At 41.0% G+C, this 138,605-nt stretch overlaps 3 protein-coding genes across 3 annotated transcripts in view; 1 reads left to right on the top strand and 2 right to left on the bottom strand.

Moving 5' to 3' along the window:
- The window catches only part of ELMO1 (engulfment and cell motility 1), a 427,005-nt gene extending 401,449 nt beyond the window's left edge, over positions 1-25,556 (bottom strand). Inside the window, exon 1 of the mRNA XM_020788158.3 lies at positions 25,186-25,556. The gene's annotated coding sequence lies outside the window, so the exon portion shown is untranslated. The remainder of the gene's footprint in view (positions 1-25,185) is intronic.
- A 48,894-nt stretch (positions 25,557-74,450) lies between these two features.
- On the bottom strand, positions 74,451-105,280 carry LOC144583545 (uncharacterized). The gene is made up of 3 exons (XM_078377479.1): positions 86,163-105,280; positions 80,028-80,065; positions 74,451-78,659 (listed from the first exon to the last, which is right to left on the bottom strand). The coding sequence occupies exons 1-3, from the start codon at positions 88,368-88,370 to the stop codon at positions 78,527-78,529; spliced, it is 2,379 nt and encodes a 792-aa protein (XP_078233605.1). The 5' UTR covers positions 88,371-105,280; the 3' UTR covers positions 74,451-78,526.
- Positions 105,281-116,324: 11,044 nt separating this feature from the next.
- On the top strand, positions 116,325-136,020 carry GPR141 (G protein-coupled receptor 141). The gene is made up of 3 exons (XM_020788175.3): positions 116,325-116,403; positions 132,185-132,403; positions 134,047-136,020. The coding sequence occupies exon 3, from the start codon at positions 134,074-134,076 to the stop codon at positions 134,992-134,994; it is 921 nt and encodes a 306-aa protein (XP_020643834.2). The 5' UTR covers positions 116,325-116,403; positions 132,185-132,403; positions 134,047-134,073; the 3' UTR covers positions 134,995-136,020.
- Positions 136,021-138,605: the final 2,585 nt, after the last annotated feature.

Raw genomic sequence — 138,605 nt, 5'->3', positions numbered from 1 at the left:
GAGGAAAAAGACCGAGCAAAGGGGAAAAAACCCTTAAGTCTGCAATCTCCTGTAGATTGCTTGGGGTGTAAAATTCACTGAATTTAAGAGGGCTTACATTTTGAACAAATTTGTCTATGAATAAAACTTTCTTTCCTCAGGCAAGTTACCAACCTTATTCAAAAATCTATAGTTAATTTTAGCAGACCACAGGTGATTGGATCAGGGGGGTGTTACTACAAAACACTTTTGAACAGTGTGAAGAGGCATGGAAGTAGATCTCACATGGCAGAATACATGCCCTGAAACCACCAGAGTCAATAGCAAGACAAAGTTGTGAAATAGGCTTCTTATGAACCAACACTTGTACTTTCTCATTTGTTGAGGTACTGAGACCAGATAATAGAAGTTTCTGAATGTTTGAACAAAAGGGAATAGAAAGGGTGTTCAGACTCTGTTCTTGAAATGTCTACAAACCTCTTTCATTCCTGGAACCAGACGAGACTTTTAGTTTTTTAAATTTCAGACATTTTTACCTCGCCCTACCCCTTTTCATTTCTGTTTAATTTCTTACTTGATGAAGTTCTGGACTACTGAAAATGTGCACAATGTTCTGTGACATTTCAGTTGACTCAAAAAAAGACATTGCTCTAATATTTTCTCTGGATGGAAAAGTAGTCTCAAATGGAAGTAAATTGTGATAGTTTTCCACTGCTTACATCAGCACATCTGCAAAAGCACTCCCAGTGTTAGAATATTTTGTGTGCTGCTCCTGATCCAATCACAGCTGATAGCATACCAAATATCTTTATTTCCAAAAGGATAACAGTAATGGAGGCCATGCCATCAAAGTATCCCAGAAACCAAGAGAGCCAAAGGAGTGAAATCAAAGGACTTGTCTAGACAAGGAGTGTCTTTACCAGTTGCCACTCTGTCCTTTGGCTCTGGCTTCCAGTTAAGTCCTCTCCTGCAGTGAAGAAAGGAAGGCAGAAAAGCTGCTTCATTCTTTCCCTACCAGCCACCTCTCTCTCTCTCTCTCTCTCTCTCTCTCTCTCTCTCTCTCTCTTACGAGAAGAAGAGGCAGTTGGGCTAATAAATGTTGGCCCTCAAATACCAAAAGGCAGCTTCCCAAACTTTCCAAGAACCTCAGCCAAGTTTGGACAGAGTAGCTCTGTAAAGATATTTGGCCTGGCACTGAGTTTGCAGTTGATTTTCACAGTATTTAGTAACTCTAACACTGACTAAGCAAATCACAGTCACCTGTAAAACTGTTCATGCTTTTAAAAAAAAGGACACTTGCCACGCTGGTAAGTTTAAGCATAGTGCTGCACAGAAGGATTTAATAAATGAGACAACTTTTAAAAAAAAGAAATCCAGAAGTCAAGCTATCCTACAAACAAAAAGAAAGCAATTGTTTGCAATTAACATACAAATGCCTTATGATGGGTAGCATTCTAAACTGAACAAAGGCATAGTCCATACACTACTGAAAACAAAGCACTTCTCCCACAATTCACCACAGCTTGCTATAAACAGCCTCTGAAATACTGCTTTCTCTTTCACAGTCAGAAAAAGAAAATCTAGAATTACACCCATGCCTACAATTAATGAGGAACTACCATATAATTGGAGACTAATGCTGCTGCAAAGCCATTCAGCAAGAGGCCATTCTGCTTAAATAAAAATACAAAGGAAAAGGGTTAAACCTGATGCTCTGGCCAGGTACACTTCTTTTCACCATGGCAAATAATAGCAGTTCCTGTATAACACCTCTGAAGAATTCTCAGATGTGCAAGAAGCACTGCAGGCACAATACTGCCTACTGAATTAACACCCACCTCTTCTCATTAATGTGCAAAGACTTTTACATGACCTTTAACTGAAAAGCACTGTGTGAAATGGAAATCTACTGTTAAAGCAGCAATTCAGTCTTATTACTTAGGATTTATGAAAACTCAAGAAGGATGAGTTTAAAAAAGTTTTACCTGGTGGACGATTTCCTCACTACCCAAAAGAACATGGTACACAGCCTGAAGAAGATGAACTATCATTGACAGCTAGGTTTTTGTTGTTTTGTTTTGTTTTTAGTGGTCCGATTAAGGTACCACCTGTTCCTGCATCTGTATTGTTTTGGGGACTATGATTTTTTTTTTCTGAACTGTGTAAGATTCTGAAGAATGGCCGGTCAGGGCACCAACTGAAAAACAACATGAGTTCGTGAACATTATGGACTCTTGACACCAGACAAGCAGTACAAGCAGTACTGTGTGGTGAGGAAAGCATCCACCAGATAAAACTATTGATTTAGTTTCAATTTGGCTAAAATTGGCTGTTCCTGGTGGTTTAACTAAAACTTTTTAATTCCATCTCTTTTTAATCCCAATTTATTAATCACAATGCTTCTGAGTTATCTTGTTTTCCAAAAAAAATTGAAATTTCTGAGTCTCAAAAAGATGGCAGAAGGGGGAAATGAGGGGGTTCAGTGTGCTTGGTGGTCCTTTGTTTAAACAGTTAGTGATAAAATCCAAACTGCCGGCTTGGGGGGGGGGGATGAAACAAAACCCTCCCCCCCACACACACAGGTCTCTGGCAGACTGCAGCCATTTCTATCTAAGAAGCTATACCTGGCCCCAACAACTGTTATGAGACTTTGGGACTTTAACAAAAGCATATAATTTTGGAAATACCCTTGCTCTTCTTGGCTAATTGGGAAATTTGCCAGGGGGATTTGTACATGGGTCCAGGAAGCCGTAAATGCCTCCTTCAGAGAGGGAGTGATCCCTATCACCTTAAACGAGGCAGTGGTTCGTCCACTCCTTTAAAAGCCTAATCTGGATCCAGGGCCAGTGGCTAACTATCGACCAGTGGAGAATCTCCCTTATTTGGGCAAGATTTTGGAGCAGGTGGTGGCTGGGCAACTCCAGGCACTGCCGGATGAAACTGATTTTCTAGAGCCATTTCAATGGGTTTCAGGCTGGGTTTCGGCATGGAGACTGCCTTGGTCGCCCTTTGCCGGGAGAGAGACAGGGTGAGTGTGACCCTGTTGATACTCCTGGAACTCTCAGTGGTGTTCAATACCATCGACGATGGTGTCCTCCTGGATAGATTAGCTGGGTTAGGAGTTGGGGGCACCGATTTACGGTGGTTCTGCTCCTTTCTGGCTGACCATGTCCAGAAGGTGGTGCTGGGGGACAATGGCTCAACCCCATGTGGTTATGCCATGGGGTTCCTCAGAGCTCAATACTGTCCCCCAAGCTGTTCAACATCTATGTTAAACCATTGGGAGAGGTTGTAGCTGACAGCCCACAGAGCTCTAGTGCAGGAGCCTATGACAGAACAGGAGGGGCAGAGTCAACAGAACTGTGTGAGACAGAGAGTCAGTTAGAGAAAAGACTGTGAAGTATTTACACAAGATATTGGGCAGTTGGCTAGTTAGAGAATATTAAAGAGTTAAAAGGAATTAGAAGTACATTGACAGTCAGAATATATGGAGGCCCAGGTGGACTCAGTGGCCAGGGGTGCCTTCCTGCAACTGCAGAAACTACCTGGACAAATGGAGCCTCATGACAGTCACACATGCACTGGTAACATTTAGAATACTGAAATGCACTTTACATTGGGCTGCCTTTGAAGACGATCTGGCGACTACAACTGGTTCAGAATTGAGATGCACGACTGGTGAGTGGAGAAGCTGTGAGAGAACAAATTCAGCCGATTCTGGCCAGGTTACATTGGCTACCAGTTGTTGCCCGGGCCCAATTCAAAGTGCTTGTTTTGACATATAAAGCCCTAAACGGCTTGGGCCCTGGACACCTGAAGGACCACCTCCTTCCATACGAACCTACCTGGCAACTGAGAGCTTGCCAGAAGGCCCTCCTGAAAGAGCCATCCCTCAGTGAGATGAGAGGGGTGGCCTCTGTGTGTGTGTGTGTGTGTGTGTGTGTGTGTGTGTGTGTGTGTGTGTGTGTGTGTGTGTGTGTGTGTGTGTGTGTGTGTGTGTGTGTGTGAGAGAGAGAGAGAGAGAGAGAGAGAGAGAGAGAGAGAGAGAGATGAAGTTTTTTTAGGGATGAGGAATACATAACTCACTAGGTATTATTGGGCTGTAGATCCCATTATCCCTCACTACTGTTTATTGTATGCTGCTTTGTGCTGATAGGCATTGCATTTCAACATCTGTAAGGCCATGAATCGCAAAGTAAAACACCCCAAGCACTCCCTGGACCAAGGCCCAATCTTAAAACTTCTGTCTCAAAGACAAACCATTTTGTGATGGATTTGGAGAGATCATAAAGCAGAACTTCTCATATATATATATGCACACACACACATGCATACACACACACTTTCACAGCTTGAAATGTTAATTTTAAGAAGTAGTCACTTAAAGCTATTGTTACCAGTACTATAAAATTAATTACATTACATCCATCATATTCTTTTCCCCCCTTTCTGCAAAGTAACTAAAATAGTTATCGTTGTTCTTCATTAAAATAAATAAATAAATTTGAGTGCAGCAAACCACTGCCCAGGGATTTTTCCTCCCATTTACCTCTCCTCCAGTACACTGGCCTCACACCTACTTCATCTGTAACTTTAACATCCACAAAAGAGGACAGCACAGCAGCAAAAGGCACATCAAGAAACAGTACTCAAATCATATATCGCTCCTCCACAATTTAGTAAGGCTACATCCTGTAACTAAAGAAGTAATACCATATTTTCCGTGTATAAGACGCCCCCATGTATAAGACGCCCCCCACTTTTCTAATCCAAAATTAAGAAATCTAAGTGGGGCTTAGCAAGTGTAATGGGAAAGGGATAAAAGCGCTGCAGACTCACTTTGATCCCTGCTTTCCCCTCCACTTGTTTTTGTTATCTCCTCAGCTTACTTCCATGTATAAGACAACCCTCAATTTTTAGTCTAAAGATTTTCAACAAAAGTATAGTCTTATACATGGAAAAATACAGTAAATCATGTTACAGTTAAACTTCAGAGGCAGTGAAGCAATCTCTCATCAAGCAATTTAACTAAACCTTGCTGCTTTATTATTTGTAAGTAGTTACTTCAAAGCATTACTCATATCCCTCAATTTGTTAAGTCACTGGTTCTTAACCTTGGGTTGCTCGGGAGTTTTGGACTACAACTCCCAGAAACCTTCACCACCAGCTGTCCTGACTGGGGTTTCTGGGAGTTGCAGTTCAAAAGCATCCGAGTAACAAAGGTAAAGAACCACTGTGTTAAGTAACAAATACTAAGAAACATTCAACATATATGCAACATCCTCCCCTTTCCCCTAAGCCCAGTCAGTGGAAGAACGCATGTTCACACAACAACAAGGACAGAATTACATCACACACATACAAAAGGAATGTAACCATCATGGCCCATGGGGGGGGGATATCAAAATCCACAGTCAGAAAATACCATTATTACAACTGACCAAAATGGTACGAGTGTGCAAGCCTTCAGCTTCTCCAGAATTCATCTATTTTCCAGAACGTTTTCATCCAGAACTAGGTGTTACAAAATAGTAGGAGTTAGGAGAGGAAACAAAAAAGTTCCAGAAGTAGACCAGATGTTATGCTCATGAGGCTGTATTATCACAGAGAGCCTACTGCTGATATGGGTAACTTCTCTTTTCTGATGGCAGTTACTTGCTAGTTATCCAACACTAATCAAGGCAAAATTTTCACTTTGACCAAAGCAGCAGTAACTGAGTATTTTCATTATCATCATCAATTACATTTCTGCCCCACCCTTCTGCTACAGACCCATGCTCAAGGTGGCTTACAGCTACCATAAAATAGACTTGAACCATTATTTTTCTAACAGACAGAAAAACTGCCAAGGGCAAAGTCTGAGACTGTTCCATCATAGTGTTTTCATTTTATCTTATGATTTCATCAGCATAGTTTGGAAACCTAACTTTCTCTTTTCTGCCAGTTTTGGCAACAAAACAGAAACTGATAAAAAGCAGAAATACAGCACAGATGCTACTGACAGCGAGTCTAATTAAAGTCCGTTAAAACAGCAGAAGCTTCTTATATGAGGCAACAACAGAAACAGCCCTCTTGACATGCAGCAAAAGAATCTGCAGTATATGCTGGGTGACTTTTAGATTAGATTATTAGATTAGGCATCCTTCAGTCTTGAGAGACTATGCTAACGTGCTCTGTATGGAGAACTTGGAACAGCATCTAATGTCACTGAGAAGGCCAATTCAAGAGTGTCAATCCCTTCCACACTGAAGACAAATACAATCTGTCCCCTGTCTAGCTCCCTGATTTTGCTGCTTTTGGGACTGCCTCTCTGCCTCGGTCTGCTGGACAAGGGTTTCTTCAAAATGGAAGAGGCCATGATGCACCACCTGCTTCCAGGCTGAATGCTCAGATGGGTGATTTTTAGTTTGTGACTTTTTTCATTTCATGAACAGCCACTATTGGTTTTCCCTCACATACTAAACAGATAACTAGAATTACAGGTTTCTGTACAGTAATTTGTAATTCTGCAAGAAGCAAAGAGGTCTTATCCATTGTCCAAGACATTATCTGCACTTTTCAGAAATAAATGAAGTAGGTTATTAATTCCATGGGTACCAACAGGAAATTTTGCCAACTTCAGTAAGAAGGCTGGCTATAATCTCAATGAGTTAGGTATCTGGCTATGCTATGGAGTCAGACGCTGAGAATTCAGTTCGTCTCTGTGCATCCCAAGAGAAGGGCCAGTGTGTGTAATCTTAGGCAAGCTTCATACAAGCAGGGCACTCCAAAAAGAAGGCAATAGTAAACCGCTTCAATATTCTGTACCAAGAAATCCCTGGAAAGGGTTGCCATAAGTTGACAGCATGTTGTTATTATTATTCAGCAAGAAGGCCACTGCACTAGAAGCATACCGTTCATTGTAATCATTCTAAACAGAGTGATAACTGTTTTGCAACCCATGGCAAGCAGCACTGTCTCCCATTCACTTTGTTCTGAAGCATGGGGATGAGCACCTGGAGAAAAAGATAAAGGTTAATGTGGTGTCCCCAAAAAGAAAAAGGTATTTTTTTAAGAAGAGGGAGGGAGGAAAGCGACTAGGCCAGGATGTGTTATCATTTATTTTCTATGTACTAATAGATTGATTTCTATATGGCAGTGCTCTCTAAATTTTTACGCTCTAAGTCAGTCCCCAACAACGGTTCCCTAGATAATTATTGAATTACAATACCCAGAGATTCTGGCCAGCACAGCTAATCGTGAAGCCTTCTGGAAATTTTAGTCCAAGAATGTCTGCAGACCTAGGGTTGGCAACCACTGCCCTAGGGCAAAGCTCCACTAGTTTCTGTTTCTCAAAATAAAAAAGATTAAAGAGGACATCCAACAATTATTCCATGGAGTGGATACACACCACATACTCAACTGGAGAAAAACAGAACTAAATAGTACAACTTAGCTAGAGGCAGCTCTGTAAGCACGGTGGATAAAAAATCAATGATTTTAATACTGTAATGATTTTTTAAAAATGATTTAAATCAAATTCACCCTCTCTGTGAGTAATAAAATTATTACATATTATTACATAAACATTATAGCTATTTTCCAGTCCTAGACGGAGATGGACATGAACCACTGATGTGACATGATTAGTTTCCTGGAGGAACAGTTGATTCTCCATCGAGTGCCCATTCAGCAGCACTACTCCACCCTGCCTCCTCCAGGCACTTCTAAATGGGCTCCCACTGGAAGGGGTGGGCGACCGAACAACAGGTCAGCATTTAGCCAGGAAACAAACTGTGCCAAAAAAGTGGTTCATGTCCACCTGTAGTCTTAGATCATACACGAGGTAGCTCAACACACAAAGGGTACTGAGGCTCTTCTGAAGACATGTGGGCTTTATACAATTGAATGCTACCTATGGGGGGATTACTGTGATGTTGAAAGGTCTGCCTTGGATTCGTATTGAACATTCTATCATTTTTTAGATTGTATCCCAGTACAGCTTTTCCCAATCTTTTGTTGACTATGAGGGTTACTCCATTTCTTCGATGGGATTCTTGCCCACAATAGTAGATATGACAATCGTCTGAATTGAATTTGCCCATTCCCCTCCATTTTAGTTCACTGATGCCCAGGATGTCAATGTTTCTTCTTGCAATCTCCTTTTTGACCACATCCAGCTTACCAAGGTTCATAGATCTAACATTCCAGGTTCCTATGCAGTATTTTTCTTTGCAGCATCAGACTTTCCTTTCACTTCTAGGGTGCTGCTAGTACCATTTGCTATCTCATTGTTGTAGAATGAATGATGCTTTTATTCTTCCACTAAATTTTCATTCTGTATATGCAAGATATTACATGGAACCTTACACAAATATCAAAGGAATTTCCAGCAAATATTTTGTACTGTATTCTTGCTTTCCTACAACTAATTTTTTAATGCTTTAGTTTGACTGATTCTTTAAAATCAGAACAAGGGAAGATTTCTATTCCTTATTTTCAGAGGCACATAGATAGTAAGGCTACAGAGGACCTTTGTTCCTCCAACTTATTTTGGGCTTCACTTATCAAATTCCCTTACCACTGGCCATGTTGGTTGTTGTTTCTGGGAGCTGCAGTCCAAAACATCTAGAATATGAAAGACTGAGTATCATGGGGATAATGGGTTTTAATAGATGAAACACATTAATTTTGCCCTGCTTTCATTCTACATTTCAGGATCTCAATAACCCTGGCAGCAACCATGTAAGGCAATCTAGGTTTCCTGCCATAAGAGATAAGCAACAATGACTACCCAGTGAAGTTATTGTTTAAGTAAGTGTCAAGGTAAATTTACAGGCCTGAGCAGAATAAAATATATTAATGAGGAGCCATAATGAACAGATGTGTAGAAACTGAGTCATGATGACTCAGCAGTGCTGACTCATGCATGATGCAACACATAATGTGATTGGACACAAGCAGATCTGTATATGTATATATATGTGAAACTGAACAGTTGAAGTATCTTCCTGCTTTGTGATGAATGCTACCTGTTATGCTGCCAGACTGAACTGCTGTAAATATCTTGTAAATACACGTTGGTGGAGGAGAAGCTGCTGGTGTATGCGTGAGTTATTTATTCTGGACTACCTGGACTATTTAATATTCTGCTAAACTTGCTGTTTTCCGCGTTTTTGCGCTAACAGTAAGGTTTGATCAAAGGATTTCCCAACTCAGATCTACTTTCCTCTAATCAATGCATTAATAGGATCTCGTGAGCCACTGAAACTCCACTGAAAGCCTGCATATCAAAAGCTAGGCTTAATTTAGACATCAAATTATGGTTAAGAAACTTTAAAAATGTTTTGTGTAATGCCCACATTGGCAAATCAGAATTTTAAATAGAGTTTAATTGTTCATTATTTTATATCAATTGTTGATGACAAATCACAGGCAAAACATGGTTTGTTACTAACTGTGCCCAACCGCACTGTCTAAATTGATTTGAAGAGCACAGTGGTTAAATTGCAGTACTGCAGCCAAAACTGCTCAGAACCTGCGTTTAACCCTAGGCAGCTGGCTGAGGTTGGTAAATTGAGTACCCAGCTCTTGGGCGGTGTGGGGCAATGTGTAGCCTGCATAATTAAATTAGAAACCTCTCAGAGAGTGCTTTAAGCACTATGAGGCGGTATATAAGGAGCACACACTTTTTATATCCCTCATTCTTTGCATCTGGAGGTCACTGCACCTAGAGATGGGAACGACTTCAGCAAAAAGAAAAGAAAAGAAAAGAAAAGAAAAGAAAAGAAAAGAAAGGAAAAGAAAAGAAAAGAAAAACTCTTCATGATTTGTCTGACTGTTTGGAAGTGCAAAAGGCAATGTTGTCACAAAAAGCTATGGTTTTGTCTGATGTCTGGATTGAGCTCTTGTACGCATTTAACAGAAATAATTATTACTGACAGTTTATTATTTATATTCCACTTTTCTATATTCATCTGTAGGTGCTTATAAAAGAATATATATATAAAATAAACCATAAAATACCAGTCAAAACTGGAATTCACAACGTTCAAAGTATATTTTCAATGTCTGTTGAAAGGTGCTCAAAAGGAAGGAGCCAGTGCATGTCTGTTACAAAGCTGTTAAATGCCTAATACAAAAAAAAGTTTGCAACTTGTACTCGCTTTAAGAACTCTTTATAATGGCATCAGTGTTAATCTTAAAGTGTGGGTAAATCCAAACATAAGAAAACAATTAAGATAACCCAGACTCAGACAACTTCAAGACTTTAAAGGTCAGTGACTAAACTATAAAAAAGAGCCAGGAAGTAAACAGGTAAGCAAGGAAAGTAATCTAAGGCTGGAGTTGTATCTCTTAGTTTTCATGTGCACTTCAGAACCCTAGTGATTACATTTTAATCTAAGTGAAATTTCTGGATTGTTTTTTAAGACAGCCACGCAGAAAACACTGCAGTTGTCAGAGGTGCCCAGACCAGAGCAGAAGGAAACAATAGCTATTTGCCCTAACCAAGAAAAAGCTACTTTGTGTTCTCGAAGGATTTCACAGCCGGGATCCAACGATTGTTGTGGTTTTTTTGTGCTGTTTAGCCATGTTCTGTGAAAGCTACTTTCCTTGGCTTCTGTATCATTAGCTCCTGTCCTGATTCTTCCATATCGCTCACCAAAGCTTCTCACATGCATGTGTCCTTGTAAGGAGCAGCATCGAAGTCCCCAACATCACATCTTCCCTGGGTCCCATAAACCCATCTGTGTGAGCCACACAATAAACCAGTCATACTGTATTTTGAAGCAACTATAGCATGCATAAGTGAAATTCTTCTTCCAACTTTCATATATTTGAGGAGAATGAAATACCTAGAACATGAAAGAATACATCATAAGTGTTTGATAAATATTACTTACTACAATCTAATGTGCTTCCAGTGGATTTAAATATTTAATGAGTTAGAAAGACTTATGTAGCTATTTAACAGAGATGCTTAGTCATTTATTGGAGAGCTCCTGGTGTTTTATAGACTTTAAGGCTGGAAAAACTGAAGACTGTGCAGAGACAATTCTATTATCTCTTCATCAACAACTTCTGTAATTGTTTTCCAGGTACTGTAATGAAAAAAGAACTGAAGTCCCAAGGAGAACATTAATCCATTTCTATCTTAAAGGCATCAAAAAGCTCTCATAACCTTTCTTCCTACATACCCCATTATTTAAAATTATGATGCATAATTTATAAAACAGAATTTCATCTGTCTTTTATAAATGCAACTCATTAAACTCTTATTTAATACTCAACAACTGTATAATATATTCAAGTATCCAAAGTGTTCTACATACACTGTTTATGCAGACTATAAACCCAGCCTTACTCTCTTAATATATTTGGGTGGCCAAATGATAGTGACTTTACTCCACCTTCCTGCAAGATTCATGACAAAGGTGATGCTTCAAGTAAGCTCTCTTTTGTTCACAGCTATGTTCCCTACTCTATAATACACTTGATCATCTTTTTATACAGATTTCAAGTTCATAGATTTGGAAGAATTTGAAGCATCTGTCTTGTCCCTGAAACAGTGCATGCATTTTTAAATAAACAATTCTCGCATTGAACCACAGCTTGTACAATCTCTCTAGCTATGTGCACTGCATTGTTACATACAGTTACTCTGGAGATTAATATGATCTGCATCCTACTCTCCAGCTATACTTTTACTCAAAACAGTCAATAAATTGCGTTTTTACATTATATACACATAAACAGTTTGACATTATGTTAAATACTGCATATTCCTTGTTAACTATTCCCAGTGTGCCAAACTGACATTCTTACTTCCAAAATAACTTCACTGTCAACAACACTGACCCCAAATACAAAGCCTCACTTAAGCCTTAGTACCCCCTGCAGCTCTTCCACTATCAAATCCTCCTTGCCATATACAACTGCCAAATATCCCAATGATCCAATTAAAGAAAACTATCATCCAAGTCTGAACAGGCCACAGGTACCCATTCCAACCTTGCTGGGTTCAAATACTTCCAAATTCGTATTTGGTTTGGACTCAGATGGACTCCCCTCCACTCACCACACTTTTTGACACTGATAACATTAATTTAAAGGAGATATGTCCAATGCTGAAGCATACCTGCCTCGGTATACAATACAGACAATGATGAGTCAGCCTTGCTAAGTACACTAATTTCCAAAGACCTAGAGACAGCTCAGTGATTTGAGCAGAATTTGATGGGAGGTGTGCTGCAGAGGACATCTTAAGCAGAGACTGGAAAAGTCAATTCAACTCCCAGAATCCCCAAACCAGCATGGCCAGCTATTAAAATAACTTTTACAAACTCTAATCTAGAGTGACTAGGCTTTTATGTTTAAAAAGCTTGTTGGAAAGACATGAATAGGCTGAATATATATTTTGCTTGGGCTGCAACAAACCATATACCCAGCTTTCATCTATACATACTGCAGTCACAATTGAGGATTACGCTAGCATTCTCTGATCTCTTAGGCACAGTATTGACATGCATCACACAGCTTTTATTCTAGTTCTATAGCTGCTATTATTTCTCCCTGAAGTCCAACAAAATATACAGCAAGGACCCTTTCTTGGGAGCCATGCACTGAGATAGGTACATCAGTTCTAGCTTAACAGCACACATGTTCAGGCATTTAAACTGAAAATGTGGTCACATTTGGAAAATAATCTGTATTTGAATCGAGTTCAGCATGTTTTAAATCAATTTTTAAAAGGGTGAATACATGATGCACAAGGGAAGCACAGATTCCCCCCCCCCGGAGGACATGTGTTATTTAATAAAAAAGCAAATTATTTTGCTGCAGTGTCTAAGGGTAATATAAGACAGATGTAAAACTGATTTAATTTTCTGTGAAGGAAAGGTTCCACCAAAAGCACAGCTATAGTATCTGTAAATTGGTGTATACCTGTAGAGCAGTCAGCGGCCCGGTGCTAGTCCATGGCCTGAGCCGGACCGGGCCACAGAGACAGACCTCCCACCCCGCCCCCAAACGTGCTCATCCCCACACAGCTGATTTGTGCATGCGTGTGCAATCCAGCGTGCCCATGTGAGCGCCGCACCGCCGTTTGTGCATGCACATGAGCACAAGCATGCCTAGAAAAGCGCTGTGCTGTTTGCGCATGTGCATGAGTGAGCGCGCCCACACACGCACTGCACTGCCATTTTTGCATGCACACAAGCGCACATGTGCCCACACAAGCACTGCATCGCCATTTGCGCATGCACACGCGCGCATGCTCGTGCGAGAGCGTGTGCTTGTTTGCACATGTGCAGGAGCGCGTGAGTGCCCCACCTTCCACAGCTGGTCCACGGGTTGAAAAAGGTTGGGGACCCCTGCTGTAGGGGCCTTAATGATCACACTGGCTCTATGAGCTTCAAAGTAATAATTCTGACATTCTATGCAAGCTACAACAGCCCACAGATAAGGTATATGATAGGGAGGCAGGAGAAACCTACAAGTTCCCCCTCTCCATGCACATCTGTTGGTCACAATGCCCTGTCCCTCACTTGTAATGACTCACAGGCGAAGTCCAATCTTCTTCAATTTTTTTTTCTGTCATCACAATGGAGAAAGAGGAGAGCTGGGTAGGAGGAAGTCACTTTTGTCTGCCAGCCAAAGCAAGCAAGGGACAGGCAGGCAGAGGAGAGACCAACGCTCGCAGAGATCAGGAGCTTCTGGGCTTGGGAAGGAGGGAGCACTTTCCCTCACCCAGCCTGCAGTCTGATTTTTTCAAAAAACATATATAAGTCATGTTAAAGCATCACTATTTTAAATAAAAACAAATAAAATAGATTACAAATAATCCTACAGCAGTGACAGTGAGCAGTTGTGAGGCAGCCAATGCACCAAAACTGCCTTTTAAAAGACATTCTGAATGTCTGGGATACTTAGCTTTCGGATCTCAAAAATCCAAAAAATAGAGTTTGCTTGGCTCAGTCCAAAGGAGGAAGAAAAATGGGGGGGGGGGAGAGACAGCAAATGTACACAAATCGTCCAAAGACTGCAAATATGGAAATGCAATATTCTGTGTTTTCAAGGGAGATGTTGCTGAGTTTTCATATTTATTTTCATTTCAGTGCTCACCTTTCCACACTGCAACTCCTTCTTAGAAGCTTATTTGATTTCTGGAATATGCATTTAGGTCTAGTGAAAGAACTTCAACTATTTCTTCAAAAATGGGAAGGCTAGGATGGTGATGGAGAACCTGTTGCTGAACTACAACTTCCATCATGCCTGACCAGTGGGTACAATAACTAGGACTGATGGGGACTGAACTTCCATAATATCTGGAGTGCAACAAGCTGCCCACTCCTGGCTTAGACCTGGATTTCTTAGACACAGAAAAAAGCAAGCTCTTGCTTAAATAATTCAAATGAATCCAACATTCATATATCTTTAATGGAGGATTTAAGGCAAACTTCACAGTTACATTGTTACACTCCAAACAGGATATTTCCACTGTCCAGATACCAATTTTAAAAACAAAACATTACAATTCTAAAACAATATCCCAGATTTACAGAACACACTAAATTTGATAATACAAAGCAATTTGTTCTAGCTCTTCAAAGGCCACCCTCACAGCACAAACAAGAAAAGGTCTTCAGTTCAGAATTACTCCAGCAGAAGTTAGAAGTATCAGGACTTAGTCCTTATTCTAAATCAGGTATGAAGACCTAATCCTGAACCTCTTGTAGTACATTTATAAATGTCACTATACAACATTCATGCCTAGAAATTGCACCATTCATCAATCACAACTCCATTACAGATTAAATAAATTATGCAGGCCAATAGTTCGTATTTCTCATGTTTCATTCACAGCAATCCTGCATATCTTCAGATAGCAATACAACAAAAGCCACTGTCAGTAGCAAAGAGATAATGAATGTTTTTGTCAAGACTACTGAAAATCTTAATGTATTATGCAAACATTTCAGCAATAAGAAAAGCAGCTTGTATCCCTAAATAACATTGTTACTTTAGTAGCAAGTGGTCTAAAAAACTAATTAATTAGGTCCCAAAAACAATTAATTCTTTTTCAACAACATATTATATTCCAACACATGGAGTTAGCTTTCAGTTTATGATTGACCTAAATGCCATAAAGGACAGGGGAAGCATACCACTGGCTCCCACAGCTGACAAATCAGAAGGGAGGCTAATGGACATGCAATCATTCCTTGAAGCAAAATTGTCTCCTTCAATGGCAATTAGGAATGAAGAACAGCAGCTCTCTAGATGTTGTTGGAATGCAATTCCCATCAGTTCTAGCAAGCAGTTGATACTGAAGGATCATGGGAACCGCATTCCAACACCAGGAGAGTCACATGTTCTCTATACTCAACAGCTGGATTACTGTTTGATTAAATGAGTACCTCCATTTGGTACCTCCACTAGAGCAGGAGGAGGAGGAGGAGAGATGTAACCATTCTACCACACTGGCTTTCTAGTTTACAGTGTTCTACAGCAGAGGTCACCAACCCCCGGTCCGCGACCTGGTCCCGGTCTGTGGCCTGAGCCGAGCCAGGCCACTTAGACAGTCCTCCCGCGCGCGCCCCGCACTCCCCTCCCCACAGCCCCTTTGCGCACACGCATGCGTGCTAGTGCTGGTGTGAGCGCTCCCCCACCCCTTTACACATGCACACATTTGGCTCCTTGGAGATGGTGATGCAGGAGCGGTGGTGGCAGCTGGAGCATTAGGGGAGCATCTTTGCCCCAGTGATGCGGGGTCTTCCCTGTCTCATCCCACCGCTTCCCAAAGTGGGTCTGCTGTTGAAGCCCTCAGGCTGTGTGGGGGCCAAGCAGCAGCCGCTGCCACCCAGAAAAGCAGAGCAGAGCAGAAGGCAGCGGGGAGGGTGTCCAGGCAGCCCTCCCCCCCCCCACATCCAGCCCCCCAACAGTCCTGGTTGCTTGGCATGCAGCGGTGCAGGACAGTGAGGCCATGGCAGTGTTTGAGGGCACAGTCAAGAGTGGGGAGGGGGCTCTGGAAAGGGCTGCCCCCCAGGCAGGCCCATGCCTGTCATCCCTCTGGGGCCCCAACCCTTCATTCCCAGAGAGCGCCTCACCTTTGTGGCTCCAGCCAGCCATGGGGAGGAGCAGGCCTCGGGGGCTACTCAGAGGCCTGCCCCATCCTGGCAAGTTGCCCTCTGCATCACCTCTTTCAGGGAACTGTGGGGGCTCCCCCTCAGGCCCTTGTTGCCCGATGCCAGCTGTTCTACAACCACTCAAGCCAGGGGCCTGTCTTTTGGGCCATTTTCCCTTTTTTTGGTTTTGTTTTCTTTCCTTCTTTCTCCCAAACTGGCTTCCTCCACCCTCACCCCCGCTGGCCCAGCAGGCCAAAATTCCCAGATTATTTTTTCCCGTTTTCTTCTCCTAAAAAGTTGGTGCGTCTTCTGGAGAGGTGTGTCTTATGGAGCAAAAAATACAGTAATCAAATGTTTTGTTTTATTAAAATGAAATTAAACTGATTTATAGAACTCACCTAGTAAATACACTACTTCAGGGGTTCCCAAATGTTTTCAAGTTCTGGCTGCCTTGACTCCATCCTAGAGTCTTCCTGGTGCAAAAAGGGTGCTTCTACCTCTGCCTTTGTCTCTGCTTTTTCTCCTCCTAAGCAGGTGGGTGGCAAGGGGTACAGCTTGCTCCAGAGTCTGCACCTGGGCATGAGCAAGGTGTTAGGCATGATCCTGGTCTGCACACAGGGAGACCTGCCAGTCAAGGGAGGGAGGTGGCGGCAAAGGATGAGAGGATTCTGCTGTGCCCTTTTCTGGGTTTGGTTGCAACCCAAGGTGCTGCGGAGCAGTTTGGGAACCACTGCTCTACTCTGTGCCATTTAAAAACTAAAACTCAAATCCCACGACTCACACAATTTCCTATAGCAACTGCAAAGCAATTGAGGAAACAGTGACCTTCCACAGTCAATTCAATAGTTTAACATGTTCTTGACTGCTGTTGTTGATTAGTAAAATACAAGCACTTCCAAACAGTGCTGAGGTAGAGAGCATCATTCTTTCAAGAGGTAAAATTACCATGATTTTAAAGGAGCTCTTTAAAAACCTTGCTCATGCATTTCATTAGACATCATTCAGTCTCAAAAGACTATGGTAACGTGCTCTGTGTGGAGGACTTGGAACAGCGTCTAGTGTGGCTGAGGAGGCCAATTCGAGAGTGACAATCCCTTCCACACTGAAGATAAATCCAATCTGTCCCCTGTCCAGCTCCCTGATTTTGCTGCTTTTGTGATTTCCTCTTTGCCTTGGCCTGCTGAACAAGGGTCTCTTCAAATTGGGAGAGGTTGTGATGCAAATCTGAAATCATACACCTGCTGTCTAAATTAATTAGCCAACTATGTCTGAGAAAGGATACTGTAAACTATTCAACCTCCCAGTGTGATTTATTTCACTCTCAGGGAGGGGGAAACTTGGTCTGAAATGTGCACAAAACATTGTGTGTTTTTTAATTTTATTTTGATTTTGTATTACATGCTGAAACAGACTAATAAAGCTGCTACTTTGATGTACTTTTCCTTGGCTTTGAGAGCAATCTTACACAGTTATACTGAAGTCTCCCAAAATATTCAACAAGGCTGACAAATGTCAGCAAGACTGTGTTACAGTGGTCATCCTTCCTTTCCAAAGTGAATGACTATCTGACATCTGTAAGAACAGCTTACGGTGCCCACAATTAATTGCTAATATATGGAATCTAAATTTTAGATTCCAAGCTTCTGGACAGGAGTTTACTGTTCTGTTTGGTTCCGCACTTAAAATATATTTCAAGTATCACACAGTTCACTCAAAACAGAACTGACATTTTTGTCAACTCTTCTCTTCACAAACAGCATTGTGCATAAAAGACTCCTACTCATGGTAGCTGAGAGACAAAATACAGCTGAGTACAATGTAACAGCTAGAACACAGCGTCCTACGCATTTCTGCTGAAACTGCTTATATTATGCTAGTTAAGTGCCCTTCAGGCTTTATTTATTTCCTTCTGTAGAAGTCACTGGAAGCTATTTCACCTCTAACAACAGACAAAAGTGGAGAATTGTAATTGGTAACCAGTGTTGTTACTGGAACTGGATGCTGGCTTCTCTTGATTGCAGATCCCACAAGCTTTTCTTACATATGTCAAGTAGTTGTATAAAGAAACACAGAATTTAAAATAATTTTACAGCATTATATATATATAAAACTAAGCTCTGTATCTGAACTCAATATAAGAAACATAGGATATACTTATCATCCACCACTGAGGGATATAAAAATTATAGAGAAAAACACATTAACACACATTAAAAGAAATCACAGATTTTTCTTCTTATGAGTATGTTCACCCAGAAGTAAGCCTGATTTTCCTTTTCCTTGCAATGAAGATTTGAAGAGCCCTCATGAGCAATTTGAAAGTATGTGTTTATGGAGGGTGTCTGTGTGTGTACGACCGAAAGAAGCAGATAGAGAATGAGAATTAGTCAACACTCTGGGTCTGTACATCAGCACTGAATGGAGGTTTGTCCAGGCAGTAGTGGCACGTGGTCCCCACATGCTTAAAAGGTTAAAGGTTCCCCTTAACATTTTAGTCAGTCGTGTTCGACTCTAGGGGGCGGTGCTCATCCCCATTTCCAAGTCATAGAGCCAGCGTTTTGTCCGAAGACAGTTTCCATTGTCACATGGCCAGCATGGCTATACACGGAATGCTGTTTACCTTCCCACCGAGGTGGTACCTATTTATCTACTCACATTTACATGCTTTCAAACTGCTAGGTTGGCGAGTTGCTGGGACAAAGCGATGGGAGCTCACTCCATCGCGTGGATTCGATCTTATGACTGCTAGTCTTCTGACCCTGCAGCACACAAAGGCTTCTGCGGTTTAGCCCGCAGCGCTACCACGTCCCACGTCCCCACATGCTTACTCAAGACCAATTCAACCCTTGGGTCCTGGAAATAATATTGCACAGAAAACAGCAATTCATGTGATAAATGAAGGAAACTACTCCATTTTTATCAGTAGAACCATAGAGGAAAAATCTCTGGAAATAGCTTCCTCCAAACTTTTCCTGATTATATTTCCTATTCAAAAACACGGCAATTCAGCCTGAGAGACATGTTATCAATAAACCACCTACAATAAATCCACTTTTAAAATGGATTTCACAGTTACGTGAATATCTTAGTTGTAGGCCAGCAATGAATGAATGAAATGCTGGATTTAGTTTCAGCCTTTGCAATAAATGCACTTAATTAAAAAAATAAAATCTGTAATATTGTATGAATATATAATTGGTCTCCTTATGCTATGAAGCAATTGTTCAACCTTCCACAACCTACTACCCTCCCTATATCTTGGATTACAACTTCCAGCATTCCTAACCACTGGCCATACTAGATGGTACTGCTGGGAGTTGGTCCAAAACATTGGGTCTAATCAGGTTCGGGAAGATTAACACAGAACTACTTTGTATCACTATACCAACTCCTAAAAGTGCATCATTTGTCTACTGCATTTGATATGAAGATAGAGGGAAAACATCCAAAAGTGGAAAGTGAAGACAAACTAATTTTCACAGTTAAGCAGTGCATACTTGTCTAGTTTGGTTTTTTTCACCATAAATTAGCCTGGTTTATAAAAGTGTGTTTAGAAGAGAGAAAGCTCTTACAACAGTGCAATTTGGCTTCAACAGGATAGTCAGGTACAAAATTAATCCAACCACCTATCAAATAGGGGGGGAAAAGAATGAAAATAAGTCAAGGAATCTGAGCTGTCATTTGTCTTCTAGGTATAATTCCTGAAAAAAGAATTCATACAGAAAAAAACTGCCCATGTGTAAACAAGCAATTGGCCTCGCAAGGAAACAGCAAGCTGTTGTGTTTGCTTGCTAGCATAAAACCAAGGATCCAAGAGAATATCTGCTACCTTACACTAGTATTTTTTTTTCCTATTGGCTAAACATATATAGTAGAACAAAGACACTTGTTTAGAGCAATAAGGAACAATTCACTGTTTATGCCCTAGTTTGATACAGCACCCCATATTATACTTCTAAAAAGAGAAGGATGAAGAAATCTTACTACCAAACAAAATAAGTGCAAGCCTGCATATAGCAGGTTAGGCATCCTTCAGTCTCGAGAGACCATGGTAACGTGCTCTGTATGGAGGACTTGGAACAGTGTCTAGCATGGCTGAGAAGGCCAATTCGAGAGTGACAATCCCTTCCACACTGAAGACAAATACAATCTGTCCCCTGTCCAGGTCCCTGATTTTGCTGCTTTCGGGACTGCCTCTTTGACTCGGCCTCTTGGACAAGGGTCTCTTCAAATATAGCAGGTAAAGGATTCAATAATCAAAGAAAGCAGACATTTATGGATAGATCAGGTAGGGGCTTTAAATTAGCAACAAGGTCAGTCACCAGACTGTTGCCCCAACCCTCTTTTTTTCAATCTAACCCAGTACATGTATTTGCCAGCAACAAATGGGTGGCTGACTGTTCTTACAAAGCTCTGCACACTTGGGAATCCTCCTTTCCCAGAGTTCCCTTACTACATGCCTAAGCTAAAAATGGAGCTCAGTTCTAAAAAGGGTGAAGACTACTGGGAACTCAATGACTGAAACCATATGGACCTCTCGGTGCTGAACTCCAACTCCTGTCACCTCTCACATTGTCTGTACTGGCTAGGGACAACGGGTACAACAGTACAACAAATACCTGGAGGGCTGCACATTCACCAACACAAATGACAGTAGACTAGCTGGACCAACATTCTGGCTTGGTTTAAGGCAGCATCATAGGTTCTAATCCACAAAAGTGCCACAAAACGGCAAACACTAATGAAATGCAGTACGATCAGCCTAGTTAATCTCTCTCAGATGTTCAATATCTTCATTCATATATAATGACATTTATAGACTGGAAGTATGTTGGGGAACAAGATTCATCCATTTGGCTTTATTCAATTGTGAGTGTTGTGGGGTTTTGGGGTGTGTTTTTTTTTACCCTGGGCTCTTTCAAATAGGTTACATATTTAAATAAAAATATCTTAAAATGTGTCTTTTTTACAGAATGTGAAACTGGGTTGAATAAGGAGTGAGCAGCCAGCTCTAAAGGACTTATCAAAGGAATAGCAACATGTATAGCCTATTAGTGAAGGGATATTTTGGGAGGGCTCGGTGGAATGGTCTTAATTATCTAAGGCTAGAAGGCAGCAGGATTTCCAGATGTTCCATTATTTTAGTAGTTTCTTTATTCAGTAACATCAAAGGAACTCAGAACAAAAAGATCATCCTGATTTTCAAAGCAGCACAGCAATGCAACATACCTTCATTTCTTCAAATGAAGACCCAGCATCCCCAGTAGACAATGTTAATCAGTATCTCACAGTTCACGAAAAGACTTTAAAATATAAGGTTGGCTGTATCACATTTGAGAATATGGAAAGCATGAGATCACATCCTAAACGATTCTCAAGAGCTTAAGCCACACAGAAGAAAAACCTCACACAAACTCAAACTTCACAATCCACTGGATTTCAACAAACAAAGGGAGGAAGGAAGGGTGGAGCAGCACCATACAAGCATGCATTCGCTCTGTAGTTTGCCACAAAAAGACAGCAGTGTGAGGAAGTGCTGCTACATGCACTATTGTTTCAGCTAGAAACCAACGAGCTAGCTGTTTCCATATCCTGACAGGCAAATAAATAGCAGACCAACAATTCAAGGTAAAGCAAAATGCTTTCTTCAATACATGGCATGCATATTACTGTATATGCATCACTAGAAGGTATGTGAGCATCAAAGCTTACAGTGCTTCTTGCTCCAAATAAATTTATTGACTTAAAAGAAGATCCTTGGAGTACAAGAGCTTGCATATTGCAGCCATGCATGACAGTAATAATATAGAGCAGGCCACGATGTTTAATTTGGGTGGAACATTACACATATGCAATCAGAAATAACTGCTGAACCACAGACATTTGTGACAAGAGATAGACATGTGATTTTTCTGATGCATGTTATTAACACCGCTCTTCATTCTGTTTAAGAGTGCTGTGTCACTGGATAGCTTGCATATTCACTCCTCAGAGAGAGTTCAAAGATCTTGGTGTCCTAATTACTTTTTATTAAAAAAAACAATTAGCAGCAACATAAAATCAGACTTAATACATTAAGGAAAAATAAACTATTAGCACATATACAGATGACATTGGGCAAACAATTACAGCTTCTAAAGTGACAAAGCTTCAAAGATTAATGAAAAACTTCCAACTACATGCTTACTTGACACTATTCTAAATTTTCACTAATATACATATTGCTGCCTAATAGCATTTAACATTAAATAATATGTAAATCTGTCTATAAGGTATGCTTAGACTGGAGCAGAACAGGTCATTTTCCATTTTGAACCTAGGTAATCACAGTTCAAACACTTTTCAATGAGCTGGTTATGACAACTTAAATATTTTGAAACCTTAGCTGGTCACTGAAATTATGACTGAGGAAAAAAATTAAGTTAGTACAGAAACTTACAGAGGATTGGATGAACAGTATTGACAAATACAGGAATTGTTTTCATTTAAAGTTCATAAATATGTGTATCTTCATGTATGCATGTTTCTATCACTGTAAAAAGAAACTAAGAGAAAAAAGAACAACAAGAGTAAAGGAAGGAAAGGGTATGTACACACAAATGCAATACAGGCTAGTTCATATACTGGGCACCAAGAAGCCTAACTGGCATTGATTTCAAGAGAACAGATAAGCCCATCTTTTTCCCCTGCCAAAAAAGGGGGGAGCTGGAAAATATGTACATAACTCTGCAACAACTAGAATGTTTTTCAAGTGCACATCTATGATCTTCATCTAAACAGAAAGCCGAAATATAAAACATGAAAGCAACTACCACCACAATTAAAATTCTTCAGAATAAGTAGTAGTGGATGTTAACAGTTATTTTGAATTAGAACCCCGACTCTTAGGTTTTGCTCCAAGATCCAAAAGCAAAACTGTGCTTCCTTTCTCCCTTTAACCTTGCTTGACACATACATAGTGAGGTTAATAAAGTAACGTTCCATTATGTCACATATTCAGCTACAGATGGATACAGCACAGTGTTCTGACTCGTAAAAACTAGCTATTATTGTCTGTGTAACTGCAATTATTAAAGTACTTTTATGTTTGCCAATAAACAGATCAGCACACTAGGTTACTTAAAATAAAAATCCGGGGCAACAACAGAGGGAAATGGGTAGGAGATGGGCAACTGTGAGGAAGGCTTCCGGATTGGTGTTGAGAAAGGCTCTGAATAAAATAAAAGAAGTAATATCACATAGGTGTTCTCAAGGCAGTTCCAAGCAAACAAGACAGCAATGGAGAAAAAGTGAAGTATACAGACCAAGGACAGGAGGTCCTTGGTCTGTATAGGACAATGGGGGTTGCGAAATATACAGTGACTAGAGTGTGCGAGACAGTGCAATCCTATAATGGCAACTTAAAAGTTTCATTAAATTCTAGGGTGCTTAGCTCCACATAAGAATTGTATAGGGCTCCATCCTGCACCTTTGTATATTATTCTACACAGAGTTGGCCTTTAGACACACAGAAATAGCCCACCTCAAGGGCCAAATTAAGGGGTGGAAAAATGGGGCACCAATACTCCAAACCCTGTGCTACTAAGCTGTTTCGACTCAGGTGTTACTATCCTCCATTTATATAAAATGGAGAAATAGAAAAGAAAAGGGTATTTTCCAATTCTTCGACAGTTCACACCGCTGTTTTTTCCCGTTCCTCTTATTCTGACAAGGTTACCTGCTGCCAAGCCCATTTACTGTGTTTTGAGGAGTTGGAAGGGTTCGGTTCCACACGTGCCAAGAGTCAGGTGCTCAGGGACAAAAGGAGGAACCTGTGGCGGGTGGCCCGAGAGAGAAGTCACGCTCCCTTCTCTCGATCTCTGACACAGAGAGAGAGAGACCGGCTCGCAGCAACAGCTGGGGCCAGAGGCCGCTGCGTGGGGCGGCAAAAAGAAGGCGGGAAGCCCGGCAGAAGCGCGCGTGTCGCCTCGCTGCCGTCGCTTGGCCTCCCTGGAGCGCCGGCTCTCAAACTAGGGCAGCGGCTGGCGAGCCTCCGCCACCCTCGAGGAGCGCGAGGGGACCGGCGTTTCCTCTGCCTCAAAGGGAAGCTGCAGCAATTTCCTGCTTTCTAACACCCCCCCCTCCAGATATGCGCGCGCGCACACCTAATTACCTCCTGAGCCCAGGGCGGTTAGTTAACGGGTCCTGCCCAGTCACTTAGCATCGAAGAGGAAGCCACTTTCTTCCTCCCACCGCTCCGCTGTTTCAATTTGTATTTTTGCTAGAGCCCTCCAGCTCGCAGACTGAGAAAAGAGCGCTCCTCGAGCCACCCGAGAACCGCCCTGTCCCCGAAACACACGCACCTTCCTCGCGCCCAAGGCGGTTGCGGGAGGGGGGCACTTGAGAGGGAAAGCGGTTCACCTGCACGAAACCATCACGGAGAAGAGGCAATTCCCTCCGTCCCTCTCCCGCAGTCCTCAAGCCCCCGTGTAGCAGTCTCGTCTGCTCGGCCACACGGGGACACATTCGGCGTAGCGCCCTTCTGACGTTCTCGGTCGCGCCCTCGGTGCTGCCATCCACGCCGCCGCCGCCGCCGCCGCTCGTGTCCCAGCGGGCGCCGCCGCCGCCGCCACCTCCCCCCGCCCGCCCCCCATCTCGTTCCCAGGGGCGCCCATCTGCCGTCGTCTTGCACCGCATTCCCCACACGCGTTTTCCTTCGCCGCGAGAGCCCTTCCAGCGCAGGTGGCGTCGTTCCCGTTACAACACCATCCGCACAGAAGCATCGCCCGCCCTGGGGGGAATGCGATTTCCCCCTCGTTGCCGAGCAAGCCCCGCCAAACTCAGCGAGACTTGCTCCTCAGTAAACATGGATGGGATTGGAGTGTGCCTGTCCCCCCTCCACCACCATCCCTCTGGTGCAACCCACGACCTCTCTCTCTCTCCTCCTACCCCTGAGATCAACGCATGCATTTCGCAGATGCCGCCGCCCCCTAATCGGAAACTAAAGTACAGTACCTTTTTGTCAAAAAGCAGATATGAGCCTCTGCCCGTGCGAATCAGTTCCACAAAGTGCAGCGGGCGGGGGATGGGGGGGAGAGGAAGAGGGAATGAAGTTGCTTACCGTGTCGCAGAGGCCAGGAGCGGCGCCACCTCCACCACCGTGGAAGTCCGACTCTTTTCCGCGGCTTGTTTTGGACGGCGGCTCTCTTTCGGTCGCTCTCGCTATCCCATCCTCGGACCCGAACACACACGAACAGAGGCTCCCCGAGGCTGCCGCCGCTGCTGTCGCTGCCGCTGCTCTCACTTCCTCTTCCTCCTGCTGGCCGGAGACACGATTTGCATCTGCAAGAAGCGGTGAAGATGATCTAGCAACTCCTCGTATCTGTGGAGAGGAAGACTTAAGCCTTTGCTATCCGTCGCTCCATCTGTCTTCCTCCTTTCGGCGTTGCCAGCTGTAAATGTCTGGTCCAGCACAATCCGCGCCTAGCCGTGTTTAGCCCAAAGTGATTCGTACCGAATTCAGTGGGCGAAGTAAGTACGCAGAGGATCGGAGCCCTGAACACGCTTTTTTTTTTTTTTTTTTTTGAAGACTAGGGCCCTTTAAGCTGCCGGCCTGTGCAGAAAGATCTGTATTTCTTTCCTTCCTCCGCTTCCAGGTCTCGCTTCCTGCATTCGCTACTCCATTATGCTGAGAGACGGAGGGGAGAATTAAGAACGCGTTTGTGTGTATTTGGAAATCCTTGTGCAAGTCAAGCTGTTGCCACAATTATTGTAACTGCGTTCCGTTCGGAGGGGGTGCTATGGGGGATTTAAGAGGAAACTGCTAGTTCGACCCAAGGGAACTATTTTTCCCCCTCGTTTTCCAAAGTTTGCATTGCAGTTCAGCAGCTTAGATCACAACCAAAAGAGGGCGCTAGTGAGCACCAACACAGTAGCCTAGATTTAAAAAAACTTCTTCACGTCAGGCTTTCCAAGTTTTTAGCTACTTAACCAGGGTCGCTCAGCTTGCTTTGCTGAGATTCGCAGGTGGGAATGTTTGCTCTGCGCTGTGGAAAAAATTCAGTTGCTGAATGTTGCAAGCCAGGTTCTTTTTCAAGGTATATCAGTCTTCCTCTTTTGAAAGAAAGAAAAGAAAATGTATCGTATGGCTGTGTTTGGAATACTCTGATCAGTTTTGGCTATGCCATCTCAAAAAATAAAGATTAAAAAAAACTTGCTCTGAAAGAGATGCAAAAAAGGGGCAAATAACAGTAATTAGCCCTGTGAGAAAAGACCAAAATCTCAGACTTCTATTTTATAAAGATAATCGGTTGTTTAGTATAGCGTAGGGGCATTGTTTTACAATGTCTCCAGTCCAGGTGATGCCAGGGGACCTGTGGGGTCCCTCAGTGTTATGTTTTATCTCCTGTGTTATCTGCATGAAACCACTTGGAGAGATTATCTGCAGTTTTGGGGTTCCGTGTCACCTGTATGCAGATGACACCCAACTCTACCTCTCCTTTCCACCTAAATCTGAGGAAGCTGTTGTGGCTCTAAATCACTGTTTGGTATCAGTAATGTAGTGGATGCGAGTGAATAAAATGAAACTTAATCCAGACAAGACAACAGTGCTTCTGGTCTGTTGAAAGGCAGATCAAGACATAGGGATGCAGTCAGTACTGGATTGGGTTACACTCCCTCTAAAAACACAGGTGTGCAGCTTGGAGGTGCTCCTGGATGCATCCCTGATCCTGGATGCCCAGGTCTCGGTGGTGGCCAGGAGTGCCTTTGCACAATTCCAACTAATGTGCCATTTCTTGAGAGATCTGATCTAGCCTCTGTCATAGATGCTCTGGTTACTTCCCAGACGGATTACTGAATGTAATGCACTCTGTGCGGGGCTGCCAATGGAAAGTGTCAGGAAACCTCAGCAGGTCCAAAATGCATCAGCCAGAGTGCTGACTGGTTACAGGGATCCCATATCCCCTGCCCCTGTTATAGCAGCTCCCCTGGTTGCCAATCCCTTTCAGGGCACAATTCAAAGTGCTGGTTTTGAACGATAAAGCCGTAAATGGCCTGTGTCCAAGCCATCTCAAAGACTGTATCTCCCATTATGAGCTGGCTCGGATGTTAAGATCATCAGGAGAGGCCTTTCTCTTAGTTCTGCCACCTTCACAGATGCATCTTCTCTGTTGCTGTTCCCAGACTGTGGAACTCCTTCTCACAGGAGGCCAGGCTGGCCCCATCTCTGCTGTTCTCTGCTAAGGCCAGCTTTCCCTTAGTGACTGACTACCAGTGCCACTTCCCCCCCCCCACTTAATTTTACTCTATCCTACATATCACTCTGGTTACCTTTCTAAATCATAAATTAAAATTTTTATTATGCTAGCTGAGTGGCTTGGATTTAAAGTAGAAAGGCAACATACAAATATTCTGAATAAATGAAATAGCTCCTGACTACAGTGTCTCAAAGTGAAAGTTACATTTTATGTACCAGAGATAAAGCATAGGTTCCCCAAAAGCAAGAACACCATGAATAGTCCCAGAGCAGTTTCCCCCCCCCCCAGCTCATGTCGAAATGCAAGCCTGTTTATGTCTCATGGTGTTCCCAATTCTCCTCTATGTTCGCACCCACGGAACAATACCAAACTCAGTCCCCATCTGCTTTGTAGGTATGCTCAGCATCCCTAGTTCTTTTATTTTGTGTATCATGCAACAGTCAAAGCTTCCTGGGTTGTTCACATACCAGAGGTAAAACTGGGTGATCCTCTTTTTATAGTTCTAGTTATTATTTCCTTCCTTCTACTTTAATTACCATTATTAAATTCCATATATCTACACAGTATCTTGCTGTCATGTTTGATTTCTGGATACATCACCTCTTAGAAAGGAGATTATTTTAGGAGCTGATGGAAAAACAATGTCAAAGAAACAATTCAGGGCCTCAGAGGAGGCTTGAATGCATGTTTAATGCCAACATGTCTTCCCTTGTGCATCTTTTTAAGATCATTAGGGAAAAGAAAGAATGTAGTCATACAGAAATTACAAAGTTTACATTGTAAACTAAGACTTGCTCTGGCTAGCAAGATCTATTCCCCCATCATCTTCATATGGGTATGAGAGAGTGGTTGCTGCCACAGTGAATTGTGTTTCCTCTGCTCTTGAAGGTGTGGCGCTGATCATGTTGTAGTAGACTCCCTGGAAATCTAGTATGCAGCAGCTGCTGAAATGTCTTAACCTGCCACCACACCTTTACTTCTAATACTATGGAAAGCTTTGCTTCCTCTTTCTCTGTGTTAAGGAATATGTCCAATTAGGAAAAATAGTAACCACAGCCTGTGCAATTCCACCTTTTGACAGATGGAAAGGTCTCCATGGTGTGGTGAGCAACGCAGCCAGTTGTCTGAATTTGCTGAACTCACACAACTTATGTAGCTACCACATTTTAAAAAATGCAGCCTGCCAACCATGTGTGGTAGCCCAGCAAGGCTTCAGTGAAATTTCTGTTTTTGCTCTCTTCCTGGATATATTAAAAAGTAAGCTATAAAAGAGTCCATGACATAGAGCTGGCAGGTCACAAAATGGGCAAGCCAATGTTCCTGTGAATTGCAATGAATAGATTCTCTGAAATTTACTCTCCTGGCTTGCTAGTATACAACCCCTACATATATGTGCCTTGCATTACTAGTTTGTATATATACTATAGCCTGTTCCTACATATATCACTAGAGCATGAATATGAGCTAATAGGTTTGGTATATCTTACTGAAAGTTGCCAAAAGCTGTAAGCGAAAGCACTGAATAGTGACAATGATTTGTAAATCCAACTGTGGCCTTTACTCCGTGGCCCCTGTTAGTTTCACCAAACACAGAGCTCATGAAGGTATCTCAACACGCCCTTTAACACGCTGCCACCAGTTGATCTCTATCAACCTATATTTCCTATGAAAGACTAAGGTCCATTCAGTACTGAACTTTTAAACAGACACAGGTTTATTGATTACAAGTTGTAATACTGTATATATATTGTAATATATATAGGAAGACAGGGTGTTCGCTACATACCTCCCCCCTTAATAAGTTTGTTTTATGAGGGGAAACCCAGCAGTTTGCCCTCATAAACAAACAGTTAAGTACATGCACATATAACAACTTACTAATACTTATACATACTTGCCATATGGGCTTCTATCAAGTAATACATTTATTATTTAAATGTACTATTGATGGATGGATGGATGGATGGATGGATGGATGGATGGATGGATGGATGGATGGATGGATGGATGGATGGATGGATGGATGGACTGACTGATTGATTGATTGATTATTTGATTTGATTTGATTTGATTTGATTTGATTTATATCCCACCCATCTGGTCTATTCTACCACTCCATTCTCCCACTTTTAAGTTCCGAGGGTCTCTAGGACTCTTGTCCTGGGGAAGCCTTTGGGAGTGTTGGACTGTAGGGTGGGGAGACCCATTAATCACAAAAAATGGCTGCTGGGTCACCTGCTAGCAATGATTTGGCAGTGATTTTGGATTTTTCAACCAACTGGACTTGTCCCAAGACTCGCAAAGGCTTTCTCAGGGCAAAAGCGGGCCTTAGGGAGCCTCAGAACCTATAAGAGAAGGTTATACTAATTAAAAGCTTCATATCTTCATATTGGAATGTTTACACTGCCCAATCTGGTTTATGTCAGTACAAAGTAAGGCAATAGGATGTTGCCCATCAAATATTTAAAAATACTGCTTAAACCTAATAATAATAATAATAATAATAATAATAATAATAATAATAATAATAATAATAATAATAATAATAATAATAATAATAATAATAATAATAATAATAATAATAATAATAATAATAATAATAATAATAATAATAATGTGCTATGAAAATACATAATTAAAAAGTGGATGAGTGTGGATAATGTTGTTACTGAATATTACAGTTCAGTCCTGTATGTCAGGAGTAGGCCAAAAGTGGCCCTCCAGATTTTATTGGTTTACAACTGCTAACATCCCTCACACCTGGCTATACTGGCTGTCCAACTTCCAAAGGGCAGTACATTTCCTCCACTGCTGCGTGTGTTTATCCAAAAGTAAGCTCCATTGAATTAAATTAAACTTCCCTCACAGATACACATGGTGACATGGGTATATATGGGATTGTCACCATAAATCTGTTAGTGTTCACATCTAATACAGCTGAGAGCTCTGCTGTTTTAGCATTGCCAACAGCTACAGACTTCTAATCAGACATTCATTAGGACTTCTGTTAGAAGAAATATATTGTACTCTTAATTGGTTTCCTCTCCCTGGAGAATGAGCCAATCCAATATAAATTGCTGCTATGGATTCTGTGCAATCTTTTATCTATAGAAGTACATGGCAGCCAGAGAATAAAAGGGATACAAGCAGGAAGACTGCCAAGATTAATGATAGACTTACCTTAGCCCAGTCCACCCACCTGTGGTTATCTCGGCTTCTTGGTAGGAGTGGATTTTCCTTTCCTACTAATTGCCATCTGCCATTATCTACACCTCCAAATTGAGTTCTGGTTTTCAGTCATGCCAGAGTATGACAAAGAGCTGGAATCAATGAAGTGTCATGTATATAATTATCTTTTTGTGAGATATTTTGGTCAGATTGACATATTTCGGTCTAACCCATTATCTTTTAATGAAGTTTGAATATTAATATCCCACCTTGCAAAATTGTTGTGAAAATGACGAAACAATAAAGCCATCAGGATGATGGTTAAAAGTATCATTTATATAGCAGAGAAACTTCTGATGTTTGTCTATTTAAATTAAAAAGAAAAAAGCTATTGCATTTGTGGATCTTTGACATTTTGGAAATTGCCAGAAATCTCAGTCTTACCACAGTGCCAAAGGATAAACAACATTGGGCCAGCCTGGTCATTGAAAGTCTCAGAAAGACTCAGAAAGTCTCTTGTCACAGTGACTTGCCATTCACAGTGCACCTCCTTGTATGTAAATAAGATAACATCGAAATCAGGACACGGAAGAAGCTTCATGTTGTGACCTAATTTCTCCCCAGTGAAACTTTCAGACATAACTATACCAGAAGGATTTTTCTCTTTGGTTCCCATAACTAAGAGACTATATTAAAAAGAAAAAGAACATTCAATGTGGGGACCAATGAATTCAGAACAAGTCATTTTAGAGCTTTGGGGAAAAGGTGGAAGGTAACATTTAAAAAGCAGAAATTTCTGAACATTTTTTTTCAAACAAAGATAGCTCTGGTGCAACTGCCCAAAACTGAAAATTTGATTTCTTTAAATGAAACAGATGGGAACCCCAGCTGTGGGTGACTAAACACAAGTTTTCCATGGAAAATGGAAAGAAACTGTTTCTAGTAATTCCTGGTAAGTGGCTTGAAGTACTGCATTCTTTAGATTGTCATTCAGCCTGAGAGATTCGGCTGTGTTATAATTAACATGGCAAAGCTGGCATAGAAAATCTATCTGTTTGTTTCTGCAATAACTGTTTTTGTCCCATCAGAGAAAAACTAGACAGTCAAGTTTACAAAGTTTCACAGAGCATGTTGTGAACCATTGTCCCCACCCAGAAAGAGACCAAGAGAAGGGAAATTAAAAACAGAAGACTTTCTCTGAAGTATAAGGATGAGCAGATATTTATTTCTCCTTATCTGTGCATGGTTTATGTATTGAAACTTCTTGTTCTTCAAAGCAGCAGGTAAGACTGCACAAAAGGCTGTTTATTTTATTTTTTTAACAGAAAAAAATACTAAATAAGCACAGATGATATGTTTCATATATACCATTTGAACTGGGAGCACATTAAGAATGCAGTGTTCAAGCTGTCAGTTCAGGTGCCAGCACCATTCATTTCAACAGGTCTCACAACACTGGAGTACCTTGAAAATTAGACAGCAACAATATGCATTTGCTTTCATCAAGGGCTAATGCAAATTTGTTTCACCAATCAAGCAAAGGTAAGCAAAAACAATTGCATCGGTTATAGAAATATGCACTAAATAGCGGAAACAAACTTTGTGATGGTTGCATTCAGTAATCTATTTTTCTTTGGATGGCAGAAAGTTATCAGTATTAAAAGAGGACAGTTCATACGTTTATTCCTTTAAAAACGAAAACATGAGAGTTTCGTTTCTGTTCATTTGTTTCAAAGAGGAAATATACTATTCATTTTTATATTTGTAGTTTAGGGAAATTCAAAGCGGTCTGCAAATTATTAAAGATTAAAATCATTTTGAAAGTATAAAATTAGCAAATACTAAAGCACTTTGAAGCAGAATAGTAAAATAGAAAGATGTCTGTACTAAATCATACTATGGGTCTCCCAAGACTCAGAACTATAGTTGCCAGCACTGACTGGCAACACCGATTTGGGCCTTCAGGCATGATTTCATGATTTCCTGGTGAGAAGCACAGGTAAGGTAGCAATGTCTCTCTCTCTCTCTCTCTCTCTCTCTCTCTCTCTCTCTCTCTCTCACACACACACACACACACACACACACACACACACACACACACACACACACACACATCCTGGGGATCCGGTGTGGCGATAGTGAAGTAGCAGTAGGAGCTGCCTGGTTTATATCAGTAGAGCCAAAGGCAAAGGCAGGAAATTCCATAATATGTCAGCAGCGAAGGTCATACAGAACTGCCAGAAAGTTCTTCAGTAGCCCAAGGTTGCCCACTATTGCCATAGAGTGAATTGATAGGGTAGATAAGTGACAATCAGTCAAGACACATTTGTAATCAGGTGTTCTCCTTGATCCTGCTTTTCTTTGTTTCTGGAGAGGTAGATAGATAGCATTTCACAAGCCGGGGGCTGACTCAGCCACGTCTCTGCAACATTAATGTATTTTCAACAATAGGTATGGGCTATGTCTAATGTCTGTTTCTGGTGTGAGTTAAAGTATATTCTGCATGGAGACTCTTTATCTTCCAAATGTTTTGGTCACCATGGTCTATCACCTTCGCCCACCAAGGCCAATATGAAGAGATTGGAAGCAATCATCCAGAACATCAAGTGGGCTAAAGGGTCCCCATCCTTATCTAGCTTTTCAGTGTTGAGGAATTTTACTTTGGTTATCAATTCTCCTCTTGCTTTCTGCATCTGACAACTGATCTTCTCTGATGCCATAGTGCCCCTGGCTATGAAGTCCTTTTGTCTGCTATCAGCTTATCTGTTCTGATGATTGCCTTGTTCTGAAGAGGGGTTAATTGGCATCTGAATTCAAAGCCCCATGAACAATGTACCTGATATCTCTGACAGTACCATGAGAGATTTTGTTAAAAAAATGATACCTATATAGTACAGGTTGTTCAGAAACATCGATGTGTAGCAGCTGGAGAGAAAGCATTGTAGAAGATTTTTTGTTAAAGTATCAAACCAATGCCAGGAATGAAAATACTTAACTATTCTGAGCTTTCTTAAGAAAAAACAAGGTATGGCCAATCAATAAAAAGATAAAAATTAATTGCAAATAGTACTTGCATATGTATGTAATGCCATTAGTGCTGCAAACAAATAAATGCATCCTTGTCATTATGTAACTCCATACTGTTTAATTACATCTATTTTAATTCATTTTTATTTTATTTGACAACACAAATATTTAAAATGGTATGAAACAGAACTTTAAGAAAAGAAAATATATGAGGGAAACATTTACAGAATTATATATCTTTCTTCCAAACCAAGATTGTTGACTAAATAAACAGCCTCAGCTTTCTTCTTGGTTCCTTCTCAGCATGAAAAGAATTACAGCAATCCTCCATTTACAATATTTGTCTGAAACAATCTCACTTTTGCATTTTCAGAAAGCCAGTATTCTAATGGCACTCACATAGCCATAACCGCAAAATGACTGCCAATTTTCCTTCTTTACCAAATACCTCTCAAAGAGTATTTTTGTGTATTTTTCCAAGGTGATCATAATACAGGATAAATTCCTTTTGAGGCTTATTTAAAGCTATGTGCAAGGAATCAGGCACACACTTCCTGGACTGTTAGAGAGAAACTGGAAAGAAAAGGAAAGATTTTGCTAAAAGATAAGCTACTGGCTATATTTTTGCATAAAACAAGCTTCGTCAAAGACAAAAAAGACACGGCCATAATCACAACCAGTTACTGCACCACTTTCTTTTAAAGTGAGCAAGAAACACTACTCCTGTTCTCAGAAGCCACTTGATAGCTGGTACATTATTCCTTGGCTTCTGAAGAGGTGTGACCGGTCCTACAGGCTTCTGTCTCGAACTGGAAGGATTGCAGCGATTCTTCCGGGAAGTCATGCTAACAGGCCTTCTTGGGCTTGTCAGTGAAAGAGGCAAAACTGTTTCATCTCTTCCTAATGTTATCCTGAGGAAGGTTAGGCTGAGAGACAGTGATTGGCCCAAAGTCGCACAGTGAACTGAAGGGTCCCAGCCTAATACTCCAACTGAAATATCATACCAGCATTGTGGTTTTACATATGCACTAGAAGCCTTTTAATACATCTAAAATTGTAAAATATGAATATTAGGTTCCCTGGTGTTCCCATTTTGATGTTTTAACCCCAAAATCTAAGACACGGGGCACAGCATCATTGTGACTTCAAGGATCCCAAAAAGTCCCAGAAAAAAAAGACTTCTGCTTTTTTCAAGTGAATCCTATGCAGAAAATACGACATTCTACAGAAACTATAATAATCAGGGGAAAGGACTACAACGTTTAAGAGAAATACCATGACATTTTCTGCAGTACAGTGGTGCCTCGCTTTATGATTGCCCCACATTATGACGAATCCATATTACGACGATCTTTTTGCGATTGCAATTTCGATCGCAAAACGATGGTCTAAATGGGGGGATTTTGCTTTGTGATGATTGGTTCCCTGCTTCGGGAACCGATTCTTTGCAAAATGATGATTTTTCAACAGCTGAATGGCAGTTTCAAGATGGCCATCGGGTAATTAAAATGCCCCCCGCTGTGTTTAGGGACGTATTCCTCGCTATACAAGCAGTGAAAATGGCCACCGTATGGAGGATCTTCGCTGGACGGTGAGTTTTAAGCCCACTGGAATGCACTGAAAAGTTTTCAATGCGTTTCAATGGGCTTTTTATTTTCACTTTACGATGTTTTCACTTAATGGTGATTTTCCTGGAACGGATTATTGCCGTCAAGCGAGGCACCACTGTATTTCTTTGGTGAAAAATATCCCACAGAGAAATGATTTTTTTTTCTCAGTTTCTCTCTGGGAGTGAAAGTCTGCAATATTTATGTCCATACTCCAAATCCTTTCCTGACCTGCATCTGTCACATCACATGGATATGCCCTGGCAGCAGAAAATTGGTAACGGGGCCCTTCAAAAGTTGCTCATCCTTGAAAGCAACTTCTCATACAAAAAAACTAACTATCTCCTCTTTGAGTGCTTGCACTGAGAGTTGTCTCCACACCTACAAACCAGGAGAATTATAATGATCTCCTGCAACTTGAGCCAGCGCTCTGAGATCTGGCAACCGTACGTGAATATGATCAGTATATTGAATACACGGGGGTGTTCCTCCTCCTATGTGTACTTTGCACCAGGTGGGCAGCTGTATCCCTCTAGATCAGTGGGTCCCATCTTGAGTAACCAGAGGTTCTTGGACTAAGGATTTCTGGGACTTATAGTCCAAGAAGATCTGGGGACTCAAGGTTGGTAGATTTTTGAATTAACGCTTGGCTAAGGGCATGGAATGTGATTTCTTGTATAAAAACGTAGCTATGAGCTATATACTTTGACATTGTTTTCTGTGGTTTTAAGTCTTAGTGAAACAAATCACTCTGTATCTTCTCAACCTTTGTTGTCAGACAAATCTCCCTACAAACACAACCCGTTATCAGTCTGTTAGATAAATTGGTTATCGAGCAGAACACCTGTACTCTGAATCCTAAGTAAATGGGTGTGAGCAGTATCGGCCTAAGACAACGTGGTATTTTTAAACATCAAGAAATTGGAGTAAAATAACACATGATATGCCATTTTGCAAGAATTAAAACTGTAACAGCACACTTACCTGGGAAAAGATGCAACTGAATAAACACATACAGGATTGCATAGCAAAACTCCAGTTCTTGTGCAGATGCACTATCAAATAAATCCAACTGAACACAGTAAGATGTACTCATAAAGAAGCCTGCGTACATTTGCATTGTACAGCTGCATTACTGTGCGTCACACTTGAAAATATGCCCATAGAATTTTATGGGGCCAGATGCTAGGGAAATATGTGTAATTCAAATAGCATATTAGGGGGGGAAAGATGCAAGAAATAATGTCATTTTCACAATATGCAAAAGTCACAGTGGCTTTTTTGCTATGTAGTCTCAATTTAATTGGTTTCGGGCCTTGATACTTGGCGGAGCACCTTCTTCCACCTAGTTCTGGCCTTTTTAAAATACTTCCCAAGATTGGATGTCCACCTTAACATCATCAGGACCTTTCATGAGGGAATGAAAGGCACTGCAGTTTTTGATGGCTCAGCATCAGATCCCTTTGACATTCGAAGCGGAGTGAAACAGGGCTGTGTCCTCGCACTGACTCTGTTTGGGATCTTTTTTGCTGTCATGCTGAAGCACGCCTTTGGAACTGTAAGAGAAGGTGTCCATCTCCAGACTACATCAGACAGAAAGCTCTTTAATCTCTCTAGATTGAGAGCGAGGACCAAAGTCCAACTGAAATGCATGCAGGACTTCTTCGCCGATGATGTAGCCATTGTTGCCCACTCTGCTGAAGACTTCCAACAACTCATGAATCGTTTTAGCAAGGCCTGCCAAGACTTTGGACTAACTATCAGCCTGAAGAAAACACAAGTCATGGGCCAGGGCATGGACTCACCTCCCTCTATTACCATCTCCACACAAAAATTGGAGGTTGTTCATGACTTTGTGTACCTTGGTTCAATGATCTCTGACACACACTCTCTGTCGAGCTGGATAAACGCATTGGCAAAGCAGCTACCACGTTCCCTAGACTCACAAAGAGAGTATGGCTCAATAAGAAGCTGACAACATATACCAAGATCCAGGTCTATATAGCCTGTGTCCTGAGCACACTCCTGTACTACAGTGAGTCCTGGACCCTTTGTGCACAGCAGGAGAGGAAGCTGAACACCTTCCATATGCATTGCCTCCAATGCATTTTTGGTATCACCTGGCAGGACAAAGTTCCAAATAGAGTAGTCCTAGAATGAGCTGGAATTTTTAGCATGTATACATTACTGAAACAGCGACATCTACGTTGGCATGTCGTGAGAATGGCTGATGGTCGGATTCCAAAAGATCTCCTGTATGGAGAATTAGTGCAGGGAAATCGCCCCAGAGGGAGACCACAACTGCGATACAAGGACATCTGCAAGCAGGATCTGAAGGCCTTAGGAATGGACCTCAACAGATGGTAAACCCTGACATCTGAGCATTCAGCCTGGAGGCAGGTGTTGCATTATGGCCTCTCCCAATTTGAAGAGACCCTTGTCCACCAGGCCGAGGCAAAGAGGCAGTCATGAAAGCAACAAAATCAGGGAGCTGGACAGGGGACAGATTGCATTTGTCTTCAGTGTGAAAGGGATTGTCACTCTCAAATTGGCCTTCTCAGCCACATTAGATGCTGTTCCAAGTCCTCCATACAGAGCACGTTACCATAGTCTCTTGAGATTGAAGGATGCCTAACTAAGCTGCTAGTAATATCTGAATTGTTTGGTTAAAATTGACATGACATGACCATTGTTCCCACCACCATCACAGCTTGGGAAACAGAACAAAGTAGTTAATGTAAACCAATCATAAGAGATATAATAATGGTGTAACCATCAAGATTGGGAGAGGTCTTATCTGATGTCTCATTTAGATACATACTTCTTAGGCTATCTGCTTAGATAATTCATGGGCATTCTTATCATCTCTTTATATCAAGGAATTCCGAACAGTGTCATTGTTTCCCATTTGCCTGCATGTCAACTCTCTGCAGGAGGTTAGGCTGAGAGATGGTGTCTGGCCCTAGGAAGTTTCATCACTAAGCAGAGATTGAACTAAGCAGGAACCTGGCCTTGCATCTTTAAAACAAAGACTTTGCAACAGCTCTTACTAAAATGATAAGACTGGGTCCCAACTGCCCCACTTCACAGTGCAAGAATCGTAGACTGTGCTTTCATATAAAATTCTTTCACCCCAAAAATAGATGTTCAGAAGAAGAATTTTAGTCTTGCTTTCTCCTTTACATGCTGAGTTTTTCCATGCAAGATAGAATGTAGATTCTATTTTGTTCGATTGAGAGAGGAGCATTCTGTCACCTATGGCCTAAAATGTTACAGCATGAACATAATGTTACTGGATTGGCTAACAGCCTGATGTTGAGCTTTGGAATTGTTAATTGCCTGGTGGTCTGTTACCATGGGAATGAAACACCTTATGTTTTCCTGATACAGGATCTTTTGTAGAATGTTCTGAATATGGGGAGAATGAGAAGTAAGATTCTGACAAATGGCCATACCCATGGATAGCCATATCTCAGTGTTTGTTAATGTATATTCTGCCTTTCCTCTATTCATATTGAGGAGGTTTATATGACTCTTTTCCTCTCCCACTTTATCCTCATAACACACCTGTAAGGTATACTGGCTGACACTGAACAAGGAGACCAGTGCATTTTATGGCTCAGAACAGACCTAGAAGTGGGTTTTACCCAGGCCCCAGTGCAGCAGTCTAACCACTATACATATTATCCTGTCCAGTAAATATTAAGAAGTGAATGCTAACTAGGTATTTGGTGAATAGAGGGTGATATTAAGACCCAGTGGCTGTTTATTAAAGCAACTGCTGTTGCCATATCAAATCCAATTAAAAATGAATAAATATGCAATGCCTTGGTGCTTCAACAAACTACTAAGCTATATTCATATCAGATGAGAGGTTGAGTGTAGTGTTGCGGTACATTAAATCAAACTGCCATATTTTAATACAAATGCAAGAGCAGGTGATACTTTTATTAGACCCTCCCCGTTCCCAATCAAACAAACAGTTTGCTTTCAATGTCAACCCATTCTCTTGAGAATGTGCACCAGGATTTTGTGGATAGTTAAATGTATATATATGAGTCCCAGAACTTAATGGCAGATGACTGTACAAGGGTTGCTTCTTAAGGAGGCATCAAATGCTGGCTGCAGACAGCTTGAGAGGTAGGACTATGGTTTCAAACTTTACCCCAGGTAACATTTGGCTGGAATTTTCAGAAAATTGGTCGTGAATTTTGGGGACTCTTATATGCATAGACTAACAGTTCTTAGCAAGCTGTATCTGTCAGGATATTATGACCCACGGTAGGCAATTTACTCTTAGTACATGAATCAGAGTTTACTAATAGGCATTCCTCTTGAAACAGGTGTGCAGCCACAGAGTCAGCACATGAGGCTGATGCAATCCATGAAATGTGTATTGGATATAATGTAACATCTGGGGTAAGACATCAGGTAATGTGCCTAGTGATTGGCTAATCAAACTATATAAGTGCTGCACACTATGGTGCTGTGTGGAGTATTGTGTTGGACAGTTGCTGCCAGAAGTGCTGTCTGTTATTTACTATGTGCATTATTTAGTCTGTTGTACATAATTCAGTTGTACATAGTCTGTAAATACACTGCTAGTGAAGGAATCTGCTGTCTCTGTGAATCTCTTTGCTTTTAACCTGGAAGACTGACTTGTCTCCTAGCCATCTCCCACACCCCAAATCTTGACAGTACTGTATCCAGTGCCAAAGTCCTATCATGGGGCATAATAAATTGTACTGGAGTAGGCTCATTGAATCAATGAGGGTTTGGTGAGTCAACTCTTTTGTAAATTCCATTGATTCAGATAAGTCTAACTGTGACTTACTTTCGCATAAATAAATTGCAGTTGGAGTAAGCCCATTTAAATTAATAGTATTTACGGAACAGTTGACCCAACAAATCTCCACTGATTCAATGGGCTACACCCTAGTGTGACATACTGTGTCAAGCAACAGGATATTGATCAATGTGTTAATAAATAAAATATCAAGTGAAAATTATTGTCTTCCATTAGTGATCATTAGATTGGTTCATTGAATTTATGAAGAGTGCATTATGATGTTCATTTACTTAAAATTAAATCCTGGTGAAATCAGTACAGTTAATGTTTTAGTAAATGTCGATAGGACTGGGCTGGTAAGAGAGTTCATTAGTGTCTTTTAGCTCTCTACTGCTCTCTGCTGGTCGGTTTTATATACAAATAGCTCTTTTTTCACACATCTACAGTTATACCCCCCCTTCATGGGTTGCTGCCTTGTCGTAGCGAAGGGGCTTGAGTAACTCAGTGAAGCTATGGGCTATGTCATGCAGGGCCACCCAAGATGGACAGGTCATAGTGGAGAGTTCCAACTAAACGCAATCCACCTGGAGCAGGCAGTGGCAAGCCACTCCAGTATCTTTGCCAAGAAAGCCCCATGACCAGAAACAAAAGGCTAAAAGATATGATGCTGGAACATTGGACCCTCAGGTCGGAAGGCGGCCAACATTCTACTGAGGAAGAGCGGAGGAGAAGTACAGGTAGCTCCAGAGCTAATGAAGTGGTTGGGCCAAAGCCGAAAGGACGCTCAGCTGTGGACGTGTCTGGAAGTGAAAGGAAAGTCCGATGCTGCAAAGAAAAATACTGCATAGGAACCTGGAATGTTAGATCTATGAACCTTGGTAAGCTGAATGTGGTCAAACAGGAGATGGTAAGAATAAACATTGACATCCTGGGCGTCAGTGAACTAAAATGGACAGGAATGGGCGAATTCAATTCAGACAATTACCATATCTACTATTGTGGGCAAGAAGCCCGCAGAAGGAATGGAGTAGCCCTTATAGTCAACAAAAGAGTGGGAAATGCTGTAATGGGATATAATCTCAAAAATGATAGAATGATGTCAATACGAATCCAAGGCTGACCTTTCAACATCAAAGTAATCCAAGTTTATGCACCAACCACCAGTGCTGAGGAGACTGAAATTGACCAATTCTATGAAGACTTAAAACAACTTCTAAAACTGACACCAAATAAAGATGTTCTTCTCCCTAAAGTAGGGAGTCAACAGATAAAAGGAACAACAGGAAAGTTTGGCCTTGGAGTTCAGAATGAAGCAGGGCAAAGGCTAATAGAGTTTTGTCAAGAGAACAAGCTGGTCATCACAAACACTTTATTCCAGCAACACAAGAGGTGACTCTACACATGGAAATCACCAGATGGGTAATACTGTAATCAGATTGACTATATTCTCTGTAGCCAAAGATGGAGAAGCTCAGCAAATACAAGACCTGGAGCTGATTGTGGCTCTGATCATCAGCTTCTCATAGCAAAATTCAAGCTTAAACTGAAGAGAGTAGGAAAACCCACTGGGCTAGTCAGGTATAATCTAAACCAAATCCCTTATGAATACACAGTGGAAGTGAAGAACAGATTTAAGGAACTAGATTTGGTGGACAGAGTGCCTGAAGAACTTTGAATAGAGGCTTGTAACATTGTCCGGGAGGCAGCAACAAAAGCCATCCCAAAGAAAAGGAAATGCAAGAAACCAAAGTGGCTGTCCAACAAGGCCTTACAAATAGCAGAGGAGAGAAGGGAAACAAAATGCAAGTGAGATCAGGAAAGTTACAGAAAATTGAATGCAGACTTCCAAAGAATAGCAAGGAGAGACAAGAGGGCCTTTTTAAATGAACAATGCAAATAAATAGAGGAAAATAATAGAAAATGAAAAACCAGAGATCTGTTCCGGAAAATCGGAGATATTAAATGAACATTTTGTGCCAAGATGAACATGATAAAGGACAAAAATGGTAGGGACCTCACAGAAGCAGAAGATGTCAAGAAGAGGCGGCAAGAATACACAGAGGAATTATACCAGAAAGATTTGGATATCCCGGACAACCCAGATAATTGGTTGCTGACCTAGAGCCAGACATCATGAAGAGTGAAGTGAAATGGGCCTTAGAAAGCTTGGCTAACAACAAGGCCAGTGGAGGTGATGGCATTCCAGTTGAACTATTTAAAATCTTTAAAAATGATGCTGTTAAGGTGCTATATTCAATATGCCAGCGAGTTTAGAAAACTCAGCAATGGCCAAGGACTCGAAAAGATCAGTCTACATCCCAATCGCAAAGAAGGGCAGTGCCAAAGAATGCTCCAACTACCATACAATTGCACTCATTTCACACACTAGCAAGGTTATGCTCAAAATCCTCCAAGGTAGGCTTCAACAGTATGTGGACCGAGAACTCCCAGAAATACAAGCCAGATTTCGAAGGGGCAGAGGAACTAGGGACCAAATTGCTAATATGCGCTGGATTATGGAGAAAGCCAGAGAGTTCCAGAAAAACATCTACTTCTGCTTCATTGACTATGCAAAAGCCTTTGACTGTGTGGACCACAGAAAACTATAGCAAGTCCTTAAAGAAACGGGAGTGCTTGATCACCTTATCTACCTCCTGAGAAATCTATATGTGGGACAGGAAGCAACAGTTAGAACTGGATATGGAAACACTGATTGGTTCAAAATTGGGAAAGGAGTACAACAAGGCTGTATATTGTCCCTCTGCTTATTTAACTTATATGCAGAATATGTCATGTGAAAGGCTGGACTGGAGAAATCCCAAACTGGAATTAAGATTGCCAGAAGAAATATCAACAACCTTGGATATGCAGATGACATGACTCTGATGGCAGAAAGTGAGGAGGAATTAAAGAACCTCTTAATGAGGGTGAAAGAGGTGAGTGCAAAAATGGTCTGAAGCTCAACATAAAAAAAAAAACTAAGATCATGGCCACTGGTCCCATCACCTCCTGGCAAATAGAAGGGGAAGATATGGAGGTAGTGACAGATTTCACTTTCTTGGGCTCCATAATCACTGCAGATACTGACAGCGGCCCCAAGATTAAAAGACACCTGCTTCTTGGGAGGAAAGCGATGACAAACCTCGATAGCATCTTAAAAAGCAGAGACATCACCTTGCCAACCGCCGAAGAATTGATGCTTTTGAATTGTGGTGTTGGAGGAGGCTCTTGAGAGTCCCCTGGACTGCAAGGAGAACAAACATATCAATTCTAAAGGAAATCAACCCTGAGTGCTCACTGGGAGGACAAATCCTGAAGCTGAGGCTCCAGTACTTTGGCCATCTCATGAGAAGAGAAGAGTCCCTGGAAAAGACGTTGATGTTGGGAAAGTGTGATCGCAAGAGGAGAAGGGAACGACAGAGGATGAGATGGTTGGACAGTGTCATTGAAGCGACCAAGATGAATGTAACCCAACTCTGGGAGGCAGTGGAAGACAGGAGGGCCTGGCGTGCTCTGGTCCATGGGGTTACGAAGAGTCGGACACGACTAAATGACTAAACAACAGCAGCAACAGTTATACCACATCTACAGAATAATAAAGATATGTGAATATTGGAATTCCCAAGAAATGACAGCTTTAGGGATAAGTCATGCTATTGGAATGCTACTGGAATATAGCATTCCTACTGTTTGCAGTTTAGAGGGGGAAATCATATCTCTTAGAAAATTAGCATTGGGTTGTGAAATCTGGTTGTTTTGATGGAACCCTCATATCATCTAAATAGAACAGCAATCAAGAAGCTCAGTACTTCACTCTTGTTTATGGGTATTACTAGGTGCCCCCATATGTCAGAAATTTAGGATTTCATGGTTGTTTGTTTGTTTTTTAAAGAGGAACCAAATTATCTCAGATTACTTAGATGGTCTTGCTCTTAGAGCTGGCAAGGCTGTACCTCCACCATTCATACAAAGGCAGCAACAGCTTATTCAGATGTGGTCTGTGTATGTGAACTCCTAACCTCCTAGGCCAAATGACATGTATCAGCTGAACAAGATTTTCTGTATGTAAGCTATTTGAATAGGGCATCCATTGGATGATGATCTATCCAAAGCATTGATTCAGTGTCAGATTTATGAATAATTAGAGGTTGCATATTCATCTGTAACTGGTTACTTTGAAATAGAATACCTTGATTTCTAAATTTACTTTTTAAGGGGAATGTAAGTCATTTCTTGAAGCATCTATACTCCTGTACTTCTTATTCTCCTATGAATCTTAAGTGATAGGGGAGATATTCCTTCTTTTTTGTCTTGGCATATTTATTAATATTCCCAAGATGCATAAACAGAATTGGCCACTAGAATAACTTCCCTGTATTTCCCTTAAACAGGCCATTCCCTTCTCTTTTTTGGCCTGTTTGAATGACAAAACAACAAAACAAATTACTTGTATCATCATATAAATGATGACAGCAATCTAGCTGCCAAGAAAGGGTGACTCAACAAGTTCCATTTGAAATGTAACATTCCAAGCTCTATTCAATGTGGAGGGCAAAGGTGGGTGAAACGTGGCCCTGTAGGTGTTCTTGCACTGTTACAAAGCCAATAGTGAGGGGGGATGGAAACTGAATTCCTATTAAATCAAGAGGGATACACTAAGGTTTAACCATATCTGTACAAATCGTCCCTTTAAATGGCAATCCAAAGGAACAGGGATGCAGATTTGACAGCAAGTCTTTAAAGTTCTCTGTAAGAAGCAATCCAAATAAGATCCCTGAAGCAAAGCTATGTAGGTTAATTGAAATGTGTGTAAGCCTGTGGTAATCTTGGGGCTTTGTGCTAAAAGCCACACAATGTATTTGTTTTTTTAAAAAACTAGCTGAACAGATCACATTCCAGTGATGAAGAATCCAGAATGAACTTGAACAGTGCAAAATGCAGAAAGTTAAGGAATAGACAGTTTTGATAAAGCAACAAAAGCATCCTAGTACTTTAAAACAAATGTGTTTTTATGCACCAGAAGGTAAAGGTACTAAGCAGGAAAGGTGGGAGGAGAAGCAGATGTGGGCGAAGAAGACGGCCATATGAATTATCTGAGTCAGAGCCACAGTCACACAGTAATTCCCTAGACACTTATTTCCAGACAGATTATGAGTGCAGCAAAAGTGGCCTGTGAGGAGAACAGAAGGCTGGCAAACGAGAAGCAGCAATCTCCATTTCCTATAATCTAACACTATGACCTTTATAGCTCAGTGGTTTGTGTGACTGGAATGACAGATTAAGAGGGTAAATCCCTGACCCAACAACACCATAAAGTGAGTGTTGGTCAGATACAGAGACTCCAGTCTCATCCCAGACAAGTGTAATAAACCACTGGTTTAAACTTTTGAAAGAAGGGAGTAACATCACGGGTCAGCATATTTGTACATTTGCTCAGGCCCATATCCCAGTTTTTTTTCATTGCTCCTCTTTGCTCTATCTGTTTACTTGTACTCTCTGCACATGTAAGGCGTGTCAAGAATGTAACGATGGAGTACCATCCCCTCCTCCCCATTTACCTTGTTCTCACTTCTGGGCTTACTAAGTCTGAAGAGAGGGGGGGGGGAAGTAAACGGGAACTGATATTAAGGAGAATGTGTTGGACTACTGGCCATGCTGGCTGTGAATGATGAGACTTGTACTACTACACCACAGGGCATGAGGTTGGAGAAAGTAGACCTACAATAATTTCACATTACTTAAGGACATACAGTCAATCATCATTGAAGGAACCATCAGAAAATGCAGGGCAGCATTTTCTGCTTATATGCTCAGAATTACTTCTGAGAATTAGACTCAAGAATTCTGAAACTTAATTTTCATAAATATATAATGCCATTGAAAAACCTTCTTGTTGACGGAGAGTAAGGACTGGATAGAAGCATAATAGACAAACAGTATTTATATTTTGTTTTATAATAAATAAGTGTAATGGCCTTGGCAGAATATTTGATTCTGGCTTTGGGAGGTTAGTCATAACTGTACAGTTTTGGTTGGTGATGTGTAAGCTTGCTGAAGTGATACATTGCCACAGTGGGAAGAGATTTCTTTTATAGGTTGTCTCAAACAATTAACTAAAGCTGCTTTACAGAGTGGAATGTGCTTTGAAATTTCTGCAAAACTATGAGTGGTAAAGCACATTCCTTCCTACAAAATTCACCCAAGGTTGCCTCACATATTACCTCAGCTTTGAAGAAACAAGTTTGCTAAGAGCATCTTTCAGTAAAATGCTGAGGCGGCTGGCACTGCCACAGCAGCTGGAATCTGTTACATTCTTCATTGAAATGGAAAAACTGTGAAAACATGCTGGAGGAGTGAGAATTATTAAAATCTGAAGAATGCAGGAGTACCAAAGGAAGCAAAATAGACACACACTAATGCAACTTAGAGTGTGACTACGTGGTCAAATACCACTTATAGAATGGGTGAATTCGATGTATTTTTAACTGCTTGCATGACACAAAGGCTGAATCAAATTGGTCCAACCCTCTTATTTTCTCTGCCACCAGGTGATTTCTACTTTTTCAAGCTAGAATAATTTGAACTGACTTTTCCCCATGCAAGCAAGTTACAATATATTCTTTTAAAGATTCTCTCTCTCTCTCTCTCTCTCTCTCTCTCTCTCTCTGTGTGTGTGTGTGTGTGTGTGTGTGTGTGTGTGTGTGTGTGTGTGTGTGTGTGTGTGTGTGTGTGTTTCACTTCACTGATGCAGGCAGTTGGGGCATGATGTTCAGGACCGGCATATGCTGGTGGGGGGATGTAAAAGGAAAGAAGCATGATTATGGTGTGAAGCTGAGAAGCTACTATTTAAAGCTTCAGATTACTACATTTCTGGAAAAATATTCAATAGGAAAATAAAATGGAAAGATATTTCACAGTCTCAGAATTCAGAACCCCAAAAGTTTGAAGAGTAATTTTGGAAAATATACCCCAACCAATATGGATAGTGAACTCCCACATCAATTTGTAGCCCCTGTACGAGCACTGATTGCTATTTCACGTGTAATATGGGCCACAAAACAAATGACTACTCTCCAATGTAATCACGCCCTTAGAAAGAGAGCAGAGACAATAGAAGAAGGATGATTAGATTCATGCTAACTAAATGATGATGTTGGCTAATTATTTAACAGCCTTTAAATGATTCATGGATCCAGTTTAAATGAAGCTGAATATAAACCACATTTCAATATAGTTTTTTAGTGACTCACATTTCAGGCTGAAGTCCTGTATGTATGTACAGTACTTGAAAGTAAGTTGCATTGAAGTCAATGAGGCACACCTGTGAGTTAGTTAGGCATCCTTCAGTCTCAAAAGACTACGGTAACGTGCTTTGTATGGGGGACTTGGTGCAGCGTCTAGTGTGGCTGAGGAGGCCAATTCGAGAGTGACAATCCCTTCCAGACTGAAGACAAGTCCAATCTGTCCCCTGTCCAGCTCCCTGGTTTTGCTGCTTTTGTGACTTCCTCTTTGTCTCAGCCTGCTGGACAAGGGTCTCTTCAAATTGGGAGAGGCCGTGATGCAGTGCCTGCCTCCATGCTGAACGCTCAGATGTCAGGGTTTCCCATCTGTTGAGGTCTATTCTTAAGGCCTTCAGATCTCGCTTGCAGATGTCCTTGTAACGCTGTTGTGGTCTCCCTCTGGGGCGCTTTCCCTGCACTAATGCTCCATACAGGAGATCCTTTGGAATCTGACTATCAGCCATTCTCACAACATGCCCAAGCCAACGTAGTCGTCGCTGTTTCAGTAATGTATTCATGCTGAAAATTTCAGCTTGTTCCACACCTGTGAGTAGATATACAGTAAATAGGATTCAGTTGAAAATAAGCAATTTTAAAGCAGAATCAAATGTTCTGACAAGGGCATTGTATCTTTTTAATTTACTTCTCTTTATTTATTCATTTATTTTATTCGTATGCTTCTTCCCAAGAGCTCAAGATGGTGTATATGGTTCACATCTACCTCACATTATACTCACAACTACCCTAGGAGGTAGACGAGGCTAAATGACAGTGAACAATCCAACATAACCCAGTGAGGATCATTGCTGAGTGAAAATTTGAACCCAAGGGTCTACAACTCTAATCAAAATTAATTAATAATTAATAATAAATAAATAAATTTAAAATGTACATAGCCTATGGCCAACCAGCACACCCTGGGTGCCTCTTTTACCCAATTTTACCTGAAACCCACTTGATCAATGGGGGAAAAGAGATGTTCCAGAATAATACATTTTGCTTCATAGATCATCATTAACCACTTGTACTAGTTCAGAAAAATTTCTAGTCTGTCTTAAAGAACATGGTCTAGCTGGCCTGGTTTGATTTGGGCTTGGTTTGATTAGACTCTCCGTGTCTTTCCTATCCCAAATGGCTCAGTGAGTTGGAGGCTGTCAGGGTCAGCAGTTTGGCTCCCTACTGTGACTTCCCAGAGAAGAGCCTGCCTGTATAGCCTTCGCCAAGCTGTACAGTCCTCGGAAAAGAAGGGACTGGTAAACCACACATGAATAATTTATACCCTAGGAAACGCTGGCAAGGGTCACCATAAATCAAAATCAGCTTGATTCCACATAATGATCATTAAGCCTGAAGAATTCTGCAGAACTTGAAATACTGTCTTGTTTCTAAATGCTTAGTGATTTAACACAGAATTTTCTTTCTATAGATATTATATGTATGTGTGTAGAGATAGGCACAAATCATACTTTGGCACTTTGGTGTGGTTTGTCGGATCAGGCCCACAGATACTGCAGGGGCTGGATTCCTCTCCCCATCTCCTCCCATGGGCACCCACTCAGAGGAGAGGGAGAATCCAGGGTGACCACACAACACCCGTGGCCTCCATCTCCCGAACCATGCCAAAACATTGAAGCACAGTCCATGCCCATCTCTATATGTGTGCGAATGGCTGTATCTATATGTATGACTGCACGTGTACATATGTGTACAACTCCCAACCAACACAAGCTGCAGCCCTTAGGAACAAAAAGATTGTGAACCCCCTGATTTAAGTTACAGGTACTCTATATCTTCAACAAAAGTCACATTTTACTATTTAAAAAATCTTCAGAAACTTTGGTGTAATGTATGTTTGAAATTTTTCAAACTTAACTGGCAAATGAGGGGACAATTAGTACACAAATCTTTAGTTGCTCCAAGCAGTTGGCAATTCTTTCTTAGTTTGTTGACTGAAAGGTATTTTGGCCATGAGTAATATATATATTACTCATGGGCAAAATACACACACACACACACACACACACACACACACACACACACACTGTCGCTCAGAACTGCATAATTTCTCATATTTAAAAAATGCAAATTACAGTGGTTCCTTGACTTATGAACTTAATTGGTTCTGGAACTCCGGTCGTAACTCAAAATGATTGTAAGTCGAAGCCCTTTTGACATACTACACTAAGCAACAGGGTTTCAGCCATTAAATTCCAAGTTATCAGATAAGAGTCCCACAAACATTAAGAATGTATGGAATATTGAGATGTCAGGGGTGGGAGAGGAAGCAAGCTGAAGGAGATTGAAGAGGAAGCTGATCTGCTCAAATTCTTAGCCAATTATAGTTAAATGTGCTGTGTAGAAAGATTACTAGTCTGCTGCTGTTGTTTTTCTCAATGAAAATGTAATTTTCACAGATAATTGCAATACTGAACTCAAAAATGGGATATACTCCTACTGAACTGTTCCTTTTTACCTGAAAATGTAGTCTACCTATTACAGCCCATAAATTTCTTTCATCTTTCTCCCCCCCACACACACACCCTGAGGGAGAACATAACTGGGTAATAGCTGAGTACAAAATGGGGAGGGGAGCAATGAGACAACTATTATTGCACAGCCAGTAGCACAGGGGAAACATTTCTGGTTCATTCACAAGCTTTTGTTTGTGTTTGATATTTTGGTCAGTTGTATAAACATAAAAAGGAGATAAGAATAATGGTAAGATAGTGGAGGGGGGCTTTCAGTTCTTTTATTTATTATCTGTTTAACACTGCTTCATTAAATTTTGACATGAAGTTCAGATGATTTTTGAAGCTATCATATGCATATCTAGGTTTTTTCCTCCAACTGAGGGGAAAGAACCACATGGACATAGGCTGCAGGCAGATCAAACCAAGAAAACAACACCAAATTGAAGAGGAAAAACAGCCACATACAAATAAAATATTTCTGCCATACATCAAAGGGGTCACGGACCGTATGGGGAAACTTTTGAAAAAAACACAACCTACAAACAGTATTCAGGCCCATAAAAATACAACAAATGGTACGGTCAGCAAAGGACAAAAGGGACCCCTCACCACTGCAGAAGTATACCAGATACCTTGCAGTTGTGACCAGGTATATATTGGAATCCCAAAACGCAGCATTCACACCAGAATCAAAGAACATGAGAGACACTGCAGACTTAAACAACCGGAAAAATTGGCAGTAACTGAATATGCCCTGAAACAAGCTGGACATGAAATTCTATTTCAAAATGCTGAAGTACTGGACAACAGCAGCAATCTGTATGTTAGACTGCACAGGGAAGGCATTGAAATCCACAAACACCAGCAGAGCTTCAACAAAAAAGAAGCCTGGCTCCCAGCACTGAAAAATACAGCCTGCAAAAGGTCAATGAACTCTACCCAGCCACAAGGACCAGTGATCACTGCACACAAGAGACCAGTTAACAATTCCCATCAATCATCTCTTCCCCTTATCACAACAATACTACAACAAACAACAACAACAACAACAACAACAACAACAACAACAACAACAAAAAGCACTGATCACCATAGTCACCCAATCTCCTGAAAAGGACAAAAAGCTGACCCCACAGCTATAAATACTCAGCTATCCCAGAAACTGCACCAGAGCACAGACAGAGTTCTGACTTCTATCCTCTGAAGATACCAGCCACAGAGACTGGTGAAACGTTAGGAAGAAAAACCTTAAGAACATGGCCAAACAGCCTGAAAAACCCACAACCATTATGAATCATGTTCATGCACACAGCCCAGAATGATCCAAAGAGCCATGCTGAATGAGGAAATAATCTGTTATGTATTGCCCAGAAAACCTCAATGCTAGCAGGCCATGCTAGTTTGAGGTAGAAGTTAATAGGTGCATTTGGATTTGATATGAAGCCCCTAGGAGACCAGTACAATCCAGTTAATTCAGTTAAGTCTTATGTTGTCTAAAGTCAGATGCTGCTCTGTGTTACAAGAGCTTGTTAGATATCTGTGTTTAGTGCCGCTTCTTATATTCAAAAGAATCTCTGCTGAACTATGAAGACCTAATTGTGTTGTCTTGTTGTGAGCAATTAGGCAGAATTCTAGTTGTGCTTTAGAAATTATGGTAAAGCCTTTTACAATACTCTTTACTCTTCATGAAAAACTATGAATAATTCTAAAAGAAATGTGTATGCCTGTAAACAGCTTATGAGTGGGCAACAGGGCACCTGCTCAAAAACTTGGGATGAAGCACCTTCTCATCTGGTCCACAAACCATTGCTGGGTGTGCCAAAACATTTGACAAAAATGTATTTCCAATTTTAATGTTAGGGAAAGTAGAGGACGGCAAGAAAAGAGGAAGGTGGAAAATGAAATGTATTAACTCATAAAGGAAGCCATGGTCTTTAGTTTGCAAGACTTAAGCAAGGCTGTTAATAATAGTCTTGAAATTGACAATCTTGCCATAAGTCAGAAATGACATGGTGATCCATAACAAGAAAGACAGAACTTTGTGTGCATGTGTATATCTTCACAAACATATTGTCCCAATACCTACTTTTTAAAAGGAAAGCCGAGCATTCAGGAAAGGGGGAGGCTTTTGAATGGAAACATAGGAAGTAAGATTACTTGTTAATTGAATCCAAAATTATCAAACTGGACGCAACACTCCAGAGTCAGAGATATGGATGGAAAATAAGTGTACTTTAACTAAGGTTTTACAGATTCATCCAATTCATTGTCTGCATAACTATTAATAAAGAAGGTTGATATCTTCCATAATTCAGAGTTGAGTAATGCCTTTGTTGGATCATTGAAGTTACAAACATGAACTCTTTTTCATCAGATAAAGATTCTATAAAACTTGGAAGTGAGAAAGAAAATATTCCAAAAAACAGTCCAAACATTTGCCCAGAAGTGATGCCCAATTTTCTTAAATGCAGACTAATGGCAAAGCAAGATGCAGCTGCAGATTCAGCTTGATTCAGAGGTGTCAAGATATCATTTTGTGGTACCTCCTCCTTGTGCGGACAAAAGCATTATGTGGGCCTTGTGCATATGGATCTTCTTCCCATTGCTTTGCCTGAGCACATGGGCCCACTTTTTGGCTTGGAGCAGAAACACATGGTGCAAGATAGCTATTCTGCTAGCAGCAAAACAGGAGATCAAATCTAGGTACTCCAGTAGGTTAAAAATTCAATTAAAGTTAAATTGGTAGTCACACCTAGTGGTTGGAGATGATTAGCTCCTACCAGAAGTGCAATCTTGTGGAAAGTCTTCTTCCACTGGCTGTAGAATTTGCTCCAGGCAGCTTGATTATGGTATTTCCAACAGCAAACAGAAACAACAACCATGTAATCCATCCATATAAAAAAAGCTGCTCTACTATCTTCTGGCATCTCACCTAACGTAGAATCAAGAGGTGTTGGGCAAATGGGCGGAAATCAGAAGCAATAGTCAACTGGGCAGGTGGGCAGAGATACTGCAAAAAGTTTAGATACCACCACTACCCCTCGACATCATGGTCTGTATGGCTGCTATAGACGCTGGTCTGAAGGAAAGACAATGCAGAATTGCTTTCTGTTTCTGCCTATGAATGACTGATTTGCTAGCTATCTTCTAGCAATGGATTAATTTAAGAGTGCCAAGGCTCTCAGAGTTGCATGTGATATCACCTCATAATCTGGTAATGTAGAAGGCAGCCAAATTAGACCTAACACACATTTTATAAACATCCAAACAGTAGTGAGTAGGTAATTACAGAACTGAACCAACCAATAAAGACTATTCCTCTCTCATGTTGTGATCCTGAGGAAAATAAGTCCTCCTAAGAAGTTGCTATTTGCACTTAGAGTAAAATTGCTGTTAGACTCGGGGGTGGGGGGAGTTCTTCCAATGCAAACAGCAGCTTCAGTGGAATAACTACAGTGTTGCCTCGACTTATGAACTTTATCCATCCCAGAAAATGTTTGTAAGTTGAAAGGTTTGTCAGTCGAATCAGCATTTCCCATAGGAATGCATTGAAAACTGATTAATCCATTCCGGCTGTTTTTGTTTGTATGTAGAGGAGCTGTTTGTAAATTGAAACATTAGTTCCCATAGGAATGAATGCAAAACTGATTAATCCATCCTCTACCACTAGGGGGAGATTTTTTTTAGCCTAAGTTGACTTTTTTGTTCATAAGTCGAAGCTCTATTTGCAAGTCGAAGCAAAGTTTTGCAAACGGACCTGTTTGTCAGTCAAAATTTTCATATGTAGGGGCGTTCATAAATCGAGTCACCACTGTATTTGCACAATGACTACAGAGGAGGGGAAGTCCCAGACTTTCATTCCCCACTTGTTACAATCCTGATTATCAAGCAAGTGCCCATTGTTTGCATGTATGATTTCACATTTATCTATACATACGTTTTACATAGTACAGGGGTCTCAAACTCAATTTACCTGGGGGCCGTTGGAGGCAGAGTCTGGGTGAGGCTGGGCTGCATCAGATTTTCCACCAGAAAAGTTTTGTTAAAAAAAATTCCAATCTTCTCAAATCTCTTTATTTTTTAACACAAAATAAGATGAAAAAATAAACAATTAATTAATAAGAAAATAAACAAAAAATCAGTAACAACTAATTATTATTATTATTATTATTATTATTATTATTATTATTATTATTATTATTATTATTATTATTATTATTATTATTATTATTATTATTATTATTATTATTATTATTATTATTATTATTATTATTATTATTATTATTATTATTATTATTATTATTATTATTATTATTTTCAAGTGAGCGGCTATATGTGGTTTCTTCAGTCTTCTATATCTGCTGTATTCAGATCCAAATGTCTGCATTAACAGTTCTTTAACCTTTAATCTTCTTCTGAACATGAATTGTCCTGAACACGAATGGAACATTGAAGAACATCAACTGTTCTTCTGCATATGGCTTCTCTTGCCTGCTCCTTGCTGCTAGAAACCTGGCAGCGCTTCCTCTTGCATAGCTGAGCCACATTTGGCTTGAGGGAGGAAGCAGTTGAGACCCTCAGTATGGCTTGAAGATGATCATCAGTCAGTCTGGACCTGTGTAGCATTCCCCTTTATTAGGTCAATGGTTCATGTTTTGTTATGTAATTGTTCATGCATATTCATGTTGCTGAGAGGCGGAGCCAAGAAAGAGGATAAGAGCCTGAGAGAGATGATATATATATTTGAAAGATTTTTAAGTGTGGACCTGAATCTTCATCTTCCTGAAGTAGTGGTGATTTAGAGATCACCTGGTGGCAGCAGTGTAAAAGAGGGGATTGTTTACCTTTGTGTGCTCTGAGGCTTGACGGTCAAGCAAGAGGCACGAGGGTGAACGCCACAACCTGTACTTGGACTTATTGAAGTTCAAGCTGAAGAAGAGCTTTTCGCACAGGTATGTGCTCCCAAAAAGGCACATGGTCCGCTTGAACATTCGGGAAAGCTCAGGGAAGCTGGGGGTCAATTCTCTCAAAAAAATGTCCAAGCTTATCTGCTTTTCCACTCACCTCCCTGAACTTCGCTTTGAGTTCAGAGTTGCATTGCAGGTCAGTGAGCTCCATTTGAAGCACAGGAGGGGCATCTTGCACATCAAAGGAGGAACGGTCCACAAAAATTTGAAATGTGGCTCCATACGTCCAGAAGGGAGGCCCTCTCTTTGCCCGGCAGTCTTCTCCCTCAGGGGTTTGGCGCCACCCGGGCTTCTGCTTTTAGGTCTCTCTCTCCCCCCCCCCCGACTCTTCATGGGTCACCTGGTGAGGCTGCTGCTGCTGTCGCCTCCTCCTCTCTGCAGTTCTCCTTGCCCCCCGCCTGGCACTCGTCCACTCCCTGTGCACACACACACCCCTAGCAGCTGCATGCACCCCTTCTGCAAGGCTGGCCCCGTCAGCAGAGTAATTTCTCCCCCCTACCCAAGGGCTAATGGGGCTTCTTGATTCCCACTCTGGCAAGATGCCGTGGTTTTGCCCAGTGTGGGTCAGGGAGATGGGGGAGAGGGGAGCGCATGAGAGAAGGCTGTTCTCTCAGCAGCAGCCCCTCCCGCGGCACTGATGTTATTTTAATTGTCTATTTTTGTATGATGTACGCCACCCAGAGTAGTTAAATGACTAGATGGGTGGGATATAAATAAATAAATAAATAAATAAATAAATAAATAAATAAATAAATAAATAAATAAATAAATAAATAAATCTGGGCAGGGAGCGGAGGAGCAACAGGCGGGGGGGAAGGAGAAGTGCAGAGAGGATGAGGCAACAGCAGCAGCAGCCTTCGCAGGTGACCCGCAAAGAGCAGGGGGCAGATAATGAGACACCTAAAAACAGAAGCCCCGATGGCGCCAAACCCCTGAGGAAGAAGACTGCCAGGCAGAGAGAGGGCTACCCTGAAACAAGTTATGATAATCCTTCAAGAAAGGAGAAATACAAAGGCAAACAGTTAAAAGCCCTGCTGCAAGAAAAAAAACAGGAGTTAGAATTTTAAAGCAACCATTCCTTTCTTTCGTAGCAGGAAATGCATTAACTCTGTGCCTTTGGGCTGGTTCTCAATTCTGTGCTTCCAGAATTTTAAACCAAATTTAAACCTGACTCAAGCTTTTGGGAAGCTTTATCTTTCCCTGCATTGGTATTTTCTTAAAAAGAAGTGTTTCAAAAAAGCACAGTGATCTGGGTAAGGATGTATGAAGAGTTTCATCATCCAAAATATTAAAATATTCCTGTTAAAACAAAAGAAAACAAATAAAATTGAATAGAGAGATTCTGAATTTGCCAGATCTTAGTGACATTGATTTGGATCCAGAGATGATAGATATATATTTGGATAGAATTTTAGAAAAACAGTTGAGCTCAAATGAGTCATTAAGTCACCTTTATTACACTGAGTTTACTTCAAGTAAGACTAACTATGGATGCCAATATCAAACTGCACTCCCATTTACACACTTTCCTTGGAGTTGTATACTGCTGGGTAAGTGTGCACATAGGGTTAAAGCTCAGAGCATTTTAATGAACCTGTTTACTTTCAATATTATTTGTAATCATATATAACATGTTTTTGTTAACACTATATATTGTTTTTAAACCAGGCAGTTAGTTACTTTACAAGCATCTTAACAGCAACTAGCTATATAACTAATTACGCAGCAGTAGAAATATTTAGCAAATGTTATTTATCCTTCCTTGGTTGTATTTGAAGTGCTTAGTATGCACCTTAAAACACAGGGAAAGGAAGATTGTGACTCCCCTCATTACTAAGAATGTGTTACTTTGGGAGTAATGCTGTTATAATGCATGACTTGCAAACAATGTATAAGATAGCAGTCTTGAATTTCTAATGGGAGTTGTGTAAAAAGGAGCACAGTAGGGTTTAATTTTCTGAGTTAATATACATAGGACTGCACTATCACCATTTCGTTTGCAATGCACTTTCCACAGTATTAAAATGAGAGGATGTATGACTCTCTCCTGTTTGATGTGTGCATCATCACCAAGATTACTGAAGTGCAAAGAGAGCAAATGGCTTCACTATTTGCTGGGGAATTGGGGATGCATGGTGAAATAAGTATACACAGGCCTGGTACAATAATCCCCCATGGAGATTTTTACTTGTTTGTTAAACACAGAATCCATGAAATGCTGCTCCAGCAGCAAATGGTCAATTAGTTTGGAAGGCTTTTCTCAGTAGTGAACAGCTGGTCCACTGCTTTCACCCAAGGACATTTTTCCTCACTAAAGTCTTGTTTCTATCCGGTTTTCCTTGGTTGTATTTGAAGTGCTCAAAAAGCTCACTTCTTATTTATGCACTGCTGGAGTTATGTGCTTGAGTGAACTCACAAAACCTAGGTAAGCATTTTTTTAAAAAAAAATCCCAATCACATTCAAACCACATCAGTCCAAAAGAGTAGCTCTTCTAAGATGAGAGTAAATTGATTTGTCATCTCCCTGAAGAACCAAACATGGATAAAAATAACATATGAAAAGTCAAGAGGGCACTGCCAGAGTTCTTTTCCTTTGAAGAGAAACATAATTGTTTGTAACACTACATAATGCTGTGTCTGCATCTGATAGATTTTATCCATCTTTAGTTCCAGGCAACACCCGCTCCCAGGACCACCCTAGATGAGACTTCATTTATAGAATGAGCAGTTAGGGTGTAGGAAAGTGTAGTTATGGGCTGCTGGTCCAGAACAGAAAACTGGAGTGGTGGAATAAACATCCTAGGGTCTTACTACAGGGTCTCACATGTGAATAGGGTTGCCAGCTTAAGCTTCAGAGAATTGCTATGTTTCCCCAGATCTCCAGGCAGCAACACAAATATTTGGATGAATGGAGCTGGAGGAGGACAAAGTCTGGGAAGGAGGACTTTCCTCTTTGCCCATTTCTAGCTGGCATCAGGGCTCACTGACTCAGGTTGCATAACATGTATACGTAACACTGTATATTTGCTGTGCTTTCTACTATCAAGAAACAGTGTCCATGAAAAGTTCTTTACTGCTGCAGAAGTAGAAAATGGCCAGAATCTTATTCACAACTACCCAGCACCACTGCTTCCCAGCTGAAGTGTTCCATGATGGCTCCAGCATTCTCTAGCTTGCAGTCAAGCTAGCCAGAGATTGCCCTGTTAACAACAATGGGGCTCTTGAGTGTGCAAGTAGTGAGCAAGAGGATAGTAAACACTCCTTTGCACAATTACAACTATGTGTTATATAAACCATTGCACATGTAGCAAAAAAAAACCAAACTGTTTTGAATGGTAACGGGCTGCAAGTGGCAAGGTTGTCCACAACTAGATACCTTTTGGACAATGAGTAATGCAAGGAGCTAGTTATAGTAAAAATAGCATGGATAGTTATAAAGTTACATTTTAGATGTAATGGTCATGAGGGTAACACCGCTAAACAGGAGAGAGGACTAGGATTCCCTGTTTACTGATGCATTCAGATATCTGAGGCTGATGCTAATACAGAAGTCACAACTGTGATGTCCAACAGCCCCCTCCTTGTGATGTCAAAGTGATGGCAGTAACAAAAAATGTGTGTGTGTAGTTATGTACACATGCATCCATGTGCAAGGGGATAAGGAGAGAAAGAATGCTGATTTCCTGCACAATCTTGTATTATATGCTAGATATAGATAGTATGTATGTACAACATACTCGCTTTTTTCCCCTAGGAAGCTGGACTGAAGGTGAAGGCCAGGTATGTTTCCATGGACGTTTTGCTGTGGTTTTTTTCTGGGCTTTCTTTTTGTCTCTCCACCACATGGCCTGGGGTTGGGGTCTAGGGGATGGGACTTTCTGCGTTAAATGAGCGTGTCCCAGGACCCCGGGCCCTTTTCCCTAGGAAGCTGGGCTGAGGGTGAAGGCCAGGTATGTTTGCATGGACGTTTTGCTGAGGTTTTTTTTCTGGGCTTTCTTTTTGTCTCCCCACTGCATGGCCTGGGGGTGGGGCATAGGGGATGGGACTTTCTGCTTTAAATGAGTGTGTCCCAGGACTGCGTGCCATTAGAATTCTCACATTATCTGATTCTATCTCTGGCCTTAATATGGTAAATAGGAAAGCCAATTAGATTTCCATACACCTGGGAGGCAGGAAGGTTTTAAGGGTCAGATCATACTTCCGCACTATTAAAGAGCAGGCTGGGTAGGTGGGGCTCGTCAGCCATGGAAGGCAGCCCATCTACGAGAAGGAAAACTCTGATTTCAAACCTCCACTGCCTTGTGGCTGTATCCACCCATGGAAAAGGCTTCAGGAGTTAACCTAGAGGCAAAATCCGGAGCTGGAGTCCCGAAGGCAGTTCGTGTCATTCTGCCAACTCCTGCGACGTTGCTGGAACCAGTTGTATTGGCTCTTGCCTTTCCATTGGACCATTTCAGCAATGTGGAGAGGGGGGATCTGCTGCTTGGGTAATAGCCTATCCTCCACATTACTTTACCCAGGCTTCATGCTCTGGAGAGGACACTCCTCAATTCAGAGCATGTTACCATAGTCTCTTAAGACTGAAGGATGCCTATGATAGTATGTGCAACAAATAGATATAGGCTAATTCTGCTAACATTAATACACACATACTAATTCTAGTGTCACCAAAATGTTTGGTAAGAGATCATAGCTTGGAACATTGTATTTTAAATGAAACCCATTCCATTACTCATTGCTTCTTGGCAGAGAGATTATAGTTGCTCTGATTATGACAAGTAATTTGTTACATTGCTCTTTGTTAACATGTTGTTTTCTCACCAGCAGACCAGAAAAATACAGGGAATTAATCTCTATTTTTCTCTGATTATGATATTTGTACTTTGCAAATATTTACAAAAAATGCAAAGTACAAAACAAAGGAGTATTGGGATTGTTAAGAGAATGACATAAAACCTGAAGAAAAAAATCCTGTAAATATATCCTAAAATTTCCTTGAAAAGAAACTTGTGAAAGTAATTGGAAAATATTTCTTACTGCCCAGAATGCAGTTGTGGATATACACTGGATATACAGAGGGCAACCATAATAGGATTTTAAATGTATGTGAGATATTCAAGAAGTAGCTTATCACTGTGATTCTCCCCAGTGAGTTTCCAGAGTTGAGCAGGGATTTGAACCAAAGTCTTCTGAGTCCTAGTCCAAACCTCTACTCACCATACTACACTGGCTTTGGTAATAAATACATGTTTCATATCAAATTGACCTCAGTTTAACATTTTTACTTAAAGGAGATTGTATTGTCCTATGTAGGCCTGTACCTTGATAAGCGTTCAGGTGTTGCACACAGGAGAGACTTATGTACAGAATGGAATATTCTAGCTTTGTCACATACAAATCAAATTCCATGTGGACTTCCTTGGCAACACACACACATATAGAGTGAAGTGTTTGCTTTTATAAGGGAAAACACATTTCTGACATGCTGGAAGAATGCAAAACAGAAACCTAAAGTGCTCTGGCAAAACACCAGCTCATAGCAGAACAGGGTTCGAGAAATGAAACACTGGTTGGATAGGATATAATGAAGGGTCAAAGGTACTGCCATATACTAATGTTTCCTTCCCAAATAACATTATACATAAGGAAACAATATTGCCAGCTTGCACTATGGAAGTGTTAACTATTGTGATAAGATAAAGTCAGCTTGGAGTAGTATTTAATAGATCTATCTATCATACACATTAAATAGAAAATTAAAATTGTTATATAAATGGCTATAGGTCTTCCAGCATTTGGAGAAAAGCATCCATCACACCATTTGAAAATTTAGCAACATTTAGATCACCCTCATTTAAAATACATCTCGAGGATCAGCATCAGTTGGGCCCAGGGACCACTGCAAGATGGCATGTAATATCCTGTCCCTCAAGCACTTGCAAAACTGACTGTATGGGAGCTCTTGAAATTATAAAACCACAACAAATGAAATGTTTTTGTACAGGCAAAATGCTATTTTATTTTTCATACCATATTTTAAGAATTTCCTGGGATAGAATGGGCACTAACTAGCTTAGATGCTGAGCACATTAACTTTTTAAAGCATTTGAACCTGGGGAATTTGGATCTCTGACAAATTACTAAATTAAATCCATTTTTGGTGTCCAGTGGCAGGATACGAAATAATCCACTAAAGCCAATGTTTAAAAGTGAGTTTTCTGGAGTAATGGGTACCTTTTAGTCAGAGGTCTGTGGTAAAGAAGTGGGTGACCTGCTAGAGCTTTTGTGGAAAAGCTTACTGGCAGGGCTTCTGAACCCAGATCTGGGGGAACTAAAATAGGGAACAAATTCTAAAGGAAAAAATTCTTTTTTGTTAACCTCAGGATTTGAGAGACCCAGTGGGCTAGCTTGAAATCCAAGGCTCAGAGAGATAAGGGAGTAGTGATGGATAAGAGCAGAAGCCAGGGTCAGAGCAGATGGTTAGTCAAGACCATCCATTTTCCCTATGATTTGGCAGAAAGTCCTCTTCCAAAGTCAGTGAGAGCTCACTCTACTACAGCTGTGGCATCCTCAACAGCCTTTGAAGTGGACATCACGGATGTCTACCACGCTGCCACATGCGCCACTCCACCTATCCTCATCTCACTCCACTGCTTGGATGTCCGGCTGAAGGCTGAGGCTGTGGTAGGTTGAGCTGTCCTGGCTTCTGCACTTTTGTGACATCCCTCCTCCTAGTCAGCTTGCCAGTCACCCATTAGTGTGTATTCACAGAGGCCACTAAGGAGAAAGAGAAGTTACTTACCTGTAACTCTGGTTCTTCGAGTGGTCCTCTGTGAATTCACACATCCTGCCTTCCTCCCAACTGTCTGTCACATGTGCCATGGCATGCTGGGCAGCGGCAGGCAGTTCTTTAGAACTGAGTCACTAGTGAGTTATATAGCTGGTGTAGGGGAGGTCCCAACACTAATTGCTTAAAGCTGTGAAAGTTTCCAAAGTTGCTCTGCTCGAGCGCAGATTAACCCATTAGTGTGAATTCACAGAGAACCACTTGAAGAACCAGAGTTACAGGTAAGTAACTTCTTTTTGGTCTTTCTCTTTCCTTAATTTATATGCTGTCTCCCCGGCTTGTTTGCATTTTCAAAAAAAAAATTGCTTTGTAAATTTAAGCTTCTTTGCAGTTTCCTCAGTGAGCAATATATTTATCTGGTGTTGTATTAATTTTATCTTCTCTTTCACTTCTGTATTTGTTGGGTTTTGTTTCAACTGTAGTTCTTCTGAGGCTAGTCTATTTTCCAAAATCTTATATTTTTTTCTGTCTTTCTCTTTTTTGTTTTGATGCAAATCTTATGGCTACTCCTCTAAAAATGCCTTACTTGCCTCCCAACCATTGTCATTTTTTCTGACCTCATATTCTGTTTGAAGTAGAAATCCATGTCTTTTACTTGCTTAATAAATTCCTCATTTTTTAGATGTGAAGTATTGAGCTTCCTGTTAAATTCTCTTGATTTGCTACCCAATTGTAATGAAATTGGACTGTGGTCTGCAAATGTGTGCGCTAAATGTCAATTTGCTCTAATTCTTTCATTAGGCTTGTTGAGATCCAACATGTATCAATTCCTGACCACAATTTATGTCTGTTAGAATAAAAGGTAATGTCTCTTGGGTAACATGTCCTCCAGGCATCTATGATATTTACTTCTTCTGCCATTTGTACCAAGTTTCTTGAGATTGTTCCACTCTCTTTTTTGGTTATTTTATCTGATTTTGTGTCTAGTTCTTTGTCAAAAACAGCATTAAAATCTCCTATCACACAATAATAATCATAATCTTTATTAGTTCTAATTGGAGTTGTTTAAATTTTTTCCTGAGTTCCATTTGGCATGTAGATTTTAATAATAAGCATTTTCTTTGATTCTCTTTGGATTTCCACCATTAATATCCTTCCATTATCTGAGGCGAAAATTAGTTTTGGTTACAGTTCTTTCTTTATGTACATAGCCACATTTTTCTTCTTCTTACTTATGTCCGAGGCTACAAACAATTTTCCTAGCCTTGAACATTCCAACAGTTTCTGAACTGCTCTTTTCATATGGGTTTCTTGGATGCAAATTACATCAGATTTCTGTTTCTGCAATTGTAGAAAGATCTTTTTCTGTTTTTGAGGTGAGTTCAGGCCATTTATGTTGACTGAAGAAATCTTCATTTGTTTTCTAGTCATCTTGTTTCTGATTACTATCTTTCTGTTTTCTCTTCATCATGCCTCTGGTATTTCTTGGCTCCTCTACTCCCTGATCTTCTACTCTGTGTCTGATTCTGCTTGTGATTCTGCTAGTGATGGATGATCTCATTTCTCTTGAGGTCTTGCTTATGGTTTCCCCTCCTTCTTTCTTTCTCCCTGTATTTTCAGATTTTTCTCATTTTTCCCCATAAAGTCTTGCGCTTTCATCCCCGATGTTATATTATATCTCTGTGTGTCAATTCAAAAATAAATAAATAAATAAAAAATAGACCTTATGGTGTCAGCCATCTGTATGAAATTCCATTTTATTGCAGTAGCGATGCAAGGGGGGAATATTGCTTCCTTCTTTGCCTCATTTGCCAGGGAATTTGTTTTAAGACATTTATTTTCTTGTCTTCTATTATCAATTGTTTGTCTTGTGAGGCTCTTAAAACCGTGTCTCTGATTTCTTCGTAAATCTCATATGAATTTCTCTAGGTAGCTTATTCCTTCCTGTATATGCTGTGTTCACCCTGAAAGTTGCTTCAAAAAAGTGATGGAAGTCAGCTGCTTCCATCCCTATTTCTGTGGCCAAGGCTTTACTCATTAGTATCTGTAAGTCCTCCCCTTCCTTTTCTGGCACATTTTGAAATCTGAGCATCTTTGACGTTCTCTCCATCTCTAGCATTATTAATCTGTCATCATTTTGTTTTTGATTCTTCTGTACTGTCTCTAATGTTTCTTCAGTTTGGTTCACTCCAGTATCTGTACCTCTCACTTTTTCCTCAAGATCTTGTGTTTTTTATTTCACTTCAGTTATGTGTTGTTTGGCTTCTGAAAACTCAGTTTTCATCTCTTTCATCTGATCTGTTATTTGGCTGAGACGTTCATTTACTTGTTGAAATCCTGTTGTTAGTAAATTTTGCATGTATTCTGCCATTCTTTGTCTGGTTCTTGTGCCACTAGTTTTCCCAGGCTTTGACACTGGGCGGGAGAGGTTCCAGGCGTTTGGGGCTTTGGTATTTTGGAGGCCATTTCAATCTTTTCTGTAACAATATCTCAATATTCTTAGAGGTTTGGTGAATTTTACTATACCCTTTACCAAAAACAAAAAAACCCAAGCCTTAAATACACCACTTACTCTTTCAGAAATTTCCCCTATTTAACCCATAAACAGAACCCACAACCAACCACCTCTCCTAAGATCTTCCTCCAATCTTTGCCCAGGTATTTTAGTATATAAGTCAGCTTTTAGCCCAGCAATTTACAGAACAACCATATCAAAAATGTTCCTTCTTCTCAAAAATCCTAACAATGATGTTATATCCCTCAACCTCTGTTACCAGAGTCCCATGAAATCCAACGAAGAAAATCCAAGCTGACAACAATAACAGGATTTCAAACCTCAATATTTGTACAGTTCCAGCCTGAATGTGATTTTCCAGAGTCCCAAACAATGTTCCAGATGTCAAGATGAAACTAGGAAAAATCTCCGGCTATCCCACCTCAGTATTTGTACAGTTCCAATCTCAGTATGATATTCCAAAGTCCCAAAGGCTTCAATCAAGTCCAATATAATATAGGAAGTGTATTGAGACTGTCACTCAGCTTTCATTCAGAAGGTGTCCTTATACTCCACTGTAAGCATCCTTCCATCATGAACCCAACTGACAACTCCAGTCATGGTTTTCCCAGTTCCACAGTCTATCCTCAGCGACCGTATCTTCCCAGTATTTTCTCACAATATATAAAATAGCACTTTACAGCCATAGCCCCTGGGGGTGTGTGTGTCTCCTACGGCTTCCCCACTCCTGGGATATTTATACAGTTCCCAAGTTTTGATAGCACTGTTGAGAAGTCTAGTAGCATGGCATTATTATTTTGGGGGGTGACCCTCCCTGCCAAGGATGGGGTCTGCAGTTTGGGGGTCCACCTGGACCCGGCGCTTACTATGGAATCCCAGATGGTGTCTGTGGTCCGAACCGCCTTCTATCATCTTAGGCGGATAGCCCAGCTGCGGTCCTATCTTGATGTGGGGGCCCTCACTACCTTGGTGCATGCACTCGTAATCTCAAGATTAGACCACTGTAATGCGCTCTGTGTGGGGCTGCCTTTGAGGCTGCTGCGGAAACTTCAGGTGGTGCAGAATGCTGCAGCCAGACTTCTCAGTGGTGTGAAAAAATACATTTCACCCACTCTGGCCGCATTGCATTGGCTGCCCATCCGATTCCGCATCAACTTCAAAGTGTTGATGTTTACGTATAAAGCCCTAAATGGCTTAGGGCCTCGATACTTGGCGGAACGCCTACTTCCACCAAGATCTACCCGTGTCACTCGCGCGAGTCAGGGGGTGAGGCTGAGGAGCCTAACGGCGAGAGAGGCCCGGAAAGAAAATACAAGAAATCGGGCCTTCTCGGCGGTGGCTCCTCACCTCTGGAATAACCTACCACCTGATATCCGCGCGGCTCCCTAGCTGGGTATTTTTAAAAACCAACTAAAAACACTGATGTTTCAGCAGGCCTTCCCCTCAGCCAATTCCCGACTTTCCCTTTCTCACCTTTTCTAGTGTCTGTCCCATTTGTCCAAAGTTTTCCCCTTATTTAAAACTATTTTTATTCACATTGTTATATTATTGTTGTAAGCCGCCTAGAGTGGTCTTAATCGACTAGATAGGCGGGATATAAATAAAATAAATAAATACATAAATAATTATTTTTTCAGTTTGTTTATCTTACTGATAAATCCCATCTGTTGTTATTTAATTCACCCTGGGATTTTTTCAGGATCAGATTCTTCTTCTCTTACTCTGTCATTTTTTGGCCATGACAAGCCTGCATTCCAAAGATAGTTTCGCTTTTGGCTAGTAAGCAGGCCGGTAAGCAAGCTCACTGCTTCTTCCCTTCCTTTCAGCCAAATATTTTCACTCTAGTTTCTCTTTCCGCTATTAGGGCTATTCATAGATCAAAGGCTTCAACTTACTTTATTGTTGTAAATTTTCAAGGCCATATTTATTTGTTCTCCTCTCCTCCGGGGGGGGGGGTGTTACTCACAGCTCACTGCCAAAGATGGCTCCCGCATCTGATCTGTGCTCGGGTAGTCTCTTCAGAGGGAAGAAATACCCAGCTTCCTTCCCCTCTGTTGCTCACCAGCTTCAGGGAGACTTCTCCTAGCCTCGCCTTCAGTCCCTCATATCCTGAAGGACCCCCACATCAGGCAGTTCCAGCTTTTCCTGGGAGCTGTTCCCAGGAGCTGCTGACTGCATCACGACAAGACCCGCCTCCAGTCACACAGTATATTAAAGGGATGTAGAGAAACAGTGACTGAGCAAGTTCAAATGAATTATCTAGCCAGCAGAATGAATAAAATACCATTTTTAAAATGGTATTGTCCAAATGCAGTCTTTTTATGAGCAGGGAGAGAAAGGATGCACACAAATGGAGGAAGAGATATAACTTAGAGGAAACATTCTCAGATTGTAGGTCAGGGTTCACATCACAGGAGATATGGGATTCCTGGGAGGAATGATTATAATAACATTCCAAGGTTAAATAGTATTCCGTAGGAGGTGGAAACCCCTATGGAAACTTCTTCTCCTACACACCAAAATTGATATATCTCTCAGAGGACTCTCACTAATTTATACTGAACTAGTGCAAGACAGGACTAGCTCAAGGTGTTTTGCTGCCTGAGGCAAAGGTGGAGAAGGCATCTCACCTTCATCCCACAGCCAAAAGTGGTCTGGACTGGCAGTTGAATTTTTTCTCAGCAGTGGTGATGGAGGATTGTCCTCTGCCACATTAAAGAGGAGCAGACTAGCTTAGAGAGTGCAATACAGTCCAAATGACATACACTAGTATGTCCTCCAGTGGAAGGGAAAGAAAAGGGCTGGGGGCTACCTTTCCTGCTCCCTAATATCTGTCACCTTAGTTGCATCAATCTGTTTTAGTGTAATTTACTTAACATATTTGCATAGCACCTCGCATTAATGGGGCAGTGATTTTTCTCTCAGTTTTAGTTTGAACTTCACTGGAGCTATTCAAACTAATGAACCCTATCCGCCCAAATCAATATAGCACCATGGACAGCTCCTTTAAAATGTCAATTAAAACCCAAAGTAGATTCACCACCCCACTGACATGTAAGTCACCAGCCTCCATTGTGCTTATTAGATCTGAATGTGCCATTACTGGAAGTGTGGCCCTTGTGTAAGGGACTGTATTCTCTCAGCCCCATCCAAGATTTCTTAGCTGTAATACCTCATCTTCTTCTCAGCTGGTGTGAACATTGCCTTTATTTCAATATCAAGTTACTAATGAGGTTTCTGGTAAAAAGAAAAAAATATTAAGAATTTGATTATTCTTTTCGTTAGTAAGAGAATAAGGCAGAAAACAGCGAAGTGTGAAAGATTTAGCCCAGCCTCACCAGCCTTTCCATGGAACACACATTTTAGCCATTTTGTAATTAAAGCTGGTAATTCTAGATGCATTTTAAAAATAGAGACGTGTAGTTTACTGACAGTTATCAACTCTGAATGCAATCAGAAGAACAAAGGACAACATGGAGCTTCTAGTATGGGGAAAGGCTTCAGGCTGGCTTCTGGAAAGTTGTTCAGTGAAGAAGGGCACAAACAACAATGAAGGAACCCAAAAACAAAAGGAAGACGAGGCTGGCCCAGTGACAGCCATAGGAAAAACTTTACCAATCAAATTAGTGGCAAATAGTAAAAACAATGGGGCATGTCTATTGAAAGCCAGTGCAAGACTGCAGTTTTCTCAACAGCTACTATTCACTTAATTATTTGCTAATTTGTTCTAATTACCATGCCTCGGTCTTTAATCCTTTAATTTCTTGGGTGGGTAATCTTAATTGTTAAACTGTTTTAAGGTGTTTTTATTTATTTTATTATTTTGAAGTATTCAAACAGTGTGACCATCTTTTACTATGACTTCATTAATTGTACCCTGCTCTAAGATCTGCTGATATAGAGTTGGTTAGGAATGGTTGTTGTGGATTTTTCGGGCTCTTTGGCCATGTTCTGGAGGTTGTTCTTCCTAAAGTTTCACCAGTCTCTGTGGCCAGCATCTTCAGAGGACAGCACTCTGTGCTCTGTGCTGTCCTCTGAAGATGCCAGCCACAGAGACTGGCAAAACGTTAGGAAGAACAACCTCCAGAACATGGCCAAAGAGCCCAAAAAACCCACAACAACCATTAGATCCCGGCCGTGAAAGCCTTCGCGAATATATTGGTTAGGAATATTCGAAATGGGTAAATACATAGAATTCCTCTATTTGAGTAGTTTGGGGGGAAAGCATTCTATTGGCTGAATGAGCTTTTGTGTGCATGCTTTGTAGGTTGGGGATGGGGATGCTCTGTGTAGTCATATCTTTCTAACATCTGTATTTGATCAGCAGCTAGTCTATAAATACAGGCTTGCTCTATGCAAGAAGTTCATACAGAAAGCTCTGCACACTTCCTCCAGAGCAGGTGATTGGTGCTAGATTTAGAGCACAGCAGAAGATGGCAGTTTAGGGTGTTCAAAGCACTTTCTTCATTTTCATACCAATAGGATAATGTATGTTTGATCCATGTAGGACTGGCCAGTGTTGTCAATGTGGGGAAAGGTTGAAGATGGAGAGAGAATGCCTTGCCTAAGAAGGGTCACCCAACCAGTCTACAACTGAGGGCTTGTCCACATGGCTCGATTGGAGCAGGCTAAAAAGAGGCACTTGGTGGTCTGGTATGTCATTTGTTGTGATCCTCATATCCAAATGGCATACAGACCTCTAGCAGCCCTCTTTGGTCCGCAGCAGCTTCCTCTTAATTTGCTAGTATCATGACGTGGTTTAAGAAGAGAACCACTTCAGAAGATTGATTTGGTTGGTTGGTTGACTGAAAATGTTTTTACTCTGCCTTTGTTCTTTAAAGGATCCAAGACAGCTAGCATTATTAAAAGACAATATAAAAGCTAACAGAAGTGAGTATACAAGTACTAAGAAGAAATACCGTTCAAATACCATAAGCAACACCAAAACACATTCAAAATAGTGAAGTACAACAATCAGTTAAACCACTGGTTCTTAAACTTGGGTTACTTAGGAGTTTTGGACTGCAACTCCCAGAAGCCTTCACCACCAACTGTGCTGGCTGGGGTTTCTGGGAGTTGCAGTTCAAAAACATCAGAGTAACAAAGGTTAAGAACCACTGAGTTAAACAAACTCCACTCAGGCAACAAGTCAATCACAAGTCTGCTTGAAGAAAAGGGCCTTCACCTGCTTGTGGAAGAACAGCAAAATGGGGCCAGTCTGATGTCTTGTGTGAAGGAGTTACAAAGTCTGGGAGCAGCAACAGAGAAGGATCTTTCCCATGTCTGCATGAAATTCACCTCAGAAGATGGCAGGCAAGTTTCCCGCTAAGCTGTGTGCATGCACACATGTGCACATCTCTGCATCCCTGTGTGCAGCTGTCTTCCTCCTCCATGCCGTGATCACATTAGGTTCCAGTCATGGCAGAACCCAGCACGCAGAGGAGACAGAGTGTCATGGACACGCAGGGGAGAAGTTGTGTGTGCAAGAGGTGGAGCCCCGCCCAGCAGGGCTGAAAATTAGAGTGTAGGTTGGTGGCAGGACCAAGAGAAAGGCCTTTCCAGATTATCTTAGCACTCAAGGAGGCTCATAAAGGGAGATGCAGTCCTTGAGATACATTACCTTGGGCTGAAGCCATTTAGGGCTTTATAGGTTAAAAACAACATCTTGAATTCATCCCGGAAATGGATCAGCAGTCAGTGGATATTGGCAAATTAGCACTTCCTTGACTCAGTGGAAGGCCAGAGGAAGTGAAAAATAAATTCAATTGTATTAGGGTAAGTGCAATTGTACTACATCACAATAAACTTTATCCATTCCTCCAGTGACAAGTTCTTAACTAGACCTTTAAGAGAAAAACAAAGTCTCCCTCACTGTCCCCTCGTATCTCATCCTCTTTCCGTGAGAAAAGTTTCCATTTCTCTTTTGTATCTATGTGTTGTGGGGAGGGGTGCAGTGTATCTGCACTGCCCTAATGAACTTTTTTTCTCACTTCTGCTGTCCCTCCACGGAGCTGAGAAAGTGTTTAATTTGCCAATATCCTGAAGTGGCTACCTTCTTAAGCCACTTCATGATATCGGCAAATTTAAAAGGAAGGCTGGCTTTGGTTTTGTTCCAGCAATTGCAAATGCTGGAAAGAAATTAAAATGGAGTGATCCGACCCACACCAAAAGAGAAGAAGTCCCTGACAGAAGCCAGAAAGGTGTAGGCAGGCATGAGGTGGGCTGATTCACTCCAATAAAGATGTCACCTGATCACTGTCTTTGGGAGTGAACCAGCCTGCCCCTGCAGCAAACCAAACAGTGGGCTAAATGCCCATGTAGTCACCCTCTGAGCAAGATTGGAAGGAGGGATTTCCTGATTCACAGTTTACATTTGGCTTGGCAGTGCAAATCTAGCTTTTAGCTAATCACAAAGTCTTTTCTCTCTGTTTGAAGCTGGTTACGGAGATTGATGTATTACATTGAAATGAATTGAGGGAAGCCCACAAAGTACAGTCTCAAAGATTATTCTTTCAAAATCAATTTATTCCACAGCTTGTGGCAATATGTTGTAGTGGCAGAGGAGGATCAGAAGCCGCATCTGTCTGGCCAAATGAAATTTGGAATGGTTTAGATAAATCAGAAGCATGTGGGGAGACCTAAGTGGTTATATACCTCCATCCAGCATAAAGGAAAAGAAGGCAAAGCAGCTAGGGAGACAGAGACAGAAGACGCCTCCAATATGCTGTCACTGACCATATGCTTAAGGATATTCAATGAGCAAAAGACAGATGGTATTATTTAGATTTGAAAGTGTGTTTGTGTGTGTTTGTTCAACTGATTATAGCAATCTAAGACAGATAGCATAAAACATCCTAGTGGATACTGTGAGATTTTCTTTTGTCTAAAAAGTAGAACTATCCAGGCTCTCTTTAGCATTTAGCTTTTCAGGTATGTTCCCATTCATGGAAGTAGATTTCTGATGACTTACACAGAACAATCATCCTTGCTTAACAATGGTCTGTGCTTGATTAAAGGTATTTAAATTGTTACACTGTCTGATCTCTAAAACTGGAATAACAGAAATGCTGCTGGATGTCTGCCTTGGTATCTAATCTCTGCACCATTTGAAATGCAAATCACTTGGATTCTGGCTTCTGTGTGAATAATTTGGGTTATGTGGAAATTCTCAGGCATTTAGTGTACTTCAGCCTCCATAATCGCTTAAGATGATCAAGAAAAAGTTCCAACTCCAATGTTTGCTGGCTGATCACAGTAAATGACTATAGTAGTTGGGCAAAATACAAGTGTTTGAGACTGTAGAAGCAACTTATGATTTTATACATGTTCTGATTACTAGCAAGCCATTTTCCTCTGGGAAGTAGAACCAGAAAATTATTACCATTTTGGCTTTGAAATAACTTGATGTATTTTCTATTAATGTGTTTCTTGGTTGCCATAGTAATGTATACTTTCCAAAGATATCTATTGATTTTGGCTACAACTTTTTTTTTTTGAGATCTCTTTATAGTCCAAGTGGCAGTAAACAAGAACTTCACATAGCAGCCTTAGATTAGCTCAGCAGAACAAGAATAAATTTACAATTCTCTAAAAAAAACATTGCCAAAACACAAATAAACAAAGTGTACAATGAAAACTAAAATAACATTCACATTTGACAATACCTTTACTAGAACTAAACAACATGCCAAAAATAAAATAAACATAAAAATGGACAAGCTTTAGAGTTATTCAAAAATCTTTCTCATACTAGTCAGTACGAAGCCCGTAAAGGATTGGAGAATAAATAGAAGAGCTCTCAAATTAATACCACTGAAGCAGGACATTCAGCCCAGAAAGAAATTTTGAGGAGATTTAGGAAGATATTTCATGTATATAAAATTAGGGATAAATTGGTGACAGAATTAATGAATACTCAGAGAAGTATTCTCTGCTTATACTGAACAAAAATCAGTGTTCTGTATTTTCAGGGGAAATAAGGACGATGTATGCTACACATACAGTTCACAACATGCAATTAGAGACAAACCACAAAGTCTAGACAGGTATCCAGTTGAACAGAAAACTATTTCTGACAGCTTGGTACTTGTGATGAATACTGTACATATAATGAAGCAGGGGAGGCACAGGTGTTGCTGAATTCGAAACAGGAAGCAAATATTTTGTTATTGTAGATCAGTGGTCAGGGAACAGGGTAAATTACCCCAAATGGGATAAAAATTAAAATCCTGGGGGTAATGAGGATGCAGCCCTAACCCCCTTTCCTCCTCGTCCTCTTCTGCCTGGGGGGGGTCCCCGGCTGCCCGATTGCCCCCTTCCCGCCCCCTTCTTGAGTCCGGCTGCAACCAAGCCATGGTGGATGGTGGCCGGTGATGGGCCTCAGCCGGTGGCATACAGCAGCTGAGGAGACGGCGGCAGGGCCAGCCATAGCAGAGGCCGAGGCGAGGGTGAATAGTCAGAGCACCCCAGCCAGGAGGAGCCTTTCCTTCCAGTAGCTGGAGAGGTGGATTGTAGTGGAGGGGGGCGGCCGTGGCCATGACAGCGGCCCAGGCCAGGCTCAGCCTCCTGGTGCCAGGATGCCACCACTGCCACACACCCTGTCCCCATTTCCAGAGGAGCCTGTTCGGCGGCAGCGGCACTCACCCAGCCATGCGGCTTCCTTCAGCAGCGCCTCCACGCCAGCCAGCCAGGCCTGGCAGAGCCTCTTGCCCTCCGTACGGCAGCTGTTGCAGAGCTTTGACGGCGAGGCCCGTGGGAGTCCTGACAGTGAGGCCCGATGAGGCCGCCCTGGTGAGCAGTTGCCAGGGCTGGAATGGGAGGTTTACTGAAATCTTTTGGCTCACTGGATTATCTTTCGAATCCCACCAAGCTGCTCACCACTTGTGGCAATCCCCCTTGTGGTCCCTTATTTCTCTGGGCTCCACAAAGGTAAACTCACCCTTTTCTGCTGCCACCAGGTATTATCTTAATACCACTACAATTCCCCCACACAGGAGCTGCTCATATAACGTAGGAATCAGGGGTTTGATAAAATATTCTTTTATTAATGAACAAAATCATAAGGCGAATCAAATATATAACTGTTTCATGTATTCGTTCACTGGTGTTTCTCATATTATGTTTATGTATTCATTCCTCAATATGTTTTTAATCTTTCAATTTCCTTTCTTAACCCCTTTTTATATATTCCTAAACCCTAGCACTCTCTCCACATATTCTTGTCCCTACTTCTTTCTATCCCTATCTTATTCTAACTGTCCTTAACTGTCTCTTCCAACTGTCTAACTGTTATTCTGACTCCGCCCCTCCTGCTCTATCCTTTGATTGACATGCAGGAATGACGTCATCTTTTGGGTTCCGCTACAGTGGCCAATGTAGGCCTCCAAGTGCCAACAGTTTGTCCTGCTTCCAAAGGTGCTTATGTGGTCCTTCCTCCTCTGGTGCTGATTCTGGGTTGGGTGGAGCCAGTGAATTGGGGCTCAGCCAGGGATTTGTGCCATAGTTGTGGTGGCCCAGATTAGATGACTACCAGAACTCTTCCCCCAGGTCCTTTAACCTTGGGGAAGTGGATCTCACCAACCATCCAGGGATTCTGTAACAGCAATGGCCAGCCCTCACTGAAGGTCCGAACTGAATGGAGGGGACTCCTCTGAGGCTTCTGCCTAGTCCTTCCCCTCTGACTTTGCTGAGGGTGATGAGTTATCCCATTCTTCCTCCTCCTCCTCTAAGTCTTGCCAACCCATCCTGGCCTCTGCCCTACCCGCCATTGGCAGCTCACATGCCTCCTGACTCCCATCTGGGGCCATGCTCTTGTCTTCTATGGCCTCAGACTGCCTTGGGCAGGGTCGGTGGGGGTGGGGGTGGTTCTGAGGCAGATGGTCTACCAGGGACAGCCGAAGTGTTTCCTACACAATAACCAGGATACAGTTGTGTTAGTTTAAGAGGGATATTTGTTCTTCTGAAATCTTTTTTCTTTCCATATATAGGAAATAGATGAAGATTCTATATAATTACCAGAAGGTTACACTGGAAGGTTTCCTAGTGTTCAAGCTTGGCGTAATATGGAAGAGTTATATTAACTCTTAATCATGAGTTATAATTAATATTGGCATGCTATCTGAGGATTTAATCAGACAGGAAATAGATAACATTTTGGACCACTTGTGGCACTGTCTGGTGGGAGCTGTTTCCTGGTGGCCACATGACATGCATAAAATCATGAACCAGCCCGATCCTGATCTGTGCCCAAGCTGGACCTTTTTGATCCAGCAGCAGTGCTACCTTTGTTTGGGGGGGGGGCAGGCTGGAAGAATTCTCACACAGATGAAAGGGTCACTCTAAGGGAGAAAGCAACTGTCACACACACCTGAAGTTCCCCTGTTTGTTCTTCTACACAACCCGGGTTCCCTTTCGGGCATGACACTTAATTTTCACTCTTTTCCACTGCCACCAGTGGATTCCTTTTAATCCGCAATGTAAATTATTTCACTCCAACACAGGCTACCAATTATTGAAAGTTTTTATTAAAGTTACAGATGTTCTTTATTTATTTATTCAGAATCACAATCATTGCATGTCTTCTTTTGTTTAATTATTTGCTATTTAATCAACTTGTGCATTTACTTATTACTATTCTCACTTCTAACTTTGACTATCCAGCTCTTTCTCTAACTCATGACCAACTAAAATCCTAACTCTAACTCTTACTCATCCCTAAATGAAATCCTCAACTGATATCCCTAACTGAAGTCCCTAACTGATCTTTAACTGTCTTCTATTCTCTTCTTATATTTCCTTGGTTCCGCCCCTTCTGTTCAACCATTGGTTGCTAAATCAGAGTTCCATTATGATGGACAGGAGTAGTTACTGATCTGTCCGTCACAGCAACCATTTCCAGTGCAATCAGACATGATTTTTTCGCTGTCTGATCACATCCTAACATTCTGTATTTACAGAGATAGACTAGTCCAGGTTTCTTCATTATCTCCTCTACTAACTTTTAACTTGAAACTCTTCCAAACATGATAAGATCAGAAACCCAAAGTGATGAATAAAAACTGATAAAGAAAAATAAACTATAATCATATACATATGGGAGGGGTGGTTTAATCTTGAATGAATAAACTATTTCAAAAGCTGAAATATTCAGAGAATAATGCCTTTTCTGTAAACATTGGGTTGAATGCTAAGAGATGACCCATTAACTGAACTCTTGTTTGTTTGTACACAAAAGGCATTAACTTTTGGAGGTGAATTGCCTCAAGTTAAGAAATCTCAGCATACATTATCTGTTGCATTCTGAGTTATGACTGGGTATGCAACAGATCATGCCAGTGACAATTTCTTAGCTTGAGGCAATTCATCTTCAAAATTTAAGTCTTTGGATAATTAATGAACAGGATTTCAACCACTGAAATTTTTGAAGGGGTAAAAAGGAGGAACAACCATGTTTGCACAAATGACTACCTGCCACTAGAGGGAAACAGAAGAAGAGACACAGGAGCATTTTCTGCTATTTTCCTTCTTACCCATTGTCTGTTTCCCTGCTTCAAAGACTGTTATTCTCATCCTTAACTTCAGTTCCTCCCACATTTCTTCTCTCTTTAGCTGCATTTCGTTCTACTCCAGAAAAAAAGAGTTTAGGGTTTTTGCTATCGGTTTAATATTTCTATTTTTGTTTTTGTTTTCTATTTTACGAGTTGTAACCCACCCAGAGTAGTGCTGTGACACTGGTGGGAGAGGGATACTAAACAAACAAACAAACAAATAAATAGCAGAAGTTTCTGTTATGCTTGCGTGTATGTATATGTGCACATACAAGGATTTCAGTACTATATGCATAATCGTACTGAAATGCATGGCAGCGACAGTTATTAAAGATTTCTTACAAGGATTTGCACTGTCCTTGTTGGGCCAACCCAAAACATTTAGCTAACTGAAAGTGAAGATTCACAGAATGTAAAGCCAGTCAAGTTCGTTTGCTGTATGAGGAAGAAAATCCCACAAGTAGGAATCTCTTCCCTCCCTCGTAGTGAAAATAAAGGAATAAGAAATGAAGTGGCTTAGCAATTTGTTGACCTTTCATGACACTCAGAATCTGCTGTCTCATGTTAGAGCTGGCCTGAGACAGCTCACACCTCTTCCCAGCAACTTAAGCTGTGGTCACACTGGCAATAAGAACCATGTTAAGAGTCATTTAAATCAATTTAGATTTTATCATTCACACGATGCAAGGGTGAAATTGATTTATATGGGTTGCAAAGTGAATTTTTTTCAACTGGCCAACAGAGCTTTACAAAATACCTCGCTTCTAAAATCAATTTTAAAATCAATTTGGTAGATCAATGTGGTTTTGTAGATGTGGACACTGCTGCCATTTTAGTTTGTGCCTATGTCGTGTTTGGGTGGTAGTAGCAGCACAGCCATTTTCCCTTTTAACTTTTAAAAAATTATTTCTTAAAATGTTTATTGCTGCACCACTCCAGTACATTCAGCATTACAACCATCTGGCATGTTCTCAGCATTTGGCTGTGAAGGAGCTAGTGGAGCAGCAGAAGACCAGTGGGCACAGACTAGGTACAAAGTGGACATGCCTGGACATGGAGGACAGTCTGCATGCCAAGAGCATTCCAGTCCATAGCTGCTCGAGGTCTTCCTCCACTCTCTTCTCATTTTTTCATCATTAATCAGCTGGAGTCACCTCTCTGGTGTTACTTCCATGGTTTCTAATATTATGACACCAGGTGGAATCTACTAGATACTCCATTTATTGGTGTAGCACTTTTGTTTTTGAAAAAAATCAAAACCTTTAAGAACAGCATGCTCCTAAAGCAAAAAGGAAGTCAATTCTATTAGTGTAAACTCCAACAATGGTTTAAATAACCAGAAATAACTCTATTTCCATCCAGTGCATGTGAATACAGCCACTGGTTTAATTACCACATGACTTGAATCTGATTTTTCAAAAGTCTGAATTCAGATTGCCAGTGTGATCACAGACTTATTGTCCCAGGATATTTCCTTTCTAGTCATGAGGATAAAATGAACCACTGGCTGTGAACTGACTGATAGAAAATGCTGTGAGGCAAACTAAAAATAGAATGTAGAATTGCTAGTCCATGAATCTATTTCTAAAACTCAGCTGCTGAAGGAAAGTAGTTATTTGAGGGCATTGGTGAGGAACAGAGAAACGGCTTCATGGGCGAAAACACGTGATGGGCATGTAATGTTAGCACATGTGCTGTGATACAGAGGATTTTAACCTTGGCTGATGGCAGAGCCCTTTTGACTCCTGAACTCCCTTTGGTAAGTGTCTTCTATGGTCAAAGTAAAAATGAGCTTAATTTTATTTTGTTAGTGGTTGCTAGGGAATGGTGTCTTCACTCGGGAAAAAAAAAACTCCCTTGAAGCCTGCCACTTTTTTTAAAAAAAAAACAGGAGGCTCTGTTTTTATTTCATTTTAAAAATCTCACACATAGTTTTTCTAATTTTAATAACAATGCAGGATTTAAAATATATAAATTGTTTTTGTGTCCTCTTAAACAAGATAAAGTGTAATAATAATAATTTATTATGGCTAGTGACCAGGAAGATAAGAATACATAATTTAGATAAAATCACATAATATCAGAGACATTGGTCAAGACATAACACCATCAATGCACCCTCTGGCTCTTTTACAACATTAAAGTTAAAAAAGACGTTTTGAGTTAGCCAGCACCACTGAAGGATGTAAAAGCTTTTAAAACATCACAGCAGTCACGTGGTATAGGATGAAATTAGGAGACACATATAACCATCTGTATACCACCCCAACTCTCCTAGAAAGCAAGTTAAACAAGACATCTCTAACAAGGGTGGGGGCACTTGAAGACCTTATGTGGTCAGGAGACTGCGGCAAGCTATTGCGGCAGCAGAGTATTTGGCCACTTTACTACTAATGTAAGAAAACTTATCCGAGAGCAGCAAAAGAATATAAAATTTGTCGAATCTCCCTGGAAAGTTTTGAAAAATAGGGGAGAGAATATCCCTGTGGAGATCTCGATAGAAATGACAGTACTGTATAAGACAACATGCCTCACTGTTTCTACTCCACCGCCATCGCAAGGACATAAATGATCAGAATAGGGTATGTCTTGAAGTCTCCCTTCTAGGAGATTAGAAGGGAACACATTAAATCTGGTTAAGCTCTTCTAGATTTAGGTGATGTTAAAATGTAGCTGGACCTATGTTTGAACATGTTTATGACTAATCTGGTGAGAATGGTCAAATTATTCGTATACATTTTTGAATTTGCTTATGGGTTCAAATGTAGGTTGTAGAGAAAATGTAAAATATCATCAAAATTCTCCCCCTAATTATTAAAATACCTGCATCAGCACAGTACTGCGGGAACTCCATCCATCTACTGTTCTAGACAAAGGTCTTAGATTCTGTCAAGATGTGTAACCGTTGCGATTAGGGAAAGAAGAACAAAATGCTATTATCCCATATGTAATCTTGTAAGAAGGTATTATTTTCCAAAACTGCAATTCCAGATGAAATATAACAAAATCCCTCTGTATTTTCAAAATGCTGCCAAGAGCTGGTATGGTTAGTGAGGTCTAAGGCCACGCTGGAATAAGCAGGTTATACAGCACTGCTGGTAATATTTGTAGACGGCAACCAGCAGCATGAAGGGAATGAGAATGCACAGAAGGTGATTGAAGAATTTCAAGGGGTGAGTCCTGAAAAGAGGAGGCGGGGTGGAATGGAAGAAAACAACTGGTTAGGAAAGAAACCTTTACCTTCTTAGCTTTTCCATTAGGTCTTTTAACACCAGACTTTTTTTCACTTAGGATTTCAACACACAATGGCTAGGGCCAGATTTAGTCATACTTAAATGCAAGCCCATTGAAATAAATGGAACTTCAGGTAATCATGATAACAAGCCTTGGCTTGCCTGAAGTAGAAGGGAGCCTGGATCCAATGCAATGTTGTTTCATTATTGTTGTTGTTGCTCTTCCCCTTTTAGTGAGGGATGCAGACAATGCAACACTCCTTAAGAAAACATATATTTGACCCCAGTGAAGCAAGCACTGGATTACTGAAGAAAATATGATTTCCCATCATGTATATTAATGGGAATGACTGGAACTTGCTTATGTCAACAGCAGAACAAGTATGTCCTCCGACTGCAAATATTAGGTTCACTCTGCAATCCTGACTTAGGTTGGGAGTTCAGTTCTCCATTGTGCCTCCTGGGAGAAGAGCCAGCCTATATAGACTTGAGCCAGCTGCACACTCCCAGAGCCCTCACAGAACAAGGGAATAGGAAGCCACTTCTGAGTACTTTATTACCTAGGAAGCCCTGGCAGGGATAGTCACTATAAGTTGGAATTGACCGGAAGGCACAAAATAATTGTTATTTCAGTTACTCTGTATACACTATTCTTAGTTCATTTCCCTATAAGAAAACACATCTACTGTCACATTGAGTCTACAAAGCTGTTAATTCAGTCCTATGGCATGTGCTGATAAATTCTGATTTAAATTGGTGAAATAATTACTGGCTGCAAAATCATGTCTGGAAATAATGACTGGAAGCCCTTGGCGGGTTACAGCTATGTTCACTGGACACAGAGAATGGGATTCTGGGCAAGAATTTGTTTGGATAAGGGAATAAGAATTTTAAAAATCCCCCCACTATGTTGGAAACAATATTTCACAGGGAAAGGAAAGAATTGCAGAATGAAAAACTGCTGGGGAAGCTGTGTATATATGAGTGACCCGTAGCTTCCAAAATCAAATAATTTTTGCTCAAGGAAAGGGTCGAGGCGTTTACAAATGCACGCAGCTTCCAGAAACTTAGGTGTGTTAATTACAGCACCCACCTGAATTCATGTACCATGCAAGCAGTAAAGTCTTTCTATCAACCCAGTCCTTGTTCTTGCTTACACTGAGGCTTCAAGCATCCAAGCTGTGTGCTGAGTTTTCAGTCCTAGTCCTCTTTCTAAGACTGTAGGATTTGAAGTTAAGCTTTAAGGTATTTTGTTTTCAGCTACTACTGGAAATACGAGAAAGCTTCTGTCCAGCAAACCTTAGAATTTACATACCTGTACCATAAGATGATGTTCCATAGCCTGGTTAAAGCCTACAGGCAGTGGGAAGGAATAAGAAAGGAAATAAAGAAAAGGTGATTATTGTAGAAAAGGTAACCATGTTAGTCTGTGTAAGCACTATAGGTGAAAACAAAAGAAAAAAGTGAAAAGAAAAAGACAAAAATGTGACAGCACCTTAAAGACTAACTTTTTGTGAGCTTTCGTGGACAAGTCCACTTCATCAGACATAAAACTCTGCTGTATTACTGCCTTAGAATAATGGTTTGAGCTAAAGAATTTTTGTTCCATTTAAATCTTTACAAGTTTATTCCAGTTATCCCCATGGGGATTAAGAGACAGACATTTCACATCTGTGAGAAAATGGACAATTCACACATATGACTGTTCTATGAGCAGCACATTTAAATTGAATAGTTCCAATGCAGTTCAAAGAATTCACAAGTCTGTTTGCAGGTAAGTTCTGTTATGTCCCAAGCTTATTGCATAGAGGTGATACTTGTACTCTGCACTTTCTTACATTAATCAATGCAACTATTTCCATTTCTCAGGTCGACATTCTACGAAATGTAAATTAGAAAAATTTGTTTGTTTTTAAGGGATTATATACTTTACTTTCTGGAACTTTTTCCATGCACAGCTTTCATGTGTGATTTTTCAAAATCAGCCTGCCCACTGAACAAGAAATAAGTTGTGCTGGTCTTCACACCTCCTGTTCCTCCTTTGTTGCCCTCACACAAATTACAGTATTTGCTATGCACATTGAACGCCAACAACGTCTGAAGAATTCCGCATTTGGAAATGTTCCAGATCTATTTAAACGTATTAATAAATTACTAATTTTTACTGATTTATGTCTCAGAAGATCTCAATATCTAGACAGGTTTATATGGAGGAAAGCAGTCCTTCAGGTGCCAGAGATCTGATCCAGCTCAGTAGTGACTACACTGACCAGCAGCAGCTCTTCAGGTTTGTTTCGAAGCTCTACCTGAATATGTCAGAAATTGAACCTAGGACCTTCTACATGAAAAACATCTGCTTATCCATAAGCCTTGTTCTCAGATCATGTCCTCATTTCCCCTGGTTTATTTCTATGATGAAGAAAAAGCTTGCAAATTTACAATGACTAGTGAAAGTGCAGAAGGCAGAGTAAGTGGGAATCTCAGTGGCACTTAAGACTGCTGACAAATATGCACCACTGTCTTGCAGTTGCTGGTGTTTACCCTCCCTCTCATGTTATCCCAATGACTGCGATTCTTCACCTTCCCTCCCATGCTCTGACATCTTCCTCCCTCCCATTCATTTCCTTGTAGTCCTCTCACACCCTCACTCTCCTCCTTGGGAAAAAAAAATCTTTAGAATGACACAACCCTGAAAGCAGAAGGAATCAATGCAACTAAACTGAGAATGCAGTCCTACACATGTCTTCTTGGAAATAAACCATCTTGAGTTCAATGATACTCTAAGGCAGGAACTACATGTTTGCAGGTAACCTGCAGTGAGCTTTTTTTACTGTGGGTAATATGCACACCAGAGTAAAACCACAGGAAACACACATCTGTCAATATGTGTGTTTCATGCAGCTGGATGGCAGCAACAGTGTCTAAGGAGCATGTTGGCAGCAGCAGTGGGGTGTGTGTGGATCTCCACAGCCATCAAAGATGCTGCCAGATCCGCCGCTGCTGCTGCTGTTGCTGCCACCACCTCTGCACTCCCAGCCACCACTATCCAGCCACCGGACAAGCCCAGCTGACTGCAGAGGAAGCCCTACTGTAGTTTCAAATGGTGTAAGCTGGGACCAATTTAACTGCGGCAAGGCTTGGGTCGTATGCTATGACAAAAGTCACTCTGCATTCCACCCATTTTTTCCAGGTATGTGGCTGCAGCCCTAAATCATTCTAGCTGCAAACTTTTGTTTGCTTGGAGCGAAATCTGGATTTAACATTGGTTCTTGTCACCAGTTTCCTTTCCTAACAAGAATTTGCCCTGGTGGCATGGAAAGTATTATCTCTAGCCCTACTTTTGGAAAACTATATAGCCCTACTGAGAGATTTAAAAAAAAAAGGTTAATTTGACAGCATGAGCAGGAAGAGTCTTTTCGCCCAGCCGACTACCTTTTGCTGCTCTTCCTGTGAAGGACAGCCATGAAAGAAAATAATCTGCTAAACATGAAGTCTTTCCATGGAGTCAGGAACCATCCCCAACCACTTGGATCCTCTCCTTGGATATACACTTTAGTGTTTTGTGGGAGGGGGGAGTCAGGGAATCTGAGAACAATATTACAAGGAAGCTAGCCTCTGTTTCAAGTCTAGACTCTAAGCATAGTCATCCAAGGCAGAAGGATCAAAGCTTGAACACCAGACTAAAACACATTGCCCTTGTCAGAAATTGATAGTCATATCAGTGGAACATAATTGATAGTTTCAGAAGTGACTGAGGTGCGAAAATTCTTGAAAGACAGTCACCGGACAGTAATGGGAAGTGACATGGGTGAGGGATTTTTCATGGACGACAATAGTGACAAGATAGCCCTTGTTAGAAGAAGGTGATCACAACCCACACTTGTTTAAAACATTTCAAGCCAAGCTTGAAACAATAAAAGAAGAAATTAAATATTGAAATGAGGGGTCAGCGTCATGTGTCCTTCCCACCCAATTTTTAGGATTTTTCAAGAGCCCTCAGTGATTTTCTAAAAGCCAGCTTCATAAGTGCATCTTAGCCACTGGGAAAAAAAAATGTAAGCTAGTATTATTTAGCACTTCCAGCATTTTAAAAATGTAAAAAAAAATTTTTTTAAATTTTTTTTAGCTTATTTGACTTATTTAGAACATCTTCTAAATGCTTCTTGGTTTCTGACTACAAAATAACCTGGAAGGACTCAGTCCAACTGAAATGTTCCTGCATCAGTTAGGCCAATTAAAGCGAAAAACGTCCCTTCTTCCTAAAAGTTATGTGGAAAACAATATCGAACAAATATAAACTAGATGGACTAATTATTCAAAAATATATATATAGATAAACTGGGAAGTTCACTGGGAGCTATGCTCTTGTTTTTGTCAGCACCGGATAACATCTCAGATATCTTTATCATGGTGGTTACTTTTGTTTTGGAGGAGTTGAATGGGACTGTAGCCGTCAGGCCGTGGACAAAACTAGAGTTTAGTCTTTGGCCTGAGCTTATCCACCTGGATTTTAAAATTGTAATCCTTGGTGTGAGTGAACAAAAGTGGACATTTCCACACAGATAATTAAACACTATTTGACTCTGGAAACTGCAAACTCTGGATATGGCTCTAATAATGAGGTAAGACACCGCACAAACAACTAGGGGACTATACTGTAAAGTCTGACCAAATAATACCAGTCGGATTTCACTGAAAGCCAACCAATATAGCCATCATTCAAATTTATGTTCCCACTATAGATGCTAAAGAAAAATAATTGAAAGCTTTATTTGGAACAGTCTAGGAGGAAACTGATTGCACACCAAAGCAGGGTGTGCTGACCATCATAGATGACTAGAACCTAAATGTGGGAAATCATGCATTGTTGGAAAATGAGAAAGAAAGTCGTAGAGCAACCAACAGAATTATTTCTTGCAAACGTGTTTCAAAAACCTAACACATGGTTATACACATGGACATCACCAGATGGCTGATACAGAAATCAAGCAGTCTGTATAACAGAAGAGAGAGAATCTCTGCTCTTTCTGCAAAAATAAGAGTAGGAGTGGACTGTGGTACAGATCATTGACTGCTAAATATATAAAAAAGTTACAATAAAGCTGAAGAAAAACTGCAAAACAGTACAAAACATAATATGAATAGCCTTCCTGAAGGATTTAAAAGCATGCAAAGAACAGATTTCCATTACTTATCTCAATTACCTACACAAGTACTGTAGATGAAATTAGAGATATTATCAAGCAAAAATACAAAAAGACAATTCTTCCAGAAGACAGAGTCCTAAATGCAGCTTTTCAGTGATTTGCAGGTAGTGGCAAAGATAACTATTGTAATAATCATTGCAAAGAAATAAGAGAGAACTGCAAAAAAGGGAAGCAAGAAATCTTTCCCCCAAGATATCTACTGAAATCAACCAAAGAATTTCAGAATAAAATCAGTTTGTGCTTTTAAGGCTACAGTGAAGCCTTTGCCTATGTGCAGCATGCAAAGCTGCAGATTGTTCTGAAAGAAATGGATATATCACAACATATGATTATCCACAACATATGATTATCCAGATGCATAACCTATATTCAAGGGACTACTGTTAGGACAGAACATGGAGAAAGAGAGTATTTTCCATTTGGCAAAGGTATCAGAAAAAGATACATTTTATTTTCCTACCTGCTCAATCTATATGCAGAACATATGTAAAAAAAGTTGGATGAAAATCAGAGAAAGGGCAAATGGAAAAACAGTGGCAGAAACATTAATAATTTTAAGATGTGCAAATGATGTAATATTACTGGGAGGAAACAGCAATATTGTGAGAAGGCTACTTATAGTTAATGAAGGAACTGAAAAAGCAGGATTACAACTGAAGACAAAAATAGTGACTATAGAAGAGTTAGAACATTTCTTCTGGAATGACAAGACTCCTATCAGCAGGCTGCTGTGCTTCTTCTGATGGCCACTGGAGTTCCCAGCGTTGCATTCTGCTGTTAACTGGGTGCAGACAATGGTCATTTAAAAAGATGTGGAGGAGACCACAGAGAGAAGGAGATGGACTAGGGAAGAATAAAATATGGGAAGGAAAGGAGAACTCTTAGAGGAAGGGAGTAGGAAAGAGAAGGAAGAGATAAAAAGGGAGGAAAGGGTGGGGAAGGGGAGCATGAAAGGAAGGAGGGCAGTCATGGAGGAGAACTGGAAGAGTGCAATGGAAGAACAGGGAGTAGAGGTCCACCTGACTGAGAATGATTAGTCTGGAGGGAGAAAAGCCCCATTAAGAGTGGGAGCAGATAGTAAAAGAAGACCCCTGGACAAGGGAAATTGTAACCCTTAGGTACCAAGGGCTGAAGTGGCGAAGTTGCAGAATGTCCAACAACCTTCTTTTGGGGGGGAACAGGAAAGGCAAGCAAGGCAACGCCTGGTGCAGGTACTTATTCCTTTGAGGGATTGCTTCAGTAACCATGGCCCAAGACCTGAGAAAAGAAATGTCAAACACCCCTACCTCAAGACAACTCAGTAGAGAAAAGGCAGGAATTGCCCATTGATACCCAGTGGGGCTTTATAAGCCATCCCTGTTTTGGCACCCCTTGCCTCACTTATGTGAAAACCCATGTTACAGTTAAACGGGAGGCAGCAAAATCGGCATTAATCTCTTTGAAGGGTGCTTCAGTGATTTTCAGTTAAAAGTTATTGTGTCCAGCCTAAGCGAGTAGATGTTGACTTTGTTAAAGAGCTGGTCAATAGTTTAAAAAAAGCAGTTGTTTTGCAAGAGGCCAGTCTGTGTGCCAGGGAAGAAAACATGAGTGAAGGAGAGCTGACCAGAATTGGGCAAATCACAAAGAGCTACTGTGGAGAAACTGGAAAAAATCTGTAAGCGTGAGGATTTATCACTGGAAACCAAGGCCAAGATGATGCATCCTATGATATTTTCAGTTCTGTAGGGATATGAAAGCTGACAGTGAAGAATGCTGATGGGAAAAATTAGATCCATTCAAAATGTACTGTTGGACATGACTTTTATGGATACCATGGACTACCAGAAAGACAGATAGGTGGGTTCTAGATCAAAGTAAGCCTGAGAAAAAGGCAATAGTGCTAGTAAAAGTGGGAGGCAATAGGGATATGGCATGGATTGACTCAATAAAGGAAGCCATAGTCTTTAGTTTGCAAAAAGGGCTGTTAATGACTTTGAAGGTCATTAAATCATAGGGTCTCCATAAGTCACTACTGGTGTAGTAGAATATTGCCTCCTCACAAAGTCCTCCTGGGAAGGCAGGGGCAGTGGCAGGTGGTGTAGGAGTGGGATTCTCTTCTTGCTCACAGTTTCAAATTAACCCTTTCTTTGAACTCATGAATAGAGCTTAAAAAAGCAGAAAGAAATACAGAAAACATAATTTGTTATTTAGCACTTAGTTACTAAAATATTGGCTAATGTGCTTGTTTTCACACTCCCATGTACCTGTTTTGGTTGAAAAATGATTAGCTGGGGCACAGCAGGTTCTTCTCGCTCAAAGTTTGTTTGGGTTTTCTTGGGTCCGAAGGCATCATGCTGTGCCGAGTATACTTTTCTTCTAGCTAAGTTGTGCTTTATTTTCTCTAAGGTATCTCTAGATTCCACTAAGCACTCTGGCACTTTAAGCCAGTCCATATTGTTTTTTCTAGATGCTGCAAGACTTTTCAATCTGAGATCGCTCATCGATGTCATTAAGAAGTTCTGAAGGTCCTCTTTGGGTACCTCATGGAGACCCTTCATGGATGTTTTAAGCCATCTCTTTACAGCCTGTCTAGATGCTTCAGGACATATTTCATGAAGGTTTGCGAGGGAATCTTCAAGCCATTCCTTCACATCCTCTTTCAGTGCTTCAGGATCTTCTTTCTGGAGGTATTCCAGGGATTCTGAAAGCCATTCTTCAACATTTAGTCTGCATGCTTCCTGCTTAAGACTCTGTATGGATTCTTCAAGCCATTCCTGCACATCTGTTATGGATTCTTTAGGACCTTGCTTTCTAAGACTCGTTACAGATGCCTCAAGCCATTCTTTTAAATTTACTTTGGATGCATCGAGACCTTGCTGTTGGAGGTTCCTTAGAGATGCCTCAAGCCATTCTTTCACTTCATGTTTAGATGTTTCAGAGCATCTCCCATTGAGATTTTGCATGGATGTTTCAAGCCATTGTTCAAGGTTCTGTTGGGATATGTCAGCTCCTGCCTCTTCAAGAGTTTTCATTGATCCTTCAAGCCATTTTAGTACCTTTATTCTGGAGGCTGCCTCGTTAACACTTTTTATGGATTTTTCAAGCCATTCTTTCACACTGTGGTCACATGATTCAGGTTCTTCCTCTATAATGTTCATAATTGATGCCTTTAGGAAATCCTGCAAGTTCTGCCCAGGTACTTCTGGACCTCTTTCTTGGAAACTCTTTATGGATGCTTCAAGCCATTCCCTCAAATCCTTTCTTGATGCCTCAGGATATTCATCATCCACACGTTTTAAAGATTCTTCAAGCCATTCCTGCACATTCTGCCTGGATGCCAAAGGACCTTCATCTATGAGGCTTTTTAAGGATTCTTGAAGCCAGTTTGCCACATTCAGTCTAGATTTTTCATGATTTTCCATGATACTTTGATCCTGCACAGTTATATGAGATGCACCTGTGCTTCCTTTCTTGAGGCCTTTTATAGATGCTACAGAACCATTCTGTAGGGGGGTTTCCATGGATGGTCTAGGCAATCCCTGTACATCCTGTTTTGATACTTCTTGCAGGCTTTTCAAAGATTCCTCAAGCCATTCTTGCACACTTAAACAATATGTTTCAGGCCCTTCCTCTTGGAGATTTTTAATGGAAGTTTCAAGCCATATCTTCACATCCTGCCTGAATGTTTCAAGACCTGTGTCTTGAAGATTCCTGATGGATTCACTAAGCCACTCCTGCAGGCTCTTTTGGGGTACTTCAGAAGCTTGCTCTTTAAGACTTTTAAGTGATTCTTGAAGCCATTGATGCACATTCTCCCTGGATGATTTAGAGCCTCTTGCTTTGAGATTCTCCAGGGATTCTTGAAGCCATCCGGTCTTTATACACTGTTTGGAACATGGAGGCACTGGCACCACCTCCTCACAATTTGCTTCCATATTCATTTTGGATGCTTCATAATTTTGCTGTTGAAGGTCTTGTATGCTTTTCATGGATGCTTCAAGCCATTCCTCGATGTTCATATGGGATGTGTCAGGCCCTTCTTCTTTGAGGTAACTTATGGATACTTCAAGCCATTCTTTCACATCCTGTCTGGAAGTTTCGGAACATTCCTTCTCAAGATTGTTAAAGGATTTTGTAAGCCATTCTTCCAAACTTTGTGTTGATGCTTCAGACCCTTTCTGTTTGAGTCTGTCCATGGATTCTTGAAGCCATCCCAGTACATTTTCTTCGGCTGATTTAGAATCTCTTTTTTTGAGCATTTCTATGGAAGCTTCAAGCCATCCCTTGCTTAGATTATTTTGGGGTACCACTTTAGGACTCTGCTTTTCAAGACTTTCATGTTCTTTCTGTATGTTTTCTGTGTCATCTTCAGTTTTTTTATCATTACTACTTTTTTGCCATATGTACACGTAACTTTTTTTGCCTGTTCTGTTCATTTGTGATCCTACATGATCCACATCTATTTCACACATCCATGACCCATGATAGTCCTTCAACTCCTCTACCTGTCTATAGAAATAAAATATTAAGGTACAGAACTGTTGCAATAACTTGAACAAAATAATCAACCTTAATAAGATCTACTTTAAATTGAAGACTGAGTTGTATCTCATTATGAAAGCACATTTGTAGTCTGTGTTATGAACATTTGCGGAGAGAGCCAGGTCTACCCAGCAATCTCTGTTATTATCATACAAAAGAGTTTGCAGCACAGATCTGCTGACAGAAGTTTTTCTGCAAGTGGTGAGTCATAAAATGGGGGATTGTCTACATAACAAAGGTGGAGGTCAGAAGCAGCTAAGACCTAAAGCCATTTAAGCTTAAAACTATGCCTGGAATAGATAGGGCTCCAAAAAGGTAATGCTCGCTTACAGCCGGAACATATACCACAGTTATCAAACCAACTAAGAAATCCTGATGGCAAGTCTTTGAGTCAAAATCTGACTCAAAGTCTTTGGAACCTAGTCCTGAGTCCCAAGCCCGAGGTCTGAGTCCCTATTAAAAACAAGCTTTTTTCCCAGAAAAAAGGAGGGGTAGGTGGGTTCTGAGTCACAAGTCAATTCCAAGTCACTGGGAAAAAAGGGTCAAGTCTGAGCCAAGTCACTAGTGTGACTTACATCTGACTTGACAGTGAGTCCTGTGACTCAAGTCCCCACCCCTGCAAATAAGTATATGGTCATACCAGACTGTATCAGGTTCTCTGTAACACCTGGTATTCATTTTTAACAAAGTGAACTGAATGAAATTCTTCTGTATCTCTAATTTTATCACATATAAAATCAGGTACAGTGGTGCTTCGCTTAATGGCGATAATCCGTTCCAGGAAAATTGTCGTTAAGCGAAAACATTGTAAAGCGAAAATAAAAAGCCCATTGAAAAGCATTGAAAACCTTTCAATGCATTTCAATGGGCTTAAAACTCACCGTCCAGTGAAGATCCTCCATACGGCGGCCCTTTTCGCTGCCTGTATAGCGAGGAATCCGTCCCTAAACATAGCGGGGAGCCATTTTATTTACCCAGTGGCCATTTTGAAACCGCCAATCAGCTGTTGGAAAATCGTCGTTTTGTGAAGAATTGGTTCCCGAAGCAGGGAACCAATCATCGCAAAGTGAAATTCCCCCATTTAGACCATCGCTTTGCGACTGCAATTGCAATCGCAAAAAGATCATCGTAATGCAGATTCATTGTAATGCGGGGCAATCGTAAAGCGAGGCACCACTGTAGTACATTTGTTTTCATTAGTTACCAATACTTACAATGTGGCGCGTAGCTCAGAGTTCTTGAGATCATCTTGTAAGTGATTTATTTTCATCTGTAGTCTCTTAAAAGTCAAAACATGCATACGTTATACTGTAAATTGAAAATAAACACATTGCTGTGCCCATCTCACACATATTTAAAGCCTTTCAGGATTTGTCAAGTTCTAATGGAGAAAAAAAACCTTCTTTCAGTTTGCAATCACTTGTTATCCAAAAATGCAGGGATCACTTTTATAAAATTTTATAATGCAAATAAATTGTCTCAGGCTACTGCTGCTTCAAAAATCCTTATGTGGACAATTTCTTTATTTCTACAATTTAATACCAGGTTAGTTATCCACATTGGATTCTTACAGTTAGGCCTGTAACTATGTATTAGGAAAAAGCAGACTGTATTCTCGAAAAGCAGATTCGTTACAAATAAGGGCATCTCCAGAAATACTGTAATTCTAGGTGGAGCAAAGCCTTTTAATAAGACCTATAGATCTGACTGTAGTTTTTACCAGTATAAATGTAAAAACTTACCAAGTTTAAGGTTCCAGAAGAGGGGGAAGCAAGCACTCTCTCTTGCCCCCCCACATTGGACCCCCATGATCACAAACATTCTAGAAATACTGTAATCAAAGTCAGATCTACATGCCTTGTTCATTTCTTCTTGGATTCCCATTCTTTGCTGGCAATGCATATGACACATCCCTGTCCTGATTCCACTGTATGTCAGCCCTTAAGTTTGCATTTAACATTGCTGATCAAATTCAAAATGTTCAAAGAAATTGCAGATGTGATTTCTGGAGGATGTCACCCTTCAATTTCTGCCACTCCCTTTTTACTCATCAGAAGACACAAACCAAGCCCACCCTACATCCTGCTTTTAATCTTCCCTCCACTTTCTCTAAAGTCTATATTTTAGTTGTCTTGTTGCGTTCCTATTTATTTTTCTCTCTCTTTTTCCCCCTTCATGTAACTAAGACTTTCCATAGCTGTGCCGGTACGGTCAATTAGAAAAAAAAGAAAAGAAAAAATATGGTATTTATTATTTGCCCGAAGATAAATGAGTGCAACATCTGACAAAAATTCAATGAACCTACCCTAGTTGCAATTTTGTCTTTTATTGGGAATTATGGAAAGCATGGATCTGGTTGCGGACTCTATATTTTCTGTGTTCCATCTTGTAAGTCTTGCACTGTGGGAATGGTATCCTGACTGTGTACCAGAGCTTGGAGTCCTTAGTGGCACTAAGACCAAAACTTTCGTCTTGCCCTAGGCCATTTTCTCCTTGCTATATACCATTAAATAGCTGCTGACTAGAGATGGGGGCTTCATATTCGTAGATGAATATGAAGCTCACCGGCACAGATGGCCAGCCCAATTATCTCCTTCCGCCCCAAGAACCTGCCAGTCCACTCTGTGGCTAAGTGGGGAGACTCGTCCTCCCACCCCTTGCCAGAGTGGCTGGGCAAGCAGGAAGATGGGGCTGTAGCAGCAGGACTACGGCCATGATTTGCTCACTGACAAGGACACTGGCCAGGCACACCACACACCATGCCATAAGTGGACCAGTGGGTTCTGGCAGTGGGAGGTAATTGGGCTGGCCACCTGTGCTGGCAGGCTTCGTATTCATCTACAAATATAAAGCCCCCATCTCTACTTCTGATGTATGGCAATCCTATGAATTAGTCACCTCTAAAAGGTCCAAGCATTAACAGAGCTTAGATTGTGTAAAATCAAGTCCATGGCTTCTTTTATTGAGTGAATCCATCCCATGCTACATCTTCCTCTCTTTTTATTTATTTATTTATTTATTTATTTATTTATTTATTTATTTATTTATTTATTTATTTATTTATTTAAATTTATACCCCACCCATCTAGACCGAAGTTGACTCTGGGTGGCTAACAATAATAGATAAAATAAAACAATATAATAAAATTAAAAACAACAGTAGTAATATAGCTCAAGATAGGAAAAATATTCAAGTGATGACAGGAGGGAAAGCCTGCCTAAAGAGCAAGGTCTTCAGTTTGCTCTTGAAAACACCCAGCGAGGGAGCCAGACAGATCTCTGGGGGCAGACTGTTCCAAAGGCGAGGGGCCACTGCCGAGAAGGCCTGGTTTCTTGTTCTTTCTCTCTGGGTCTCCCTCAGTGAAGCTGCCCTTCCTGGCTAGAATGAGTGATTCGGGCAGATCTAGGTGGGAGCAGGCGTTCTGCTAGATATCGAGGTCCTAACCATTTAGGGCTTTATATGTCATCATTAACACTGTGAAATCAATGCAGAAATGAATAGGTAGCCAATGCAAGGCAGCCAGAGTGGGGGAAATATTTTCTCATCTCACTGAGAATTCTGGCCACTGCATTCTGCACCATTTGAAGCTTCCGCATAAGTCCCAAAGGTAGCCCCACGTAGAGCGCATTACAGTAGTCTACTCTCGAGACTACAAGAGCATGGACCAGAGTGGTGAGTTCCCCAACATCAAGATAGGGACACAGCTGGGCAATCCAACAGAGATGGAAATAGGTGGAGCGGACCACTGACACCACCTGGGTTTCCGTGGTGAGCGCTGGTTCCAGATGGACCCCCAAGCTGTGAACCTCACTCTTCACAGTGAGAGTCACTCCCCCAAAAGAGAGGGACTTTCCCAAACCAACAATGGAGGGGCCACCCATCCTCAGGACCTCCATCTTGTCCAGGTTCAGCCTCAGTCCATTTTCCTCCATCCATTGCAGTACAGCCTCCAGGCAGCGCTGAAGGGACAGAATGGCATCCACTGTGGTTGGAGAAAAGGAGATATAGAGCTGGGTGTCATCAGCGTACTGATGGCACAAAGCCCCACACCCCCTGATGACCCCACCCAGTGGCCTCATGTAGCTATTAAACAGCATTGGGGAGATAATCGAGCCCTGTGGAATCCCACAATTGACGCTCCATGGGGCCGATACACTCTCCCCAAGCTGTACTCTCTGATGACGGTCCTCCAAGAAGGATCGGAGCCAGACAAGTGCCAGACCACACAGCTTGGAGAGCCCCTCCAGGAGGATACAGTTGTCGACGGTATCGAAGGCGGCTGAGATATTGAGGAGGACCAACAAAAACATTTGGCCCCTCTTGGCCTCCCTCAGCAGGTAATCAAACAGGGTGATCAGTGCTGTTTCTGTACCATGTCACAGCCTGAAGCCCGAATGCAATGGATCCAGGGCATTGGTTTCATCCAAAAGAGCCTGAAGCTGGTCAGCCACCACCATCTCTACCACATTGCTGAGGAAAGAAACATTGGCGACGGGCCTATAATTGCCAATGTTGTCCACTGCCAAGCTCTGTTTCTTCCTTATGAGCCTAATGAGTGTCTCCTTGAGGGCAAGGGGAACCTTGCCCTCCTGGAGAGACCCATTAATTATTGCCGTGGCCCATTCAGTTGTTGTAGGCCTGGCTGCTTTGATTAGCCAGGCCGGGCAAGGGTGAAGGGAGGAGGTGGTGGCACAACAGCGATCAAGCGCTTTGTCCACCATATCTGGTGTCAAAGGCTGAAAGAGATCGAGTCTCATTGGGCAAGGAGCGCAGGATGTCGCTGCTTGATCTACTGTGTTCAAAAAAGGAGAGAGCTCCCAGAGGATGGCCTCCACTTTAGATTTTAAAAATGCTGCAAATTGGTCAGGTGAGATATTAGTAGGAGGCCCATCACTTAGACCAATTCCAGATAGATTGCAAACTATACGGAAAAGTTCCGCCTGCTGATTCGAAGCTTCACTTATCTGGACAGCGAAATGAGCTCGACTAGCAGCCCTCACCTTAGAAAGATAGTGGTTAGTCATGATCCTAACAGCTTTCCGATTATAATCTGGTGGGTTCCATCTCCAAATGCACTCCAGCTTTCTCATATTTTGCTTCACGGCTCGCAGCTCCTGGTTAAACCAGGGCGCTGGCCAAGCTCTGCAATGGAGAGGACGTTTAGGAGTGATCATGTCAATTGCCCTGGTGGCGACAGCAAGCCAGCCATCAACCAGAACCTCGAAGGGGGTGCCAATCAGATCAGCTGGAATCTCTCTCATGGAGTCCTGGAATCCTATAGGATCCAGTAGCTTTCAAGGGTGGACCATTAAAATAGGTCTCTGCTCCCTGTGGGGAGGGAGACCCACTGAGAGGTTGCATTTTTATTAGGTGGTGATCTGACCATGACAAGGGAACTGACACAAGATCAGTTACCATCAGACCACACTTGCTTCGCTCAGTGGAGAACACCAGGTCTAGCGTGTGACCACCCATATGGGTGGGGCCATTAACATGTTGGGACATGTCCAAGGAAACCATGGTTTCCAAGAACTCAAGAGCCAGACTGGAAACCTCCACCTCCGCATGGATGTTAAAATCACCCAAGACCAAAAGCCTCAGGGATTCCAACAGTGCTGCGGAGACAAAGTCCGCCAGCTCTGGTAAGGAACTGGCTGGGTCATGGGGAGCACGGTAACCCAGAAAAATCCCAATACCATCCCCGGCCCCAATCAACACGTGGAGGGCCTCCAGACGTGACTTCACCACCGTAGAGCGCCTAACAACCATCCAGTGTATTTCTATAAACAATGGCTACTCCCCCCGCCCCTCCAGTCTACCCTGGTGCTGCACTGCATAACCGGGAGGACAGGCAAGAGTCAGGGGAACTCCCTCTTCCCCTCCCATCCAAGTTTCGGTTATGCATGCCAGGTCTGCGTCCTCCTCCAGAATAAGGTCTTGGATAACCTGGGATTTGTTGGATACAGTCCTGGCATTCAACAGCACCAGATTTAGAGTGGACAGATGGCTGATCTGACTACCTCGAGACTGACGGTTGCTCACACTGCCAGAACAGTGAACAGACTTCAAACATCTGTTCACCATTCTTCTGAAATGAGTAGGAACTGTGCAATTGCCATATCTCCCTCTACCCGTAATCACTTGGATGTTCAAAGGACCCCCACGGGGGGAGGCAAGCCTTCCACTCCATGTCAAAGAAAAACAAAAGACCAAAAATGTACTAAATTAATAAAAGTATTTTTTTTCCTGCTGCCTTCAACTTTTCCCAGGGTTATTGTCTTTTCCAACAAGTCTTATCTTCTCATGATGTGCACAAAGTATGACAACCTGGTTATTCTCACTTCCAGAAAGACTTCATGCTTGGTTTAACCTAGCACAAACTTGCATTTGGAGGACAGCTTTATGGATATCATGGACCACCAAAAATACATGCGCGCATTGTCAAACTAGAGGCCAAAAGTGAACACAGATCTGCATTAAATGTTGATGACACCTTATATGTAACCAGATTTCAGTTCTTCTTGTAAGGTTTTGTTAGTGGTAGGAAAAGTTTTAAACATAGTATGTGACCCCTGAGAACTTGACTGAAACTGAAATCACTTTGTGGGCTGAGGCAGACTCCACACTCCTGCCATAGACCGATTTCCAGTATCTCCCTCTCTTTCTAGCACTCACCTGTGGACACATGAAGAAGGAAGATTGTTTTCTTCCTGTTTTCAGATATTAAGCATGAACTCTTCTGAACAAGGCATTGAAAAGGTTATGCTACATTTGGCCTTCATGATGCTTAATCACAGGTAGTTAAATTGCCATCAAAGGGAGAAACTATATCTCTGAGTATGAATATAGGTGATCTACCTCAAAATGTTTTTCTTGTTCTGTTAAAGCTGCTCTTAATTCAAGCATATGTAGTTGTTCCTGCAACATGAACAGAATACAACATTTTTAACAAGGTAAATACTGTATTATATCTATCATTCACATGAAATAAATCATTAGGAGGTTGTTGTTTTGCTTTAACAGTTCCATTCAAATAGGCAAGACATGGTTCCTCTCAGTTAGTATGTGTGATTGTATGTACATACATTTCTTTAAAAATGCTTTTTGTAATGCCTGTCAGGTCTCCAAGGCGAATTATTATTCATTTTAAGATCAATCAATCTTTAGAAAAATATAAAACAATAAAACAACAAAACTTCAGTGAAAAAAGCAGGCAACAACAACAATCATCTTTAGTAACCTAGAATACAGCCAACAAAATGCAAGAACTACCCAAACACATAAACCTGGCCAAACTAAATGAACAGAAAGATGAAAACATCAACAATGCAAGCCTGAAGCAGACATGCACAGGAGGGCACTCTGTAGTATATGTGCCACAAATAAGTGAGGCTGATCTTTAGTGACCAGCCTCACTGTTTCTGAGACTGTGAGCATTTCACTTGCAGGCTCTACAGACAATCTGAATACATATGGGAGTAGATGGATACCACTTTTGGCTTTTAGTGTTAAAACTAGGTCTCCAAATCACACACACAAATAAACTTGTAGCCAATGAGGCTCTTTAAGCAGAGGCAAAATATAATCCATGCTATAGGATCCTGGTAATATTTTGGTCACCATATCCACATATTATGCTGTTCCAACTTGGTAAAATGGATAACTACTCCCTTTTTCTGATCCAGCAATCTGTCCAGGGCTATGTCTAGATCAGTGCCCCCCAGAATTACTATTTCTTTTCAATTGTAAATGACAACTGCTTTTCTGTACTATCAGATTGCATTTTAGCTCTGTGTACATGTGTATACATTTCCGGTCTGTCCACCCCAAAGAATGTAGCATAATTTTTGAAGAGGGAGCCAATTGAAGTTCAGCATACTTTCATTATATCCTTCGCAGTGGGTACCATCTTCCATGACCCCATGTTTGGTTTATCTATTGACCTTTTAACTCTTCCTAAAACTCTTTTCCAGCGAGAATACTTAAAATATATATGAAATAGGGATGTAGAACTGTAATATCAGTCCTAAATTATAATATTATAATTTTATAACATTATTTTTTACAAAATCTTTTCCAGTCATGGTTATTTAAAAATCATTATAAGTGGACAATCTTAAAATATATTTGGTAAATTTTGTAAATTGTAAATATTACAATTCTTCTATAATTTTGAAATGATATCATAATTGAAAATTAACATAGTAGAAATATGGTGCTTGTTTCAGGAAAGGGAGGTATAATACTATACTAATGTAATTATCGAAACCCATTCTTAAAAAAAAAAAAAAACAGCAGAGAGAGAGAACAGAAGAATAGAGCTTTAAAAAAGGCATCCATCTCTGTGTATACCTGAGACACAATGCGGATGCTTTGTGAAACGTGAGCAGACCAAGTATGGGTTCTCCTCTAGCTTCCCTATACATGTCAGGGTGTAAGAAGAAATCAAGAATACATGGATTTGAAAGATTACAGAGCCAACTCTGTACTCGGTTACCAGGAAGCATTCCTGTTCAATAGTAATGTCAGACCTTTATGTCTGAATAAATACATTCAGGGAATATATATACCGTATATATATATTTGTGCAGTTGATGTTGCATACTTACTTAATAAATTTATCTCAGGTGATCTCAAAACAACTAAAAATTCGAATTAAGCAGAAATACTACTAATAGATTAGCAATAAGGGCAAAAAAGGAGAAATTTGTTCCAACATCCTCCTTGTCACAGGATACAGGCAGCACTAGCAGCAAGTGTAATTCATTCAATATGCACTCTCTGTCCCGTGCCTACTGACTAGCCTATTTGTACTTTCTTGGTTTTCTTTCCTCCTCCTTCCCTGCTTCTTGTTCCATTCAGTCTTAAGAACTCAAAAAAGTCACTTCTGTTTCCTTACATTTCAGTGGGTCCTTTGCATTGGTATTGTATGCAGCCCCTGTGCATCAAAATAACTGCCTTCGTTTTTGATTCATGTTCTTACACTGTACTGCAAATGAAAGTTAATTTGCTATTCCCGAATAAAGTATTTCCTTCCATTAGAGGTCTCATGTTTCAGTACCTTGAAAAAACCTCCCCCTTTTTCTTCCATCTTCTTTCCCCAGCATTGCAAGCATCTCTAACCAAAGAAAGAGTGTGACAAAGACAACAGTTCTGATCAGTACCGCCAATACACAGGAAGATAATCTATGCAGTCTAAGTTTGGGGGAAATAATTGTTCTTCATTCAAAAGGTGAAACTGCCATCAAAGACACAATGTAACAAACATAGTCCTTTTCAATAGTTTCACTTAATACTTGCAGTTGACAGACATCAAGTACCAAGTAATCAAGTGATGCACACCTGTGGCGTAGTGGATAGAGTGATGGACTCAGGAGGCCCGGCTTTGAATCCCCACTCAGCCATGGAAGCTCTCTGGGGGTGTGGCACTGGTAAGGCCACTCCTTAAATGTCTCACCTATCTTGAAAGCCCTATCAAGGTTGTTATAAGTGGGTTTCAACTTGACGGCACATAACAGCAACTAAGAAACAGGTCTCCCTTACACTATTTGCTTATTTACTTCTCACTTACCTGCTTATAGGCAGTTCCCATCAAAGCTTAGGTAACAACAAAATACAAATTAAATACATACTGCGTTGTCAAAAAAAGTCAAGGATAAAATATGAAACCATAAAACATTTGGGCAGCAATGAAATGTTTTTATGATTTATTTAAAATATTTCTACCCCACTTTTCTCCTTTAAAGGAACCAATGATATGTAGTTTAAAACCAGCTCTTAAATGTGTTGTTTTCTAAAAGTCTGATGGAATGGGAATGCTCCACGTTGCTTCCCATAAATGGCTAGAAAATGAATTGTGGATATCCAGAGGGAAAGAGATGACATAGAAGATAGACCTTTATTCCTGGTATTCAAAATATTTCAGTCAATATTCTCTGATTCTTCCATGCATGAAACTGTCAAGTGACTGGAAGGATGAAAGGAAAACTGGCCTTCTCCTTTAGTGTGTGGCTTGGCTTCCTTGTTTGGATGCTACCAGTATGGAGCCAATCCGGAAGATCCAGCATGCACATGCATGGAAGTTGCAAAGTCTCCAACTCCTGGCCTAGAGCTGGAGACTCCACCACTTGCAAATGACCATGAAACCCCCATTTTATCTGATTTTATTTCAAATGAGTCCATTGCAGACAGCTGATGAGAACCCTTCTTAAAACTGAATTCATTTCATTTTAGAATCTTCCCCCCCACACACACACACAAATCTCAGGCTTGAGTTACTGGGTCAGCAAATGGTCAGCAGTCGAACAAATGTGAAGGACAGAATATAATTGAGATCTTTGATAAATATTGCAACGAGGCCAGGAAATTGGCAGTGTCTTGGAGCAAAGAAAAAAGGCGTGCTGGATGATTTAAAGCACACTTCATATCATGGAAAGGATCAAAGGGGTTTTGTGGAAGTGAGGATGGATTGAAGTGTTACAACTAATTAATCATTATAGCACAGTGACTACAAAATTCACTAATTACTGTCACTCAGCACAGCATTTCAGCAGGGAAAGCAATCTTTTGTTTCTAAACCCTTATAATACAGATAATTCTCCTCCAATTTATTAAGACTAAAGCTAATTTCCATTGTCTCCAATTCCTCATGGGGCAGAAATGCAAGGCAGTGAATATTTTTGTGGCTTATTAGCATGAATCATGCAACTACCCATGTAGCTTGAAACACAGGCTGTTTAGATGATGTAGCCCTACCTTCATCATTACCTTGCATAAGGTTTGAGATATTTCTCAAACACCCTACCTTTTCTCAGGCTTGCACTAGATGCCACCAATGCATTTTGGAGGATGGGAAATGTTCACAAAACCGTGCAAATATTTGAATTTCCATGGTAGTAGGAAGAGATGGAGGTGGAGATGACACACAGTCTGATGAGGGAAACAGAGTACCAGTGAGGAAATAATGCAGATGAAATGAAAATACCAGTTTGGGGGGGGGGGAGCCAAGAACGGCTGATACATACATCTCTTCTCCAATCTGATAGCATTTTTGCCACCTTTTACCTGCTCAGGTGGGAGATTAAGTCTGGATTTGGCCAGAGGGAGGTTTTAAAAAAGGGCTGGGTGAAAAGGAAGCTATGGGGAGGGGACTCCAATGTGAGCAGTTGTTTTTATGGGACTGTGACTGGTTTAAAAGCTAGCACTGCCTACCTGAGTGAAGAAGTGGAAATAGTTTTTAAAAAGTATTTCCTTTTGATGCTTTAGCTGATATTATTTGCTTGACTAGGTGTGAACATGTAGAATACCTCAAAAATGTGTAATGGAATGTAGATTGGTTGTTGTGGGGTTTTCAGGCTCTTTGGCCGTGTTCTGAAGGTTGTTCTTCATAATGTTTCGCCAGTCTCTGTGGCCGGCATCTTCAGAGGACAGAGAGACTGGCGAAATGTTAGAAAGAACAACCTTCAGAACACGGCCAAAGAGCTGAAAAACCCACAACAACCATTAGATCCCGGCCGTGAAAGCCTTCGGGAATGTAGATTCACTGAAGTGTGAAATAACTATGTCACAAGAATTTGAAGTTACTTTGCATGAAGTTTAGAAGTACAAACCTTCACAATGCAACATTATAGAAAATTAGTTCTGGAAACTGCCAGTTCTTTCAACCTGCATCAAATATAGGTTTTATCAAAGTATTGCCAGGCAAATAAGGGATACGATCCAGACAATCATAGCAAGAGTAGGCCAATTGATTTACATAGGACTGGGTTATGACAAACGTTAAGAGTCACTGGCTTCAGGGAACTAGCTGTAACTACTTCCCATTTGTAATGAACAACAATGAGAAATACAGAGCTGCCCCATAGAAGTCCAGTTTTTTGTTTATGCAGGTAAATGAAAAGGAAGGTATTGGACTGTTGAAGTTCTTTCTGGCCAAAAGAAATGTTTTCTGAAGGTTTCAAGAATATGCTCCCCTCCTGGAGACCTTTCTTATGCTTCAAGACAGCTTCCATCTGTTTTCCTGAGACTTGTACAGGAGAACTTCCCAACTCACAGTACCGCCCAAAATGCAGCCACCACTGGGCCATTTCCATATTTAATACCTTTGGATAGCTGAATAATTCATGCTCCAAACAATGCCCAGATGCTGCGTGGCTTAGACGATGACAGCTGACAGAAGCAGAGGTCAGAGCAGAATCATGATGCAGCATTCCATGGTGAGCCATAGTATTCCTCAGACAGTCTTGATGCTTGGCAAGGTGACAGCCATGAAATCTAGAAACACAGAGCTGGAAGAAAAATAAACAATATGCATTGTTAAAATAAATGGAATACTGTGGATTCTAGCACCATTGAGTGCAGTGTCATACCTGTTAATAACTTTCTTAGCAGGAAGCAAGCCTAAGCAGGTAGAACTCTTAACCCAGAATAAAAAAATCAGACTAGTAAAATATTTATTTATTTTTATTTATTTGATTTATACCCCACCCATCTGGTCTAAAAGACCACTCTATAAAATAATGAACATTTTCTGCTCACAGTAACTTAGCTCTGCCACTTATCAGGAAAGTTGTACAGCTGGAGGTTATGGATAGCAAGTTGTGAACTAGAGCTTTGATTGATGGGGGGTATTAGTATTTTCTTCCATTTACTTCAAAGTAGTCTACATGACATTCTCAAATCATTCTTATGGATTAATTAGAAGAGCGGATTATTTGACAGCTGATGGTGTGCCATTGTCCCAGCAGGAGCTTTTCTTACTCCTGTGATTGGAAAATTGGATTGTTTTCTCTTATGATTGGTCTTCAGGCCATAAGGGCATTCTTCCTTTGTATGTCTGATTTCTCAGACATGGATGATAGTCCCAGTCATCTTTCTAGAAGATCAAAATAACAACTCAAATTATTGTTTATCTATAGAAGCCTTGTGGAGCAGTGGTTAAACTGCAGTACTGCAGCCCAAACTCAGCTCATGGCCCAGGTTCAAACTTAGGTAGTCGGCTTGACATTCAGTCAGTCTTCCATCCTTCCAAGGTCAGTAAATTAAGCACCCAATTTGCTGGTGGGGAGCAATATGTAGCTTGCACAATTAAACTGTAAACTGCTGAGAGGGTGTTTTAAGAACTATGGGGGTTTAAGCACTATGCTTTTATGGTTTTTTGAATGCATAGTTTGGCACTAAGGCAACTGCTTAGCATCAAAAATAAATCTGTATTATACTGCTTAAGACATTTGGGGATCTTGAGACTTCAAGCATTCAGAATATAACTGAATACTTACCCCACTGCTGCTAAATTCAGTGGCAAAAATGTCAATGGCAAATGGCTGCTAGTTAAGGAGTTGGTACTGTTATTTCTTACGATATGCCAAATTGTGCAGCTTGTTGTTGTTTAGTCATTTAGTTGTGTCTGACTCTTCGTGACCCCATGGACCTGAGCACTCAGGGTTGATTTCCTTCAAAATGAATTGGTTTGTTCCCCTTGCAGTCCAGGGGACTCTCAAGAGCCTCCTCCAGCACCACAATTCAAAGGCATCAATTCTTCAGCGGTCAGCTTTCTTTATGGTCCAGCTCTCACTTCCATACATCATGGCAGGAAAAACCATAGCTTTGACTATGCAGACTTTTGTTGGCAAGGTAATGTCTCTGCTTTTTAAGATGCTGTCTAGGTTTGTCATCACTTTTCTCCCAAAAAGCAGGCATCTTTTAATTTTGTGGCTGCTGTCACCATCTGCAGTGATCATGGAGCCCAAGAAAGTAAAATTTGTCACTGCCTCCATATCTTTGTGCAGTTAGGGTACAACTAATACGGACCCTGACTTCTTAATGTTCAACAAATTTGTGCTGAGATTTAACATTGTTGAATTTGTGCTGGCACATGTAATTAGTGACATTCTGACTCTTATCTTTGTATTGGTTGGGCTCTGTTTATGGAACAAGGTATATTCAGAAAATGAATATGTGCAGGTTTAGGCTGAGCCAAAATTTGAGAGCGACAGTAGTTTTATGTAGCCACTGTTGTTCTCTTCCAGTTTGAAACTGAAAGCAAAGAAGCTGTCCTTGTATTTGGTACACACTGAAGACAAGTTCTGGTCAAGAAGCTGAGATGGTTAGTGGCAATGTAGGTCTTGCTTCAAAACTAGCTAGAGCACTTAACTTTTACTGATAATTTATTTGTGTTTAGATAACACCCAACTAAAACTGACACTGCAAAAAAAACCTTGCAATGTTTTTTTTTGGTCTGGTTGTTAATTAAGGACAAAGAGCTGATATTTTAATTATATTCAAGTAGCCAAGATAAGCAATTAATTAGGATAAAAAACAAAATCAAATACATAGATATGAATATAAATAGAACTGCAGTTTTGACTACTTTCAACTCTTCACTCTCAGTTTATATACACTCTTTCCTCATTTAGATACAGGTTGATAGAGCACAGGAAGATTTTTCTAACATCTCTAAGTTGATGTTCAAACACTGGATTTTTACATGTTATTCTTCTTGGATTCATTTTTTCCCTCTGGATCTTCTCATTAGCCATGTTAAATTCATGGCTTCTGATAGCACACCTGCTTGTCAGTAATCCCAATTTAAAAAGGAGACCCTAATTTTAGTTGGAAATTGTGATGTGCAAGAACTCTAGCCATTCCTATGAAAATAGCTAGAGTTGTTCTTAATCTGTGTTTTGTCTTGGGTTTTGTTGTTACTGTGAAAAGTCCAGAAGGTATGCGGGATAACAAACAAACAAAAACAAAACTTTTTTTCATCGAGATGGCCTTCTTTCCTGCCTTGTGTTTCTAAATTTGGGCCTTGGCTCTAGTCCCTTTTTCTAAAAGAATCGAAAAGATATTGTTGGGCTTTTTTACTTTTCCTTTGGAGTTTTCCTGTTGCTTTGGTTTTTCTCCTTTTTCTGTTGGGATCTGGAACTTGAGTCATGGCAACTAGACTGCTTTCTTGTTAGGTTGAAATGTTTTGCTACTCATCCAAGGAGCTTCTTCAGTTACCTTCAGACTGAAGAAACTGCTTGGATAACTAGTGAAATATTTCAACCCAACAAGAAAGCAGACCAGTTGCCATGATTCAACTTCCACATCATCTCACCTGGATGACTGAGAATATGCACAGATTTCTATTGGAATGTGCATGTTGGGTTTCCCCTTTTGTCTTCTAGCTATGACTATCTCTTTCCCAATACAATTCTTGGGTTGTTTTTTTTTTACTGTTTTATGAATATTATTTTACTTTGGATTTTTACAGAACAATAACATTTGCCCCAGGGCATTTTTTGAAATGGGATTATTTCCATGAATGAAGTGGTTATCTGAAAACCCATTAAGACTTCCTTGTTAGAATAATAACTATTGGATTTCTGTTCACTTAAAGACTAAAATGGTATGTTGCTGGAATGGCTGGAACTCTAAAATGATTTTTAAAATAGCTAAGAAATGATTCATTTTGATTTTCAAGTTTATATTGAAATGTCAATTAATGCATTGTCTTTGTTCTTAAAGCTGTGTTGGAAAATGTGTTCTTGATAACCGCACTTCAATATTTCATTTTATAACTCACTGCTATTTTTGCACATTCTTTGCAGCTTGCCCGTTTCCTTGGTGCATTACTTTTATGTTTTAACCATTTACTCAAACTATCTTTAATTCTGCAGTATTTCTCCACAATTTCCCATTATGCCTTTTTTGTATGTTGCTTTACCAAGTTACAAATTGCTTTTATTTTGCAGTGGGTATTTGCATCCAATTTTATCCATTTATTCACATATGCAGCAAATTCAGAGAGTACAGTTAAATGGAAAGAAGAAATGTTGAGTCCATTAGTTTGCGTTGTGTGTGTTTATGGCCTTTAGTATGGAGGAAAGGATACTTAGCTGTGTCCTGCATGTGCCCCTGTCCCCATTGCTAGGGACATCTACCCCATCCCCCATCTGCCACTGCCACTAGTGCTGCCCTGCTGAAATTTAGTAGCAACTGACATCCCCCCCCCAAGCTTCCTTTCTCTTTGGCAAGGGAATTTCTTTGACAGCAACAGAATACTTTGTGAATGATTCTCAGGAGTGGCAGCAATGCAGCCCCTACACCACTGGGAAGTTAACCACCCATATATGAGCTACTGGTGTACATTAGATTTATTTTATTATTTTATTTGTTCGATTTATATCCCGCCCATCTGGTATATTCTACCACTCTGGGCGGCTTACAGAATATCAAAAACAGTTTTTAAAAAAACATAAAAACATTAGATACAACAATAACAAATAGTGCAGGAATAAATAAATAATAAATAGCAAAGCAAAGAAATCAGTAGTTGACAGGAGGGAAGGCCTGGATGTACATCCATGTTTTCAGTTGGCATTTGAAAGTATCCAGCGTTGGGGCCTCGCAAATTTCTGGAGGAAGGTTGTTCCAAAGGCGAGGAGCCACCGCCGAGAAGGCCCGGCTTCTGTCTTTTCCCTCTGGGCCTCCCTCGGCGTCAGGCTCCTCAGCCTCACCTCCTGACTCATGAGGGTGATCCAATTAGATCTTGGTGGGAGCAGGCGCTCCACCAAGTATCGAGGTCCTAAACCGTTTAGGGCCTTATAGGTAAGCATTAGAACTTTGAAGTCAATGCGAAACGGATGGGCAGCCAGTGCAGTTTGGCCAGAACAGGAGAAATATGTTGGTGTTTTCTCACTCCAGTAAGGAGTCTGGCCGCTGCATTCTGCACCACCTGAAGTTTCCGCATCAGCCTCAAAGGTAGCCCCATGTAGAGCGTGTTACAGTGGTCTAGTCTTGAGATTACGAGTGCATGTACCAAGGTAGTGAGCGCCCCCATGTCAAGGTAGGGTCGCAGCCGGGCAATCTGCCAAAGGTGGAAAAAGGCGGTGCAGACTACAGACACCACTTGGGTTTCCATGGTGAGCATCGGGTCCAGGTGTACCCCTAGGCTGCGAGCCCCATTCTTAGCAGCCGGGGTCACCCCCCCAAATGTGAGAGAGCCACCCAGGCCACCAACCCCAAGGGCGCCCCCCTCAGAACTTCCATCTTGTCCGGGTTCAGCCTCAGCTCACTTTCCTGCATCCACTGTAGTACGGCCACCAGGCAGCGCTGGAGGGACAGGAAGGCATCACCTGCAGTTGGTGAAAAGGAGATGTAAAGCTGGGTGTCATCAGCATACTGATGACACAAGGCTCCATACCCCCTGATGACCCCACCCAGCAGTCTCATATAGATGTTAAATGGCTTTGGGGAGATAATCGACCCCTGTGGGACCCCACAATTGAGGCTTCACGGGGCTGAGACACTCTCCCCAAGCTGTGCTCTCTGGGGTCTGTCCTCCAGGAAGGAACGGATCCAGGCTGACGCCAAGCCACCAATTCCCAACTCAGAGAGCCTCCCCAGGAGGGTACCATGGTCAACGGTATCAAAGGCCGAGATGTCGAGGAGGACCAACAGAGACACTTTGCCCCTGTCAGCCTCCCTCAACAGGTCATTGTACAGGGCGATCAATGCCATTTCTGTACCGTGGCGTTGCCTGAAGCCCGACTGGAATGGATCCAGGGCATCTGTCTCATCCAAGTGGGCCTGAAGCTGATCAGCAACTACCCTCTCGACCACTTTGCTCATGAAAGGAACATTGGCGATGGGCCTATAATTGCCAATCTCGTCCGCCACCATATTAAGTTTCTTTTTAATGGGCCTAATGAGTGTCTCCTTGAGGGCAGATGGAAACCTGCCCTCAAGGAAAGCCTCACTCTAGCCTTCTCCTTATACACTTCAGTGCTCGGAGGTCCTGGTTAAACCAGGGCACTGGCCGAGCCCTACGATGCAAAGGGCGTTTAGGCGTGATTGTGTCTATGGCCCTGGTGGCAGCGGTGGACCAGCTGTCAACCAGAGCCTCGACAGGAGTGCTAGCCAGGTCAGCCATAACACCTTTCATGGCATCCTGAAATCCAACAGGATCCAGTAGCCTTCGAGGGCAGACCATAACAATAGGTCCCTGCTCCCTGCGAGGGGGGGCACTGTGAGGTTACATTTTATTAGGTGGTGATCTGACCATGATAAGGGGACTGACACAAGGTCTGTCACCACCAGATCACATTTGCTCCAACTGGAGGAAAAGACCAGGTCCAGTGTGTGACCACCCACGTGGGTGGGGCTGTTGACATGTTGGGACATGTTCAAGGAAGCCATGGTTTCCAAGAACTCAAGAGCTGACCCAGATGCCTCTGCTCCTGCATGCATGTTGAAATCACCCAAGACCAAAAGCCTCAGGGATCCCAATAGTGCCGCGGAGATAAAATTGGTCAACTCCGGAAGGGAAGTGGCTGGATCAGGGGGAGAGCGTGGTAACCCAGCAAAATCCCAATACCATCCCTGGCCCCAATACCATCCCTGGCCCCAATCAACATGGAGTGCCTCTAGACCTGGCTTTACCACCAGGGAGCGTCTAGTAACCTCCAAGTTGGATTTATAAACAATGGCTACTCCCCCCCACGCCCCTCCAGTCTGCCCTGGTGTTGGACAGCATAACCGGACAGACAGACAAGAGCCAGGGGAGGACCCCCCTTCCCGCTGATCCATGTCTCGGTTATGCATGCCAGGTCTGCATTCACCTCCAGGATAAGATCGTGAATCACCTGGGGCTTGTTGGCTACAGACCTGGCGTTCAACAGTACCAGAGTTAGAGTGGAGGGCTGGCTGGGCTGGCTACCTCGATACTGAGGGTTGGTCACAGTCTCAGAACAACAGACAGCCTTCAAACATCTGTTCGTTGTTCTTCTGACACGAGTAGGGACTGTGCCAATGCTATATCTCCCTCTACCCATGATCACCGGGATGTTAAAAGGCCCCTCGCTGGGCAAACAGGCCTTCCACTCCATATCAATGGAAAAGAAAAGAAAGTAAAGAACAGAACCCTAAATAATACTATAACTTAAAAGAAAAGTGCAGGACAAATACAAACAGAAAAACAAATACAATATTATACAGTATTATAATTAAAATCTCAATTCAAAGAGCCACATATATAAAATTAAATTAAAAAAAACACCAAGAAGTTACCCCACACACACATATAGCCCAAATCTGTCCTCCTCCACCTCTTAATCTTGTCCTTTTAAGTTTTACTGTTCTTGATGTTATTGGACCTATTTTCAAAGTTGTTAAAGTTGATGTTATTATTGATTTCAGATGTTGAAGAAGATTAAGTGAAAGCATAACTCTAATTTCAAAATGTCACTATATTTAAGGTATTCCACAACCAATTTCAGTTTCTTGGTAAGCTCTATAGTAATTTTTGGGGAAAGTTATTTTGGTAGCAGCAGAGGGCTACAATTCCTAGAATTCTCTGATCTGCATAATGCTGGCTATACATTCTGGGAGCTGTAGTCCACAAAAGTAGATTTTTCAAATGGGTAAATATTATGATTCACCAGAGATGTCTCTAACAATTAATCAACCATAAACCAACATATGGGAAAAGCAGAGGAGAGCAGGAAAACAGGAAGACCAAATATGAGATGGACAGATTCAGTAAAAGAAGCCAGAACCTTGAGTTTGCAAGATCTAAGCAGGGTTGTTAACAACAGGTAATTTCAGAGGTTGCTGCTTCATAGGGTTGCTGCAAATTGGAAGAAGAGTGGAGGCACACAAGAGCAACAACAAGGACAATATTTTATGCGGCCTTCAAGCAATCATAATTTTCTCTCCAACCTCCTCCTGCTGATCCTTGATTGCCTGTGGCTTCTTGATCTTCATTCCACCATCCATCTTCATCTTCTCCAATGGTCTTTTCGTACATCGCTGTGGGTACTGCAGCCTGAGACATATAATAATAAGTGAGAAAACTGCAGGCTGGGGTAAGGGGAAATGAATTCTGCAGTGTTTTTTAAGAAGTTTCTGAGGGTTCCAAACAATTATGGGGAAATGTCTCATGTGTTCTCTCTGTTCATTTGCAACTGTTCCATAGCACCAGTTACATCCCTTTCCAAGATCAATAACACAAAATACTGAAAACTGGGCACAGAGATACCAAGAAATAAATCCTGCTATTCTTGCACTGTATTGCAGCTGCCTCTTTAAGTTATATCCACCAGAGGGAAATCCATGAGTTATATTTCCCACACTCCTAGGAAGATGTAAAGTTGCCTCGTATTGATTGGATCATTACGCAGTCTAACACAGTCTCATTTTGCGGCACCTATTTAAACACAAGTCTTTTTCTGCTTTACCTGGAGATCCCAGGGAGTGAATTTGACACCTCTCTTATTCAAAGAAGATGCACTGTTACTGAGCTGCAGCTGCTTCTTTTGCTGCTTTAACCACAAGAAATGTGAATGTTCAAGGAGCAAGACCTAACAGAGGTCTTCAAGGGAAAATGGAAAGTTATAGAAAAATAATTTGTGTACCATCAAGTCAATTCTGACTTATAGTGGCTTTCTTTGGGGCTTTCTAAGTAGAGAGTACTCAGAAGTGGTTTACTATTTCCTTCTTGGGGTATCTTGGGACTGCAATTTGCCCAAGGCCACACAAGCCAGCTCTTCTGGAATGCACGGTGGGAAGTAAAGCTTCCAGTGTATTCGCGAAGGCTTTCACAGCCGGGATCTAATGGTTGTTGTGGGTTTTTTGGGCTCTTTGGCCGTTGTTCTTCCTAAGGTTGTTCTTCCTAACATTTCGCCAGTCTCTGTGGCTGGCATCTTCAGAGGACAGGACTAGCACTCTGTGCTCTGGACTCAGAGTGCTACTTCTGTTCTCTGAAGATGCCGGCCACAGAGACTGGTGAAACGTTAGGAAGAGCAACATTCAGAACACGGCCAAAGAGCCTGAAAAACCCACAACAACCAAAAGCTTCCAGTCTCTGCCTCCACAGCCAGATACCTAACTCATTGAGCTAGCTAGCCAGCAAGTAGAGCCAGAATTTGCTGATCAAGTACAGAGGAGCAGATCCTTTTGGTTCTCCTGTCAGTGTTTTCACAAACGTAAGCACTATGAACCTAATGTACTTTCTAATGTATCTCCAGAAGAGGGAGCTAAATAGAAATGAATGTGATACATATGTGGGGTGGGGGACACCCACAGAGACACACACATTCACACACATGTATATACACATTAAAAAGGAAATTATTATTATCTAAAACACCTCTTACCTTCTGATCTGTTCTCTAAATTGCTTGTTTTCTCTCAATAGCTGCTGGTTCTCCCCAACTAGTTTGATAATCATATTGCTAAGAAACTTCTTCTCACTTTTGAGCCTTTCTGCAGCTAACAACAGGTCTGAAACCACCATCCTTCTACAAAACACCAGAACAACATGAACACATGTAGAGAGTGCTTAGATTTTTAAAAAATGCATCATCAAATCATATTTCCACATATTGTTGTGACTAACAGCCTTTTTAACTTCAGCACTAACAGGACAACCCAAAATAGTGATGAGTTCCCAAATCTTAGTCAACAGAGGAGTTTGGTTGGTAGAGGACTCTGTCAGCTAGCAAAAAGGATTGTGCCTCATCCTAACACTTATAGCTGATGCCTCTTTGTGTTAGGATTGCATTGCCCTTGGGCAGGTACAGTATGCATCTAATAATATATAATTATGTGCCACCAATTTGATTCCAAATTATCACCACCTCTTTCAGGTCTTCTAGGTACAATGAATCCACAGGTGGTTTATCAGTCTTTTCCCCCCATTACTTATGTTTACACTTTAAACACAAGGACAGGAAAAGCTGGGGAACTGTGCAATATAGCAGAGACGTGTCAGCTGATTTGCACAGCATCTGGAAATGGAAATGAAACCTATCCTGCTGGATAACACAGTGATTTAGGTATCTGGCTGTGGAGTCAGAGATGGGGAATTTGATTTCCCACTGTACCTCCTTGATAGGGGCTGGACTTGATGATCCATAGGGCCCCTTCTAGCTCTGTAGTTCTAAGATGATGCTGATGATGATATGATGATTACCCTAAACTAAAGAATCATGTGTCAGATTTGCTAGAGTCCTGGGATCTTTAGAGTTCTTTCTGTGTGACCCACAATCTCTCGACTCAAATGTCTCCCACCTATATACTCACAGTAGCAGGCACAATAACTTAGAACACAAGTAAAATACTGTATGCTTCTAGATGCAGTGAAAGAGGGTTTCACCTAGCTCCTTGATCTTGAGTGTAAAGTCAAACATGAATCTACCTTAGCAAGTTGCCCTTTAAGCACCTCAGGCACTGGCCTTGTTTGTGAGGTAGCATGAGATCATAACAGTGCAAATAATACTAACAAACCTGATGCAAAACTCCCCTCCTCCCTACAGTAATATTTTCAGTGACTACATTGCAGCAGCTGGAAGCGCTACACCTTCCTTCCAGATGGAAACACAAAGCACAATGTTTGCCAGGGCAGGAGCTGAGTGCCTTCTTACTCTCCCAAATATTCCAGGTTCTCTTCGGTTAACCTTTGTCAAACATGAAGCTTAATAACCGTATTTCTCTCTAATGATCAAGAAGGCTTAGTATTATAAACAAAAAAGTCTTGGTTTTTTATTTCTACAGTGTAACACTACACATTTATATTTATTTATTCATTTGGATATCTCAGGAAGGGGTAAATAATATAATTGCACTTCTCTTCCTTTTTCTACCTCTTTTAAAAAGAAACAGATTCTAAGCTGTCTTTATACAATATAAGGAGTGAAAGAAAGGGACTTTTTCAGTGCTTCTAAATGTATGCATTTCCTCTTTATGGTATGTACTACTTCCATGAAAAGGAACTCTTTCCGACCATGTGTGTAGCTACAGAAAATAGAGAAGATTAAATTTTTGAAAATTAAAAATGGGAGGGAATTGAAGGCTTGGACTACTGAAGACATACAGAGAGAGGTGGCAAGAAGGGTGAGTAGAGGTCATTTTATCTGCCTGCCCAATTTATAATCTAGAGCTGGGGTCTTGAACCCCCGGTCCGTAGTCCAGTACCAGGCTGTGGCCATGGCAGGACCAGGCTGCGGAGACAGATTTCCTACCCCCCACGCACGCCCACACACATGCATGCCCATGTACACCCCACCCACTCATGTGCATCCCCGCCTACTGTGCACATGCCCCATAATTTCAACAATTGGTTTCCTTTCTAAGTTATATATTTTGCATAGTTTGGCTTTTACTTTTTCATTTTTAAGTTTTGAATTGTTCAAGTGTTTTAAGTTGCTATTGTCTGCAAGTAATTTGTTTATTTTCCCCCAGAAAAAAACTTCCATTTTGTAGTGCCAGGAGTTTTCTGGGGTTTTGCAGCTTGTAACCAAGTTCCATGGTTATTATAGTAACTGTGCTATACATGAGCTGGTTTATTCTCTTTAGCGTGGTGGTGGTGGTGGTTGCTACTTGCTGCTCCTATTGTTATTTTCCAGTTCCACCCTCCCATGAGTTTCCATAGATGAGCAGGGATTTGAGCCCAAGTCTCCTAATTTTTGATCCATCACCCTATCCACTACACCTCACTGAGTATCTGACACTTGTTTTACAAAATTCAGTGCACTCTGAAGTTTGTGAGCTGTGAACAATTACCTTTTCTGGGTGATCAGAGTAGATGGGAGAAAAAAAATAACATTGTGATATCAACTACTTAAAAAATTTAACATGTTATTTTAGTCTTCCATAATTCATGTCAACAGTAGACCAAAGGGTCTCTGGCTTTTGGGTTTGAATGAATCATACTCATGTTTGGAAAATGTTTGCCTGTTGGTTGTTTCAACACATTATTGATACATCCTCTCATCCATCTGCCCTGGCCAGTTCTGCCTCGTCCCTGTGCCCCCAATAGGTAAATAGAAAGAGAAAAAAGAGCAGAAGGAAATGTATCCTCCTCCAAGAAAAGGACAAAAGTTGACACATACTTCCATAAAACTTTTGAATGTTGATTTACGTATATAGCTATGAATTTAGAATGGACTGCTGTGATTTAAATGAAAATACTGTACACAGTGAGGAAAACTGTGAGTAAGAATCCTGTGACCTATATATTCAGGCTGCTGCACCAATGCTAACTTGATGGGGAATACAATTACTATTACTATATCTTCTTATAATGCTGATGCTGCTCTTGAACAGTCCTTCAACCAGAACAGTGATGGAAGGGGGCATGTGGCTGAATGCCACTCCTACTAGCCCTAGCCTTCATAGCTAGTGGTAAAGAATTATGTGATATTTAGTCCAGAAACATTTTTCCAGGTATTCCTCATCCTGAAACAATATTACCTTGGAATATCCCCTGTACAGCAAGATTTTCCATAAATAGGCATCAGTTCAGATGATTATCTCCTCCCTCGGATATATGCAAGACAGCAACTATTGGACTGGACAGATTGCATGCTAATTGAAGGAATGTTATTGTCATTTATCACGCTGCCACCAGTTGATCTCTTTACCAACTGTGTTTCCTATGAAAGACTGAGGTCCATTCAGTACTTTACTTTGAAATAAGAACAGGTTTATTGGTCACAAATTGTTACAGAAATTGTTCTTACACACATTTTTAAAGTTACACAAAGCTTCAGTATTTCCCTTAACCTCTTCTCCAGCTGATGGCACTGGAGAGAAGCTGTGTCTTTTTTATCTGTGGTATAATGTTCATATGGTCCACTGATTTTGATGTTTTCAGCAGCAGGCTGTGTACTGTGAAAAAAAACACCAACTCTTCCATTCCAGTGTAGTTCAGGTCATTATTTGAATTTTTTTAAACGTTCTTTCTATATGCCAGCCTCAGAAACCATGACAACCTCTTGCCAAACTCCAAGCAGTATTGGAAAAAAACATCCCTTTTATGTCAAGCACTGAAATCTCTTTTATCACAACTGAAATATCTATGGATATTTGTTATTTGCTCAAGGCTAAATCCTGCCAGGCCCATAAATTCACACAGAGCACTTGGACTTCAGAGTCTGTTTGGGGCGGGTGTGGAGGGTGAAAAATTCCACTGTGTATAGCATTAAATAGTCTGGATTTTCAGCTTTCTTTTGAAAATGCAAGCATCCACCCAGGGTAGGCTTTTAACTGACATGTGTAATTTTGCAAAAATTACATGCGTAAAAGCAAAATGGCACATGGCAGTATTAGGCTTCTTATAAAATAATGGGAAATATGTCCAGAAGCCTGGTGCTGACTAATAGAGCAGGAAAATGGGGCTACCCACACATGGGAAGGTATTTTGTACATGCTAGGAAGCCCTCCCAGTTAAAAGGAAGAATCAAGAGACAAAAACAGAGATCTGTGGTTCTGTGTTAATAATATACTGCCATGAAAATGCAGCAACAGAAGTGCATGAATGTTTCTTACTGCAGCCTGAGTGGGTATTAGGGCCTGCTTCTGGTTCTTCTTCAGCCCAGTTGGGTCTGATGGGCCCATGCCCATAACCCTGAGCTATGCAGCTGCTGGATTAGGCCTCTGGCAGGAGAGTCTGAGGTTGGGACTTTGATTCCCCACTGTGCCTCCAAGGGTCCCTTCCAGCTCTGCAGTTCAACTAGTACTATTACTATGATTACTATTATAAACAAAGGCTGGGGGCAGCCAGGATAGCAGCATGCTGGACAGGAGCATGCTCTGGAGTAGAAGTCATCAGGAAAATTTCTCAGGAAGGGTGTAAAAGGCTGACAAGTAGCCCTAGACCTTTCAAAAACAGTGCTTGTGGAACACAGCCTAACCTTTGCCAGTGTGCACAGCTAAAGGGAAGTCTGGGACTGGCATTTGTGAACACAAGGGTTATATATAACAGGGTGGGGAACCTTTGCCCTTCTCAATGCTTTGGATTGCAATTCCCATAATCCCCTTAACTTTTTCCCTGCTATTTGGAGATTTGGGGAGTTAAAGTCTAAAACATCTGGTATGGCAAAGGCTTCCTACCCCAGGAATCTTTCCTTGGAGCACCAATATTTCCCAAACTGAAGAACTGATGTGATGATGATGCAGGTCACACTGGTCTGATGAGCTAGATGAACCAGAGGAATGTATCCTGTCTTGACTGCATGCAGAAGCCCATAGGAATACAAGAGATCTTTGAAGGTAACTTTGGCAGCATGGTTACACAGAATTGTGGAAACTTGTGTAATTCCAAGGAGATCACTTGTAATGACAAGCTCAAAAGCTCATCTGTAGACTCTCTGTCAGGGCCAGATTACAGCCATTCAGGCTCTATCAATCCTCGAGCACAGAGAGGTCTGAAAGGCTGGACCTGTGATTTGAAGTTTGTTTTGCAGTCCATCAAGGAGTTGAGTGTTGCCTTTTCTGGGTACATTCAGGAAGAATTTGTTTCAGATCTTAGTCTGAGATACTAGGCACAGTACTAATTCTGGCTTTTATAATGCTAAATGGTGTGGAATGAGAGCACTAGAAAAATAATCTCTCTCCACACATATCTGCCTTAAACATTCCATTTCTGAGACACCTGTTGGAGTTTTTAGAGCCTCACATGGTACCAGGAGAAGGGGTGGCTGGGAGAGGCCTTTCTGGCCTGGGGTGACTGTTAATCTAGCCAGGAATAACCAATTGTTCCCTCTTACCTCTGATTTCAGAGAGAGTTCTACATCTCTGCTGAGAGCCTTTTCCCCTCTCTAGAGTCTTTAGTTTCTATTTTTTCCTACTATTAAATTTTTTTATTTTTATAGTTTTTTAAAAATTTTCCCACTATCAATTTCTCAAAGTGAGTCATAGACACTCTAATGGCTGTTAGTGAGAAAATGGGTGAACTACTCTGGGGAATTTGAAGCTATTCTGCTCTGTGAGTCCCTGCATTTTTGCTGTGCAACTAGAAGAATTTAACCAAAAATTCTAAACTCTGCAACACTTTCCAATGGCCCTCTCTCATCAGATGTATTTCAGGTACCAAAGTTAATGGCTTTCTAGCTGTACGATTGACGATTTGGAACACTGTCACACAAAGGTATTGTGCATAAGTATACATAGTTCCCTTACTGGTTGTTTTCCAGAAGGCAGCAAATATCATTCTGTTTTAGAACTTTCCAGCTTTCAGTTGTTCTGTTGCTCTGAAGTGTTTTCAGGTGGTTGTATTTATTTTTAGAGCACTTTTATTGGTCAAAATCCTGTTGCTTAGTGCAGTAAATTCAGTAAGAGTAGATCCCATGAATTAATGGGGATTTGGTGAGTCAACTTCTCCATAATTTTCATTTATTTAAATGAACCTACTGTAACTGTGACTTACTTTTGGGTGCAAAACTAGTATCATTTTGGCCTGGTTCTGCCCACTTATTGCTCCAGCTCCATCTATCATTGATTGTAGCTCCACCTTCTATTTTGTTCATCACACAGATGCATCTTAGCTTAAAATGTCCATGGCACCATAACTTTTCTTGGTGCCAATATTTTTAGAATAACAAGCATTAATTAATTAACAAACATACAGAAGCACTTAAACAGAGAATGTTGGGGATCCTCAAAGCCATCATGGACATGCTGAGGGTTTCTAAAAGCATTACAGCCATACCTAGAAACAGCTACCATTCAGAGGCTGTGTAATGGCTTAAAATTCCCAGGTGTTTTGTAAGTTGATCCATAAAGAGAAGGGGCTGTGGGGAACATGAACAAAAACCTGAAAGCTTGGACAACAGTCTGTGTGGTAGAATTTATCTCTTTTTATGACTCTTACAATCAGTGTGGGACTCACTTTGCTGGGAAGTTGGACTGACCCCCTAACCTACAGTTTTTAGACAATCCCCCAGCTTATTACAAACAATTTATACTGTGTTAGGTTTACTAGAAGTCAAGTATGACCTTCTGAAGTGGGCATTTTTATCAACAGTCTGTGAGTCCAAGCAAGTCTCATACTGTGGGTGTGAATCCTTTGTGGTTTTGTGGTTCTTAATGACATTCTACTACCAACAACAGCGCTTGGTCACATCTTTTGAGCAATTGGTTACGGGATTTATTTTGCACTCTTCCTCACATCCTTGTTGGCTCAAAATGACAAATACAAGGTAAGAACTTTAAAATACTGTATGTTTAACATTAGTATTGCAGCTTTAATGAAATATAAAAAGCTACAGGCAGGCTATTAAATGTTTTTCAAAGGGTAAAACGTATATTGAGGAACTGACATTTGAAAGAACAATATGTTCTTGATGGATCTAATGTTCCTTTCAGAAAAGAAGGGCAGCTTTTAACAGTCTCACGTCTGTACGAGGAAGAACAGGAACTCCAAAAAAGTAACAAGAAATTAAAGTCATTGAAGTAACTCAGCTTTTTCCTTTCAGTTTTGATGAGGTAGCTGCATCTTTTTCAATATAAAGTGAGAAAGTAAATAGGAGCTAAATGAGAAATACACAACAAGTTGTTATATGTAGGTTTAAAAACCAAATATCTGCTTAGTGAATTTCTGAAAGGTTATGGTTATTCCTATATGAATAAATCTAAGATCTCTTTGTTGACTATCTAGCTTGAAATAGGTGATATGTGTAAGAAATCATGACTGCAATACTAAGCTTAGGCTCCTCATTGCTACCCTATGTGTGGTTAATAAAAGCTGCAATGCAAATATATAATAGTCTGCCAGTAGCTTTTTATATTTTAATACAATTGAACAATTTCTCCTGTTAGTAAGTGGAGCTGCCATAGCAGCTGTTTGGTGGTAATTAAAAGCCACTCCCCCGGCAAGGTTTTGGTAATCCTTTTCACCCTGGGGAAGCCTTTGGGATCTGTGTAAGAGAGAAATCTCTTTAATGCCAAAAAAGCATCTGCTATGAGTTCTGGTCCTACTCCTGGGACTGCCACTGGTGATTTTGAGGCATTAAAGAGCCCTTCTGTTCTGTGACTCCCAAAGGCTGTTAGGGATCCCTAAGGATCCCCAGAACCTGAGGGAGAATAGGAAACTTTTAGTCCTCCCCCCAAAATCGCTGTGAACAGTGATGTCATTTGAATTGTGCCACACAAAATTGCACAACAGGATTCCAGCCACTTTGAAATACATGGCAAATGAATTTTATAAAAAATACTTATAGGATGTTTATGGCAATCTGAGTATATGCACGGTCTCAGGGTTACTCTAGCCTCTTCAAAGGATACAAAAGAAACATTAGGTTGCTATGCTCAGATCATAAGAGCATTCCAGCCTTTGCTCTTCCAGAAAGCCAGGCCAACCGGAAGGTGCAACAACCAACCCTGTATTGACTTAACTATCTTCACACATGCATGGGAGCTACACTATCGCTCCTTGCTTTTTTGATGAGAAGGTCTTTATATCTTGGCAAGTGGGTGACCAAACACTACCTTGCTGGGCCTCAGTTGCCTGTGTAGGAGGTAGTAATGCTGTTTGAAAAACCAGATAGGCAAAGCCCTGGGCAGAGATGCCATCCCATCTGACTTTCTGATTGACTATTCACACTGGTGGATCCCAATGCTAGCTGCCTTATTTAGTCCTGTAGACAGAACTGGGGAATTATCTTCAGAATGGGCCATTGTAGTACCTATCTACAAGAAAAGTGCTCAGTCAAATTCCAGGAAACATTATCCTATAAGTCTCTTAGATGTAGTCAGCAAATTGTATGCAAGGCATCTTTTGGACAAACTAGAAAACTGGGTGTCTTCGGAGAACCTCTTGGCAGAGGAACAAGGAGAATTCTGCTGTGGCAGGTCAACAACTGACCGCTGCTTTTTATTGCAATATATAGTGGGAAATTATACATCAGCCACCCCCACCATTCACTTTTTGTGGCTTTTGTAGACTTTAAAGCAGTCTTTGACTTGATATCTTCATCCCAGCTTTGGAGCAACTTGGAATCCTCGAATATATGTAGATTTATTTATTCATCGGATTGCACCAATAACCATCCCAGTAATAGGATTATCAAATTTGCAGACGATACTACACTAGTAGGACTTATCTCTGGGGATGATGAGTCTGCGTATCGGGACGAGGTATTACAGCTATCCCGCTGGTGCAAAAAAAAACAATCTTTTATTTAACATCCAAAAAACCAAGGAATTCATAGTGGACTATAGGAAAAAAAGAGCAGACATTCAGCCACTGTATATAGATGGAGTTTGTGTGGAACAGGTGGTTGAATGTAAGTTTCTTGGGACTATCATAACAAATGACCTGACTTGGAGTGCAAACACCGCTGCGTTAATCAGGAAGGCACAACAACGGTTGTATTTTCTAAGGATTCTTAGAAAGCAACAATTGACTGAGAGTTTGTTAATCACCTTCTATCGGAGTTCGATTGAGAGCATATTATCCTACTGTCTCTGTGTATGGTTCACGAGCTGCACAGTGGCAGAGAAAAAGGCAATTCAAAGGGTGATTAAGACGGCCCAAAACATCATTGGCTGTTCACTCCCCTCTTTGGAAGAATTGTATAAGAACAGATGTAAGAGGAAGATATCTAACATACTGAAAGACTCCTCTCATATCTCATCCGGGATATCAGCTCTTTAAACTATTACCATCAGGAAGGAGATTCAGGGTATTGAAAGCAAGGACAAGCAGATTCAAGAACAGTTTTTACCCAAGTGCAGTATTGAGTTTAAATGTGGGGCCATAGGTTTTTGGTGGATTTTAATTGCTGAGAGAAAACGGGGTATCTATATTTGGATGGTGAAAGTTGTGTATATTTTAACTTTTTTTTGTAGTGTTGTCCAGTTCTACCTTGGGGAAGAGCACCTCATTTCGTTGCACCCACTTGTGAGCGCAATGACAAATAAATTTCTTATGTCTTATGTCTTAAAAAAGATTGCTCAGGAGAATTCAATGACTATGTGAGAATTCCACCCTAGGGATAAGAGTCACCTCTGATGGCAGTCTTTCAGACCCAATCCTTGTAAATAAGGTAGTCTGTCAGGGATGTTTATGAGTTCCCTTTTACTTAATTTATACTTAAATGATATGGCCTCCTCCTGATTCAGTCCCAAGGTTTTCCCATCCCATCTAAAGGACAATAATAGATCAATACTTTTGTATGCAGATGATACTATTCTCCTATACTCAAGTGGGGATGCAAAGATTGTTAGGGCCTTAGGGACCTATTGTGCCATGGAACATCTCCAGATAAATGACATTTAAACTCAAGTTTTAGTTTTGGGGGGAAAGGAGGAATAAATACAGATAGTGGCTAAAGAAAAAAAAGGTCTAACAGATCAACTTATATAAAAACCTTCAAGTTATATTTTAAAATTTAGGAACATGGTCAGATCACTTAGAATCGTCAGACTTTCCTATCGTACCATTATCTGCAGTCGATTACCCAGCTCTGGCAGGAGGCAGGATGACAAGTCTCTCTGCTAAGTCGGAGAGTGAATAATCTATTGTGGAGAACAGTGTGATAGGAAGCCTCCATGGAGCCGGTGGCAGTGGCAAAATTGTGAGTGGGCGCTCTGGCCCCATGGGGCCGGACCCCCATGTGTGCGGGGATATTCATATACAAATACAAATACCCTCATTCTCGTCTATAATATAACTTCCTTTCTATTAATCTTGTTTCCTGGCTCTTTTTTTTCTCATTTGCATTGCTAAGTTAACACTGAATTTATAGTTTCTGATGTTACCTACTGCTAATGTACCTTGGAAATCAGCTTTTAAAAAACTATTTTAAAAATCTAGAAGAAACTAGAGATGGACACGAACCGTCGGTTCGGCCGATGGCTGCACAGCTGATCTGCAGTTCGACACCCCACCCATTCCAGCAAGCCCCCACTCAGAGGCAGCACCCTGGCCCCCCGGCCTCACCTCCTCCAGGAACTGCCTTTAATTGGGTGCCCACCAGAGGAAACCCTAGGAACAATAGTCTTTGCTGGAGGGTAGTGCTAAGCACTAGGTTTCATGCTTCTGGTGGAGTGGATGTCAACTGCTAATCCACTTTGGAACTCTCTTTACAAACAACTCCTTTAAAAATATTGCAGAAACCCTTTCAAAAGAGTCTTCCCTGATGCATGTGTTTGCTTGCTTGTTTGCTTGCTTAATACTGGAATAGGCCTAAATTGAAAACTTCCAATGAGAAAAGCTTCTGCCATCATCAGTAAAAATAAATGAAGAAACAAACAAAATACATACAAGAACTTATTTAAACCATCTCAAAAAAACAAGGTTTGGGGTCACAGTTGATAACTAGCGTAAAGCTTGCACCATCTATGTAATGAGGAGAAGACAGATATATCAGTGCACAAAATGGAGAACAAAGTAAATTCTGACTTATGCCAGCCCTTTCCAGGATCTTCTAGGTACAGAGTACTCAGAAGTGCTTTACAGTTCCCTCCTTTTGGAGGGTGCTCTGGGACTGTGCAGCTTGCTCAAGGTTACACAGGCTGGCTCTACTGTTAGGATGTACAGTGAGGAATTGAATTCCCAACCTCTAGCTCTGCATCCAGATAACTGACTCAGAACAATGTCCCCTTAAAAATGAACCAATTTTTTCATGTTTTTTCAAATTCCCAAGGTGATTCAAGACACTCTGTTGTTTTTTTTAGTCTCATTGAGTTCTGTGGGTTCAGTCTGACTAGATCTGGCTTCAGATCAATAATTTTATATTTCGAACATAACTTAACAACTCGTTTTAAAAAGGTGTGAACTATACTTCAACGTGTTGCTTAGGATATGTCTAGCTGCTTGCAGAACCTATTTTTGGAAAAGAGGAAACCACAATTGCAAGAGGAGCATAGCTTGTAAGTTTGTATGATCAGTACACAAGGCATCACAGTTTGTGTGATCATACACAAAATGGACAAGATCTACAGACATCTGGTTGAGAGGTTACTGCGATATAGCGATTACCTTTTGAAAGAAATATGTACAGCAGTCTTCTGACTAGTGAAGAAACAATCTATTCCAGGTAGTACAATTTTGCTGCAAATATCTGTCGGAGAAGATGAGGTCTGCCTGACCTCACACTGTACACTAAAGAAGCTTATTTTCTGCACTTTGCTGAAGTACAATGTCTATTTCTTTCAGATAATTTAGCAGTTTCATACAGTAGTCATGAAACAGCAAGAAACACTATGGCTGACAAAATTATGGTTATAATTACTAGTCATTCCTGGTCAGTGCTAAATAATCCAGTGGACGTGCCATGAAATTTAGGTTTGGTTAGCACACTGCCTTCCTCCTACAAAAACAAACAAAATAAAGTTGCTAGCACTTAAAACATGTTAGTCAGGGCCCTGAGCGGTGAGCCAGTGTTTGAGTTAACATTTCTCTGCCTGCCCGCCTGCCCATATGAATGTTTGCCTAGATGTGTAAATGAATCAGAATGAATGAATGTGGTTGTCAATGTCTCTTTGTGAGTATGAAAGCAAATGCCCACTTTTAAATCTAATTTCCATTCCTTCTGCCCCATCAACCACAATGACGAGAAAGTATGAGAGCATTCACTGCTCATAGGTTAAGTCCCACTAATGCAGGGGTGGGCAATTAATTTCTATAGGGGGGGGCCACATGAAAAATCTGAACTGTGTTTGGGGACCGAACCAACTTTACTTAAAAATAAAATGAAACAGTGATGTTAAGATTGTTTTTATTTTAAGCTTGTTAATCTTCATAAATACTAAAGAGTTTTTTGCGATATGTTAAAGATAAGCAACTGATCAACTTTAGACAAAAAGCTATAAATGGTTTTGATGTTCAAAACTGTCTGCGGGCTGGACAAGAGTGGCTCGCGGGCCGTATGTGTCCCTCAGGCCGCACTTTACCCAGGTCTGCACTAATGCTACTGGGAACTAAGAACAATTAATTAATTGGTCAACTTTGCATATGTTTACTTAGAAACAAGCCATTCTGTGTTCAGAACTGTGTTCAGTGGGACTTACTCAAGTTAAGTGAAATAGTCTGGAGCTTTAGTAGTTATCCCACCCAGTGAGGGGGATAGATAGGTAACATGTCAACGGCTTTATCATCAAAGAAGGATTTACAAGTAAGCCTTTCTTAGTTCTTTCAGAGCAGTCGTATACTTAGCAACAACATATCTTTGCACATTATAGTCTTTTCTGGATTACCATATTATGATCAGATCAGTTTTTTTAAAAAACCAACACCATCTGCCATATGAGATGCTTGATAAAAAGCATTGTCTGATGACACCTAGTAATGTTTGGTAGGCATGAGCCAACAACAACAACAAAATGAAGGAAGAGAATATAAAATTTGTGATGACCAGATGGAGATGTTCAATTATTTAAAATAAATATCTCCTTTGAAAAGATCTCCATCAAGAATCTTTCAGTGAATATTGTTCTCAGATTATATGTTCATCATATATTGTGAGACCAAGCCTTCATGTTAATTTAGAATGTCGATGTGTGTGGTGGTGGGAATAGTTGGTTGGCTTAAAAAGCCATAACATACACTTTATGTAGAGTCATAGTTTCTTTATAGAAACATAAAAGAGATTTCAATGACTTTCATCTTGATTATTCTAAAGTGATGGGAGGTATGGTCCATTCCTGAAATTCAGTTCAAATCTTGAAAAACCTATTTTAATTTTAATTTTTTTTTATTAAATCTAGTTGTTATCTGCAGCTACAGTAGACCCACTGACTCAATGAGACTGTTCACCCAACAAGTCCCATTCATTCTATTAGTCTATATGACTTAGGACTAACAAACTGATTTAACTGAGCATTCAAATGCAGTTATGGGACTGTGCTTGAACTGGAAGACTCAGTGGCCAAAAAAAGCGAAATTTACCAACTACCTACCATCCATGACTATTCCAAAGTTAAACAGAGCTGCTGAATTGTATCATACCAGTTACAGTATAGAAAGCAAATCACTGTATTTCAGATTGGTTGCCAAAGTGTTGATTTCCAGTGTTGTTTTCTGTGGGCAGGGTATGATAAGTTATTATTTGGATGAAAACTCTGGTAAACTGACAGCCATCATGGCTGTTGACCCTGATTTTGGAAACTATAGGCAAGAAAATGACTTTTCTAGGTTCTAGCTGTGAGTGTTTTGCCCCAGTATATTTTGGGTTATTCTGTAACCTAAGAAGATTTATATGTTGAGAATGCTGAACATGCTTGAAAAATGGTTGAAAGTTTCTCTTGAGTTGGGATGTTAAGTAGCATTTCTGTGACATAAACCCTATTGATATGTAACCATAATGACGTCTGATTGCACATCTGTCCCTCTCTTTCAATCTCGCTCTCCTTTCCCCTCCTAGACATCTTCTGGAATAGTGTAGCAACCTATTGATCTCACAGTGTTTCTAGCCGTCAGTAACTGTATCATATTACTGTGAAATTTACACATGTTTCTAGCACGTGGCCACAAAGGACAGCTTGGCCTTTTTTCAGTGTATTGAGCCACCCCTATCTTCTCGGAATTCATGCAATTGTGGTATGTAATTGTTAAAGAAACACGAAACAAAAGGATGTGCTAAGGCAATACAATATACATGCAGAAATGATTGCACATTTCCTTTCAGTTTTGACATATTGTATGGAAAGGAAGCAGACTATGAGGAAAAGGAGATTGTGGTACAACAGACACACCATTTTGTACTTTGATGATCTGGATATAATATTTGAATGTTCTCACTGATCTTCCCCATCTTCTGCCTCCCAAAACACTTTAAGAACAGTATAGCCTACAGTAGTTGTAAACATGTTTATCTAAGACATGTATAACATCTTTATACAGTGGCCAATGCATTGGAAAGCCCTGATAATTGTTCATGAGGCCCCATTTGTCCCCATAATCTCAGTAATGGGTCCAGCACCAGGACTGAGCCCCGATATTCAATTGGATGCAACTGAGGGGAGGGTAGAATCTCTGGGCTTGCTGTCACTTTTCTTATAGATGTTGTTTTAGCCAAGGTAGCTGTGTTAGTCTGTGCAAGCACATCAGATAAAATCCAAAGAAACAAAACAAAACAGGACAAAAATCTGTGGCACCTCATAGACTATTATATTTTATTATGGAATCAAAATTCATGTTGTTCCCAGATGTCTGATGAAGTGGACTTTTCCACAAAAGCTCATATTAAAATATAATAGTATTTAAAATGCTACATGTTTTTGTCTCCTTTATTTTGTTTTGCTTTGTTTCTTTGGATTTTGCCTGATTTTCTTATAGAGTACGTATTAGTCTTTAAGGTGTCACAATCCTTTTGTTACCCCCACCCCTTGTTTTTGTTACAAATGTTTACTCAGAAGCAAGCTATTCTGTATTCATTGAGATTTATTCCAGGGTAAGTGACATGGGTTTGGAGTACAGATGGGTACAAATCAGAAAAATTGTGATTTGTGATTCATCGAGGATGACAAATCTGAATTTATGAATTTTTTCTTTAATGAATTTTTACTTTAAAAACCTATAAAATGGTCTCCAAGCACTGAGAGACACAAAATGTATAAGGAAGCTTCTCCTGACTGTCCTCTACAAGCCATGCAAGTTTGGTGAAGTGTGGGTATTGGATGTCCAAGTTATAAACCCACAAGGAAGCCCCCCCCCCCAAATTCCCCCAATGCACCTAGAGGCACCAAAGTCACAGATAAGCTTCTATGTACTTTCCCCTACAACCCCTCCATGTTTAGTGAAGATTTGGTTTTATACATCAAAGTTATATACCCACAAAGTGGATCCCCACAGGAAAGTGCCCTTTAGCAGCTGGCCTGGGGAAACTCAGTAGTCACCAATCCTGGAGGGATTGTAGAAGAGAATCATGGAAAGCGTCTGTGTGATTTTGGTGTGTCTATGTACCTGGGGAAAACTTTCCTGGAGGGTGTTCATTTTTGTTGGTGTATAACCCAGACATCTGAAACCCAATCTTCACCAAACGTGGGATTGTAGAAAAGAGTCAGAGGAACCTCCTCTTGGTGTCTCTAGGAACTTCATTTTCTAGCCAAATGAATTGACAAATCAAACATTGCTTAAAAAAACGATTGATTCATGTAAATACTAATAGATGAATTAGGATTTTTTTGTTGAATTTGTTGATTCATATTTTAATTCATCCTTAGTTTGGAGCTCAGTGGTAATAATAGAATAGTAAACTGGGGGAATGGCATAATGAGTAACACACATTTTTCCAGGAGTTTCTTTTCCCAGTATCAGAGAGAAACACTTTTGAAGTCAACAGATCAGATCTTGACGTTTCTATTGGCACCACAATCAAATTGCTGGTATAGTTGATGGCTCTGAATTATCCATTCAGTCACTCACAGCAACATAGTGTTCATAGTGTTCAGTTGCATAAAGTTATGCAATGCATGGCTAATGATGTCATCAACTTCAACCTATTATAGCTAATTAAAGGTTTCCAGTCCTTCCTCCTATGTATCCCTTTACCATCCTGGGAAAGCTTTTGGAGTTCTTAAGATGGGGGGTTGGGCAGGAAGCCTTTAATGTCCAAAACTCCATGGCAATTTTTGGACATTAAAAAGTCTTCCTGAGGCTCCCAAAGTTTACACAGGATGAAAGGGGTCCCTAGGAAACCTTGGGCTTGGTGTATGTGTGTATGGAAATGTTTAATTAGTGGTAAAAGGCTGCAGCTGTTGACCTCATTCACTTTGTTTGGCATAGTTTTAACAACTGGATTTGGGCCCTTGTAATTGAGCAAATGATCAAAGCAACATAACTCTGTACCCTGTGAACTTTGCTTCCACCACACCATTGCACATGTAGCCCCTGAGGGAAATGTCTTCCCCCTCAAGTATCCACTCTTCATGTTTGCTATGGAAGTTTTCCTTAGGATAATTATTTGAGGTTTAAGAAGGGGAAAAACAATTGCAGGTAGAAACTGAAAGAAAAAAAATTAAATATATTTGAGGACCATTCTGTGGTGATGCAGTTTTGAGTTACACTCAGGAAAGGATAGTTTTCTGTACTTGTTTCTTACTTATGTCATTGAATGATGCATCTCAAGGCAGTCACCCAATGTATCAGCCTCACTTACAAGGAGTATAATTGTAGCTGGCTCTTGGCAGTTGTCTTGTTGTTTCTTATTAGTGCTACTAAACAACTTGAACTTTAGCTTGCCTGCTGTTACAGTGGATAATGGCAGTGTCCCCCATGTGCCATCAAATCTAAGCAGAAAAGAGCAAGCATTTCAGCTTTAAAAAGACATTGAGGATCTGGGCATGCTGATGAAGATATAACAATGATGACATTTACTTTTTATCCAGTGGGTTATAAGAAGAGGTTCGTTTCGTTTAGTCGTTTAGTCGTGTCCGACTCTTCGTGACCCCATGGACCAGAGCACGCCAGGCCCTCCTGTCTTCCACTGCCTCCTGGAGTTGTGTCAAATTCATGTTGGTTACTTCGCAGACACTGTCCAGCCATCTCATCCTCGGTCGTCCCCTTCTCCTCTTGCCGTCACAGTTTCCTAACATCAAGGTTTTTTCCAAGGAGTCTTCTCTTATCATGAGATGGCCAAAGTACTGGAGCCTCAGCTTCAGGATCTGTCCTTCCAGTGAGCACTCAGGGTTGATTTCCGTTAGAATTGATAGGTTTGTTCTCCTTGCAGTCCAGGGGATTCTAAAGAGCCTCCTCCAGCACCACAATTCAAAGGCATCAATTCTTCGGCGGTCTGCTTTCTTTATGGTCCAGCTCTCACTTCCATACATCACGACAGGAAAAACCATAGCTTTGACTATTCGGACTTTTGTTGGCAATGTGATGTCTCTGCTTTTTAAGATGCTGTCAAGATTTGTCATCGTTTTCCTCCCAAGAAGCAGGCGTCTTTTAATTTCGTGGCTGCTGTCTCCATCTGCAGTGATCATGGAGCCCAGGAAAATAAAATCTGTCACTGCCTCCATATCTTCCCCTTCTATTTCCCAGGAGGTGATGGGACCAGTGGCCATGATCTTAGTTTTTTTTATGTTGAATTTAAGACCATTTTTTGCACTCTCCTCTTTCACTCTCATTACAAGGTTCTTTAATTCCTCCTCACTTTCTGCCATCAGAGTGGTATCATCTGCGTATCGGAGGTTGTTGATATTTCTTCCAGCAATCTTAATTCCGGTTTGGGATTCCTCCAGTCTGGCCTTTTGCATGATGTATTCTGCATATAAATTAAATAAGCTGGGGGACAAGATAAAGCCTTGTCGTACTCCTTTCCCAATTTTGAACCAATCAGTTGTTCCATATCCAGTTCTAACTGTTGCTTCCTGTTCCACATATAGGTTTCTCAGGAGATGGATAAGGTGATCAGGCATTCCAATTTCTTTAAGGACTTGCCATAGTTTGTTGTGGTCCACAATCAAAGGCTTTTGCATAGTCAATGAAGCAGAAGTAGATGTTTTTCTGGAACTCTCTGGCTTTTTCCATAATCCAGCGCAAGTTAGCAATTTGGTCTCTAGTTCCTCTGCCTCTTCGGAATCCAGCTTGCACTTCTGGGAGTTCTCGGTCCACATACTGCTGAAGCCTACCTTGTATGATTTTGAGCATAACCTTGCTAGCGTGTGAAATGAGTGCAATTGTATGGTAGTTGGAGCATTCTTTGGCACTGCCTTTCTTTGGGATTGGGATGTAGACTGATCTTTTCCAATCCTCTGGCCACTGTTGAGTTTTCCAAACTTGCTGGCATATTACATGTAGCACCTTAACAGCATCATCTTTCAAGATTTTAAATAGTTCAACTGGAATGCCATCACCTCCATTGGCCTTGTTGTTAGCCAGGCTTTCTAAGGCCCACTTGACTTCACTCTCCAGGATGTCTGGCTCAAGATCAGCAACTACATTGTCTGGGTTGTCCGGGATATCCAAATCTTTCTGATATAATTCCTCTGTGTATTCTTGCCACCTCTTCTTGATGTCTTCTACTTCTGTTAGGTCCCTACCATTTTTGTCCTTTATCATGTCCATCCTTGCGCAAAATGTTCCTCTAATATCTCCGATTTTCCTGAACAGATCTCTGGTTTTTCCTTTTCTGTTATTTTCCTCTGTTTCTTTGCATTGTTCATTTAAAAAGGCCCTATTGTCTCTCCTTGCTATTCTTTGGAAGTCTGCATTCAATTTTCTGTAACTTTCCCTATCTCCCTTGCATTTTGCTTCCCTTCTCCTCTCTGCTATTTCTAAGGCCTCATTGGACAGCCACTTTGCTTTTTTGCATTTCCTTTTCTTTGGGATGGTTTTTGTTGCTGCCTCCTGGACAATGTTACGAGCCTCTATCCAAAGTTCTTCAGGCACTCTGTCCACCAAATCTAGTTCCTTAAATCTGTTCTTTACTTCCACTGTGTATTCATAAGGGATTTGGTTTAGATTATACCTGAGTGGCCCAGTGGTTTTTCCTGCTCTCTTTAGTCTAAGCTTGAATTTTGCTATGAGGAGCTGATGATCAGAGCCACAGTCAGCTCCAGGTCTTGTTTTTGCTGACTGTATAGAGCTTCTCCATCTTTGGCTGCAGAGAATATAATCAATCTGATTTCGATATTGCCCATCTGGTGATTTCCATGTATAGAGTCGCCTCTTGTGTTGTTGGAAAAGAGTGTTTGTGATGACCAGCTTATTGTCTTGACAAAACTCTATTAGCCTTTGTCCTGCTTCGTTCTGAACTCCAAGGCCAAACTTCCCTGTTGTTCCTTTTATCTCTTGGCTCCCTACTTTAGCATTCCAGTCCCCTAGAATGAGAAGAACATCTTTCTTTGGTGTCAGTTCTAGAAGGTGTTGTAAATCTTTATAAAATTGTTCCATTTCAGTCTCCTCAGCAATGCTGGTTGGTGCATAAGCTTGGATTATTGTGATGTTGAAAGGTCTGCCTTGGATTCGTATTGATATCATTCTATCATTTTTGAGATTGTATCCCATTACAGTTTTTACCACTCTTTTGTTGACTATGAGGGCCACTCCATTCCTTCTATGGGATTCTTGCCCACAATAGTAGATATGATAATCATCTGAGCTGAATTCTCCCATTCCTGTCCATTTTAGTTCACTGATGCCCAGGATGTCAATGTTTATTCTTCCCATCTCCTGTTTGACCACCTCCAGCTTCCCAATGTTCATAGATCTTACATTCCAGGTTCCTATGCAGTATTTTTCATTGCAGCATTGGACTTTCCTTTCACATCCAGGCATGTCCACAGCTGAGCGTCCTTTCGGCTTTGGCCCAACCACTTCATTAGCTCTGGAGCTACTTGTACTTGTCCTCCGCTCTTCCTCAGTAGTATGTTGGACGCCTTTCGACCTGAGGGGCCCATCTTCCAGCGTCATATCTTTTAGCCTTTTGTTTCTGGTCATGGGGCATTCTTGGCAAAGATACTGGAGTGGCATTGCCAGTTCCTACTCCAGAAGAGGTTATCAAACCCATTTTAAACAATCCTGAACTTAGGAAAAAGAACTAAGGACTGGGTACAAGACTGTCACGGTACCTGGGTCAGACTGCAGTGACAGCTACTGTGCCACCCAGAGGGCAAAATGGACATTTGCCCAGGGCCCATTATCTGTAGGGGCCCACATGAAGAGGGGAATGGAGGGGCCAGAGCAGTAGCAGCCACCAGCTGGGAGCTATTGGCCAGCCCTGGGGTGGTGGTGCAGCGCATGCAGGCAACCCCTGTGTGCTAGACAAAACAAACAGACAGTGCTCAGCTCCTTCACACTCCATGTCCTGACACTAATGGACCACTACAGCCCCGCTACCGCTACTGCACCTGGGGAAGAGCCCCAGGACCCTCCAGTGGGAGTGCAACCCTCCTTAACCCCCAAATCCACTCCCCCAGAAGCCAGGCTGCAGCTGCCATGGGTGTCAGTGACTGATCTTCTTCCTGTGCTGGGTGGCGTCACTGCACAAGCAGGTGGTGTGCCAGTGGGAGGTGCTGCTGGGCATTGCCTCCTGATGAGGAGAATGGTGCCCTCCTGCACCTCAAGGACCTGCTCCTGGACATCTTCTGGGGCCCTGAGGGTGCTGCGCCCCTGGAGGAGCACATGGCTGTCTTTGCCCTGGGCTGCCCCAATGGCATCCTGGAGTTCCAGCAGCTCAGCAAGACCTCTCCTGAAAGAAATCAGGTGAGGAAGGGGAGGGGAGGAAGGCTGGCTGGGGCTCATGGGGCACTCTGCTTAGGCGCAGAGACACTCTTCCCGCTAGCACCCTCAGTTAGATGCTGGCGGCTGTTCCTTTAAACACCTGCGGCCCTCCACCTCCTCCCACGCCTGAGCCCAGAGTCCTGTGACCCCACACAACAGGCAGCCTCCCTCCCTCATGGGGCCTGCTTTGGATTGCAGCCTCGGCATGTTCTGCATACAATGTGTACAACTTTCCCTCTTCTCTGTGCACATGCAGAGTGCCTCGAAATTCACCTTTAGGTTTTCCTTGCTTCACCCCCTTCCTCATAAGCTAGACTTTCTTTTCATTATTATGTTGTTTGTTTCTCTGCATTGTTCACTTATTTACTGCTACCAAGATTACCTAAGCAAGTCAGTCTTATTTATGTTATATTACATTGTTCATGTTGTGTGACCTCTTTAGGTGGGAGGGAAGGGACAGGGAGGGAGGAGGAAGGCCCCCGCATTATAATTTTTGCCCAGGGCCCACCTCAGCCTGGTGCCACCCTACCCTTCTTTGGAGACATTCAAGGAACTGGTTAAGGGTGAGGGAGGGTCTATCACGCCCAACAGCTGGGACCGCTTGTCTGCTCCCGACATTCCAGTGTACTGTCCTGGCAGTGTCTCTAAAGGAATTGAACTGAAAAATATGCTGCCACCATCCCCAAACCTCAGTAGCTTGGTGAGGCAAAGCATTGCATTTAATATTACAAAATCCTCTGTACCCCAAAATCCAACCAATTACTGGAAAAGATTTTATATACATATGATACTACAAAGAGAGAAAAGAAAAAGAATAAAGCAGTTACAAAAAGTTAAAAGTAAAAGTTCCACACAGTTACTCAAAAAAGGATTTCTTGGTCTAATGGAGCAAAACACAATACAGATTGAGAACAGTTAAAAAGAAGGAACAAACTAGAAAACAATCCATTCTGATCTAACCCTATCCCATACTCACACCAAAGCAGAGTTGGCAGCCATGGACGAAGCTATTGGGAGGCAATGTTTTACCCTTCTAAGGGGGATGCTGAGATTCAAAGAAACTAGTACTGCTGACTTCTCTTTATATAGGTTAATGGGCCATTTTTTGTGGCTCTCTGCTACTTCATCCCTTGCGATCCCCTTTCATCTATTATCAGGACAATTAATAGCTTCCTCAATACCTTCTCGGTGGCTCTTCTTCCCTCATCCAAAATCTACATACAGTACTCTGAAGCATGGAAGGAAACTCAGTTTGAGATGTCCAATGTATATATAAAAGGGAGTATTTTGAAATGTAAGGTAGACACGATAACCTCAGAATCCCCCACCCAACATGAGCAGTGCTCATGTTAGGTGCAGGATTCTGTGTGCTGCAGTCCTCAAAATATAACTTTCTTCACTTCTGTATCGGATATTCCTGCCCCTGGTATTCACACAAGAAGTGCAATAGGCATAGGAGGGACGTTTTCATATGTTCAAAGGATTCCTACTGCAAATGTTCACACTGTATATACAGATTCGTGCTCAGGCTGGTAGTCATGACATTGGGAGAAGTATTAATCACTGTAATTCCACTCCCTGCTCAGGCACAAGAAAACCTTGTGAAGGGGAATGGAGGAAATATAAAATGTGAATTCACTGACACTATTGACATATGGAAATATTGAATATGGTTGTAATTTTGCATACAATTTGTGGTGAAAGCAAATGTGGCTTCTGTGATTAATTTTTAGACAGTAACATTTTAAGCTGTTTTGTTTCCTGATTTTCAATCCAGTTCTAATATTTAATATTTCTCCTGGTAACTGCAGGTGAAACCTCTGGCCAGGAGGAAACTACACTTTTCAGCTCTCCTTGTTTGAAAACAGGTTGTGCTAGAGCCAAAGAAGTAAAACTGGAAACAGCATTGAAGCTGAAGAAGGCTTCTGAAAAACAATTTTTATGCTATTATAAGCCTCCATAAAGGATGTACAGATGAAGGACCTCAAAGAAGCAGAAACATCTAAGGTTGAAATTGGATACTACAGAAGGTATGTATCACCTCCGTGGTGTCTTCTTTCCAACAATGAGAATTCCTTAGAGGCTGAAATGCCTTTGCTTTGCACAGTAAGTTGGAACTAGAGTAGGCCCACTGAATCAGTGGAGGCTTGGTATTTTAATTAGGTATTCTAATTGCTACTTACTGTGCTAAGCAATAGGATTTCAGTCAATGATATGTGCTTCAGCTATTAGACTTGCAAGTTCAACCTCCATCTACATCCCCTGAAGTGATAACCAACATCACACTTAAGCTAATTTTTCATATTGGCAACCTTGGGAGTGTTGGTACTTTATCCTATGGCATCAACATCAAACCAGGATAGTTTTTAGATTGTTTGATTCTACAGCCCCCTGCCACCTTATACACATCAAGCTGTATCATGCCTACCTGATAATAAATATACGACATATTTCTGACTTTGGACCACTCAGTTGTGTGTTTTCAGATGTGGTTTAAATTATCTCTGACCCCAATCCTCTTGTTTAGTTATGCCAGCATAATGCAAGTGGTATAAATGTGGAGGTGAATTGCCTGAAAATAAGAACTTTCTAGCTAAACTTTTGAAAGCTACTAAAAAGAAACAAGAGAGTTAAGACAGCAGGAAATGAAAGTTTCCTTCAAGCTCTGGCTCTGACCAAATAAAACTACAGCTGCAATCTTGGGCACACTCACCAAGGAATAAACCCCATTGAACTCACTGTGACTTACCTGCAAGTAGCCATGTATTGAACTGGGCTGTACATCACCAGTGGCAATGCCAATAACAAATGCAACTTCTATACTATTTGACAAAATCCATTATATTTTCTGAATGGAATCCAATCCATTCCTGTTGAAAGTCAGCCCCTGTTCCACACTTGTTATTTAAAGTGAAAATAAAATCCTGGTAAAATTTGCCTCACATCTATTTCAATCTGAAGGTGGTTACACTATAGAGATGGGGTGGAACAATATGTTTGAGGTCTGAACATCAGTTAAGCCTCATGGTGCAGTGGTTAAACGGCTGTACTGTAGCCTAGACTGTGCTCACAACCTGGGGTTCAATCCCAGGTAGCAGGCTCAAGGTTGACTCAGCCTTCTATCCTTACGAGGTTGGTAAAATGAGTACCCAGCTCACTGGGAGGGGGGCAATGTGTAGCTTGCGTAATTAACTTTTAAACTGCCCAGAGAGTGCTTGAAGTGCTATGGGGCAGCGCTATGAGGCAGCATATAAGCAGCATGTGTTGCTTTGCTTTTGCTTTATGTTGCTGCTAAAGCAATCCAGGAATGTAACTATACCGAGAAAAAAAGTTAAGCATGAACACACTGTGCAAAACTAGCATGGTTACAACTTAACATCTGGCTTTATAAAATGTATAGACTTTATATCACTGACTAATCATTACAATGCTTGAAAATAAGTCAAGCTTAGGAGGAAAAGGAGAAAAAATGAAAGTAGTTGCATTTCAAGATGGGAACAACCAGAACCAAAGATTGCAGTGGTCAGAATACACTCTTTTTGCCCTAGAACTAGTTGAGGTTAGTCATTTCCAGTGTTTTCTGGACTAGTAAGCAAAATAAGTTCCATAGTTATACTTTTAATTTATGTTTTGACACTTCTGTGAAAATGTTTTCCCCCTTTATTTTTCCCAGGTCATAACAAGAGAAGATTCTAGGACCATGACTAAAGAGAATGGAACCCTTTTTAATACATCAATTCAGTTAATAGACTCTTACGATGCTATTTGGAATCCTGTCTTGGTCACAATATACACAGTAGTATTCTTTGGAGGCATATGTGGAGTCATCAGAATGTTATTTTTGCTAATGAAAATGAATGCACTGTCAGTCACCACAACAGTAACCATAAACCTGGTAGTGATACACAGTCTCTTTCTTGTGACTGTACCTTTTCGGCTATATTACTACATCAAGGATGAGTGGATTTTTGAACCAGTCTTCTGTAAACTTGTGAGCATAATGATACATTTGCACATGTATCTTGCCTTTCTATTCTATATGATTGTCTTACTGATTAGGTGTCTTATTTTCTTTCAGTGGAAGGATAAGATAGAATTCTATAGGAATTTACACGCTGTGGCAACTAGCGCAGCTGTGTGGTTCCTGGCTTTAGTGACAGTGGTGCCAGTCATGTACGTTTGGTATGGTCAAACTGGGGAATATAATCACAACAAATGCTTTGATTTTCACAAAGAGTTAAAGGATGATGCAGTGAAAGCAGTGAACTATGCTCTGATTGGTGTAATGATTACTTTAACGTGTGCCTTGGTGGGCTTGCAGGTTTTCATGCTTGTAAAACTGGTGAAAAAGCTATCAGGATCAGTTTGGTCACATCAAGAGTTTCGGGCCCAACTGAAAAGTGTGGTTTTTGTATGTGTAATTGTTTTCTGTTTCCTTCCTCATCACTTTTTTCGGATTTACTATGTTCAACATGTCGATGATAAGCGATATCCCCGGCTGGCTGTATACAATGAAGTCTGTCTAAGCATAACTGCAATTAGTTGCCTTGATTTGTTTTTCTTAGTGATCAGTGGGAGGGAAATCGGGATGCCAAATCTCATGGCACTTTCCTGTTGTTAAGACTCTTTATATTGCAGTCAGAAAATCTTCTAAACTAACAAAATCTGCTGGATAGGCAAAAATTCTATGAATTAAGATTTTTCAGAACAAAAATGTTGGCAATATTTGTTATCCATTGCCTTAATTTGGCATGGCTCTGATATATAGATCAGGGTTGGTAGGTTTTTCATCATGTAACATGAAGTCTTTATTCATAACAGGTGCTAAAGTTATTTTTTAAAATATTTTGCTCCTGGAACATAACATTCCTACAAAAGTGGAGGAGGATGACTCCAGTGTCGCAGCATTGGTGAATTTGCTCCGTATTTTGGTCTGAAACATTAAAGGAACTATTATAACACAATGGACCTATTTTGGGGGTTGGGTTCAGCCTGTTGGGTAGCTCATATAAAATTCAGACTAAAACCAAAAGTGGATTCAGTGCCCCTGCACAGGTTACATTAGGTTTCTAGTGCAGGATAAATTGTTCCGCTTTTATTTCCACATACTCCTTTTAGTTTGAATGCTATGATGTATATTTCCCCATACTTTTCTACAGGAGAGATTGCTGTTACAAGTGGAGGAATGAATGTTGCAATACTGTGCAAGCCACAACTGTAAAACTGAAATGATGAAATAAGCATCTTGTTCATATGGAATCTTGTGTTTCATTGATATTTATTGTTCACATAGATTATAATGCATCTTTACAATAACCATAAAACTAATCCCTAATGAAATAAGAGAGGGAGTAATACCTTTGGGTTGAAGATTGTAACTTGCCAGGAAGGGAAAATCTTTCTTAAGTATCTATTAAGATCATAAAGATGAGCTTGTAATATCCTTTACGAAGGAAGATTCCTGAGGAAGTAGTAACATAAACAAATGGTTATTTTGGATCTTCTTGAGTGGACAGGTGCCTTCTGTACATCTAAGGTGATTTTCAAATAACTCATTCCCTGTGTTCTTACACTTCTCACTTGCTTGTAATATCCAGCAACATTGTATAAAATGTAATTTCATTGGTTTTAATAAAATGTCATATTTTGAGGTTGAGATTATTATTTCCTGAAAAAGGATATTCTGTGTGCATGCATCTGAGACTGCAAAAGAATTAACAAATGGATCCAAGTTCTTCTGGTGGTTCTAGCTAAATTCAACAGTTCAGGAATCCAATATCTCTTTCTAAGAAAATGATACAGTGATCACAGACAATGCACAGAAACCTTAAATAGTCCTCTCTGAATTCTAGAGGTATAATTCATTTTTATGGTTTTGGCAGCAGGTGATCTAAGGCCAAGGAAATCTGTACCTTAGAAAAATAAAATTCAGAGATCAGAATTGGGGGATCTGGAGGGGTTTTTACACTTCTCTACCATCTGCATACAAACAACAAGAGGGAAAACCAGTATTAAGACCACAATAATTAAAACCTATGATTTCAGCACATCAGTACACTAATGTACAAATTCACTATCATCATCACAGGGTTTCTCTTTTAAAACTTGCATGCAAGTTCCCAGGTGCTAAGGTATGCAGACCAATCACGTATATAACATAATGAGCTACTTATTAATTCTATCACACTCTTTTGTGGCATGTTATCTAGGTGAGCCTCATGGTACAGTGGTTAAACTACAGTGCTACAGCCAAAACTCTGCTCATGACCCAGGTTCAGTCCCAGCTGGCAAGGCTTGAGGTTCACTCAGTCTTCCAGCCTTCTGAGGTCAGTAAACTGAATATCCAGCTTGTTGGAGGGGGGCAATGTGTAATAATAATTGAATTCTAAAGCTCCCAGAGAGTGGTTTAAGTGCTATGAGGTGGTATAAAAGCAACATGATTTCGCTTTCTTGATTTATCTTTGCTGTACAATACTTTCAACATATGTCTAGCAAAAACCACACTTTCATGCTGCGCCTATACTTCCCTTTATGAAATGCAGAAGGCATTTCTTAGTATCTAACTCCTGCTAAAACATTCTTGACTGAGTGAAATTCAATATATTTTTATAAACTCTCCTGATTTTAACATATCATTTAGAGCAGCGTTTCTCAAACTTTTATTGGCAAGAGACTTTTAGGAGCTATTTTCAGCTTCCAGGGCCACCTGGCAAACAAGGATACAATACACACAGATGAATCTGTGTCCCCCTCTAATGTCTCAGAGCTCCCCCAGAGGACCATATGGCCCCTGCTGAGAATGGGTGATCTGCAGCAGACGTGTGGACCTTATAGCCATCCAGAGGTTGGAACAGAATGTATGTGTTTCTTTATTTACAACATTTATGGAGTATTGTTCTTATGCAACAAATAAATACAAGACTACAGACAAGAGCAAAGCAAGGATGATATAATAAACTTTGAACATCCAAAATATACAGGAAAATAGCAGCACATGAAACATTATCAGAGATACAGCAGTAAAGCATCCATTGGAAAGGAGATGTGAGCAAAAATTTGGAAACTTGTACTAACATATGATGGGAATGGGAATATATAATTAAATTTTGGAAGCTGGTTTTGAAAGAAATAAGTGAAGTATTAAATTTAAATTTAAGAATATGTCCTAAAATAGCACTTTTACTGATATTTCAAAAGGAATAATGGCAGCTGACAACAAAGTAACTGATTATAAATTTAGTAACAGTGGATAAATTAACAATAGCAAAGAACTGGAAGGTTAAGTGTGTTCTCCAACTAAATGGCTTTATTTTTGTTAAATAAATCATGACACGGTGTCATGTTTTGTTTATTTATTTATTTATTTATTTGTTTGTTTATTGCATTTATATGCCGCCCATCTGAGGTTGTATTTACGTAATCGTCAGACCTGCAAAGGGCCAGATGATTTTTATTATGTCCTGATACGTAAAATAACAAAATTCAAAGAGGGTGTATTTTCTTTTTTACATGACTGTAAATCAGAGCATGGAATGGGTCCATGAGCTGCACTTCTCAAGTGGAAACAACATGAGAAACTCTGGTAGTTTTTCACTCAAGAAAAGTACTTTTGACTTTGGTTTCCAAGATTAGGTTTTAACCTTTCTGCTTCTCTAAAATGCAGCAGCACCTTACAATAAGGAACAACTTCTCTTCTTCCTTTTCATAAGAAAATCTGACATCCCTCACCAAAATCCAGGTTGGATCATATTTGAAATATTGCATATATTAGAAAGGCCTTTCAAAGGTTTTTCCATGAAAACTCAATCCATGATTTTATTTAAAAGGCTTGATTGCCTGAGGGAAAGGCTTGAACTACCTTCCTTATGATGCAGAAGTACTTTTTAATAATTCTATAACGCTGTGGGGCTCTGTATTGGATAACTCAGAAGAAAAGTCAAGTTTTATATCCTTGAATTGCACATTCATGCAGTTCTTTCTAACAGAAAAATCAGTAAATTTAGCCCTGCAGATCATTTGATTTAGATTACTCTCCAGGCTATTATTTATATAGCAGTTGTGTTCCTTCTTAAGGTCACCATATAGTTGTCAAGGCAACAACATTTTTCTTCAGTTATGCTGGATGCATTTTTATACGCAAAATGTTCGTGTAATAAAATTCATTCCATAAACCTTAAAAACAAATGGCCAAAAAAGAAAAATGGTTAAAAAGAAATTCAGTCTGGAAGTGGT

The sequence above is a fragment of the Pogona vitticeps genome, chromosome 6, assembly GCF_051106095.1.
Source record: "Pogona vitticeps strain Pit_001003342236 chromosome 6, PviZW2.1, whole genome shotgun sequence".
NCBI classification, from domain to species: Eukaryota; Metazoa; Chordata; class Lepidosauria; order Squamata; family Agamidae; genus Pogona; species Pogona vitticeps.
This window is presented reverse-complemented; position numbering and strand designations above follow the sequence as displayed.

What these genes read in the sequence shown, in the direction of transcription:
- LOC144583545 (XM_078377479.1), bottom strand. Translation starts at nt 88,370, where the DNA reads ATGTGTGAAATAGATGTGGATCATGTAGGATCACAAATGAACAGAACA. An exon ending in TCATTTTTCAACCAAAACAG is followed by an intron (nt 80,066 to 86,162) that starts GTACATGGGAGT and finishes CACTGCCTGTAG; the next exon opens with GCTTTAACCAGGCTATGGAA. An exon ending in AACATCATCTTATGGTACAG is followed by an intron (nt 78,660 to 80,027) that starts GTATGTAAATTC and finishes TCCTCTTTTCAG; the next exon opens with GACTCACCCCTTGAAATTCT.
- GPR141 (XM_020788175.3), top strand. Translation starts at nt 134,074, where the DNA reads ATGACTAAAGAGAATGGAACCCTTTTTAATACATCAATTCAGTTAATA.